A 144179-nucleotide genomic window follows, 5' to 3' on the forward strand; every position below is an offset into this window, starting at 1 on the left:
CAGAACAAATATGCCAGTTCATTACGACATATATAAATTCTATGTAATTCCAGGTAAGTATGAGGGAAAAAGTTTTTGTGTTCGTAACTCCATGATTTGCAAGAATGAAACGAAACAACAGGCAACGCTAACTGAACTACCTTCAGCAGTCTACTTATCGATTTATTTGTGATCGTGTGAATCCAACGGAGGAATTCCGCCTCGGATGAGTATACTGGTACCTCAGCATGTTATTGCAATGGAAGTCATTCACAAATGTCAGGTTATATTGTAAGAAAAGATTTTTACATATGCCAACAAAGAAGGGTTTTACAACTATATAGTGATTGATAAATGTTAAAATGCATGACAATATGCATCTCTAGGAAGGATTCAAATGACAAAGAATACAGACATTATGATTTTTACGATTGGAAAATTTGGACATACTCGATGAGATGACAGTGTCTTCATTTGATCACGTGACCTGAACTACTGACTTTATCTTACACGTTCATTAGCTATAATAAAGTGTGTAACATTTGTATGCCAACATTATTATTTCCTGGCCAAAAACACATGTATAATAGCTATCTGCGCAGTATTCAAATCACGTTTAGAAACTTAAACTGAAACTAATTTATCATTAAAGAACTCGATTGGCAGTTCCATTACATCAAGCTTGTATCTGATGTTTTAAATCATTTAAGATAAGTTTGATCTATGCATATTGAACCACAAAATCAACATACTGAACAGCCATCCTTTAGATACTTTTGGATAAGGAAGAAGTGAGTGTAATATTCTGTATTAGAATGAATACCACACAGATGGCTAATATATTCAATAGTCAGTTTCGCTGCTTTTATATTCATTTTCATTTTCCTGAAATAATGACACTAACGTATGTTAAAATTGCATATCGCCTTTCAGTGTGTAAACTTGTTTTCACTAAGGATGGAATAACTTAGTAACACAATGACGCATCTATAGAGAATGTTACTCAAAATGATGGCAGTTTCCAAAATAAGTATGAAACGATTTTAAGTAACTGCCTTTCCAAATATCATTGCTCTTTAAAAGAACCACCTAGCTTCTTTATAATTTCCTTTTCCTTTTCAATGTTCACTCTTCTTTGACGCCTTGTGATAGGCAATGTGTATTGCGAAACTCATTTCCATTCAAATTCAAATACATTCATACATGTGTTGTACGGACCTTTTGTTGCTATTATTCAATGATGATGTTTGTGTTGTGACGTTGGCGAAAGGTTATCTGGGCAATGTTCTAGCCTACAATGGTCCCACTGGCAAAGCGAAGTATAGATCTTCATAGAAGCCATCTTCACGAGACAAGGGCCAAACTAGACTGGAATTGTGGACTTACATTTTGGCTTAACTGGTGCAGAGTCCAGTCAAAATCCCGTTACGAAATTGACACCCAGTTCACAAACAACACGGCAACTGCAGTGCCGGATTTGGAGAGCATGGGTACCGTTAACTAGGCAGCGACATATATTTTCACGATTTAAATAAGATTGCCACTTGATTTGATGCATAAAACACGTTTTATACAAATAAAGATCTTTATTATCGATGAGAATGTCAATGCAAGAGAATAGCCAGTGTAGATTGAATAGCTCCGATAATTATACAAAGGGACGACTGATAATCAGTCGATGACACCAGGTGTCCACGAGCCGGGTCTGCATGTCCTTTCCTACCGGTAACAGCACCCTGCAATTCACATTCTTTGCATACAAAAGCAAGTATGCATTGCCTGACGCCGCTCAGTAGTACTCCTGTATTCGAACTGTTCATCCTGTCTTGTTATCATACTTCGTTGCGGTACACTGTTTGATAAACATGACACAGCAGTGCAGGGTAGACGAATCTAGTACACTCAACCAAACAGGAAAATGTTTAGCTGTTGAGTCGAAATACTCGATTGACGCTCCTCATCAAGCTCCTCCCTTTTTTGATTGACATTGTCAATCGAGCAACAGCGTCTACCGGTATTTCTACTTCTCAGATTTCATCGGTCAGTTCTCGCGTGTTAGATTACAGGCCCGCGTTTGACGCTGCACTCGAAGCGCTTAGCGGAAGTATTGAAATCAATCGTTCTGCGCATGCGGATTATTCAATGCCTTTTCCAAATTTTCCGTTCTGTGCATGCGTGATTTCGCGTATTGTTTCCGAGATTTCATGTCACCACTATTTGACAATGATTCATAAACACAGACTCGTGAAAGTTCGGAATCGAATAAATCCAAACTGGTGATGCCCATTCAGACTAATGCTTAGTCTCTAAAACTGTATAGTTTTGAAAGAAACAAGTAACTCAATTTAATTTGAAGAGGAGCCCCTGTGATATGGGAGATTCCGAGATGAACCTATTCTATGGCTATCAAGGCTGCCACCCAATTACCATTGAGGTACCATTCTCAGTAAACCACATATTCTCGTATTTTTTAGGGTTAAGATAATAGGCGTTGATGGACAAATTAAAGCCAAAACTTAACTTATGAATGATTGGTAATGGGCAATGGACAATGGGCAAACGGGAGGTGGGGTAATCAGCGCTAATTTGTTGGCTTCCCTTGTTACGTTTCCTTCTTTGCTATCTTTTTACTTTTGTTGTTCTTACAGGTACATATATATGTTCTCTGCCTCATAGCATTTATTCACCCGATGGAGGAGTGAGTATATACACCGAAACATTGTGTTCCTCCTAATAAAGACGTTGACATTCATATTTTGTTCCTTATGTGTATCACTTCTTTATGCCCTTCAAAGACTCAATCTAGCTTTGTTTTTAAATGTGGAGATATTTGCTTAGAATGTAATATGGTCATGCCTATAAACATTTGGGTCTTTGTCTACTTGAGCATTTAGACATAAATTTTATAGCTGATGACATTGCTAAATCTGCAGGAATGCAGTACACGTCATTGCAAGCTGTGATCTTTATTCGCACTTTAGATATTCGAAATGGAGATCTGTAAGTTTATCGTAATCTTCCGCAATTCTCACCTCCTGACCAGTTGAACGTCTTAGTGCATGCTGATGCCATTGGAAAATTCCAGGCAGCCCTTCTTTCTGTGATGTTATGACGAATGAAATCTATTGCGTTGTGATAATCTCTGTTTGCTGATATTTAATATGTACATGTTGTAAAATATTTACGATATTTTAAAGGTGTTATTCGATGGAGGCAATGCAATGTAAACATATGTCAGATACACGAAGGCGGTTATAGTCATAGTTATAGTGCGATAGATATAGGGGAATGGTAGGAGGGTGAATGTATGTAAGCACGAATACCGATACACGTGGGCGGATATAGTTATTGTTTGAAGGATGTTGGGGAATTGTGGGAGGATGGATTATGTATGTAAGCATGGATCCATGATGGCTGACGTAGACATAATGGTGGGGAAATAAGAATGGGATGTGTGTGTGTGTGTGTATGCGTGCGTGCGTGCTTGCGTGCGTGCGTGCGTGTGTGTGTGTTTGCGTGCGTGCGTACATGCGTTGTGATACGAGGGTTGGCGAACATGTTGTGAGATGATTGTGTAAGTAAGTTAAGTGGGTGAGGATGTGGCAGGTATGAGTATTGGTACATGCAGACATGGGGTGCCTGTCCTGATGTCTTTTGTTTCACTCACTTGTAGTGTTTTCTTTTACTCAAAACAATGTGTTACGGATTATAATGACTGAAAATGTAGTGTCTCAAAGGGCATACTGACTGTAAAAATGTAAAATACTGTAAAGTGATCTCTCTTATCTGTCTGTACCATCAACTTAACTGCCCTCACCCCGTGCAGTTTTCCCGTCCCATATTGCCAAGCAGGTCACCCACAAGAAGGAATACGGCCCTCCCTCAGTCCAGTTATACCGTGCCTAGCACAATATGTTGTGGTGCCTTGCTGCGGCCAAACATTTTGTAACAGTTTGGCAAACTTTGATATGTAGCAAATATAATTCAGTTTTATTTCAACAAAAACGGAAAAAAAATCCTACTTATTTTGTGCATACCATAACAAAAAATCAAACCAATAGATCGTTTGAGCTAGCATGAATATCAAAAATAATTAGCAAGTCGATTGTCATAATTCCCACTGCTGGTCCAAAGTGAAATGTTCTTCATGAATACTATAAATCATGAAATTAACGCAATCATAAGTCAGCACATTAATGCGAGTATAGAACCCTGGCTTAAAATGCGTCATGACATTTATGAGAGTAGCCTTGCAAAAATCACCGTAGACTCACAGTTCAATAATTTAGTATTGGCTGATAGACGTACAACCGAATAATATCATTTGCTAACTTCAACTTTTCATCTAATTTCCATTAATGTATGTTACATAGTTAATATGTTCATGGGCTTCGTCACTGAATGTATAGTGTGGAGGACTACTTCAGTTGAGGATAAGTAACATGAATAATGATATTATTATGCTATTATCATTATTATTCCGTCAGATCATTAAAAAAAGTTATTATGTTTTCATATTAAACATAGAGGAAGAGGTATGGAGATTGTGAAAGATATTCTTAGCACAGGAATTGTTAACATAATTCTTAAAGATATTATGTTTTGTTTGTTTGTTGTTTAATGCCACACGCAGCAACATAAGGATATTACAACATATATACATTTAGGTTCAGTTGTATTTTTAAATTTGTATTATTTTGCAAATTTTACAGAGACCTGATAAGTTATATAATAATGTATAGTCGCTATTCTTAAAAGTATGAATATGTTAGATTTATCAACCAGAAATATTTCACACCAAAGGATAATCATATTTCATGACACTATTCTACGTCGAAGTCAACGATATTTGTGTATGTTATTGCTACATGATTGGCTATGACACGGATACGTCATGATAAAGCAATGAGAAATTGATATTTGATGATATAAGATAGCTACGCGATAAATCGCAAAGAACAAAGATTGAAGCGATATTTATTTCACGATAAAACATTGTTCTTTCATGACGTCAGTTATGGAGATTCGAACATGCACTCGCAACTTGAAAACGTCGTAAATTTGACCTTATTTTTTAGAGGTATGTGTCTTGTGTGTTGTTTCCAATAGATGTAGTGACTGAGTGAGTTAATGCTTTACGTCACATCGGCAAAATTTCAGCCATATCGTGACGATCCAATAGATGTAGCTGGGGAAGGTAGATAAAGGCAGTGCCGGAACAATCGCATCCGAAAGTGAGAGCGAAATGACAATCGGTATTGGGAGAAAAGTTACAGATAATCGACGAGAAAATTGTGAGAATATGACCAAAGACCAAAAGAAAGATGAAATTCAAACCCTCCTGTTCATAAAATGGATTTATCTGGCATGGCCGCGGTCGGTTTCTATTCAAGGAGTTATCGTTATTTAAGTACGGGTTAATGTTTTAAAAGGTGTACCTTTTCCTAATTTAACACCCTTAAAAGAGGCTGTAAATAATGTGGATATCTCCTATAGAAATAAACGAGTCGTGGTCGTTGTTTACCGTACAATAAACAACTCCCACTCGTCGTTTGTTTCTTAATTACATGGCCATGTTCATTAACATTATATCTTTTCATGTTTATCAGTCAACAAAAGCGACATAAGCATTACCATTACCATAAGAAACCCTTGCCAAAAGTAGCGACAACTGCACGATTGTGACAACATCAGGAGCTTCATGATTCACCATAAATATGATGACACTGGGTGCTCGCAAAAACGCGAGCTCTTTCCGATCCACTAGTAGCACCTGCAAAGGCAAGCAAATTGTTCACCCGAAATGGCAGAGAATTGCATCAGACATCATTTTGGTCATTGATACGTCAAACCTGGAAATGTCGTCTACACATCCAACACAAAGCTCAAGCAAGGACCCTGATCCTTTAAACCCGCCCACAGTTCTGTTAATTACATAGTTTTTACATTTTCCCCTAACCTTAAGTAATATATACTAGTTCTGAAGTAAATTGTATTTACCCGTATGAATCGTCTTATGTCATTTATTGCCGATAAACAGAATATGCACACTTTCTGAAAGTAATGTGTGATAAGACACGCACCAAACCTATACTCCAAACGCACCAAACGATATACATGCTGCGCTTACTTAAAAATAACTATTGGGTTAACAAGATACGTATATTAAAGTTCCATGCTTTCCTGATGTGTTATCATTCTAATTTGAAATAATGACATAAATAGTTACCACTCATCTTTCAATATTTTTCAAGGTTGGGTTATCACGAACATATTTGAATATATACAACAGCTGTACTTGCTTATCTTTATACTTAAAGGCATTAGGTTTGTCTGTCATACAGACCCCGAAACAAATATGTCCAATACAGCCCAATATTTGGCAAAATGAAGAAGGTCTCTCGGCTCCTTTTTATTATATGTTATAACTATTGTTTAATAACTGGGGTTTTTTCTCTGTCAAATATGTTCCTTTCAGAGACTAGATGTTATTCTAGCATCAGGTCTTGAATTTGGAACTGGCTTTTTGGTGTGATGTAAAACCCCATATTCTGCTGTAGAAAAAAGAGCTCAAAGCACGAATAAAGATCACGAGATGATACTGATGTACATACATCTGGACATATATTTGCGTAGTATTACTACGTTAATTCATCAGTATATATGTATTTTGCGCAAAAGGATATTGTAGGATCGACACTGACTTGCGCATATAACCTATTCACCAGTGCTGTAATATCTAATTCATTTGTATTTTGATACATATCGATAGGAACATGGAGCATCTGTCGGAAGATATATAGACATGCATGGGATCTTTTGGATAGTTGTACCTCACAGCTAGACTAACGCTTAGTCTCTGAAAATATATTATTTTGATTAAAACGAGAAACTATATTTGAATTTAAAAGGAGCCCCAGTGGGATGGAAATTTCAGCCTGAACCTGTTGAACATCGCGGCTTGTTTCATTTGGGGCTTTAGCATTGCAGTGAGGCCTGGGCGGAAGGTAAACATGTGTACACCCACCAGATTCAAGTCACTACTTCTCTCTCCAAACGAAAATATAATACGAAAACTGTCGGAAGTTTTTCTTCTTAATGCTTCTAATTTTCTATTTAGATACATGTTTTAACTTTAAAGTAATTATATGTATCTCATGTTAAAAAATGTATTATTGGCGTCTGTGGTGCTGGTACCGTTTTGTCGCCATTGTGTAGCATTTGTGGGTTCTGTTACAAGTCCATATTTCAAGACATGTATTTGATATTCATAGCAACTCTATGAATATCAAATACATGTCTTGAAATATGGACTTGTAAGTAACAGAACCCATCATTGAACCATTTGCAGTCTAACCCGTCTAACTGCCGGGTATGGACATATTATGCGGCGTTTAACAAGAAACACTCAAACAAACAAAAACTATTATTAAACAATTTACAACAATGAGAAATTAAACTTATATTTTCTGTATGTTCTGTTATATCTATTACATAATTTGATTCATAATTTAATTATTGTGTTGCTTTCTTGTCTGTCATTCAATGTACATGTTCAAACCCCTAAACTTCGAGGGGCGGTCGGGTAGCCTAATGGTTAAAGCGTAGGCTCGTCACGCCGAAGACCCGAGTTCGATTCCCGACATGGGTACAATGTGTGAAGCCAATTTCTCGTGTCCCCCGCCGTGATACTGCTGGGATACTGCTAAAAGCGGCGTAAAACATACTCACTCACTACCTAAACTTCGAATATTTGATTTTGTCACAAATGGTTACGTAATTGAGTTGCCTAGATCTCTCGTTACCTTCTCACACGAACAGATTAAAATAAATTGTTTTTACTATGATATTTCAGTTTATTTAATTCATAATGCGAAATTAATAACTCATTTATCACAGTATAAATCATATTCGTTTATATCACTATCTGATGTTAAGGTTTCATTGCAGAAATTATAATGAATTCAAAATGTAGAAAGATACACAATTTGCCATTATTTGACTTTTAAACTATACAAAGTATAATATAATGATGAGAAGGCCTGTAACGGAAAGTATTTAACTAAGAAATATTAGTCGATTAGTCAGATATGCCCTTCAGTAGTATTAATGTATATCTCCAGAGAGAGGTTTACATTGTAGTTCTCATTATTTGTGGATAATTCAACAAGCAACATAGAAAATATATATTCTACCATGATGAAAGAATACAGAGAATTCAATAACTCGCAATAGTTCAAAAAAGATTTCAAATCACAAGAACATATCTGATATAAACAGAGGTGCTAACGGTTTAATCTCTACATTGTGCCCATGTTCGTGAGCCCTTGTTCTATTCAGCAAACAGCCCAAACCCGAAACTCCACAATATATCCGATTACACTGACACAGTTCTCCAGTTCTCCATGCGATACTGTCGCTCTTGTAGGTCTCCCAGTCCATAGAGAATAAATCTAAAAGGAATCCAACTCAAGTCTAGAACTATTTGTCAAGCCTAATTTGCCTCAATTCTGTCCATGAAAGTAAGCGTTAATAAAAAATATTGTTCTTGGCTGCTTCAGATTATATTTTGAAGATACATATTTTTAACTACGAAAATTGTACTGACACCGGCACTGTCCCTGTTGAAGCTTTTTATAGCTCAAAAATGAATTTCGAATTGTCGTCCATTGTTCGATGTCAATACATCAATGACAACTGAGGATGATATTTACACTATAATACAAATTATAATCAAGTTGACTAGTATGTACATTACTAAAGTGAACATGTGCATGATCATGCCCTTTTAATCAAATGTCGTAATATCAAATACTAATATATTATTATGTGATGAATTTGACTGGATCAGTGGTAACATGTGATATTAATATTCCATCAATTTCTTTCCTGGTTGGTCTACAAAATGAAAATAATACAATTAAAAAGGAGCACAGAACAATTGTTAATTTCAGACTAGAGCTGTGAAAATCTAGACTTTCCCAATCATTATAGACTTGAGTTGGTCTCATTTTGTACATTATTCTCTTGGGTCTACGTCACAGCTCATACCACACAATAACAAGACCAGTTTGCCCCCGCCGGAGTTCCTGGATTTGGGTATCATCTAACATGGCCAACTCTGCTCTTAAGTCAACAAGAACCTAATTAGCGAGTGGTCCTTTATGATCATACTGGGTTTTTGTCCTTTGCTTGAATAATAATGTAACTTAACTTCTTTTATTGAGTCGTTTATTTGTAGATAATTTCGAACACAGATATTTCATCTAACATGGTAATAATAATCATAACTATTTGTCAATAATAATGGGATGCACAGTTCTTTATATTGTTCTGTACACGAATTCCCTAGTGGGTATATTGCATCATATAGAATACTCATGGATGTGTATGTCACTGTACAAAATTAATTATGATCATATTCTTTATTATTATCCCATTCAGACCGACATTTTAACAAGAACACACGTAGATCTAGTTCAGAAGCACTAGACTGAAATTAATCCAATATGATTCCAAAATTATTAGATATATTTATGATTAATTTCATTGTGTAATAAGAAAACAAATATCAAATAAATGGATTTTTATGTGAATAAAATCCAGAGGCCAAATATCGGAACCAATGACAGACCCTATCAGTAAACAGGATTGTTAAGGATACTCGGCGTTCAATAATTCCGCTAAACCACCATTTCACAACCGGAAAATACGGGTCATAATCGGCGATATTTATTTCATCAAATTTGCAAAATGAAGATCGTATTATGTATACGATTTCGTGATAACAGTGAGCTGACACGAAATATTAACGCACATATCACTGTTGAAAATGTGGTGTGTGTCATTGTTTACATTTCACCGATGTGGCGAACACTTTCGAGTCTCGAAACAGCTTAAATAATGTTTTCCTTCACTAAAAGTATTCTCGTGACATATACATTGCAAGAGCATTGATGAAAATGCTAAGAAAAATATTTAACCACCCGTTCTAGCGTTTTTCGCCGTGTTTGTTCGTCTAGTGGAAGCGGCCACTGTGCAGTCATTGCCTGTGTCAGTGTAGTGCCAGCGCAGCATACCCAGGGAACCAGGCTGCTTCAATTATCCGATTGATTTGATTAGAAAATACTTGCTTCAGTGTATTTTATTAACGCCCCAAACCGTAATTTAAACACATATAATAACAGATCTATACACGCATGGTGCCTTCACTTACTACTAGCTTTAATAGGCCATCCCGGAATAAAATAGTTCCCCCAAAAGCGAGGAACATCTGTTTTAGTCCGTTTATAAGAATTGTATTTCAAATTCAATTAAGAAGATATGTCAAAGAATTGCCTCAGTAAGTCAATCACAATGACAGAGCGTCGTAATACATTTACATCAAGTACAATACGTCAAAATGGCCGACACGATAAACGTGACGGGAGATATTTCCGAAGTTGTTAATAAACCTGTGGTTATTATAAGCCTTTGTCATCACTGATCAATTGGCCGTCAACACAGCACGACCATTGGCGCCACCAGCAATGGAGAAGAGTCTTCTTCTCACACGAGAGCCGTTACTGTATGCAACAGCAGATGGCAGAGAGAGAGAGTCTGGCGACGCTGTGGGGGACGTTATTCGGGTGCTTGTGTTGTTGAGAGAGACTCGTGGGGTGGCCCGAGCATCATGGTGTGGGGTGGAATTGGTCTTGCAAAGAGGGTCGGCCCTGTGGTCTTCCAGAACATCGGTCCAGGGAGAGGCAATGGTGTCACAGCAGCTCGGTAATTGATCAAGTCTTGAGACCACACACCATACCTCATTTGGCACATCGCCGCAACCACGAGTTTCAGCATGATAACGCCCGTGCCCACACTGCGAGAGCAACAGGAGACTCCAGCCGAATGGCATCAGAACCGTGCAGCGGCCTGCTCTCAGTCCCGATTTAAATCCCATTGAGCACCTGTGAGACGAGATTCAAAGACGGCTGAATGACGTCCGACCAAGGCCGACAACTGCAGCTAAACTGCGTCAGGCGTTCCTCAGAGTGTGGGCTCAAATGCCTATGGCCTTCGTCAACCGCCTCATCCAGTCATCAAGCACATATCGGACACAGGAGATACTGACTCAGAGACTAGTGTTGTGTTTCACTTTCAGAACACTTTAATTTCAACCTTGATGATCAGTTTTGCCAAGTTTCATCTTTTCATACCAAAACATTTGTCTCACTGACCTTGTTAAAATGGTGACATATTTTCAGGACATGTACGTTTCCTCGAGTAAGCCATATTCTTGGCAGAAAACACATGGTAACACTTGAACTTAATTATAGACACCCTTACAAAGCAATATCCGCAAAATACAACGACGTTTGGGGAATAACAATGTCGTACTGAGCGAGGAAAAGAAGAGATGTCATATACGATGATGAACGGCTGACGTTCTGATTTGAAGCTCGCATAAAATCACCTTTAGTTGACCTTGACATTTGGTTACGCTCTGAAATCCTTCATAGTGCCTTCCTAAACGTCATTTGTAAAAATGACCATGATTGGTTCAACCAGTACATCGTACTCGGTATTTTAGCAAAACACAACCATTCAGGAAACGCGTTACGTTCAGCACATGCAGCCTCGATTTCATTTGCCGGCCATAGTGCAATCTCGACGCGAATGAGTGCTTTCAAGCTTGAGCTACAGCACAACGAAGGTGAGACTTTTCATTCAAAGATGCTTTAAAGGGTAAACATACTGTAAAGTATTAAATGAACATGACAAAGACAACTCATAACCATCATTATGTGTGTATTTTCAACGGGAAAACATCGTAGGCGAATGTCTTGTATTATGGACAGGCCCATTTATTAATAGGGAAAGTGAAGGGCGATTCGGTTAAGGAAGATAACTCTAGTATACTTCTGGTCACTTGCATGTTTGAAACTTCAAGTGATTTCTGTTTTCTGAAAATGCAATCACGACTGAAATGGATGTACCCACCATTCATTTAAATCTCGCCATATTTGATTTCATGTGTGTCAAATTCAACTCCATCAAAAGTTATTCATACTCAGACAGATCTACGACAGTCCTGTTGCAGCAACATTTTCTGACTGAACTGTTCCAGCTCTGCTTACATGGTATGTTATCTGTGCAGTTGGTATGGAATATATAAAAATATGCCAAGCTTAAATAACCACTTTGGAGACATTAATAATGTGATTTTGGAATAATAAAATCAAAAGACATGGTACATATATTTCAGAAGTTTGGGTTCTAAGTATAATTATTTTCACGAATAACGATCAGATTTGTGTCAAATTCAACTCCATCAAAAGTTATACATATTTCAGGCAGATCTACGACAGTCCTGTTGCAGCAACATTTTCTGACTGAACTATTCCAGCTCTGCTTACATGTTATGTTATCTGTGCAGTTGGTATGGAATATATAAAAATATACACAGCATGAATAGTTTGGTTTATAAGTATAATTTATACATGAGAATGAGAAGACCTTGTGTAAATGTCAAACGTTAACGTCAGCGAATGATAAATCTTTTCTAGCCGTCAAAACTGATTCCATTGAGCCAAAACACAAAATAGTAGTGAAAATTGCATCTTGTCTATTGATGTTTTATCGCAAATGCATATATTTGTACCAAGTTGTTATTACCTGAATGGATAGAGGGGAGGCCCTCTTGTCAAAGGTCAATTTTGAGTCATAAAAGCAAAGTTTAGCTAATGCGAACTTGCGTATTTTGGATATATTTCCTGGCATTAATTCCAAGATTTACAGTATATGAATGGTTCGCTAAAATTGACTACTTAGTTGTGACATTGTACAACATTGTTGAGTGTTATTGTTTTGAATTTGACAGGATGCTACCCACACTGAGAAGCAGCAAAAGCCAGGACCCAGACTACAGGCCACAAAGACTCTCTCTGAGAGATCCTCCACAAGACAGATGGAGTGAAACACAAGTGTTTGATGTGGACATAATTGAAACAAAAGTAGAAAAGGGGGTTATTCGCCACAGGGTACACTACATTGGATGGGCCTCCAAATTTGATCAGTGGGTTGACGAACCAAACATAGTTACTCGATCGTCCTTCAGTAGCAACACTCAAAATGAAATGTTTAAGCTTCAGGTCCTCACTTGTATGAGGGATCAGTTAATTTGCTCAAGGGGCATAGATTCGTTGTAGTTGTTAACATCCCCCTTTCATCCCCATCGTTAGGTCAAGAATTTATCAGTCTGGCTAGAAAGGTGAGATCATGGAAGGGCTCAACTCCAGGTGAGGAGTTCAGATTTCTAGATGTACATAGCCCCGACATCCTCTTTGGGGATCACTTGCGGTTCCGCGTTTCTAATCAAGCGGGGGATTTCATTTATATCAATCGCGAAACTGTGAAATTACGTTTATATGAAAGAAAACCAAGAGAGGAATATGACCTGAATAGGAGAAAGAAACTTGTCCACAGGGGATATATGTTCAGACTGAAATACTAATATGGCAAGATTGACAAAATTTGAATTAAGACAGTTTAATGGATTAAAAGGGAGCCGACATAATTGTTTTTATCAAATGTAAAGGGCTTCAAAGTTTCGGGTCAATACCCAAAATGTCAGTCAATACCTGGTGTGACCACCATAAGCATTGATCACTGCCACACATCTCCTGTACACTGAGTTGATCAGACGATTTGTGAAGGCCCTGGGAATCCTCCTGCACACATCCAGAGCAGCTGTTCATCGGCAGTTGTAGGGACTGGGCGCACATTGTGACGACGCCTATGAACCACATCCCACCAGTGTTCGATGGGGTTCAGATCAGGGCTGAGGGCTGGCCACGGTAGAACACGGATGTTGTGTTGTTGCTGAAAGGCCATAGTAGCTATGGCAACATGAGGACGAGCGTTGTCCTGCTGGAAAATGTGTTGTTGATGTTGTGCAAAAAATGGAACAACGTGGGGTCTGATCACTTGGTCGATATACCGCTGAGCAACGACGCCGTGTCCCCGACCCTGACCAACATTCAGAAAGCACATGGGTCCAAGTCTCGCATTAAGTCCACTCCCTGCCCATATAATGACGCTAGGTCCACCCCATAGATCCCTTTCCACAACGTTTCTGTCAGCGAAACGATCACCTCGACGCCGTCAAATTCTGACTCTTCCGTCTGCATGGGAGACACAAAAGCGACTTTCATCAGAGAAGATGACACGCCTCCACTTACGATGACGCCAATTGCGATGACCCTGTGCCCACTGAAGTCGTGCTTGTCGATGCCGTGGGTGGAGAACAGGGCGACGTGCTGGTCGGCGACATCTGAGGTTTTTGGAACGGAGACGTCGGATCACAGTGTCCCGGCTAATGTGTCGATTATGTGTTCCTATGGTCTGTCGAGCACTTTCACTTGCAGTTAGGAATGGATGCCGCTGGTGTTGACGGGTAATCTGCCGATTTTGTCGAGGTGTGTTGACCCTAGGACGACCGCTCCGTGGAAGGTCATCTGTGGTCTGTGTAGCATTGTATCGATGCAGGAGACGGTAAATTGTGGTTATGTTAACGTTGAAATGACGGGCAACATATTGGACAGACTCTCCAGCTTCCAAACGTCCGATAGCCTGGTTTCTCTGAATTTTAGTTAGGCGTGTATTGTTGACCAAGGAGTGGTAGGTCCAAGAATCGGCCACAGTTTTATACCTACTACAGTTCGTGACAGTTCGTGCATTTTCGATTTCGCGAGAAATGGGTGCATGATACCCACATATTCTTTGAAATGATGCGTTTTGGCGATTCGTTTTTTATGTAGCGTTTTAACTCGGGGTTTCCAAAATGCAAAGAATTATATTGATAACACCATCAGGCTTCACTACATGCTAAAACTCGTATCAATTTATGGATGCGTGTTTGTTACTTATTTGCTTACAACCACTTGCGTTCCTTTTGAGTATATGATAGATTCATACAGATTCCCAGTATGAGAGTTTTTGTTCTTGTATCAGTGGTATTTTGTCTTGGTCAAAGAACTAGATTTTTTACAGTTTTTAATGGCTGACAATGATGTGAAAATTGATGTCAAAGTGACAAAAAAAAATTATTGAAAGAATTTTAAAGAATCACTCGACATTTTAATACATTTTAAACTGAAGTGTGAACATTGATTTTGGAGTCAAACTGTGCCAAGCATCCTATTGAATTCCATTTTGTTGTCATTTAGAAGGTGTTACCCACTTATTTCCAATCATGATAAAACTAAAAGAAAGGGAGGTAAACAATATCAACGTCTACTGAAGTTTGGGACAGTAAAAATTATTATGTTAAGATTTTTGTAACTGAAATCTGTCTTCCAAACATGCACACAAAGTTAATAAATGAGAAAAGCAAAAGAAAATATTTTATGTGCAGATATAAATCTGCAATAAAAAAGGCAAACATTTCAAGTAGCTGAAAATGGTTTTGAAGAAAAAGATCAATCAATTGAATGCAATTCTCTTGGAAAGACAAACAAATAAGTCAGTCCGGCCATTTAGAGTGCTGTCCTCAAATGATTGTCTGTCAAGGTCACAGCTGTATAAAAAAAGCAAAATGTTCTTAACTGAGTGTAAACAATCGTTAGAATTCATGGGTAGGTATGAGATGGAGGCATTGTCTTTTCAAGTTAAAAAGTCGGATGGCAGTCAAACGTCTTTGTCTTTAAAAGATAGTACTCCAAAGGAAGATGGTCCCATTGTTGATTTGGATGGGTTAATATTTTTAAAGGATTCTGAGAATGTTTCTAACAAGGCCTATCATGAGTTGTCTATGATTGTACCCACTTTACCAAGATCACACACAGTAACAAAGTGAAGGGTAACTACTTACTTGCAATATTTTCAGCAAATGAAAGTTATGAATATGTACAAAAGGCTCTTGAAGATGTAATCACTGAGTACATTTATGTACAAGATGTTAGGATTCACGTCACATACTACTTGGGTGGAGATCTGAAGTTTTGTAATATCGTCTCTGGTATAGCCTCTTGTGCTTCAACATTCTCCTGTGTTTGCCCTGCTGCAGACAGGTATGATATGAAAAAGAGTTGGTCATTTACGGATGTAAGTCAGGGGGCAAGGACTGTTGAAAAAATTTCAGCTATGGCTAACAGAAAGGGTAAGAGGTACAACTGTGTTAAACCTCCGTTGTTTGAATACATTCCACTTATAAGAATAGTGCCGGATATATTGCACTTGCGTCTGAGGCTGTAGGATCAGCTTGTCAAACATTTGATCTCATACCTCAGAGTTCTTGATAATATTGACAGATGTACAAGCAGGTATGGCAAAGAGAAGTGTAAAAATGTTTTCAAGTTTGAAACATTCGTTCGCAGCTGTGGAATTTACTTCCACTTTCGAAATGACAAGGAGTCTTGTAGATTTCTCTTCAGAGGTTTTACAGGACCTGAACATTAATGAATTAATTAATCTTTCAGAGTTTATTCCTCATCACCCAAAACGTGACAAGATCATTCATCTGTGGGGTGAATTATCCAATATATGCACTGTCCTTGGTTAAGAAAGGTTTGAACCTTCTGAGTACATCACCCTTGACAAAAAATTCAAGGGTTGGGTACAATGTTTTGGACAGGTGTATCAGAGTAGGGACATCACACCTTTTATGCACATTCTGGCTTTTCATGCTACTGAGATGATCAGGCTACATGGTAGTTTATCTAAATTCTCTCAACAAGGCTTTGAAAAATTAAGTGATAATGCAACATCATTACATTTCCGGTCTACGTCGCATAGAGGTCAGGAGACCTTGAGGCAAGTCATGCTAAAGCAGAATAGGCTCGAAACGTTGGAGAATTCTAAAAGAATTCCCAGGGAGAATAGTTGTAGTCTGTGTCATGGACAAGGCCACAACATGAGGTCATGTGAAACGATCAATCCACTCTAGTTGTGATTCAGTATCTTATAATTGTATAATAACGCCATTTAATACAGTTCAAATATGGTAATAGTAAGATGTGACAGACTCAACTCTATCTGACATTTATATGGCAGAAGTGCAGAAATTGATAGGTCAATGTTCAGGGTGTACGACAGCATCATAATGTAAATGTGTTTTTTTGCCCTACCCTCTCAAGTAGCAGGGATATCAGTTTTGTTACATGTCCTTAGAAGGCAATTTAGTTAATTGGATAATAGAATTGGTAATGTTCATAACTGACTCTATATTTATGTTGCCTGTGAAGATAAACGTTTTCCAGACTGCTATTAGACATAAGTACACAGTCTGTTTCAATGGCTCATGTATGTATGATACACAGTGTATCTATGGGATCTGATTATGACATTATTGTTATTAATGTCTTGATTTGTGTCTTTACAGATGTCATTCATGACAGGTATGTACTCAATTATTTGCTCGAGGGTAACAAGGAGGGGGATATGTGATTGTTATCTTTCTGTCGCCAGTGTAATGTTTTAAAACAGTTTTCATCAGTGATGATACACAAATTGATCTTATTGTAACGAAGTATGTCACATAATGACCTGAATGCAGGGAACATGTTTAAACCTGATAACTTTACTTCTTCAGAGCAGGTTAATAATCTGCGTTTAGGTTAAAGGCTGTGAAAGAAGTCTCAAGATGCAGAATAGAGTTTTGTTAGATTTGAGTTTAATGAAACTTTGCATTTATTTAACAGTTTTTGTTTGTGTCAAACGGAGTCATGGCTGCAAGACGTTCCAGTCGTAATGGATACTGAATATTGAACCATGCAACTGATTACACCTTAAATAACGGAGGTCTATATAAATGCAAACAGGTATGGTTATTTTGTTGTGATCCTTTCTGTGAGATGGGCTGAAGCTCTCTGTGTGACTCCAAATACTTATATACCAGTGGTGATTTAAAGACATTGTCAGTGTTTTGGTAACAAGTCCCAGTTTTGTGTTGGTAAAACACTGCTGTATTTGCTGTGTTATTTTCACAATTGAAAAAAATGTGTTTTGAACAGTGTTGTGTTTTTTATCTGGTCACCCTTGTAGTTGATTCCTCAGATAGACATCTCAGTATCCCCAAAGATACCGGCGCTAACACAATGCGTGTATACACAGAAAATGTGCTGGTTTTGATGAAACCAATCACAACACTTGTTTCACTTGTTAACAGTCGTTAGATGTAAGATGGTTACGTTAGTATATCCTCATTACAATGATGTTAACCTCACACCCCCGCCTTATCAAACTAGACTCGTCCAGTATGAAAAGAGACAGATACATGGCTGATGTTTTGGCTTTATGTCTCAAAGTATGTTTACAGTGTTTGGACAAATAATGTTTCTCATATATCTATCCATGGTGACGTTTCTTTTGCGGTTCAGTATACATAGAATAATCGCTCTTGTTCTACACACAAACCACTAAATGCCACTTAATTTATAGAGAGCTGCAGAAATAAACGTAATTCAAAGTGAAGGAAAACATTGTTATAATTCTTCTCATTATATCTGTTAATCAAATCTAGTCTTCTTGAGGGTGAGTAGGCTGCGAGAGCAAGAAAAGGATTAGTCATTCATTACTGAATAGATTTGAGATGCTCTCACAGAAAATGATCTATTTCATGTATGTCTTAAGGAACACAACATGCTTGTCAATGCTTAGCTATAATTTAAATGTTGTTTAAAACTATTAAACATTTAACTATTCTTAACATGCCAGAATATTGCGTATTCATCATGCCTTTCCTGATCAGAAAGGAGTGAGTGAGTGAGTGAGTGAGTGAGTATGGTTTTACGCCGCTTTTAGCAATATTCCAGCAATATTATCACGGAGGTGGAGACCAAAAATGGGCTTCACACATTGTACCCATGCCGAGAATCGAACCCAGGTGTTCGGTATGACGAGCGAACGCTTTAACCACAAGGCTACCAACCGCCCCAATGAGAAGGAGGAAGACGATAGTTCAATATGTTTCTTGTTAAAATATAATTGACCAAGATCAATGACACATGTATAATTTATACTATTGCCACTTTGGCTGGCTTTATGATTGTTTTCTGTTTCCCGAAATAACGACACATTTTTGCCACTTTTGAATACAATTACATTTGATTACACATGAACTATGAAACTTCAGGGTCACAATTTCGTTCTTGTACTTGTTTTGCATTCGCAATTTGAATGTTGACCAGTATAGTTCTATTATAAAATGTATGCATTAGGACCTCAGTTACAAAATATTTTTAAATTGTGGTTTGGTTTCAGTTGAGTCTATGTGTACAGCATCTTACAGCATGTTTGTTGAGGAAGGATACCACTACTGAGCTCCAGAACTACAGTAAAGATAGTCTGTCTTGGTAATGTTCCTCTGAGTTCAAAATGGTTAAATATCAATAGGTCGTTTCTCAGTCTGTTAGCGTGTGAAAGTTGGATGAGCTTAACAGACTAGGCGTGTTTGTTGTTCAACACTAAGTTACAGGATTGCGTGAGAAGATATCTTTAATTATGGGGTATTGATCATGAACAAGAGACATGAACGTATCGACATATTTGTGCTATGGGTCTGTTCACTCTGACGTGTTGCTTGTGTGATGACGGGTGTTACATGTTAAGGAGGGTAGATATTTCCTTTCGAACATATGACCTATTTCATTTAAAAATATAAGAAAAGAACGTGTCACGTGGCTTTGGGTACATGCAGCTATACAAGGTAACGGTGGAACATAAATTCGTAGCACTTCAATCATCTGTTCGAACATTAGTGTATTCTTAGTATTGGGTATGCCATGAGAATATGCAGTGCCCTGTTTCAATGTTGATACTGTAACAAAAATTTTAATATCTGTAGCATCGCCAGTAACTCACTTACAATGGGAAACGTTTACAGTTACATTAACAATTGTATATGTATGTACAATAACGGAAAAAGTAACGGGGCTCCACATCAAGTTAAATAAAAATACATTTCTTCCGAAATTATATAATGCAACTCTCAATCCATATTCATGAACACATTTCCTTTACTTTAAGGTCAAGGGGCGGTCGGGTAGCCTCGTAGTTAAAGAATTCGCTCGTCACGCTGAAGACCCCGGTTCGATTTCAGACATGGGTACAATGTGTGAAGCCCATTTCTGGTGTTCCCCGCCGTGATATTGCTGGAATATTGCTAACAGAGGCGTTAAACCTAACTCACTCACTCATTATTTAACTTTTGTGATTATTGAAATACTTACTTGGAACTATTGTTTCCGCTGGTTGTTGTATGTCTGTCGGTGTAAACATTTTGTCACACGTATGGAAGCTAACTGACTCACTCACTCACTCACTCACTCACTCACTACTTTAAGGTCGTGATGCACAGTTGGGATGTTTGCATGATTTGTCTAATGTGAACAACATACACTGATTGCTGAGGTAGCAAGTGTTCACAAACAACACTTTTGTTTAACCGCCAACAACGCTCATTGGGTATGCTTCACACAAGAAATGGTGCTTCACGAAGTTGCAAGACGCTTTAATGTTCATGGAAACGCAATATCAGACACCATGTACAGCAGATGATTTGCTACGGGTTGGCCGTCTACGGGTGACGTCACGTCAATCATGTAAGCTGGACAACCATATTCGGTTATTGCATCTACAGAATCGATTCCAAACTGCCACATTAACAGCTCGAACAACTCCTAGGTTGAGACCAATTGGTGGCACAACCGCCCCCAACCGGTTCAGGAAGCTCCAACGTCAGGCGAAACCTCCATTTGTTCATACACGTCTCAATCAGGTCAGTATGTGGTAGAAAACATCTGAAGTTCAGAAGACACGACTGTGACAGAGTACTGGTCACAGATGGGTCCAGGTTTCGTCTACACAGTCTTAGCGAATGTTTTAGCAACGTTAGCGTTACTTAACGTCGTCAGTTTAGGGGTAGAAGTGTGATGGTATGGGGGTAGCATCACAACTCAATGGAGAACACAACTCATCATTGTTAATGGCAATTTGAATGACGTACGCTACGTTCATCGTTTGAGATTATGTCCCACCCTTTCTTCAGGGACGTAAGGTCACGTTGCAGCAGCATAATGCCCATCCGCATATTGCACGTGGCTTAAGGCAGCCATGCAGGCTATTTCTCCAGACCTCTTCCCCATAGAGCATGTCTAATGAGACTGAACAACGTCTCCGACAGGAGCAGAACCCGCTAGCCTGGTTTGCCTACTCTTTGGTTGGTATTTTGGAACATTCCGCAATCCCCCCCCCCCCCACCCCCCCCCCAAAAAAAAAAAAATAAATAAAATAAAATAAAATAAAAATAAAAATAAAAAATAAAGCAAAACCTTAAACGATGCACCGCCCCCCTTCCCTCCCCCTTGGAAAGTGATATATCTGCATCGTTTGTATCAATGCGGATGGTAGTTACCCGTCGTAGACATTGTTCATGGAGATGTTACACCACCCCTCTGTTAGCAGGTATATGTTTTGTTAATGAATTTGTTAATAACATTGAACTAACGATTGACCAACTGTTATGTTGGTGTTTTAATAACATTTACATCACTGTTGATGAATCACAGTTATTTTCTTCCGTTAGTATAAATACACATGAACAAGATGGCATGCTGGGGCTGGACACATGTTGTGCATACACTTACTGACAGACACACGAAGACACATGTTGTTCATACACTTACTGACAGACACACGAAGACACATGTTGTGCATACACTTACTGACAGACACACGAAGACACATGTTGTGCATACACTTACTGACAGACACATGGAGACACATGAGCAATACGAACTGCTTTCCTGGACATACATCATGGGCTAGGATAACCACGACATGCTGCGCACTGAGTTACCTGTGGGTGCAGGCGAATAAGGAATAACACACACTGCTCTCTTGCATAGTCCTTTATGGCAGGTTCAAGTCCTTTCAGTGCCTTTCAGCGACAGTTTGTCTGTTCATGTTCAAGAGTGCCACACGTCCTGTATGTTGATCATAATTCACGGTAGTTGTAGGGCTTGTCACGAATCCTTGTAACAATTCAAACCTGAAAGAGGTGAGCAAACTGAATTCAAACTATTGTTGAAGTCGTTTACACAGACCAATTCTTTGACACCATTTGAATGCCGAACAGAACAATGCTGCTATTGCTGAATATGAAGTTGTAAGGCTGCGTTCTATTTGAATAAACGGTATTGAATGTAGGCATTATAATTAGATATATGGGTAATGGTGGGAACCAAGCGAATCTCTGTACTTCTTTACAATATCATGTCTCACAAGAAGGCCATTGAAATACGATTTCAATACGCAGGACACAGAGTTAATATACTACAGTCCTGCTATGCTCACACCCGAAGTCAGGATTATATGACAGGTGTTTTGGAGCAAGTATTTATGTAACTTAAAAAAACAATTTGTAACTGTCAATTAAAGTAAGTTTTTAATTCATTCTCGTTTTCCTGAGACTGCTTGCCAAATAGGCAGACTTATGTCATGCTTAAAAGGCGTGATAACGTCATATAGTTGCATACATATCCTGGCAAACTTTAATTGACATAAACGTTGTGATATATTTAGTGACACTGTGTGCAATTGGTCGCGTAGCAGTGATATACCACTAAAGTAAGACAAGTTTCTATGGATGAACAACTTCTTTATTACATTTAGTGCGACGTTTCGGTGTAGATCCTAACACCTTTATCAAGCAAGCGATTTGTCATGTAGATTCATAGTGCACACTGACAGTTCCCTTATGTGACGAGACCAGTGTATCTCCAAACTGTCCTTTTACAGAACTGAGAGACAGTGAGACATGCCTGATTGATGTGAGAAGGGTTGAGAGTAAAGTTGCATACAGTATATCTCTTTTTTATCAGTTTAGCAAGCCCAGAGTGCAGCACTCTGCTCAATATTTTTCATCATTTTTATCCTACCAATGTAGTTCCAGTGTTTTGTTCAGGTGAGCAAGTCACTTGATTTGTATGTGTTTGTGACAGAAGAAAACGATAGGTGGTCTACGCCCACCTTTTCGCGAACACCTGGTATCTTCGCTATTTGAAAATGATTCATAAGCTTATGATCATGATAGAGTCGGTATTGTACACTCGACCAAGCCTTTTAACAGAAATTTGTTATGAATATTGAAATGTTTTTTCGCTTATATTTACGAATTAGATGTAGAAGGAAGGACATACACCTACTTGAATATTTTCTGACCAGGACCCGATTTCACAAGATTTTATGATGTTTTCGTTTCTTTTTATGTAAGTTTCATATTCATTTTCGCTTTCCTGAAATAACGCATTTTTTTGGCATAAGCCCACCGTCGCCTTTAAAGCGTTAAACGGCAAGTTTGCACTGATATCGACAATACTATCAACATTACCTGAGAAGTTTATGAAAGGGATGGGCGTTTTATATATTTAAAAATCTGCAATGGCACAGATAATCTTCGTTATTTTTTTATATCGCACAACGCTGAACATCTGGGATAGTCCATCTTCCCGAGGCAAGAGCGTTAAAGTCCTGTTTCCACCCTTGCCGTACTCGGCCTGAATTCCTGGGCTCGACCGTAGTGCCACCCGCTATTACGAGTTATGTCCCTTCCAAGCATCTCCTATGGACCAATCAGATTCCAGCTCTCGTATTACTTGCATTTGCTTCAAACAAAATTGCGGCGCCCCGTCAAGACGATAAAATCGATGATCAAAAATCTATATTGTGATAAAATGGATCTTGCATCACGAAGTGCATGAAATCAAGTGAGTACCTTGATTAAAAACATGAAAAGATTTTGAAAATATCTGTTGACAAGGCGTTGGTGGTGTACATCCTTTGCAAATCCTGCAATCGACCAAAATCTGCACGACAGTTTACAAACCGGATTTCAATTTCGTTGCGCGATTTTGATTGGACTATGCAGAGACTCACAAACACCCGACGACCATCGTCTGCAGCGTCATCCCATCTGTGTATACATAGAGTTATGATATTACACTGGTCACACACTGTTATGAATACGGTATACACACTGGACCACCGTGGTCTACAGTGTCATCCCATGTGTGTATATATAGTGTGATGTTATTACACTGGTCACACACTGTCATGTATACGGTATACACACTCGAAAACCGTGGTCTACAGTGTCATCCCATGTGTGTATATATAGTGTGATGTTATTACACTGGGCACACACTGTTATGTATACGGTATACACACTCGAAAACCGTGGTCTACAGTGTCATCCCATGTGTGTATGTATAGTGTGATGATATTACACTAGTCACACACTGTCATGTATACGGTATGGTCTGCAGTGTCATCCCACGTTTGTATATATAGTGTGATGATATTACACTGGTCACACACTGTCATGTATACGGTATACACACTCGACCACCGTGGTCTGCAGTTTCAGGAGAGTTGTTTCCTCACTCCATGTGCCCCGTGCGTTGCATCAATTCGTTCATACACCATACTTTGTGTGGCAGTAGTCGCCGTGAGTACCGTCATACCAACACCGCCACAGGGTATAAACCATTGCTCGCGGTGAACGCAACAAGGGAGACAACGTCAGGCTAAGGTATATTAGACAATCAAACTCCAATACTGTATTGACAAAAGACACGCCGGGTGCGGGATACACCAGTGATCGTTAATCATTACAACACGGTCATAGTTGTATGTGTAAAAGTGCTGAACGCTGCAAGGGAGACTACTCCGTCAGGTCCAGGTGCCCCACGGGCCACACTGTGAGGAAGCAGAGGCTCGCTGTCGGGACAAGAACAGTACAAGGGAGACAACTCCTTCAGTCACACTTCACTGGGCTATACCATCTACAACAGAGAGACAGGGTATTTACCCATTCATAGTTGAGTGAACCGGATGAGAATAAGTGTCTGTAGTGAGGGTTTCGATCATTACCTTTTTTATGGGACCACTCATAATAAAGATATTTTACAATATGTTAACCATTTTCTGTGCTAACCACTATTTCAGATTTTGACATTATAACCCTAACCCTTTTGTGTAAAACATCACTGTGTGGAGCGTGGTTTCTTACTAACACTCTGTACCTTGTTTCACTGTCTACTCTTAACATGTCCTCCTCATGTAAACTTTAAAGTGGCCTCAGCCCACAATTTATTATTATTGACAGCCAACAATATATTCAGATTCTGTTCTCCTGCTCTGTGCTGACTTGAATGTAAAAAAGCCTGGGTCAATCATCTGGATTTCGCAATAACTACTTTGAACAATGGAGTATCGAGCTGAATGGATCTGCCTTTGCATGTGTTTGTGACGCGACGCACCGGTGGTGCAGGATACGGTCACATTTACCTGGTGTCATAGCTCCTGTATTGTCCACCTGCTTATGGCGGAATGGTAAATGGACTCTGGTTTAGTACAGATTATCTAAATGGTTTTGTCGCTTATTTATATATATCTTAATAGCCGGAAGCGATAGATGTCGATTCCTGGCAGGTATATATGACCGAGGACAACATTGTAGATGAACTGGAAAGTCAAAGAGTGACACCTGCGACGCGTTTTCCTTCCAGGAAACAGCGTGAGGTTGTTACAATCATGTTGTCAAGGGTCGGAGTCATGAAGGCTGATGTCGTCGATGTGGTGGCAGTTGTGCCAACAGCTCTGAATGCCCTCATCTGCTCTGGGAAACACTATTCATCTTCTAATGTTTGCCCAACTTGGAAACGTGAAACTAAAGTTGTAAAATTGAAACATGAGCGGAGCATCTCATTTCAAGATGCAAGGAAGCCTGTTCACCCTGAAGAACAATCAACTGCCTCCTCTTACTTTGTTGCTGTTTATCAACGAGTTACTTGACATGTTTTTTTCAGCATTCATTTTTTGTCAATCGGATTACAAAAACAGTATCTCCTCAAAAAAAATTGTGCTAATGTAATAACAATCTCCAAAATACCTTGTTCACTACTGACACAATGCCAGCTGTTCAAAAATCAGATTATCTTAAAAGAAAATATTCGACACTTTGCAAACCTCGGCCTTCTATTTCACATTCAAGAATGTTCCCTTGTTTAGTTTTAGTTTGAATCGCGAACTTTGCCTAAACATTCTTAAAAGCGTAGTTTGGAATGGAAGTCGCTAGTTTGAAACTCGAGAAACGTCGACTACTTGTTTGTCATTTCATTGGTCGGTCAAACTTCGCGATAGGTCGTTCTGACGTGACCTGTAATGGGATATCCTCAGGTATTTGTTTAGCGGTCGTGAGAACTTAGATCTGATTTTAATGATAGTTTCATTCTTGAACACCACGAAAGGACATTTTGCTGTGTGGGGAAACTCGATATTAAGTATTAGCTTGCATGATACTGATGTAACATTTAGAATTGATTCTATATGTTCTTAACCGGAAAACATTTTATTCCCAGAGCTTGTAACCCTGTAATTGCGGGTTGCAAACTCTTACTAGTTCTGAACATTTTGAATACTAATAACTTATCTCCCAATAAGATCGTTAAATGAGAAAGCTGCGCGTTCGGATCCAAATTCAATTCATCGCGGTCACATCTGCATGTTGCCTGGCTGTACATTGAACACACGGTATGTTTTATCTTCTAACTCACTCACCCAGTTTGACGTAGTGTGTAGATGACGAAATGAGCCATGACAAAGATCTGGAGAAATGGCATGGTGACCTGAACATGTAAAACAAATGTTGATCATTGTCCATTGGTGACAAGTAGGCATAATACATAACAAGTTTAAGCGACTACCATATCAATGAATATGTATCATGCTTTCTCTTGAATATTGCAAACAGGTTCTTATACATTAGAATGTATCAATGAACATGTGAGCAGGGGTGATGTGACTATTTACGGTTCCGCAATTCGCCACGCAGAGTCACGTCTTTTAGGTGGGCCAGAAAAATACCATTGTTGATTCGAATCCTAGACCACCTGCAACAACCAACGTCATTTCATACCAACCTACTACATATGACATAGGTGTTGTTATTTTCCGGAAAATGACGGAATCGCTACACAAGGTCAACCTGAACATCACCGCCTGCAACTGGGATTGCTACCAGTCAGCTTACAAAGCCACACAATCTACACAACCTTCACTCGCTACTTCTACCCATCTTTCATCTCATCCATCGTCCTACTTCATCCACTTCGATGTTGCATGAACGACCTCATACCGTAATATTCTTGTTTAATTTGAAGCATGCACGATAAACATACGACCTTTCTATTGGAAGAGAGGCCGAACACATGACCGCGAAACTGACGTTCATAAGCGTATGAACGACACAATTTGACGTTCATACGTTTAAGTGAAAGTCAATTCTTAATTATTCTCAAAACTGAAGCAATGTAACATCATGCCTATAATTCCCAGCAAAGAAGCAATGTGACATCATGCCGTCATGCTGTTATATGCCGTTGTCGCACATTTTACCTACTTTTTTCACAGATTTTAGAGGGGGCCACAATATGACAACGTGACATATTTTGAGTTGTCGCATTGCCGCCCTTTGGTCAAATATATTCCAAGCGCAACAAAGCGACAACGTGACCATGCGACAAATGGCTAAAATGTGTCGCATTGTCGCGCTTTGGTTCATTTTAACACTTTTTGCTTGTTTTTGTTAAGGTGACAACGCGACAATGTCCCTTCCAAGACTCTATTTGTAATCTTTTGATAAAGGATATGTGTCCGTAACTGTAATATACTCCAGTGTGTTGTACAATGGGCCTTAAGTACAATAAAACCGTGATCCTTGATACCTTGTAGCATACATAATGGCACGTGGGCAGGTTACATTGTACCAATAGGTTAACTTCTGCTCTGCACAACACAATATGTCAACACCCGGTCTCTACCCTGTTCCGAGTTGTAGGCCGCAGTGGGGTGGCCTTGTTGTTAAAGCGTTCGTTAGTCAAACCGAAGACCGGGGTCGATTCCTTCACATGGATACAATGTCTGAAGCCCATTTCTGGTGTCCCCCGCCATGACAGAGCTGGAATATTGCTAAAAGCGGCGTCAAACCAGACTCACTCACTCATTACTTACAGTTGTAGGCACAGCATATATTCATGCACGCGGATTCTGAGGGGCGAGCTCAGACCTTTTGTCTGGGAGAATATTTCGCAAAGTATTACCATAGGCTGGAGATGTCCAGTGAACTGTGTGAGTCAAATGTTAATAATAATCTTCAGCAACCCATGCTTGCTGTAAAAGGCGACTATGCTTGTCGTAAGATGCGACTTACGGGATCGGGTGGTCAGGCTCGCTCACTTGGTTGATACATGTCATCGTATCTCAACTGCGTTGATCGATGCTCATGATGTCAATCAATGGATTGTCTGGTCCAGACTCGATTATTTACAGACCGCTGTCATATAGCTGAAATGTTGCTGAGTGCGACGTTAAACGAAAAACAAACAAACAAAATAGTGACACAGGTAAAATGCACGTGTTTTCATTAAACAAAATGTTTCACAAAACCCGAGAAGACGTTTTGAGAGGCCGATAAAAAAAGAAACCACAATGTGTTAGCTGGCTTGTATTGGCAGACACTAGGAGAAACAGATACACATAGGAACACTCAATATCATTGCGTGCAATGTCATTTACTGGTGAAGAAATTGTTTTAGCGTTTTATCAAGAAGCGCAACAAAGATTGCATTTGGCTTGATGAGTATATTATCTTCCTGACATCTTTGGATGGCCTGACTGAAAACCAAGTCGACATTTGTCATGGCCTTGGTGTCGATCGCCCCTCAACAGACATAACTAGACCACTGAAAGCTGAAACTCAACTGGCTTGTTCCCAACAATGATATTGTATTGTGCATACGCAGTCATGATACAGGGTAAAATAGATGTATACTGAACCAAATTAAAAACTTCACAATCCTAAAATTTTAGCATTTTGACCAGTTATCATTGTGGGTCCTTATTGTGTATTTAAACAGTAATGGCCACATATTGTCTTCAGACAACACCCGTTTCTGTGCAGGTGGATCGATCAAAATCATGTGCACAGCACTATAGTGGCAAAAGTGTTTTTTCCCGTGCAACTGGTCACATCGCCATAGTACCGCACGTGTTTTCAGCCATACTTCTTAGCAGTCATTAACAAAAAAAAGTAAAACACAAGAAAACAAAAGTCTTTACGGCCATTTGTCATGCCACGCCTTTCAAATGTGCAACGTGAACGTGCCATCGGCATGTTGCAGACGGGAACGTCCGTAGCTGAAGTCGCAAGGACGACCACGCGTGACGTCACATGCAGAGGATCGTCAGATTGTCTTACGTCACCTCCGTAACCGATTTTTGACGGCTACATCAACCAGCAATGAACTGTTTGAAGGTAGGCTGAGTGCGCAAACTGTTCGAAACCGTCTGAGAACAGCTCACCTAAAAGCACGACGGCCATACTGCGGGCCGATTCTGACTCAATTACACAGACGTCAACGTCAATTGTGGGCAATGTTGTGGAGGCGCCGTCATGAACGTTACGCCCAGTGTTGTGAACAGGAAGTTGACAGATTTCGAGGCGGAAGTGTCATGGTGTGGGGTGCTTTCTGTGGCAATGCACGTTCGAGGCTTCTTGTCATCTGTGGCAACCTCAACACTGCTGCTTACCGCGACCAGGTACAGGCACCAAATCTTCTGCCTTTTATGGCAGCACATGGACCCGGTTTGATCTTCAAACACGACAATGCCAGACCCAACACAGCAATTTTGACAAGGAATTTCCTTCAAACTGCGGGAGTCAACGTCATGGACTGGCCGTCAAGGTCTCCCGACCCCAATCCCATCGAACACGTCTGGGATGTTCTTGGCAGACGTCTGCGCACTCTCCAGAACCATCCACAGAATTTGCAAGATCTTGGCACCATTTTGCAGCAACAATGGCGTCGTCTTCCCAATCATGTGTTCACAAGCATCGCAATGTCCATGCGGAGGCGTTGTGTGGCAGTTGTCAACGCACATGGTGGCCATACATGCTACTGAACTTGTGTGCCATCAGATTCTCGTGCTTGGGACTTATGATTTAAACTGTTGATGTTATTACCGAATACCGTAGGTGCTTGGAACAAATTAGGGTTACCACCCTTAATTAAAATCCTTCTTTGGACATTAATGATTAAAAATGACCTTCTCTGATACATTTGTCCGTTGTATATCATATATGGGATTACTTTTAAAAGTGTGAAGTTTTTAATTTGACTCAGTATATTTTCATTCTAGGGCATTCTTTGTGAAGGAGACATTCAGCAGTTGATGCCCAGATTGCCGCCTGTGCACAGAGTAATAACAAAGATACAGGCCGATAACTAGGGAGCTTCTGCAGCCAGACACTTAGGATGGTATTCCATTTCCTAGTCGCTTGTAATAAGGAGGCGGCCACAACTGATAGTATAACCAGCCATGTTTGCCATTATGCGATAAAAGCTTGATAATAAAGGTATGTGTGATACAATCAAATTCTACACACAATGAACTGGTACATCATTACAAACCAGAAAGTGTAACTAAATATTTCCCCTCAAGATATTTCAGTTGCAGTTAATTTCACTGCAATTTAATACGTAGTACCCAAGAATTTAAGTGATGGGAATATATACTCCATAAAATCAAATCAAAACCTTCGAACCTATATATTTGTTCATACACGTTATCAATCACTGGACATACAGTAGTACTGAGTGAAATCAGACATTGGCCGCATGCTAACCTGAGTAACAATCAGCATTAGTCTATCCCTAACAGGGCCTCAGTCAGTCTGCACTCAATAGCTATTAATTCAAAGACTATAGCTAACTGCCACTTTGTCAGTGACAAGTTTATATCGCAATAAATTCCAAGAAGAGCACTTAACTAATGTTATATTTGGGATAACACTTTCTTAGTAAAGTACAGATTCTAGTACTTTTTGGGGGTTGAGTCCCGTCCGGGATTCGAACCCACACCTGCAAGGGTGAGGCAACTAATCGCCAGCACACAAAGTCAGCGATCTAACCCACTCAGCCACCGAGGCTTCCACAAAATGAAAGTCCGACAACTGGTAGTCTAGATCACGTACTTTGAGTACCCCTCTGACAAATGTAACTTTGCACGGCTCCCATGGCCGAAAGCTTTGAATACACAATGCCATTTAGAGTGGTCAAATGTAACTAATGTTATATTTGGGATAACACTTTCTTAGTAAAGTACAGATTCTAGTACTTTTGGAGGAGTCATTTTGGAGGAGTCTCGCTACCATCTCTCTCATACGGACAGTCGTGTACGCAGCTCGCTGTGTCATTCAGACAAAGTCATGGGGTGGTGGAAGTGGGCTGATTTAGGCAGTTTAGGTACAACCACAGGTCCAAGCTTCTGGTCTTCCGACAACGTGTTTCTGCTGTTGTGAGAAGGGATCAAGTTCTTCGTCTTTACGTTGTTCAAATGTGTGATGCACATGCCCACTGTAGGGTTTGTTTCCAACTGGACAACGTACGTGCCCATGCATGTGCCCACGTTGATGGCTGACGTCCATGGCCATCTTTCATATGTCTCCCATATGTTTCGGACGAAATTGGACGTCAGATTGCAGCTGACAGCCGAACACACTTGTAGAATTGGAACAGAAATTAGAGCTTTGAAAGAAAGCTCTTGTCTAGGGCATCCTTTCCGACCTTCGCCAACTCGATGAGGTGTCGTTGTGCCGCCTGTGAGCTTGCCCAAGACTACAATACTCGCTACTGCAGAGACTTATCTCTGTGTTGCATTGTGAACTTTCGTAATGCCAGTGTTGAACTCTCACCCTCAGCTCACACACTGACTGTACTAAAAGTGTGATTTGACACCATTGCATTGGTCTTTTGTTCCGAACCTTGACACGAATGTCAGACTTGCGTGTCTTTTGCTGTTCAGTACACATCATAGTAGAATACGATCTTATGTACATCTTCTGAACAGTTCAACACAATGTGTCCACCAGCCTCAGAAGAGAAGCATTCGACATCAGTGCAGTTTCAGCTTACTGTTGTGTTGACCATCAGTAAATCTACATCACCAGACAGGAAGCTGCTAGATCCTTTGTTATCTCCTCATGTCCATTAAGTCTGGCAAGTTGATAGGCGTTGTTACTGAACTTATCCTTTAAAGACAAATCAGCTCCGTTACTTTTAAGTAAATCCAGCACAGACTTTCGTCCCTTCTCTGCAGCCATCATCGCGGGCGTCTTCCCCTCATGGCCTCTACTGTCGATGTGGACAATGTTCTGCAACAGGACAGAATCTACTACCTCATTATTCCCTCCACAACATGCCAAGTGAAGGACGGTGTTACCGTCATTGTCCACTTGTGACATATCAGCATGACCAATATCAAGTAAGTAAATGAACAGTTCCTTATGTCCACACGATGCTGCCCACATCAGTGGCGTCTTCCCCTGCTGGTTTCTGCTGTTGATGTCCGCCATGTTCTGTGACAGGACATATTTCACTACTTTCATATCTCCACCATAACAGGCAAGATGAAGGATATTGTTACCATCTTTATCCAACTTTGATACATCAGGTTGTTCACTCATAATAACGTTGAACATGTCACCATGTCCCCAATAAGCTGCTAACATTATAGGTGTCCTTCCATGCATTTCTTTACTCTCGATATCCACGTTGCCTTGAGACAAGATGCGTTTCACCCTTGGCAGATTTCCTCTGTTGCATGCATCATGGATGTCAGTGTCTACATGGAGTTCCCCTCTTTCGGGACTTGGTGCTGCTGAAATAGAAGATTGATTTTTTACACATGCTTGGCAACTGAATCACATTCACATTATCAAAATCATACGTATTTCCGGTATTTCAGAAAGAAGAGGGACGTTTTATTCATGGAAACACCTTACATTTTCGGCCAGCTCTGTCTCCAGCTGATGTGCTTTAAAGTGGAATTTAGTAATATATAAACACAATATATAATGCCTTCTATTCAAGTCCTTCATATCCGCAGAAGGTTTCATCTCTCTGAGCTTTGTGGTTTCAAAGAAGACGGATCTCAAGCATTTCACAATTTGATAGGATTTTAAGTCTTCAAAAGAAATGATTCAGATTCGTATTATAATGCCCTGAATAAAATTGATTGACAACAGGCCATGTCATAATCTCACATAGATCTTCAATCTCCCTGGTGAAGAGATATACCAGGTGGGTAGAAGAGATTATGCATTTCGTTTAAACAGAGTGATGTATTTCTCTACACCAAACTATTTTGACACTGATTAAACATTGACCCGTAGTTTCAGATCTAAGCCACTGTCCACTTCTTCCCCACCTTTATAGTGCTGATCAGGTTCGGGCACAATATACTGGCATCTAATACTTCACTGACAACATACATGCGAGACTACTCCGTTAGGTCAAGTTATCCTCTAACTTCTAATATAAATAATTTAATTTAACATTTGTCAACCTGCGTGGTCAATCCGTGACAGTTCTTAAAATGCCTTTGTATGTGTTCGTGACGGGTCCCAGGGGACAGCGAACACCTGGTATCATCACTATATGATAGTAATTCATAAACACATGCGCATGAGGTAGTCGGAATCATACAGTGTACTCTATTTTTAGAAGAGCTACCCTCCGATTATTGAAATTGTTTTGTCACTTTAATTCACAAGTTGTCAATTCTTTCCTAGAAATAACTAAATTTGTATTTTAATGGCATGAACAAAGCAGATGATGGACAGTCACCTGTCCAGTCTCACATGCATCTTCAGTTCTGGTGATCTAAAAAAATACACCAGGTGGGTAGAAATGAAGGTGTATCTTGTCTAAATGGAGTGATACATTTATCTTTATCGAGCTATTTTCTCACTGATTTAACAATGTTGCAGACATGAGTCTACCTCCTCCCCACCTTCGTAGTGCTGAGCAGGTGCGTCCAGTACTGTGCTGTCATTTGCTCCTTGTTCTCTGTTCTTTAAAGCTGGAGAGAAGAGATTTTCAGAAATTCATGACTCTGAGATTAAACACCTGGAAAAAGTTGTGCGGCTTCTGAAAGACGTTAATCACTGCCGTGTGATCACGAATGTAATTAGTAAATCATTTTGGTAATAGCAAGAACAGTTGAACACCGCAAAGCTGTGAATGTTTCAAAGCGGTGCTGACGCGTGAAGTACGGACTACAGGCCACACGCGTCTTGTTATAAACGCACTATCAATCGAGGCTAAATCCAAACACGATTTGAAAATATTATGAAGTGTAGCCTTAATGTATGGATCGTAGGAGATTATCTGGTGGCGAATAATAGGCATGATTAATGCAGGAATGTTCTAAGAGTCTCTTTGGTGTCAGCTCGGTTGCCACCATTCGGTTACAAGCACATTGGCACAGAACCATCGGCAACGCAATGAGGTATATAACCATAACCGTCCAAAGTCGGGTCGCTGCTTGGCCACGCGAACACCCCTTGCAACTCTTGTATTAGGGCTGGATGCCCCATAGATAACAGTTGTCACGGACAATGAGACATCGATTCAGATCAGCAGGGGGGTGATCAGGCGCACTAGGCTGTTTGGCATGCGGTTAAGCATGACATGGAACATGCGGATATATCCTCATGCAGAACGCCATCTTGACCAAACCTTGGCCCTTCATGAGTACAGATGTATGTATATTCACATCTACATTGACTGTGTTTGTCGTAAGAGGCGACTAACGGCAACGGGTGGTCAGGCTCCCTGACTTGGTTCATTTCGTCGTATCCCAAATGGATGGACCGATGCTCGTGATGTCAATCACTGGATTATCTGGTCCAGATTCAATTATTTACAGACGTCGTCATATAGCTGGAATATTGCTGATTGTGGCGTTAAAAAACAAACAAACAAAACCATTAAATAAATTGTCAGTATGATCCCACATTGTACTGGGATTTACTGTATGAAGTACGTGTGCCTCTACGTGTGGAGACTTTGCTTCACCTCTGTGAAAGTAAACCAGATGCAACAAAGCAATTAATTATCACATATAGCTTTGAAAATAACGTTAAACTATTCTTAATCAAAATATTATAACTTGGTCTAAAACTTACGTATTTGTTCCTGCTGGATCCCATTTGAACGTCTGAAAACCACAAATCACAGCTTATTTTATCAGAGTATGTTTATCAATGTAAAAGTCAAACAATTCATGTCACAGCATTCTACATTCTCAAAATCTAAATAGTAACGTAAATTTTAATGTTTATGAGTGCTTCAGTTTCATTCTTTTAATCACGCGAAATATCACTCATTTATCACCAGATCAAATACTACTGTAGACCATCCCAGCAGGTGACTCGTGAAGATCCGGGGAAGAATAGGTCTTCAGCCAGCCAAGCTTGCCGTATAAGGCAACTATGCTTGTCGAAAGAGGCGACTAACGGGATCGATTATTTACAGACCGCCGTCATATAGCTGGAATATTGGAGTGCGGCAACCAACCAACCTAAATCCTTCCAGCTTGTATCGACATAAATCTACTTTGCTGAGGCTGCCAGTTGGACCAGGCCTAGTGCCCCTTTAACCTATATATGTACCTGCACTTTGACCAAGCTATTACTGCCAGTATGATGATGATGACAAGAGTGATGGCAGCTGCAACTACAATGATATTCGCTGTCGATGATGTTTGCTTTGGGGTCCTCTTCGCCATTCCTCTCCTCACGATTTCTGTGTAAGGTCAAATTACCGTCACATTAACTGTTCATGCATATCACGGTCACATTAGCTGTTCATGCATATTACTGTCACATTAACTGTTCATACTTATTACTGTCACATTAACTGTTCATACTTATTACTGTCACATTAACTGTTCATACTTATTACTGTCACATTAACTCTTCATACTTATTACTGTCACATTAACTGTTCATGCATATCACGGTCACATTAACTGTTCATACTTATTACTGTCACATTAACTGTTCATACTTATTACTGTCACATTAACTGTTCATGCATATCACGGTCACATTAACTGTTCATGCATATCACGGTCACATTAACTGTTCATACATATTACTGTCACATTAACTGTTCATACTTATTACTGTCACATTAACTGTTCATACTTATTACTGTCACATTAACTGTTCATGCATATCACGGTCACATTAACTGTTCATACTTATTACTGTCACATTAACTGTTCATACATATCACGGTCACATTAACTGTTCATACATATCACGATCACATTAACTGTTCATACTTATTACTGTCACATTAACTGTTCATGCATATAAAGGTCACATTAACTGTTCATACATATTACTGTCACATTAACTGTTCTTACATATTACTGTCACATTAACTGTTCATACTTATTACTGTCACATTAACTGTTCATACTTATTACTGTCACATTAACTGTTCATACTTATTACTGTCACATTAACTGTTCATACTTATTACTGTCACATTAACTGTTCATGCATATCACGGTCACATTAACTGTTCATACATATTACTGTCACATTAACTGTTCATACATATTACTGTCACATTAACTGTTCATACTTATTACTGTCTCATTAACTGTTCATACTTATTACTGTCACATTAACTGTTCATACTTATTACTGTCTCATTTATTGTCACATTAACTGTTCATACATATCACTGTCACATTAACTGTTCATACTTATTACTGTCACATTAACTGTTCATACTTATTACTGTCACATTAACTGTTCATACTTATTACTGTCACATTAACTGTTCATACTTATTACTGTCACATTAACTGTTCATACTTATTACTGTCACATTAACTGTTCATACTTATTACTGTCACATTAACTGTTCATGCATATCACGGTCACATTAACTGTTCATACATATTACTGTCACATTAACTGTTCATACATATTACTGTCACATTAACTGTTCATACTTATTATTGTCAAATTAACTGTTCATACTTATTACTGTCTCATTTATTGTCACATTAACTGTTCATACATATCACTGTCACATTAACTGTTCATACATATTACTGTCACATTAACGGGTCATACATATTACTGTCACATTAACTGTTCATACATATCACTGTCACATTAACAGTTCATACATATTACTGTCACATTAACGGGTCATACATATTACTGTCACATTAACAGTTCATACATATTACTGTCACATTAACGGGTCATACATATTACTGTCACATTAACAGTTAATACTTATTATTGTCACATTAACTGTTTATACTTATTACGGTCACATTAACTGTTCATACATATTACTGTCACATTAACTGTTCATACATATTACTGTCACATTAACTGTTCATACATATTACTGTCACATTAACAGTTCATACATATTACTGTCACATTAACTGTTCATACTTATTACTGTCACATTAACTGTTCATACTTATAACGGTCACATTAACTGTTCATACTTATTATTGTCACATTAACTGTTCATACTTATTACTGTCACATTAACTGTTCATACATATTACTGTCACATTAACTGTTAATACTTATTATTGTCACATTAACTGTTCATACATATTACTGTCACATTAACAGTTCATACATATTACTGTCACATTAACTGTTCATACATATTACTGTCACATTAACTGTTAATACTTATAACGGTCACATTAACTGTTCATACTTATTATTGTCATATTAACTGTTCATACTTATTACTGTCACATTAACTGTTCATACATATTACTGTCACATTAACTGTTAATACTTATTATTGTCACATTAACTGTTCATACATATTACTGTCACATTAACTGTTCATACATATTACTGTCACATTAACTGTTCATACATATTACTGTCACATTAACTGTTCATACTTATTACTGTCACATTAACTGTTCATACATATCACGGTCACATTAACGGGTCATACATATTACTATCACATTAACTGTTCATACATATTACTGTCACATTAACTGTTAATACTTATTATTGTCACATTAACTGTTCATACATATTACTGTCACATTAACTGTTCATACTTATTACTGTCACATTAAGTGTTCATACATATTACTGTCACATTAACTGTTCATACTTATTACTGTCACATTAACTGTTCATACTTATTACGGTCACATTAACTGTTCATACTTATTACGGTCACATTAACTGTTCATACATATTACTGTCACATTAACTGTTTATGCATATCACGGTCACATTAACAGTTCATACATATTACTGTCACATTAACTGTTCATACATATTACTGTCACATTAACTGTTCATACTTATTATTGTCACATTAACTGTTCATGCATATCACGGTCACATTAACAGTTCATACATATTACTGTCACATTAACTGTTCATACATATTACTGTCACATTAACAGTTCATACATATTACTGTCACATTAACAGTTCATACATATTACTGTCACATTAACTGTTCATACATATTACTGTCACATTAACTGTTCATACTTATTACTGTCACATTAACTGTTCATACATATTACTGTCACATAAACTGTTCATATATATTACTGTCACATTAACTGTTAATACTTATTATTGTCACATTAACTGTTCATGCATATCACGGTCACATTAACTGTTCATACATATTACTGTCACATTAACTGTTCATACATATTACTGTCACATTAACAGTTCATACATATTACTGTCACATTAACAGTTCATACATATTACTGTCACATTAACTGTTCATACATATTACTGTCACATTAACAGTTCATACATATAACTGTCACATTAACTGTTCATACTTATTACTGTCACATTAACTGTACATACATATTACTGTCACATTAACTGTTCATACATATTACTGTCACATTAACAGTTCATACATATCACGGTCACATTAACTGTTCATACTTATTACTGTCACATTAACTGTTCATACTTATTACTGTCACATTAACTGTTCATACTTATTACTGTCACATTAACTGTTCATACATATTACTGTCACATTAACTGTTCATACATATTACTGTCACATTAACAGTTCATGCATATTACTGTCACATTAACTGTTCATACATATTACTGTCACATTAACTATTCATACATATTACTGTCACATTAACTGTTCATACTTATTACTGTCACATTAACTGTTCATACTTATTACTGTCACATTAACTGTTCATACTTATTACTGTCACATTAACTGTTTATGCATATCACGGTCACATTAACAGTTCATACATATTACTGTCACATTAACTGTTCATACATATTACTGTCACATTAACTGTTCATACTTATTACTGTCACATTAACTGTTCATACTTATTACGGTCACATTAACTGTTCATACTTATTACTGTCACATTAACTCTTTATGCATATCACGGTCACATTAACAGTTCATACATATTACTGTCACATTAACTGTTCATACATATTACTGTCACATTAACTGTTAATACTTATTATTGTCACATTAACTGTTCATGCATATCACGGTCACATTAACTGTTCATACATATTACTGTCACATTAACTGTTCATACATATTACTGTCACATTAACTGTTCATACATATTACTGTCACATTAACAGTTCATACATATTACTGTCACATTAACAGTTCATACTTATTACTGTCACATTAACTGTTCATACATATTACTGTCACATTAACTGTTAATACTTATTATTGTCACATTAACTGTTCATGCATATCACGGTCACATTAACTGTTCATACATATCACGGTCACATTAACTGTTCATACATATTACTGTCACATTAACTGTTCATACATATTACTGTCACATTAACGTGTCATACATATCACGGTCACATTAACTGTTCATACATATTACTGTCACATTAACGAGTCATACATATTACTGTCACATTAACTGTTCATACATATTACTGTCACATTAACGAGTCATACATATTACTGTCACATTAACGAGTCATACATATTACTGTCACATTAACTGGTCATACATATTACTGTCACATTAACTGTTCATACATATTACTGTCACATTAACTGTTCATACATATTACTGTCACATTAACTGTTCATACATATTACTGTCACATTAACGGGTCATACATATTACTGTCACAATAACGAGTCATACATCTTACTGGCACAATAACGAGTCATACATCTTACTGTCACATTAACTGGTCATACATATTACTGGCACATTAACGAGTCATACATATTACTGGCACATTAACTGTTCAAACATATGACGGACACGTTGCCTAGTCAAAAATATACACATTATCTTGAATCTGCATGACTTGAAATCTGTACACATTTCTGATATGTACTGTTCATGTACAAATTACAAATCTTTGCTTTTGTCATTTCACCTCTTTGATATGATGCAAATGGTGATGTTCCCTTTGACACTGAACAATCTATCTGATTTGAGAGATAATTGTTGCAAACAGGTGGGGGAACTCCACCGTTACATCTTCAAACTGGAAAGTACAGACAGAAACAGAAGAATACCATTTACTGTCATTTCCTTTAGCCGAAACCGTTCAGACTAATAAATGTATGCATGGATTTAACAGTTGTAAGTATCTGACATTCTCAAGAAGTAAGGTTTGTTTAACAATCATACATTGATAAGTCACCCAAATGATCCGTGAAGATCCGGGGCAGTATCGGTTTTTAGAAACCCATGCTTGCCATAAAATGTGACTATGCTTTTGCTAAGAATCGACTAACGGGATCGGGTGGTCAGGCTCGCTGACTTATAGATATCATCGTATCCCAATTGCGTAGATCGACGCTCATTATGTCGATCACTGGGTTGTATGGTCCAGACTCGAGTATCGACAGACCGCCGTCATATAGCTGGAATATTGCTGACAACAACAAACAAATAAAAGTCACCAAAAAATATGATTCCTGGTTCAACTCATCCATAATCGGGACAGGTAGGTCGTTTCGTTACGTTTTTGTCACTTTTTTTAGAACAGTTAAGTTGCAGTAGGTCAGGAAAGAACACATCTCGTGGCAACATACAAAAATAAAGGGACAACGATAAAAGCTATGGGTCAACTCTAAAAAGAACAAGAAAATGTCGGGTGCTGCAGATTAGGGTTAATACATGGAATTGTTTGGATTGATGATTCACATCATAACATACGGATAATCAAATAAACCTAACATGCACACACGTAATATGTTACATCTCTAAATGGCATTTCAGACGTTGTATCAATGAGCTGAGGTGAGCTGAAATGGGGTTGAACGTCGCGTCCGAAATGTGTGTGTGTGTGTGTGTTTGTGTGCGTGCGTGCGTGCGTGCGTGCGTGCTCTTGTTCTAGCCCGGACTGATGCCGACTGTATAGAACATTCTGGAGGCCTGATAAAAAAAAGCTGCAGGTTTATCATCTCTCGTGAGAATTTAAATCTTGGTCAAACAGACTGATTTGATTTTGTTGAGCGCATTGTAATCCTGGATAGCTCTTGGGTTCACCACCACCATCCAGACAAAACAACAGTCAAAGCAATGGACACATCGAATGTCCCCACCTCCGAACAAATGTGTGAAGCCCATTTCTTGTGTTCCCCGCCGTGATATTGCTGGAATGTTGCAGAAAGCGTCCGGCAAGGTTTTGTGAGATTCCAAAGGATTGCCTCCTAAAGGCTTATATCATTTATGACACATATTATGCTAATCTGCTTCGGCGACAGCCTGATATGATCAAGGCTAAACGTCGAAACTCCTTAAAGGAGTGTTGCTCCACTAGGGGCGAGGGAGTATGTTTTTACGCCGCTTTTAGCCATTTTCCAGCAATATCACACCAGAAATGGGTTTCACACACTGTACTCATAGGGGGAATCAAACCCGGGTGTTCGGTGTGACGGGCGAACGCTTTAACCACTAAGCTACCCGACCGCCCATGTTCCACCACGACAATGCACCCGTGCACAAGTATGCAATGCATGACCGTCCATTGAACTCTCTCCATATTCATCAGGTTTTATTTTAAATTATTGGTATTGTCACTATGGGTGGTAAGGTTACAAATTGATTTTGTATTCAATTCGTCCATGTAGGATAAGACACGGCCTATGTGAGATTACCTCATCCTAGTCAGCCGATCCCTTATTCCACGAGGATCAAGTAATCCCTCTTCGCCAATACCTTATCCCAAGATGATGAAGTTATCCATCTTAGCCAATCCCTTATCCCAAGATGATGAAATAATCTCTCTTAGCTTATCCCCTTTCCAACGATGATGAAGTAATCCCTCTTCCCTGAGCACATCAGTGGATGTTGATACAGTGCAATATACATTATGATATTTTTTATATAATTCAAATATGTAATCAAAGCTGAACATGCCTTTCTCACAGTCATCCCCTGTGTGGTTCTCTTCGCACCCAAGGGTGCAGTGTCCAGTTTGCTTGTTGCAGGTCCTGTTGTTGCAGTGGCTGCTGCAAGGAAGGATACACGTGCCACCATACCAGCCAGGAACACACCCTTCAGAGCAATGGCCAGTCAACTGATCACAGTGTACATACTCGTCTATGTCCGAGGCACAGTACTGACTGCAGTTCTTCTCGCAGTTCCGACCATATGTCCCCAAGTCACAGCTCCCCGATACACCGAACACCACTGCAGGGGGAGAAACAGACATTCCAGTAAAATGGTCAAAACAATACAATAACTTGTTCGATTCATCAACACGATGCATGGATATATAAGGCTGCTCTAAATGGTAAGAACTTAAAAAGTAAAGAGGTCTTCTGGTCTCAAGTCGCCTTTTGATTAATAGACTCGAATCTATGAAACATGCTTTAGTCTACTTTCACTTCCCTTGAAAGTGGGAACGTTTTTTTATCATGCCATGTGTATGGTTTCATGTATTGTATCGTGGATTGTATCGTGCATTGTATCACACATTGTATCGTGTAATGTATCCTGTATTGTATAGTGTATTGTATCATGTATTGTATCGTACATGTCTTATGTGATGTAGTGTATCGTGCCTTGTACCACGTCGTCATCGTATCATGTATTGTATGGCGGCCTAATACCACGTGTTGAAGCGTGTTGTCGCCCTGCCAATACAACCATGGAGATACACGTCTAGAACACCCACAAACCCGCAGCTATAGGAGATGCCGTGCTTACCGACACAAACACATTGGTGAAATTCCCCCAGTTTAGTAACGCAAGCACAATTACCAGACTACCAGTTACTTTCTCATTCCTTTTGATAACTTCCCTGTCCTGTGCCCAGTCTCATGGCGTGCCCCGTGCGTCGGGGGAAAGTGCTGAACTAACAAGCATGGACACTAAGTGTTACCGACCTAGACAAGCAAAAAGAATGTTACAACTCACCAAATGTCCGGCACAGATTGAGGATTATCAGCAGTTCTGAATTCATCGCTCCTGAAACGACATTAAGCCATGCCGTTCTATTTGTTTATGCTATTGATAGGGAATCGTTCAGAATTATCACAATTTGTATTTCCACATCAAAAGCTTTCATGAGTGGAGTAATTGTATCAGCTGACCTTGACGCAGACTGACAGATGCCAAATGTTTGAATTTATCCAAATCCGGAACGATGTCAATAAAGATAAGCAGCTTTATCTTGTTCATGATTGCGACATCTTTCTAATATAGAACGTCAACGTCAGAGAATAACCCGTCTCGATAACTGCCACTGGAGAATATTACATAATATACAGAGGCGGATACAGCTTTTTTTAAAAGGGAGGGGGGGGTGCACAAATAAGATCTATTTATTGTCTTTGGTGGTAATTTATACAGAAATAAAGGGTTTTTTCAAAATAAAAAGGGGGGATTGAACATTTCTCACATTTAGATTTTAATGTTTTAAGTATTTATAAGGTTGTTAGAGAAGAATTAGTTAACAGACAGATGTGTATGAATCATTACATCTTATTAACAAAATCTGTAAAATATATTCTCTTTTCAGTTGGCTCTCTCAACAAAACAGAAGAGAGGGGTAGAAACACTGAGGTGTCAGATTGCAAGTTCATAACTCATCGCATGACTTGATATTGATAAATATATCATAGTTTCAGTCGTGAAACTTGCAAACGTTGTTAGATCACTCAATGAGGTAAACGTGACATATAGATTAGTCAAATACCCGGCATATCTCACCTCGTCTCCACCGGTATTCCTATGCTGTGACGCGGGATCGGTTACATGCCCTAGGTCAGATACTACTTGTCAGATCGCCTCGCCAGCTGGTAACACGCGCAGGAGAAGAAACCCCAATGATCTGTATCTATAAATAACCAAACGGGGTTTTCCGTGCTTAAAATAGAACCACGGATGTTAAGTTTGGAAATATGGATGTTATCACGCGAGCCTGACATGAAACTATCGTCGCCATCCGCATACATACCCGCTAGTCTTGAGTGTGAATACGACTTTGAATCACAACACAATAGAAACACTGACGCAGAATCCGTGCCTGGACTCACGCAACAAATCTATATTTAGCGCTGCCTCAGGGATTGTTGTCTTCGTCACCGAGTTCGCAGTCTGATCCTTGCCAGGTTGCAGTTGAGGTGGTAGCGAGTTGATTCACACAGCAGACATCCCCTTTTTACACATTGTACTAGTTGGATGGGGTCAGGCTAAACTGCAACTGTGTCAAGACGACGCCAGAGTTCTTTTCGCGGAAACGGCATCAATAAAATATTACTGTTTGTTTGGTTGTTGTTTGCTGTTAAACGCCGCACTCAGCAAAATTACAGCTATATGACGGCGATCTGTAAATTGAGACTTGACCAGAAAAACCAGTGTTTGTCATTATGAGCATCGATCCACGCTAATATTGAGACTCGATGATATGCATCAACCCAGCAACCGAGCCTGACCACCCGATCCCGCTAGTCGCCTCTTACGACAAGCAATGGGTTGCGGAATTTAAGACTAATTCTAACCCGGAGTTTCACGGGTCTGAATACATTAATATATATGTTTATCAGGGTGAGGAAAAAGAACCATTTACCATTTGATATATATCAGATACCTTTGTCTCCGATCATTAATAATACGCAAATTATGTTTTGCCATGTGACAGTAAACTTTCAGTCCCAACGAGAATAAGTGCTGTGTTTTATATAATGACGACGTCATATGAACATTCAAATTAAATAACTTGATTATAGATCCATGGTATTTCTTTGGCTAACAAAGCAATATATAAGTTCGTAATGGATCCAAGAACCTAAAGCATTAAGCCCACACCCACTAGAGGACTACTGTTTCAGGATTGACTGATAATATAAACGACGGAGCATGTGCTGCGTTAACGAACGTTATGATGTATTGGTATAAAAATACTTCGCAGATTAACAGCGTCCAAACCGGCTTTTTTACCCTTATCTATAAAACATATGGAATCAGTTTTATAAAAAATGAAAATTTTCGTTGTTTAACAGACCAAATCGATTTTGAAATTCAAATTTGAAATTCGGTTGCATGAATATACTTCAGCCTGAATAAGGGCATGGCTGACATGTCTTGCATAAATATTAAAGTGGGGTTTTTTTGTACGTGAATAATGACAGTATCACGGATTAACATGTGTATTGCTTCAACTAATAGTTATTCTGACACAACGCTGTTCATGTGCAGTACAACCCACAAAACACGTACTCCCTGAACAGCGCCGCACCTTGAGAAGGAGCCGGAGTGATCCCGGGGCGGACGTCACAGGGAACCCAGGCTTATTGCACGAGGCGACTACATAGATCGGGTGGTCTTGTTTTTTTATATATAGTATGTCAGTGACGTCTTCACACAAAGGGCAGCACAGCGATATTAAGAACATATGCTCGTTAATAATAACAGGGTGTCAGCGTTTAAAACCATTCTGATTGGCTGGCGAGGAAATAAAATTGAGTGCTGTCACAACAAAAGTGAGTGAGTGAGTATGTTTTTTAGCAATATTCCAGCAATATCAGCGAGGGGGACACCAGAAATGAGCCCATGTCGGGAATCGAACCCGGGTCTTCGGCGTGACGAGCGAACGATTTAACCACGAGGCTACCCGACCGCCCCTCACTACAGAAAGGACGCGCGATCCCGTGACATTGGGTCAGTGCAACACATTTGTAACAAAGTCTCAAAACAGTATCAGAACTCCGACGAATCGGATAGGACTGCCATAAAACGAATGAAGGACCCTGTTCATGAATCAATAACGTACGCCATGTAGAGATAGGAGACTGAGTATTTGCACTTCCAGCGAGGAAGATTGTATTGGTTGTTCAAGATATGACATGACCAGTCAAACACAAGTACCGGAGAGGTTTAGACAACCATCCTTTGTGTGAGATGAAACCAACTCCTACTCACACCTGAGCCGGTATCTACCCCATGCCTGCACAGCTCCTTGAGGGTCGGTGTCGCTGTACCCTGTCGACAGATATTGTGCAAATCTTTTCGTGTTTTTAATCAAGATGCTCAAGTGATTAAGATCAACCTCGCGAGGCAAGACCCGTTTTTTTACAATATAGATCTTGATAATCGATCTGATCGTTTTGACAGGGCACCGCCATTTTGTTTAAAAGTAAAGGCCAGTGATATAAGAAGTGGAATCTGATTGGTCAGTAGAAGGGACATAGAAGGGGCATAACTCGTAATAGCCACTGGTGGCACAAGGATCGAGCCTGGAAATTCTAGCATTGTTCGTCAAAGATGGAAACTGGACTTTGATAGTCAGTTAACTCCCTCGCCCCAGAAAGAATGTATTTCCAGTTGTGTAGAAACGAGTGTAGTTTTACTTTGGGGAGCAACCATCGTCCTTATACAACAAGTAGTCAGCGTAGAATTGACCTGACCATGTTAAGGGCACAATGTATGTATGCTGCTGCTGGTTAAACAAGGTCATTCACCTCTTACTGCCCAGTGTCCAGGTGTCGGGGACGGACTGTGACTTGTAACGTTAATGTCTCTAGCTGTGCACCTCATAACGCCGGACTACACGTGAACTTGATCTGGTACAATGATATTCTGTTACACCATCGGCGGTAGAATGCGCTCATGTGGGCAAAGCAGATACGCAAACAATGTCAAGATCCATTCGTTGGGGAACGAGTCAACATGTTTAATTGCTGATATCATTTTTAATTATTACAAAACAATTTGGAAGCATTGGAGTCTGATGCGGTTCCCACAGTGGCGTGTTCCAGTATTTGTTTGGATGAACACTTCACTTGCCTTTACATGTGTTTGTGACGGGTGTCTCTATGTGGCAGGGCATGCTCACCTTTCCGAGAACACCTGGTATCATCACTTGATAGTGATTCATAATCATGTGCTTATACTATTGCCGGAATTCGGCTTTAGTATATAATTATTGTGCTAGATAGATAGACTGACAGCCATCTGCATTTATTCTTGAAAGGTTGAATGTCTGTTGGAGTGACATGGAGTTTGGATCCAGGAAATCTGGAAAAAGATGGATAATTCTAGTAGGTTGTTCAGATTCCCAACAGATTCGGCCAAACTGCAACGTGACTAACGCCATGGACACCGGTAACGTTGGGGCAGCACGTGCATTGACAGCTTTGTTCTTCATTGTTGTGTCCGTCTTAGCTTGAGTTACATAGGGTCAGGTTTAGGGTTACAATATAATCTGTTGTATTGACAGCTTTCTTCTCTTTTGTTATGTCCGTCTTAGCTTGAGTTTACATACGATAAGGGTCAGGGTTACAATATAATCTGTTGTATTGACAGCTTTGTTCTTCATCGTTGTGTCCGTCTTAGCTTGATCTACACAGGGTTAGGGTTAGGGTAAGGGTCAGGGTTAGGGTTAGGGTTAGGGTTAGGGTTAGGGTTAGGGTTAGGGTTAGGTTAGGGTTAGGGTAAGGGTTAGGGTCAGGGTCAGGGTTAGGGTTAGGGTTAGGGTTAGGTTAGGGTTAGGGTTAGGGTTAGGGTCAGGGTCAGGGTTAGGGTTAGGGTTAGGGTCAGGGTCAGGGTTAGGGTTAGGGTTAGGGTCAGGGTCAGGGTTAGGGTTAGGGTCAGGGTTAGGGTTACAATATAACCTGTTGTATTGACAGCTTTGTTCTCCTTTGTTATGTCCGTCTTAGCTCGAGTTACACAGGCTGGCGCCATCAATAACATCGTTTTCAACCATCTTGTCGGAGACTCAATGCAGTTGAAATACACCATTGTCACGTGAATGTGTATGTTGTGAATTACATGTGTAATGTCCTCAGAGATGAAAGTGATGTCATATTCAACTGTCCATTATATATTAATATTCGTCTGACGTTTACAAAGCAGAATAGTTCCTGTCCAGTATGTCTCAGTGAAGCAAGATCTAATTTTAGATATTGTCATTGGACACGACTGAAAACAGTTTTATCTTCCCACATGTATGAATGGATTATGCAATATGTTACCACTCACAGATACAGTGAAGGGGTATTGTTCTCTGCTGCTCTAGGAACATTTCAGCAACATGATGGTGGCAGCACAGGACACGGGCCTCACACAATGTGGAGATAAAACCCGGGCCTTCTGCGTGACGAGAGAACGCCTTAATAACAAGGCTACCCCACCACCAGAATACAGACAAATACTATTGTGTAGTTAGTGCACTGCTATTTATTATTTACAGGAAAGACATGATGTATCAGTAGATGTCGCGGAGCTTCGATCCAGGGATCAGGGGCGTCATAACACATGAGTAAAGTAACAATGAAAACGTGGAAATAACTTCACAGGTTTATTATTAACAATTTATTTTACCAATAGACGACAATAAAAGGATCAAATAAGCCAAAGTTGCGCCAACAAAGATCAATGATTAATTATACCACAACAAATACAAAAGCGGCTTAACTGTATTAGAGTAATAAAATGAGAGTAGATAAAACCACACTATGACAGCACATTAAGTCGGCTGCAACCAACTAACACCCAAGGTAATTAACTCAACACTCTGAGGAGTGAATGATCTCGTGGAAGTAAAATTACGAGAATAAACACAGAGGGCCTATCCTTAAAATAATTCACTTGGACAATAAAATAGTCGAGACATGTTCATATCAAACAAGTTTGATTGACTAATGATTCACTCACTGTGACTTAGCAAGGACATTGGAAAAGTCCCCAAAAGCTAGAGAATCACAGGAAGGCTGGTTATCCACGGATTACTTGACAAACTTAGTATTGGAAACCCTAGTTACTGAGTTTACCTCAATACAGGCAGTCAGTAGTAGATCAAAGGTGCACTGTAATCTCTTACTTACGAAATCAGAGTTTTGAGCGACCACTCATTAGCACACCAACCCCTAAAACGGCATAACAAACCGTAGGGGAAACGACACAAGATCCTGACAAGGTGTAAATATATATTGCCCGCGGGACTCGGAGGAGTCAGCCTCTTCTGGACAATCGGGGAATACAAAAAGTCTGAGGCACTAGCCACTCTGTGTTTCTGAACACAGGGAAAACACCAATAGCAGACTCACTACAATATCCATACAGAAGGTATAAGAATCAAAACAAAGTGATGATCAAGTTATGAAACAGATTCATTAAAGATGTACAACAAGCTATGTACATTAATTGAGGAGGGGGGGACCAATGACCACAAATACATGAGAATATCTGAGTGTACGTATAGATTACCCTTATGTTTGAAAATCATAGTCACAAAAACATTTTCAACACATAAATAAGGTAGCGAACTTATAAGAGATAACAAACTTCAAATCAATACATGGTTTGAGTGTGTCATTTTACCACAAGAGAACAAAATATAAGGGTAACTAATTCTCTGACTAAGAAAGCAATGACACTTTACAACGGCGACCGCCGGCTTTACCGAAAGGTATCGGAAACTGGACAAAGAGGCGAGGGTAGCGACTCGGTCACTAGACCGTGACACAAGCAGTATAACGACTCGGTGACAGCAGAGTACACCCTTGTACATTTTATAACAGAGAGCAACATTACCCCTACCTCAGGGCTACACAACAGAATAGACACAATTGTTATTGTGGATGGCTGGACAAGAATCTGTACAAGTGTTGACTGTAGTTACAAATTGCTCCTCAGCAAGTATAAAACTACTTCCCTTGTAATGGCAAAGTGCAGATTGAAATCAAGGGAATAATGTACAAATTTACATCCTTGTTTGAAACGCAACAATACAAGATTTGCATAGAACATGAATTACAACGTATAATACTGGACTGCTAGTTTGAAGCTACATGGCAGATACAAGTAGACTTGTTATTTAATTCTTTGTATAAATACCATTCGCCGTTACATTGAACAGGCTGCCCAATCAGTAACTTTGTTCATTTCAACGTCTGTAGGGTAATGTGCAGTACTGCAAACTGAACTACAAGGAGGATCTTTTGTACTGAGGATGGTCAAGAGGTATTTCCAAATAACGGTAGATCTAGGATCTTAAATCAAAGGTTTTATAAAACACAATATAGTTTCATTTTGACCCCATCAATTTTTATTTAACCTCAGTTAGTTGTAGAGATTGTGTGGTTAATGTATGGCATAGAAGACAAGTTAATCGTCCACTGGAGATATATAGCTGACAACAATCTTCGGATTAACATGAACACCCCTCTCCAAGTGAGCGTAATCCGTGGACGTTCTGGTAGATGTGCCTGCTGCGTCATCGCCAGCTTCATCAACGGCTTCACCTCCTGGATAGCAATCAGCTAAAACAGGCAAATCAGTGCCACCATCTTCTACGGTGGTTTCTTCCCCTGGATAGCAATCAGCTAAAACAGGCAAATCGGTGTCACCATTTTCACCGGCAGTTTCTTCCCCTGGATAGCAATCAGCTAAAACAGGCAAATCAGTGTCACCATCTTCACCGGCAGTTTCTTCCCCTGGATAGCAATCAGCTAAAACAGGCAAATCGGTGTCACCATCTTCTACGGCGGTTTCTTTGTTCTGGGAGGGAATGTGGATGTCTACATCCTCGTCTTTGATCTCCCAGTACAGCTCTATCGTCTGGTACACCGCTGAAGAGGTGTCCCCCCGTCTGGGAATATCATCAGATGGCCCTTCGCTCTCGTGCTTTCTGTTGTAACAAAGATGTCAAGAGATTCAGTCTTTACTGTTGGTTATCAACATCAATCATAGGTGGTGGCAGAAAGGTGCATCAGGCAATGCTGATATCATCTCTCGTTACATGCGATAACATCCAGGCGTGAATGCATTGTATGTGAGTGATCGCCCGAGTTGTCTTTAACGCCGCTTTTAACAGTATTCCAGTTATATCACGGCGTGTCAGCTTGGTATGGTGCTGACAAACCTAGAAACTTAATCAAGCAAACCGGAATTCGAACCGATAATCATAGGTTTATACGGCTGGGCCACCGTGCCCCCTAATGCTTCGTAAACGACGTCAACTCTGATTGAGTGAACATCGCCCTTTTCAATATCAAACCAAATGTATAACTCGACAGGCTATGTAGCGAATGTGTAATTGTTTATATCGTACCTTGCCTACATGAACTACGATATGTAAAAAACGTTGTAAGAGACTTAACAGGATGCCAGCTGCCATGACTATACTGACCTTCTTTTATATCTGTGTCTCCAGTACCAGGTACAGCATGCCACCAGGATGATGGGGACAAACAACACAATCACTGTCACAGTTACTGTGAGGGTTTCACCAGTCCTTGCAGCGCCTGACAAATAAATTGAAGCAACACATGATACTTCATGCATGTATCAGTATGCTATCTCAGCAAATATTAGCTTGATTTCTTGGCATTAGCAATCCAGGATTCCAACGGCACTGATTAACGCAAAGCAGTTCAAGGCGTTAGAACATGTCTACACACATATATCCAATCGCAAACTATATAACCCTAGATTTCACAATGGTCAATTTATGTCAGGCAAATACCCTATTCCCCAAGCCAACAATGGGTGGTTTCGTCTCACACAAATAATATTGGGCCTGAGCAAGCTACTGGCCTTGGGTGTTATGGTAATGAAACTGGTATTAAACTGATTGTTGTGTATAAATCCATTATACGTTCAGCTGGGAGAAGACAGCCTTGATTGTTCTCTGGCGTTTCTGTTTCCGTCTTTCTCCCCTTTGAACGTTTCCCGTTTCTAACGCTTTCGAAGAAACTGTCAGCCATGCTGTGAGCCTATCAATATGGTTCTGTTATGTGTGTTTTTTTATATTTTTAGTTAATATATATTTCGATTTTTCCTGGTTAACCATGCGAGTATGAACACAAAATACAAACAACCTGTAAATCATAAACAGCAATGTTGTAACAAATGTCAATGTTGTAAAAGGGAAAATTCCTGTTGAAGTGTGTGTCACAGCTAGCTGCATTAACATCCGGAAAATGTGTGTTTTGCTCTAATCATAGCACATATCTAGTAAGTTAGTCACAAGTTGCAACATTTCTTATTTCTTTTTGTTATAACTTGTACCCACCTGTCTGCAATAGGCCTGCATGAAAATGGACAGTAAGAAAATAGAAAACTGTCAGTCAATCTCTTTTTTATCAAGTTTGAATCTACGAATGGCAATCTACCCAAATTTAAGTGTAGAATAAACATAATTCAATACATGAGTTAATGGATGTTTTAATGCCATAAGCGTATCATCTACAGAAAACATTTTGATGATGAAACTGAAACGTTGCATGGATGAGGTCGACATTGCTATGTGGTATTGGTGTTACAGTTTGCCTAACTATCGATGCATTGCAAGTATCCATTGCCCGCTGCCAATATTTCGATGCAAATGTTGTGGATCACGTAAAATATCTATCGATAAAATCATTGAGGCACTGTACTATAAATAATAGAATCCATGGACATAATATCAATTACATTATATTTACTGTGCCATCGTATTGATTCAAAATACACGTAAATATGTTTCCTACTAACATTATCTCCAGATTTACGTTTATTGCTTTCATGAAGACTGTTCATATCCAAAACATTAAGTTCCACATATCATTCAGTCATTGTTAGGGTCGAGGCATTTGATATCCAAACGCCCATATCATTGACAATCAATTAATCTAATTTATGCTGGTGGAGACAAAGCATTTTTAAAGAGGTATATAAACCATTAACCGTTTACACAATGATTTTATTCCAGCATATTGTGGATGTTTCGTAAGTGTCGTGGAATAGTGTTCAGCCTGCCATCAAGACCATCTACAGATTAGGTAAAACCTGTAGAAAACAATCTACAGATTAGGTAAAACCTGTAGAAAACAATCTACAGATTAGGTAAAACCTGTAGAAAACCATCTACAGATTAGGTAAAACCTGTAGAAAACAATCTACAGATTAGGTAAAACCTGTAGAAAACAATCTACAAATTAGGTAAAACCTGTAGAAAACAATCTACAAATTAGGTAAAACCTGTAGAAAACAATCTACAGATTAGGTAAAACCTGTAGAAAACCATCTACAGATTAGGTAAAACCTGTAGAAAACCATCTACAGATTAGGTAAAACCTGTAGAAAACCATCTGCAGATTAGGTAAAACCTGTAGAAAACCATCTGCAGATTAGGTAAAACCTGTAGAAAACCATCTGCAGATTAGGTAAAACCTGTAGAAAACCATCTGCAGATTAGGTAAAACCTGTAGAAAACCATCTACAAATTAGGTAGAACCTGCAGAAAACACTCTACAAATTAGGTAAAACCTGTAGAAAACAATCTACAGATTAGGTAAAACCTGTAGAAAACCATCTGCAGATTAGGTAAAACCTGTAGAAAACCATCTGCAGATTAGGTAAAACCTGTAGAAAACCATCTGCAGATTAGGTAAAACCTGTAGAAAACCATCTGCAGATTAGGTAAAACCTGTAGAAAACCATCTACAAATTAGGTAGAACCTGCAGAAAACACTCTACAAATTAGGTAAAACCTGTAGAAAACAATCTACAAATTAGGTAAAACCTGTAGAAAACCATCTGCAGATTAGGTAAAACCTGTAGAAAACCATCTGCAGATTAGGTAAAACCTGTAGAAAACCATCTGCAGATTAGGTAAAACCTGTAGAAAACCATCTGCAGATTAGGTAAAACCTGTAGAAAACCATCTGCAGATTACGTAAAACCTGTAGAAAACCATCTACAAATTAGGTAGAACCTGCAGAAAACACTCTACAAATTAGGTAAAACCTGTAGAAAACCATCTACAAATTAGGTAAAACCTGTAGAAAACCATCTGCAGATTAGGTAAAACCTGTAGAAAACCATCTGCAGATTAGGTAAAACCTGTAGAAAACCATCTGCAGATTAGGTCAAACCTGTAGAAAACCATCTGCAGATTAGGTAAAACCTGTAGAAAACCATCTGCAGATTAGGTAAAACCTGTAGAAAACCATCTACAGATTAGGTAAAACCTGTAGAAAACCATCTACAGATTAGGTAAAACCTGTAGAAAACCATCTGCAGATTAGGTAAAACCTGTAGAAAACCATCTACAAATTAGGTAAAACCTGTAGAAAACCATCTGCAGATTAGGTAAAACCTGTAGAAAATCATCTGCAGATTAGGTAAAACCTGTAGAAAACCATCTGCAGATTAGGTAAAACCTGTAGAAAACCATCTGCAGATTAGGTAAAACCTGTAGAAAACCATCTGCAGATTAGGTAAAACCTGTAGAAAACCATCTACAAATTAGGTAGAACCTGCAGAAAACACTCTACAAATTAGGTAAAACCTGTAGAAAACAATCTACAAATTAGGTAAAACCTGTAGAAAACCATCTACAGATTAGGTAAAACCTGTAGAAAACCATCCATCAATTTCCAAACTATCTGGTTTGCTTCCTGGTTGCAATGGGAGAAACATGTGTATGCAATCTCCCTCCTTCACACTTACTTGTGTTGAAAGATTCTGCAAGGTCCTCTGGTAGTGTATAGTTGCTCGTACAGTTGGCAGTTTGCTGACATCCATCAGTTGAACATGTTGTACAAGTCAGGTTACAGTATTCCCCATGGTGGCCGCTGTTGCAGCCATGCAAGCACAGACCGCTGTTGGTGTGACACGCTTGATGGAGACAATTCTCAGAACATGACTCACAGCTGGAACCCCACCGACCATCAACACAGCCTTCCACACAGTCTCCAACACCATCACAACGTTGATGTGCACAGCGAGGGCTACACTGGGAGGAGCACTGTGGACCATACCAACCATCTAAACAACCATGCACACATTCACCACTCTGGTTGTGACACCCAGGTCTACAGTCGGCCGACAGATTGACATCATCCGCCTTACACTCGTCAACTGTCTGGATGGAGTAAGGAGGTCGACAACCTTCGCTGCAAATCTCGGTACAGAAAGTCCCAAAGAACCCAGGAACACAGCCAATGGTACACCCATCTTCGCATGAACCTAAACAGTTAACGCACGAGTGTTCACAGTTAGGACCAAAATGTGGTGGACGACATTCCTCACATATTCCTGTCTTTCTGTTACAAACTTTGCATTCTTCAGAACAGGTCTTACACTCTAACCCGTAGAAAGACTCTTTACATCCTTCATAACAGGTTCTGCCAAGGTGGCAGTAGTTCCCGTCACACCCACTTGGACATCGTGTACAGGTGACAATGTGGCGGCCACACGGTCGGATGCAGTTAGAGCCCTGGTATCCGGGCTCGCAGCCTTCAGTGCACCTACCAATACCTCTGCTCGCAATAAGCTGACAGGTGTTATTCCTACAGTTACTGCTGCACACGGATCTGCATTGCTGGCCGAAGTATCCCTTGTGGCACTGTGTGAGGCAGTTGGCGGTGTTGTCATCACAGTCAGAACACTGCTGGTTGTCCCTACATCGAGCACCTGTCAAAACAATTGAAACAGTTTGCCATAAATACTTCCACCAAAGTCTTTATTGCTTCCGTTAAATATGTCTGTCACAAAAAACAAATCACCTTAAGTCAGGTAACTCATTTCACTGGTTCTTACTGGTGCCAAGGTCCCCTCGTTATCAAAACAAAGACTGGCATGTCTGCCTGGCAGCACGACCACCATCTGTTCTTATAGGTGTCGGCCTCGCCGACGCTCCCATGTATCACGTATTATCATTATTATTATTTACAGATAAAAGTAAAACATGCAGCAAAGAGAGTTTGAGTGACCTTGGCACAGTCAGGCTGGTTAGTCTCCTCATCAGCTCAGGGCCCTTGGCCCCTCTACACGCAGCCCAGTCAGTGAATGGAACTTCTCCCAGGAAGCGTCGACTTGTCAAATCCACCGAATGTACGCTGCAGTCTTCTGCATTACCCAGATTATCATGAGGGCTGTATTCCTGGTAGAAAACACGGGTACTCTCCCAATGGCAATCACCAGATTGGGAGGTACCAAACCTAAGGCACCAAGAACCATGGGGAGTCGGACAACTTGGTACTTGGGATGCACGCGTGACCTTTCGAACGCGAGGTCCGCATATTTGCCATTATATATGACAAATCTAATTGTCTGGTCATTATAAGCTTTATGATCCGTGACTCTACTTCTCTGAACCAACTGAATAGATTAACTTATATTGTAGAAGAATTCTTGAAAAGTCTTCCAAGAAATAGACAACACTCCAGGAAACAGAAAGTTTGGCATGGGATTTTGCTCAGACTAGTACATACTGTAATATCTTTTACGAAAAACATTTTAGATTTTCATTTTTTTCAATCGTTCCGGCCTCCGAGATCTAGTGGATGTAACATCTGCCCATTCAGAGGAATGTCGGTGGCCGCGACATTCAAAAATGATCTTAAAAAATAATATTTGTTCTTACCCTGCCTGACCCGTGAAGATTCCGGGGTAGAATAGGTCTTCAGCAACCCATGCTTGCCGTAAAAGGCGACTAACGGGATCGGGTGGTCAGGCTCGCTGACTTGGTTGATACATGTCATCGATCCCAATTGTGTGGATCGACAAACACAACAAACACTTAGTTTTATGTAGATTATGTGAGTGGCGGGTGCTATCAGTCATGTTTACCCTTTTCGCGATTACCTGGTGTCATCACTGATTTTAAGTGATCCTTTCCTACCCTGTTCGCCGCAATGTTGCCTTACGCGCCAGATGGAACCTGTCGGAGAATAATCGAGGCTGGATAAGAACTGCCGTTTTACAAACAGAGAATCTCAACCGAGTGTCTTTTGATATCAAATATATCAACACGAGTTGATAAAAGTGGACAAATTCCGAGGCTTGCCGATCGCTTGATCTAATCCAAGCGATATCACCTGTGGAAGCCAGGATGATAAGCATACTTATACAAAAACAATGGGGTCGACCTAGTATACCTTTTGCCGACATTTTTGTAGCACATAATGGAGATCATTTCGTATTCAATATTACTTAAACAGTTTGATCCAGAACAGTTCTCTTGAGTGTCTGTCAAACTGTCAACTGTCAAACATAAAGGTTGCCTCAACATTCCTGCGAATTTCGCAAAAACATATACTTTTGTCAACAGCACAAATCTCTTCAGTTTTGTAAAAGGTGGTGTCTTACCCGATGAGTGTGTAGCTTGACTAAGCAGCAGTAGGATCTTCACAAACTTCATAGTTGGTCTGGAAAGGAATAAGACGGATTGGTAAATAACAATGAATGTGGGAACCGTCCACGTGACGTTATGCATGCCACGTCTGAGAATTCCCTGCATGAACGATACACAGGTGCAGTTGAATTCAAAATCGACCAGCGTGATTTAAGAACATGATCATTTTTTGGTACAATCTAATTTCTTGTAACAACTCAAGTGGGGCGTTACAGCACCCCAACGACTGAAACCAAAGTCGGCCCAAATGCATTCCATAAAGTTTCAATAATGATACAAAGTATACTCGTATTGCATAAAATAATAATTATTGAAACTAAACCAAAATAAAAAGGAATCATGTTCAAATATGCTGCATGATGATAACTAGAACATGTGGTAATCGTTCGTCCATCCGAAGTGTTGTCATGCTTGCTTGTTTGTTTTTTGTTGTTTAACACAGCACTCAGCAATATTCCAGCTGTGTGACGGCTCTCTGTAAATAATGGAGTCTGGATCATACAACCAGTGATCGACATCATGAACATCGATCTACAAAACCTTCACGTGGATGAACTATTCTGTGAGTTAGTGAGTTAGTGAGTATGATTTTACGCCGCTTTTAGCAATATTCCAGCAATATCTCGGCGGGGGACACCAGAAATGGGCTTCACACATTGTACCCATGTCGGGAATCGAATCCGGGTCTTCGGCGTGACGAGCGAACGCTTTAACCACTAGGCTACCCGACCGCCCCCGAACTAGTCTCTGACAATTAGCTGATTGTTCACATGGAAAAAAAAAATTAATGAAATGTTCTTTACAGACTGATGGTAATGTAATCACTGGTCCAGCAATGGCTGTTGTCGGTCCCAGAGTTATATGTCCGTCATTGTGGTGAGGACAGACAAGTATTCTATCCATAGTTGAATAGCGAGTGCATGTAGCAATGTTGATTTGAAAGCAAAACTTAAAGATATTATATATGTTTTATTGTAGGTGCACTGTGTGTTACACGATGTTACTGTTCGAGCAATTGTTTAAAGAATTAGAACACCCGTGAAAGGAAGTCATACAATTTGTCAACACAATAAAATGATCGAGGGCTTCTGTAACTGCGACGAGGTTTTGAAACAGTTAAACGGAGATTCGGAGTGATCGAAGCAACGAGCCCCGCATATAAAACAGTTGCCCGCATTAAAATAGTTTCATCATAGTCCTGGGGGAGACGATATTGTCTAACAAACTCGTTCATTGTTTGTGTAAGTACCCGCGAGTGTTTCTCTCTGCTTGATATAGATGTTGTCAAGTCAGAAAGGCAACAATGTCACTCTTTGTGTTTAATGTTTTCACTATTATCCGACAACGCAGATTCCATTGGCCGAAAATGGCAAGATAGTGTTGCAAAAATACTATGAATGGATCACTGTAAATCAGTGATGATACCAGGTGTTCGCGAAGAGGGAAAACATATGCTGCCGGTAGCCGCACCACTCACTAGTATCTGGTGAATCTACTTCATGTGCTTGCTGCTCTTTACATACATAATACTTATATTGGAGATCGTCCTCACTCTGAAAATCACGTACATGGCGCGAATCAGATTACTGGTTTCATTATATGCACACGTCTTCAACAATCGCTTTCTGTTTCCTGCACAATGCCAAGAATGACAAAAAATGAATATGAGGTTCAAGGCGTCTAAGTAGAGTAGTTAATGGTGTCGGAAAATGTAAATATTCTTCAAAACAGAAGACCATTAATCCCCAGTATCCAGACACCAAAGTTGTCTATGACTGCCGACCTGGGCGACAGAGGACGACAAACACGTCATGACCAACTCTCTTGGCTCACATCCAATATCACTGTTGATCTCTCAAGGAGTGAGTGAGTGAGTGAGTTTGATTTTACGCCGCTTTTAGCAATATTCCAGCAATATCACGGCGGGGGACACCAGAAATGGGCTTCACGCATTGTACCCATGTCGGGAATGGAACCCGGGTCTTCGGCGTGATCTGTCAAGGACCCGTGTTATGCCATGTTACATGTGGATTCCCAAGAGTTTTGCAAATTTATAGGAACAGACGTTAGTGTTTGTGAGGTTGGACAATATCATATTGAGTAAAACACACCCACGTACCTGTGAATGGAATGTCAGCGAAGAAAGAGAAGTCCACAAATATTCATATTCAGTGGGATGCTGTAAATATACGCCTCTTATCATTTCTTTCCATAAATATCGGGATACGGGAAATATTTGTCATCCGGCCAATCTTGTTTCTATTTCTATTTCCATACCAAACTAATAAAGATCACGGAAGGTGGCAGAAACACCAACCTTATTGTCAACCTTAGGGCACAGAGCACGAGGGGAGACAACTCTATAAGTAGGATTTGACCGATCCTTTCCCTCAACATGTCAGCAGTGTTCTCATTGTATAATATCGTTCAATTTAGTTCCGTTTTTGACGCCCGATATTTTGACATGTTTCAAGAGGCGCCTATGAGAACTGTTGTCATTTACTGATAATACATATCAACAAACATTGTCTGAAGTTTCAGTTGATCTTTTCATGAACATTTTTCTCGGGTGTTTTTATCCCGAAAAACTCATGAAACTATTGTGCACATATGGATAAGGCATGATGGGTGTCAATCAGAATGTCCGTATAGCTACGTATACAAACAGATAAGTATAACTGATATTAAGATTGAACTGAAACATCAAGGGGTACAATAATTGGACAAGACGATTTCAGACGCAATATTCTAGTTACATAAAGGCTCATAGCTTACTCTGTGTTTAATCATGTGTATATGAAAGCTTCTTTCTATTTTGCTTCCCTTGTTTGTTTGACTTTCTTTTGGCGCAAAGGCAACATTTCACCTGTATGACGTCCGCCTGTAATTAATCGAGTCTGGACCAGACAAACCAGTGATTGATATTATGAACAACGATCCACATGTCGGGGTACGATGGCACCCAAAAGAACCCCTCACCGAGTTTTGCATCAGATAATAAATGTCACACAAACGAGAAAACGCCAAGTTTTTTATTCTTTATTTGTCATGTACTCAGCCACAAACAAGCCTCCCTCACAAAGTCACACTATGACTGAAATGTACCGACTTAAATCTTAATTATTGATTCCCTGAATTGAGAAATATTAAATGGAATTTAGGAAGTTTTGCAGACATTAGCAGATATAATACCGTCTTCTGAGACACAACCGCATTCAAATTTAAAATAAAACTTGATCCCGATTTATTAAGCAAAACACATGTCTGGGAAACATCAATAAATACAATTGTTATGGGCGACTTGCGATAAAGATGAAAAGAAATATAAAAAAATCGATTTATTCGTTGTTATTATTAGATAGGGTGTCTAAACATTTCTTCAACATTGTATTTCCCGATTTTATAAATCCCCCAAATGTTCAATATTTGTAATTTGGGGTAATGAGTATTCGTAGAATAAAGTGAACCACAATTGGTTCTGGAAGAGAATCATTCAAATCGGCAGAAATCAGCTGTCCTTTTTCCCTGTGTCATGTGAGACCTGTCTGTGTTCTACTCAGATGCACACATGTATAACAATGACGTGTATGTTGTTGTACATCGTTGTATTGCACTGTTGTATTGCACTGTTGTATACACCATGTCCAGAATGTCCGATACAGCATCATACTCAAGTCGCCCACGTGACCGGCTCAGAAGACTGCACAGTGAATTATGGCCATGGTGTTTCGCTATCATGGCTGCTGTTTGCCCAGCATTGTTCTTTGTGCTGATGTTCACCTTGCCCTGCGAGAGGACATTCTTCACTATCTGTATATCCCCGCCCTTACAAGCATGGTGAAGGATGTTATTGCCGTCATTGTCCACGAGTGATACATCAGCTCCTTTTGCAACAAGTAAGTCAAACATTTCTTTATACCCGATGTAGGCTGCCGTCATGACGGGAGTCTTTCCCTTCTGGCCTCTGCTGTTGATGTCCGGAACGTCCTGTGACAGGAGATACCTCACCGTGCTCTCATGGCCTCCACCACACGCCAAGTGAAGGATGTTGTCGCCATTATCATCAACGAGGGACAGGTCGCCTCCACTACTCACAAGTAACTTCACTATGTGTTTATGTCCTCGGTACACTGCCGCCATCACGGAAGTCCTCCCGCACTGGCCGCGCTTGTTGATGTCCTCGGGGCTCTCAGCTAAAATCTGTTTAACCAGACTTAGATCTCCCTTATGACAAGCATTACTCAGCCTGGTGTCAATACTGCATTGTTCTCCTGGTGACGAAACATGGTTATTTTAATTGAATTTTTAATATGAAATAATATTTCGATCGTATGACGAGTACCTGAACTCTCCCACAGTTTACAAGTCTTTGCATTATTGTACAAGATAACACACAGACATAGCTTAAGTTCAGCAGAAGATACCTGAATGTCAACTTATTTTAACTTATTTCAAACTTCAATCACAATAATAACTGGTGCATTTGTGATAAAAATCATTTCCGATACAAATCCCTCTTTTGACGTGTACAATATTTTCCCGTGTTTTTTTCAGGTGAACAATTAACTTGGTGATGCATGTGTTTGTGACGGGCACCGCGGTGGGGCAGGATGAGCGCACCTGTTCGCGGACACCAGGTCCTGGTATCATCACAATTTGATAGTGATTCATACAATATAACCGACAATGTCCTTTCCATTATCATAAGAGATCTCTGCTGTAAGCAGAGTCGATTGTACACTTCCGTACATCATGAGCGAGAATGTATTAATCTCCATCAAATAGTGATGACACCAGGTGTTCACGAAAAGGTGAGCATGATCGTGTCATTTGTCGTTTTATTTGTCAACAAAGACATTTACTGTCAGTATTCAAATATTATTTTAGTACTGGACTACGTTGAAAAATTTATCTTAATCTGATACAATGACTGTCATATTTGATAAAACATAATATAGTTGTAATACATTTAACTCTGAACCATATACCTTCTTATGGGGTTTATTTGTTTTTAAGTTCGCAATTTGATGAAACACTTTTAATGGTGTTAAAGAATAGTATTGCACCTATCAATTTACACCTCTCTCCTTTTAATGACCAGAGGAGATCCTTTATATCAGAATGACAATGACAGCGAGTTAGTCATTTAATCCCATGTAGGAGTTCATTATAGAAAGTGCTTACTTCAGCAAAACGGTCTGGTTTATGTAGATGTTTCTGAACGTACCTGGAAGTAAAGTCTCTCCGTCAGGGACGGGTCCATCTGCGAATGAGACGTTATGGGTATCTGCATGAATTTACATCATATATAAATTATTTTGTCTACAGTACTAAACTCTGATGACCTAAATACTGGCCAATTTGGCTAACAATAAAGGTGAGTCTTTGTCACAAGTGGGAGGGAAGCCTGATGTGATGCAGGCTGAGACGTTTCCCCACGAAACCCGCCAATTATGTCACGTCTCAGACATGCAACTAGATATATGATGGAGTCCATGCTGCAAAGCTATTTCTAAATATCACCCATACAATACTGTGGTTGTCGCCATGCTTCCCTGACATGGTCAATAATTGTAAGCCCTGATACATTTGATTGATACGATTGATAGTTATTAACATATTTTGGATGATAGCCATAATAAGGTGATTTCCGCGACATTGCTGATGCAGTTAAATTCACTGTAGGTCGACACAGCTGAGCTTACCTTCTTTCTAATGTGACAAATGTCCTCGCATTGTAATGCTGTGTGCATACCACTGTAATTTCTTACCCGGTCACCAGTTGCTGAGGACCAATACCTACTGCTATAACTTTTCAATACGACGGCTGTAAATTTTCAAAGTGACGTTTGAGCACTCACCAGGCGAACTGCAAAATGACAGAAAACACACATAAGTAGTTGATGGCATTTAAACAAACAATCAAAAGATAATTGATCCTTTTCAAGCATAGTAAATGTACATATATTAATTAATTGCATTTGCAATAGTTAACCATGATAAGAATAATAAAGAAGTTGTTATCAACATTAAATCTCCATGTGATGTTTACATACAACTTCTGAATGCCTATAAAGACTCTGAGCTCGATGACTGCTTCCTGATGCGTAATGCCATTCACTCAACCCTCTGTATGTATTTACCACTGAACACATCATTCATGTGCATGTACGTGTTGATGGTGATGAAACGTTCACCGTGTTCCGGTTTTACCTTGTTTGTCCTCTTCTTGCTTTTCTGTGTCTGTAAGAAGAAAGAAAATAATCTTTGGAAGTCCATTTACTTCAAAAGATCTAGCTACATTTTGACATACATGAAGGACATATCCATGAAAGGAATGGTATTTGGAGCATAATTGATTTAAATCGACCTTAATGTTTTCTTGATTATCCATCGAAACAGATTCCATTGGGAACAAACGGCAAACTAGCGGTAGCACGTACATTGTGTATGAATGGGGCACTAACAATCAGTGATGACACCCGGTGCCCACGACAAGGTTCCTGCCCTGCCGGTAGCATGCGCCACTCACACATTTTGTATAAAAATGTAAGAGTTTGTGTGTTGCCTGACGCCGCCCCCAAACAAACCAGACAACCACGTGATGGACCAGAAAATCCAGTATTCGCCTTTCATATTCGTTGACAAGCAAAGTCGGTAGATAAGGGAATTAAGCTGCTTGATATACGTATGTCCCGCAACTTTCCGTGTCTCATCAAGTGTAGCATCAACGATACGCGGAAGTGTGTTATACCTCGCTTCCGGTCCCGTTGTCTTGCTTTCTGCTGTTGTTATCATAGGTGTGTTGGCTGATATGTCACCTCTCTGCACTTGCACTATACCTACACTGTCCTGATGGTGTGTTGGCTGATATGTCACCTCTCTGCACTTGCACTATACCTACACTGTCCTGATGGTGTGTTGGCTGATATGTCACCTCTCTGCACTTGCACTATACCTACACTGTCCTGATGGTGTGTTGGCTGATATGTCACCTCTCTGCACTTGCACTATACCTACACTGTCCTGATGGTGTGTTGGCTGATATGTCACCTCTCTGCACTTGCACTATACCTACACTGTCCTGATGGTGTGTTGGCTGATATGTCACCTCTCTGCACTTGCACTATACCTACACTGTCCTGATGGTGTGTTGGCTGATATGACACCTCTCTGCAGTTGCACTATACCTACACTGTCCTGATGGTGTGTTGGCTGATATGTCACCTCTCTGCACTTGCACTATACCTACACTGTCCTGATGGTGTGTTGGCTGATATGACACCTCTCTGCACTTGCACTATACCTACACTGTCCTGATGGTGTGTTGGCTGATATGACACCTCTCTGCACTTGCACTATACCTACACTGTCCTGATGGTGCGTTGGCTGATATGACACCTCTCTGCACTTGCACTATACCTACACTGTCCTGATGGTGTGTTGGCTATGTCACCTCTCTGCACTTGCACTATACCTACACTGTCCTGATGGTGTGTTGGCTGATATGACACCTCTCTGCACTTGCACTATACCTACACTGTCCTGATGGTGTGTTGGCTGATATGACACCTCTCTGCACTTGCACTATACCTACACTGTCCTGATGGTGCGTTGGCTGATATGACGCCTCTCTGCAGTTGCACTATACCTACACTGTCCTGATGGTGTGTTGGCTATGTCACCTCTCTGCACTTGCACTATACCTACACTGTCCTGATGGTGTGTTGGCTGATATGTCACCTCTCTGCACTTGCACTATACCTACACTGTCCTGATGGTGTGTTGGCTGATATGACACCTCTCTGCACTTGCACTATACCTACACTGTCCTGATGATGTGTTGGCTGATATGTCACCTCTCTGCACTTGCACTATACCTACACTGTCCTGATGGTGTGTTGGCTATGTCACCTCTCTGCACTTGCACTATACCTACACTGTCCTGATGGTGTGTTGGCTGATATGTCACCTCTCTGCACTTGCACTATACCTACACTGTCCTGATGGTGTGTTGGCTGATATGACACCTCTCTGCACTTGCACTATACCTACACTGTCCTGATGATGTGTTGGCTGATATGTCACCTCTCTGCACTTGCACTATACCTACACTGTCCTGATGGTGTGTTGGCTATGTCACCTCTCTGTACTTGCACTATACCTACACTGTCCTGATGGTGTGTTGGCTGATATGTCACCTCTCTGCACTTGCACTATACCTACACTGTCCTGATGGTGTGTTGGCAGATATGTCACCTCTCTGCACTTGCACTATACCTACACTGTCCTGATGGTGTGTTGGCTGATATGTCACCTCTCTGCACTTGCACTATACCTACACTGTCCTTGTGGTGTGTTGGCTGATATGACACCTCTCTGCACTTGCACTATACCTACACTGTCCTGATGGTGTGTTGGCTGATATGACACCTCTCTGCACTTGCACTATACCTACACTGTCCTGATGGTGTGTTGGCTGATATGTCACCTCTCTGCACTTGTACTATACCTACACTGTCCTTGTGGTGTGTTGGCTGATATGTCACCTCTCTGTACTTGCACTATACCTACACTGTCCTTGTGGTGTGTTGGCTGATATGTCACCTCTCTGCACTTGCACTATACCTACACTGTCCTGACGGTGTGTTGGCAGATATGTCACCTCTCTGCACTTGCACTATACCTACACTGTCCTGATGGTGCGTTGGCTGATATGTCACCTCTATGCACTTGCACTATACCTACACTGTCCTGATGGTGTGTTGGCTGATATGTCACCTCTCTGCACTTGCACTATACCTACACTGTCCTGATGGTGTGTTGGCTGATATGACACCTCTCTGCACTTGCACTATACCTACACTGTCCTTGTGGTGTGTTGGCTGATATGTCACCTCTCTGCACTTGCACTATACCTACACTGTCCTGATGGTGTGTTGGCTGATATGTCACCTCTCTGCACTTGTACTATACCTACACTGTCCTTGTGGTGTGTTGGCTATGTCACCTCTCTGCACTTGCACTATACCTACACTGTCCTGATGGTGTGTTGGCAGATATGTCACCTCTCTGCACTTGCACTATACCTACACTGTCCTGATGGTGTGTTGGCTGATATGACACCTCTCTGCACTTGCACTATACCTACACTGTCCTGATGGTGTGTTGGCTGATATGACACCTCTCTGCACTTGCACTATACCTACACTGTCCTGATGGTGTGTTGGCTGATATGACACCTCTCTGCACTTGCACTATACCTACACTGTCCTGATGGTGTGTTGGCTGATATGACACCTCTCTGCACTTGCACTATACCTACACTGTCCTGATGATGTGTTGGCTGATATGTCACCTCTCTGCACTTGCACTATACCTACACTGTCCTGATGGTGTGTTGGCTATGTCACCTCTCTGCACTTGCACTATACCTACACTGTCCTGATGGTGTGTTGGCTGATATGTCACCTCTCTGCACTTGCACTATACCTACACTGTCCTGATGGTGTGTTGGCTGATATGACACCTCTCTGCACTTGCACTATACCGACACTGTCCTGATGATGTGTTGGCTGATATGTCACCTCTCTGCACTTGCACTATACCTACACTGTCCTGATGGTGTGTTGGCTATGTCACCTCTCTGCACTTGCACTATACCTACACTGTCCTGATGGTGTGTTGGCTGATATGTCACCTCTCTGCACTTGCACTATACCTACACTGTCCTGATGGTGTGTTGGCTGATATGACACCTCTCTGCACTTGCACTATACCTACACTGTCCTTGTGGTGTGTTGGCTGATATGTCACCTCTCTGCACTTGCACTATACCTACACTGTCCTGATGGTGTGTTGGCTGATATGACACCTCACTGCACTTGCACTATACCTACACTGTCCTTGTGGTGCCATGTCCAAATATTTTAGAAAAATGTTCTTGCAAATGTTGATGTGAATTAAAATCAAATATATATGATGTTTAAACTTCACAACCATAAACACGTTTCTGAATGACACGACTCCAACAAAATCACGAATTAGTAACATCGATTTGGAAACTGTTTTTGTTTTAATATTTTAGTAAATATGCCTCTTCCCGTTACTTTTCCATTAATGGAAATATAAACACACATTCTCCTGCCTGGCACGGGGTACAAGTTAAAGACATACATCCCTTGGTGTATCGCCAGTTTTGTAGTGAAACTGTGGGTGTATTGCTTGATAATCTCGATATGTTTGTAGTTTAAGTGTGTGTATTATTGCCCCAAAACATTCATATTTGGATAGTTGAGCCGAAATCGTACCTTCTGTAGACAATCACTGCGACGATGACGCCGATGATAAGAAAGATTGTGACGAACACAGGGACAAGTATCGCAACCATTGGTGTTGGTGCAGTCTGTTCTGATCTTCTCCCCTCAGCCGCCTTATTTACAGACCTCCCGTTGTCCTTATCTTTCTGATCATTTTCTGTAATAAAAGACTCTCTTATGTCCAGGCACCAAACACAACTACATACACATCCTAATGTTTGTCCGACTACTGCTCTGGGAATTTCGATTGAAGGACGGACATAATTTTAATGCAGTCGGTAACATTCCAACCATTTCGTAGTCGACAATGGACCAACCAGTGATTGAAAGTATGATGAAATATGATCCACACTATCGGGGCAATGGCAAACAATCAGTCAAGTAACCACGCCAGACAACCCACTGTATATATTCCACCTTGAGCAATGTACGGCATATTACTTTGTTGGATAGTGACCACTGGTCTTGGAAAACATCAGTGCAAGCGGCAATTATACAGTGGCATACGACCAGTGTGGCCCTTGAACAGAGGTCAGGACATGTTCTCTCACGATGGCGCATGGAGAGGGAACGTTTTGATCGACACTGAAGGTAATGGCTGGCTCTTTCTCTCTGTGCACTGATTCAATCCTGTGTTGTATCAAGTGTTTTTGACTGACGGTCAATCTTATTAAATCTAAAGTGCACATATGTTCTTATTAAAGTAGCTAGACAAATACGACTTTAAACGTCAAGAGACATCCACCCCAACCCACACCCCCCCCCCCCCCCCCCACCCCACACCCCACACACCCAAACGCCGCCTTACCCTAGCCCACGTCCCCCACAACCTCACCCCACCGACCCCACACACCCACACACCCACCCTACACAGCCTGAACCCAACACACCCAAACCCAAACAAACCCACCCCACCCAGACCCTTCCACACACCAGTACAACCCCACCCCACACAACCCCCAGACACCATCACAGACACCCAGCACTCCACACACCACACCCCTAGCACTCCACACACCACACCCCAGCACTCCACACAACTCACCCCTAGCACTCCACACACCACACCCCCAGCACTCCACACACCCCACCCCTAGCACTCCACACACCCCACCCCAGAACTCCACACACCCCACCCCTAGCACTCCACACACCCCACCCCTAGCACTCCACACACCCCACCCCTAGCACTCCACACACCCCACCCCTAGCACTCCACACACCCCACCCCTAGCACTCCACACACCCCACCCCTAGCACTCCACACACCCCACCCCTAGCACTCCACACACCCCACCCCTAGCACTCCACACTCCCCACCCCTAGCACTCCACACACCCCACCCCAGAACTCCACACACCACACCCCAGCACTCCACACAACTCACCCCTAGCACTCCACACACCCTACCCCAGTACTCCACACATCCCACACCCCACACACCCCACACCCCACACCCCACACCCAGCACTCCACACACCCAAACACCGCCTTACCCTAGCCCACGTCCCCAACTTCCCCACCCCACCGACCCCACACACCCACCCTACACAGCCTGAACCCAACACACCCAAATCCAACCAAACCCACCCCACCCAGACCCTTCCACACACCAGTACAACTCCACCCGACACAACCCCCAGACAACCACACAGACACCCAGCACTCCACACACCCCACACCCAGCACTCCACACCCCCCACCCCAGCACTCCACACAACTCACCCCTAGCACTCCACACACCCCACCCCCAGCACTCCACACACCCCACCCTTAGCACTCCACACACCCCACCCCCAGCACTCCACACACCCCACCCCCAGCACTCCACACCACCTCCTCCGAATCCTTTAGACGTATGTATTACATAATACATACCTTGGTGTATTTCACAGAAATCCCCGGTATTGTGTCCTGTACAGCCCTGGGTGCACTGGCCGGTCTGGTGATTGCAGATGTGTTCCCGGCAGTTGCTGCTGCAGGGGAGTTGGCACTGAGCACCAAACCTTCCAGCCACGCACCCCTCAGAGCATCTACCACTGTGTCTGTCACAGTGCACATCCTGGTCGGAATGGGGGAAACAGGAACGGCTGCAGTTCAGTTGACAGTGTTCTCCATATTTGCCCACGGGACACTCCTGGCCCAATACGCCCAATACGCCCACTCCTGAAAAAGGAGCAAGAAGTTAATTTCCCCACAATACTTGGCGGCCTACTTGTAAAAACATACCTTGTTATATCCTCTTATAGGCGCTATTTCTAGATCCAGAAACCTTACGTCGAAAGTTAAACGCTTATAAAACCTAAAATGTTTTAAGAAAGCACGATGCGTGTGCATTGTTGTGGCGGATTAATGCTAAGTGACTTTTGGGACACTCCACAAACATCCCAACAACAATTATTTTACCAGCACAGCAGAGTAATCATTTCATGTTGGTCAATGAAGCTTAAACAGATCAGCACTCACCAAATAAAGAGGTCAGCAGACCGTGTCCCAACATGTCTTGTTCTGTGCTTTGCCCCTGGGAGAGAAAGAAGAAACACAAGGAATATTTCACGTGTTGACTAATTAATAAGTTTTCATAAAGGGAAATTATTGTCTTAACATGTGACCTCTATGTGAATTAAGGACACGTGTTTACTATTTTCATTCATTGTGTGTTGTACATGTACACGTGGCGGTCACAGCAACCAGCGGCCTGGGGGTCGGGACTTGACTTGACCGGGGGATGACTTTGGCGGGTGGAGTGGGGTGTCGGGAAGAGATGTGTTCATCTACAAATCAACATTGCGAGTGTTTAATTGATTACATTGGGTTAACAGTCTTTGGGCAAGGCGTCTGCGATATCTAAAGGATGGGCAGTGAAGAAGCCTCGTAGTTCATTTGAAGGCCCAGGTTCGATTGGTACAACTTGTGAAGCCGTTTTGCGCTGTACTCCCGCCGTGATATCGCTAAAAGCAGTGTTAAACCACACTCACTCATTCTTACGTAGATGCAATACATGTTTAATACATTAACTTGAGTGCTCTCATTCATTGTAGCTTCCACGTTAACTACATGTATACTTGACTTGAGTCATCTCAATCATTGTAGCTTCCACGTTAACTATACTTGACTTGAGCGAGTAAAAAGCACATAGGACATGACTAGGCAATACATGTTCTTGTACTTATCTGCAATAACATGATGTGACACATTGAGTACAGAAAGCTGATTGGAAATGATGAAACTGACCTTTTTCAAACGATTCAGTGTTAAATCTTACTCTCAAGCACGCGCACAAAAAATCTCTTGTTGTTTTACTGCGTTTTTTTAAAGAAACTTGATACGCATCAGCCTGAAATAGATATTGTTTTAAAAAAAGCGCAATTTATGTGAGGGCGCACACTATTTATCATAAGAAACATCGATCACATACAGCTGTGATAGGAGTAAGGCTAGGTAACTTGGAATTGGTCGGTCAGTGTAATACTACAGGACTGGTTCCCATCTCTCTGCAGAATATATTGTCATGGAATTACTTAGTATGTCTATGTTCTGTACATGTTTTCAGTAAGTAAAGTTCTACGGTCACACATGTTGCGTTAAGGTTCCACGTGTTCTACCAACCCTCACATATGTATCCTTTGTCGTAACGTTACTAAAACAAAGACACTGGGATTGTGTGGATGGCATGCAAAATTACAACAATTGCCCTGATATTGTGTGGAGGATGACATGATTCCCATGTTAGGTCTACGGCAATTGGTGGTCCAGAATGGTCAGTTATACAACTACTGCAGCAATCCTAGCACACACGTCCCTTGGATACGACCAGAACGGACAGTTGCCAGATGGTCCACGTCAAGCAACAACGGAGGGTCGATGTAACTGTTCCGATATCCCGGTTGATGAACATCTTTTTTATTATCGCTGTGCCCCTCGAACATTACATTTTTCTAATCCTGTTATTGTCATTTCAAAGGGGGAACCTGCCCAGTATGAATACTCCCTGCGTACAGTTCGGGACATCACTTCGGGCGTTCCTCACACATCCAGCTGACAGGAGTGATACAACGTAACTGAAAGACTGTCAAAGTCTGTAAAACACAGTGACTCACCCACTCACTCAAATGTTGAGTGACGTGCGATCCGAACTGAAACCGACTGTTGCGCAACGTAACAAACGATATCTCAAATCCACCGACACTACGGCCAAATGACCTACATAAAGGATTGTCAACAAATACACTGTCTGTTCGCAATCCGACGTTCATTTCCTCATGCCTTGTCACATGCCTACATTCAGAGACAGCGAGTTTCATGACGACTATTCCGTTGTTCGGCCCCAGCACGTAACATGTACATCATGTAACGGGTATCGCTATCTGCTGATCATATCAACACACACACACGCCCTAATTCTATTCAGTGATCCTAGAAATAGACCTGACATTAGCTTCAAGCTGATGTTTAATGACCTGAACGATGACACTATCAGTATGTAGAATGTGAAAGATCGAACTGCATGTTAGAACCTACCAATGAGCTTGTTGTCTTTGCCCGCGAATGTCTCGGCAATGTTGATGGTAAATACACATCACATCCCACTTTCGTTATCGTGACACAAGGGAGACAACTTAGATGTGTCTGTCGTCCTGGGAGGTGCAATACAGGAATACTTGAAGCGTGAGTTCAGGTGGAGCGTGCGTTTGTTTATTCACCATATGCCTTGTGTTTACACATCAATGAATATCATGCACAGTATTGACGGATGGTTATTCTCAAACATTTCAAAAGGAAACATGTGTTATCTGTAAGGACAGAAGACACTTCTCCCGAAGCACCTGTTAACAACTGAAAATGTAATGATTGATTCATTAAGCACGCCAGATGAGTAACAAGCAGTAATTAATATCGCTGCAGAAGTATTGTGACAACGTGATTTTACATGACAGCACCACCCGATTTACAAAGATGACTTCAAGATGTGACCCTGCAGACTTGTCTCTAAGAGTTCCCTGTTACGTATAATTATATACATGTGCTCTGATTTACGTGTGCTTACCTTCCTGGGTATTCCGTGTCAGATATTCCAAGTAACCTCTGCTTGTTATAAAGGCGACTGAGGAGATTGGGGTGTCAGTCTCAGTGACCTGGCTGATCGTGTGTCATCGCCCCCTGACGACGTCTATAGCTACTCATTATATAACATTGGTTTTGAAGGTCTGGACGTGATCATTTACAGGCGGCTTTCAGATATACACTATTAATCTGACATGTTTAACCTAATGATAAGTGTGAGTGCAGTAGGTGTCATCTTGATTTGGTTAAAATCCGTCTCTAATCATTTCCTCACTTTCTATAATTCGGAACGTACATGCTGTTCATTGCATCATTCAATCTCATATCTGGTAATGAGTGCAGCTTACAATGAAGCTATCATTTGCAATACAAAGACAATGGTTAATATTTCTGACTAACACGGGAGAAATGACACAATCATGAACACATGCTCATAATGTAGTCGGAACCGTACAATGGACGCAGCTGTTAGAAGAGAATTCTTATCATTGTGGACATATGTTCTTCTTCCATTTTTATGACACGTGACACAACTACACGACACAACTACACGACACAACTACACGACACAGCTACACGACACAACTACACGACACAGCTACACGACACAACTACACGACACAGCTACACGACACAACTACACGACAGAGCTACACGACACAACTACACGACACAACTACACGACACAACTACACGACACAACTGCACGACACAACTACACGACACAGCTACACGACACAGCTACACGACACAGCTACACGACACAGCTACACGACACAGCTACACGACACAGCTACACGACACAACTGCACGACACAACTGCACGACACAACCACACGACACAACCACACGACACAACCACACGACACAACCACACGACACAACCACACGACACAGCTACACGACACAACTGCACGACACAACTACACGACACAGCTACACGACACAGCTACACGACACAGCTACACGACACAGCTACACGACACAACTACACGACACAACTACACGACACAGCTACACGACACAGCTACACGACACAGCTACACGACACAACTACACGGCACAGCTACACGACACAACTACACGACACAGCTACACGACACAGCTACACGACACAGCTACACGACACAGCTACACGACACAACTACACGACACAACTACACGATACAGCTACACGACACAACTACACGACACAGCTACACGACACAGCTACACGACACAGCTACACGACACAGCTACACGACACAACTACATGACACAACTACACGACACAGCTACACGACACAGCTACACGACACAACTACACGACACAACTACACGACACAGCTACACGACACAACTACATGACACAACTACACGACACAGCTACACGACACAACTACACGACACAACTACACGACACAGCTACACGACACAACTACATGACACAACTACACGACACAGCTACACGACACAGCTACATGACACAACAACACAACTAGTGTATGGTTGCTATAATAGTTGTATTGGCCACTTTTCAACAGGAAATGTAAACCATATTAGATAGATAATCTAATTTTGATAGCTTTACTATAACTGTCAGGCCAAGTTCGAATTTACTTTCCTCATGGTACAAAGAAGTCATTTCTCCCATGAAAATATCAAGGCCAGAATCACATGATAAAATCGGACTATTTCACCGGGTTCACCAGGTACAGTTTCAAACTGTTGTATTATCTGTAAGTTTAAGTGTTGTGTGGCGTTGGGGTAGCCTAGTGATTTAAACCGTCCTCTCATCACACAAAAGGACGGTGTGAAAGGCCAAACATGCCCCTGGCGAGGTCTTCCCCGAGGGAGTAATAGCCTTGGCCAGTTTTCCCTACCCCTGGCCAGACTTTCATCCCTCGAATTGAGTGTAGAGATCTGGCCAAGAATATTCCTTCGCCAGGGAAGTTTTAGTCCAGGCAATGTCGTCCCCGGAGGAGAACTCTTCTAGGAGAAGAGCTGGCCTGGGAAGGTTAAGCCTGGGACACCGGTTTCGAGTCCTCAAATGGGTTTAATATGTGAAGCCTAACTGGTGTCACTGGCCTTGATATTGATGAAGCATGTCACTTCATGATACCAAATCAGTTTTTTCCACAAAATGAAACAAGCCATTCTAATAAATGCTACTCGTGATCATTTTGTGTCGACACAAAATGAAGAATATTTTTATTGTTTTCTGAATAGTCTCACATGCTGAATTAAAGATATACAATGACTGGTCCCGTGTCGTCTTCATCGGTGTCATCATAAATGTGTTCGGACTGGTCACCCTGTATGTCCCGTTGACTGTGGTGGCAGGTGCGTGATTCAGGTTGTTCTGTCCCGGTCTGTGAACCCGTATCCTCTCTAAAATTGGATGAACAACAAGTTATAGTTTCCTGAATTAATTTCATCGCTTAAAAGTGGTTTACTTAATGGAGGTGATTGCGACCGATCTTTTCTAAAACCATAATAAGATACGACGAGTGTCTGATTCAATTTGATCAATTTGTTTAATGGTGGTTTAATTAGTCGTGATGATCGCGATATAACGTGCATTTTGGCTGAGAGACCTCAGGGTAGCAGCAGTAGCCGACTGTACTTGCTGCCAGGATACAGATGACAAACACCACCAGGTACTTCACAGTCTCTGTGTCGATTGGTGAAGAGTCTGAGAGTAATAAACAGCTAACGTCGGTACAATACTATTTCTGAAAATGTCAATTCTTTACATTTTTTAAATATTGATCAGATATGTTCAGGGCCTTTTTCAGTTTTTTCTTCCTACAATGGGCATGCTGACGGGAAAAGGTAACTGTGCTTCATGAAAAGTAGTGTAAATGTTCTTATTTAAAATAACAGCATAATATTTGGTCGTTCGTCTGAATCATAACACTTTCATTGACAAAATCCATACCAAAGAGAGGCACGTCCGAAAAGAAAACAGCTCACTTAATAATGTCAAAATCGTGCAACACCACCGTGTGCGTTGATACATGCGAGGCAGCGGGGGCGAACTGAAGACACCACATGATTGAAAACATGATTGGGGATGTTGTTCCACATGTAAATCAAATACTGGTTTTACTGAGCTAGCATTACAGGCTCGTTCTTGTCCTGTCGTAGGCGTCCCCTATCTCATCCCAGGCCTGTGTTACAATGTTATGCTGCCTCAAAAATCCTGTGCAACGTGTGGGCGAGCATTTTCCTTTTGCAACGTGACGTCACGTCACTGTGTTTGGACAAAGGGTGATGCATGACCTTGAACGATGTTTTTCCGGCAGCGTACCCCATTCAAGTTGCCATTAACAATGATGAGATACGTTCTCCTATGAGTTGTGATGCCACCCCACACCCTTACACCTCCACCCCCAAACTGACGACGTTGCATAACATAAACGTCGCTACGACGTCCTCCTGGACGCCTAGCAGACCCTTGCACGACCGCCAGAGCTGTCGAGATGACACCTGGACTCATCTGCGAACAGTATACTGCCCCTGTTTTGTCTTCTGAACCTCAGATACTGGCTACACCGAGCTCGGTAGCACAATTGTGTGTATTGACGGTTCCATAGGGCTCAGACATTAATTTGTGTCCACCTAGGAATTGTCCGTGCTGCTAATGTGGCAGGTTGGTATCGATTCCGTGAATGCATCAAACACATATAGCTGTCTTGTTGACATGGCGTCACTTGTTGGCGACTAATACGTGAGTAATAAGCGTTGCCCTGCTGTAGATAACGTCTGATATTGTGTTATTGTGTAATTCCTTTTGTGCCATTCCTGTTTGCAGCATCTCGACGGTGCGACTATTTTCAAGTGGCAATGCGTATAAGCACCTGACAGCTGAATGATCATTATGCGCTGTTCACATTCAAAGACCGCATGAGTGACTATTATGCTCCCTACAACCAGGCAAACATCTAAATTTTGTGCCGTGCATGAAATTGATGTGAAGTCTTTATGAATGTTTTAGGGTCCATTATCTATTTTCAGAAAAGATAAATTACTTAACTTTATTTCAAACATGGTTACTCTTTTCCGATAACATATGTGGCTCATGAATAAAGTGAACGGGTTTTTTTCAAAGTACACAGTACACATTACCAAGGCAACACAATCACTGCTTTCATGTTTCACAATACCCCATAGACAGTTTCCAATATGACATTTCACGATACCTTTATACTGACTTAGAATTTTATGATAATATTTCTCAACCTTTCATTTCAGAAACAACTACTGCTGTTATGATAAACCCAAAAGAAGAACCCAAAAATCCAGATCAGTATTAAAAAGCGATATGTCAGACCAATCAGCATGTCTTACCTGTAACACAAGATCCGGCAGAACAACTAGGCGATGAGCCGTTGTTTGTACAGTTGTACCCACGCATGTATTGAGTGATATTCTTCACATGTATACACACACTTGTGTTCATACCAACAATACCATCCAGACATACGTTGCATGATAGGTTGCAGCTTTCTACTAATAAACCACTGCTGCAACCACTGCAACAAGATCCCTTGTTTAAGGCACAGGTGAGGTTGAGGCATTGCTGTAGGCACAGTTCACAATCAGACCTGACATGTCCAGGTGCACATCCTTCAATACACGCACCTGCGCGGTTACACCTTTGATGTTTGCAGTTAGAGATACATCTCCTTGAACACTTCGGGCCGTACCAGCCATCTACACAACCGTGAACACACTCGCCAGTCTGGCTGTGGCACTCAGGGGTACATGAGTCTCCCTCAGGACATTGTTCATCAGTAGACAGGGAGGGATCAGCTCGGCAGGTGTCACTGCATGCTTCAGTACAGTTGTCTCCATAGAATCCTTGTCTGCATCCCTGTTGGCAGCCACTCTCACATCCACCGACACAGTGCTCACACGAGGATCTACAGTCCAGTCCAGAATATGGAGGCTGACACTCCTCACATGTTCCTGTGATCCTGTTGCAGGACTTGCATCTGCTGGAACACGTCCTACATCCTGCTCCGTAGTATGAGTCGCTGCACCCAGAGAAACAAGCTCCACCCATCTGGCAATACTCCCCATCACATCCACCTTGGCATCTGGTACAGTTGCCATGGTTAATGTAACATGGCCTCTGGCAGTTTGGGCCTTGAAATCCTGTTACGCAGCCATCAGTACATCTCCCAATCCCCCTGTCGAGGTGCAGCTCACATGTGCGGTTCCTGCACCTTCTGCTGCACACATCCAAGCATTTCGGGCCGAAATATCCTCTATAGCAGTGTGTGCTACATCGACCTCTCTGCTCCTCACACTCGGTGCATTGCTGGTTATCGGAACATTTACCACCTGAGAATGAATAAAAAGCTACCAAAACCATTTCCTTAATCATAAAGTATCTCTTCTATTAAAAGTCAGAGTCCATTGTACGACTCAGACCATATCATCATACTTTAACATAGACTTATGGCTGTCGTTGCGCTTTGGTCGCTTAGTGGAACGTGGCCTTGCACCACAAAGTTGACTTATACGTCAAAATATCCTTTGACGTAATCTGTGCAATTTTTTAGCAACAGCCACCGCAAAACAATGCCATGTGATGCCAGCCCAAGGAGAGGTTGTGCATAAGTCCCTCTCAGCGATCTATTATATCTCCACACAATCTCATTGAATAAGCCCATCGATGTTGGGAGATTTCAGTATTTGTCATTGAAACTTGTCCCTGCACTACAGACGCTCGCGCCTTGCTATTTAGTAATACCAATTATTGATATCAAACATTTGTATCTTAAACGGGTCAATTATATATACACTAGACATCAAAGGCATCAAATGCATTGTCTATTCTGGCTGGAGTGACACCGTCAGAGAACATAGTTTTTTATCAACTAAGTTAATAATAATGTCAACATTCTGGAAGCGCTGCCAACAAGCGACCCCATTTACGATGCCCTACCTCATGTAGCACAATGTATATAGATAACTAATCTGCTTACCTTGTGTGGGGATAAGCATCCATGCAATCACTGTAATCCCAAAAGGCCACATTGTCTCCCTGAGCATGAAATGAAGCACATTAAAACAGCTGATTAATGTCCGATTAGAGGATACAATCTCACCAATCCAGGACGTTTACACTCCTTAAGTCATACATAGGAGGTGATAATTACCAGATGAATATAAACGTGGTTCATCACTGTTTCATCCTAGGTCTGTACTACAAACACGAGGAGCATGCGTGTACATGTTCCTCAGGTAACACAATGTGCCTACACAAGACACTGACATGCGTTAACCTGCTGCGACCCTGAAATGCACCGGTCATATCACAGGTTTTGCTTTCTTGTTCCTTTGTGAAAATAGTACGATGAGTAAATGTAATTATTAGATTCTACATTGAATTGATGGTAAAATAGAATATGGAATATTTCATCAGGTTACTTTGGTTTGTCTTTAGATGGCGAGTGTCAGAACTCCATCATATCTACTTTATCAAAAACATATGTTGCTAACCCATCTTCAACACAGAGCACCGCAGCCTTGGCGGGCTGATTGTGATAACCTCCCCTTGATCGCATGTCCGGAGAGGGATCTGTGTGCTGGACATTGCAGCAATGATGAAGTGTACAGGTTCTGGGACCATAAATATCCCCGGGGCGGATAGGGTGATGGGAGGGGGGGTCATTGTGAGGAGAATCAGAAGCCGAACCCCACACCAACAAGTAAAAGTAACACTGGTATTTAGCACACGTTCCTTGTAACTGTCCTCCAGGTTGGGTACGCCACACAAGGGACATAACTCGTGTCAGATTGTCCCAATGTTACATACCCACACCAGGTTTCAATACTTGGGCTAGGGCTGCAGTAAAGTTTCAAAACTGTTCGTACTCTCACATGATCTGACTGTTCCATGTTGGCTGGTATTGTTTCTACTGTGTTATTGTTTACAGTATAGGACATCCGTGTCAAGAGATGTCATATAATAACATTTAGCTTTGTACTTTGAAAACGTGGTAAGCATGGTGCAATGTATTTGAACGCGGCTTGAAACTTTCCATATATTCTTGTGTGTTGATGACTTCTAATTTGCCTGTTCCGTGTAATGTACGATTGTTGCATGGGGTAGGGCATCCCGACGACATCCATGAACTGCATAAATCTACCACACACATGAATTCAAATGTTGTATATGAACTATCAATCTCGGGACAGAGGGACACGTTTCTCTCAGGTTTGACGAAATGACCGCGCTGTCAGACTTGAATGATTTCAATTGAAACGCAGAGCAACAAAGTACAGTGACAGTATACTTGAAATGTCCTTTACTTTAGCAAACCGTTTCTTTTGCTATATTATAGGATTCTAAGCTGCTCTAAATTTGCATTTTTGCTTTTACACTATAAAGGTAGGCCTACTCGCATTCATTTCATTAGGCTATGGGGTCGACACTCGCTTTCATTTGGTAACGCATTAATTTGATGAATTACAGTACAACTGTGACCGGAATGGGCTCAACACTGTCAGTCATACTGTCAGTCATACACCGCACGACATTCTCTACCCAACAACAATCCCTGCCTACTCAGCATACAGAAGTATTACACTGGATACCCTGTAATAGTTGTCTAACAGCTGGCTGTACCCCATACATGTATCTAGGAGTTTGTAACAATATCCTTGGTATGCTCAACAAACACAATGAGAACCTTTACTTTCAGGTCTTCCATGCTGAGACATGCAGTAGACGCTCTTCTCACACAAGGGGCAGCCTGTCAATGCTGTCCTGTGTGGCTTTATGGTTAGTCCGTCCACGTCTGAGGACTTTGTGTCAGGATTGTGTTGGGCGTGTTACAGGTATGTGTTCATGTGGTATACCTTCCATAATTATACCCGTAGTGCCACGTGTTGTAGTGATAAAGTCAACAGTCAATGTTCCATGTCCTGCAGTTCTTTGTCTTAAACATGGCAAGAAGAAACTTATCAACATTAACAAATCCAATAGCTGAATGTTTATTTAGTGAAAAACAGGCTGGGTAAATATATTCATGTCTCAGGGTGGAAACTCATTCAGCAGGTGCCCTGTGTGGTTTCATGGTCAGAATGTGTTCCTGTAGCTATGCGTGGTGTGGCAACTGACGTCACTGTATGGCCTGCTTCATTGTGTTTGTGTATGCCAATAGCATGGACTGTCACTTTACTGCACATTTAGTGAGTATATGCTGCTTAGATCCGGTGGTCAAACTTGGTTGACAGCGGTCAGTGTATCCCGATGACGTGGATCATTATTCATGATATTGTCACTGGATTGTCTGGTCCACACCCGATTGTTTACAGGCATGCTTCGTATGGCAGAAGTATTGCTGGCTGTCGTGTTACGCAACAGAAAAACAAACACTTACTTTTTTTCAAATTGTGTAGAGCACGACATGTATACCTATTTCGTGAACACCTGGTGGCATCACTGATCTTCAGTGATCCAACACGTGCACACCTTCACCACTAACACACCTCCAACACTTACACACCTCAACCACTTACAAACATCCAACACTTACGCCCCTCAAACACTTACACACCTCAAACACTTACACCCCTCCTACACTTACACCCCTCCTACACTTACACCCCTCAAACACTTACACACATCCAACACTCACACACCTCAAACACTTACACACATCAAACACTTACGCCCCTCAAACACTTACACTCCTCCAACACTTACGCCCCTCCTACACTTACACCCCCCAAACACTTACACACATCCAACACTCACACACCTCAAACACTTACACACATCAAACACTTACGCCCCTCAAACACTTACACTCCTCCAACACTTACGCCCCTCAAACACTTACACACATCCAACACTTACACACATCCAACACTTACGCACCTACACCACTTACACACCTCCAACACTTACACACATCCACCACTTAGACACATCCAACACTTACACACATCCACCACTTAGACACATCCAACACTTACACACATCCACCACTTAGACACATCCAACACTTACGCACCTCCACCACTTAGACACATCCAACACTTACACACATCCACCACTTAGACACATCCAACACTTACGCACCTCCACCACTTAGACACATCCAACACTTACACACATCCACCACTTAGACACATCCAACACTTACGCACCTCGGCCACTTACACACCTCCACCACTTGCACACATCCAAAACTTACACACCTGCAACACTTACACATCTCCACCACTTACACACCTCCAACATTTACGCACTTCCATCACTTACGCACCTCCAAATACAACTATATTCCCAGTGAAACGCTACTGACATAGATTATCTATTCTGTTGATGTATTATGTTGTTGTTTTATTCGGTGTTATATGCATAACTAGGTAAGAGCTTTCGTCTGGCTGGTAGCAGACATCACGCAAGGGCTCATGTGATGCAGATGCGGCCTCGTGATGGATCACCCCGACAGATTTGAAGGTATGGCTATTACCTATCTCCAGGTTTGTTTCTTAAGATAGAAGTCAGCTTCCATGACAACTGTCTTTTTCTTAAAGAGCATGGTGGTATTTGTATTGAGATAACCAGGGGGGGGGGGGGGGGGGGGGGGGGGGGGGGGGGGGGTGGAATGTGTACGTTTGATGCGTTAGATGAGTTGAAGAGTGTGTCTCTTGTCCATTTACATCATCCTGTATCAGTGCTGAGGCTATTCCACCATCCCTCGGCTGTGTGTGATTTTAAAATGCATTGTTTATGTAATTGTTTGTTGTTTAACGCCGCACTCAACCATATTCCAGCTATATGGCGACGGTCCGTAAATAATCGAGTCTAAACCAGACGGTCCTGTGATTGACATCATGAGCATCGACTCGGACACGATGACATGCATCAATCAAGTCAGCGAGTCTGTCCACCCGATCCCGTTAGTCGGCTCTTAGGACAAGCATGTGTTGCTGAAGACCTGTTCTAACCCGGGTCTTCACGGGTTGTTTGTGTACTTGAATGAACAATATATTAATGATTTGGAAAGGTTATAATGCCACTTTATCCCAAATATTAACATAACTATATCAAAACGAAACTTGGAAGTGGTTGTATTGAACAATCTGGTGAACAACAGTGTTGATTTAAAGCCAAACAATACGGCTTCTTTAGCTGTATTTATTGTTCCAGAAACAAAGGACAGCGTCCCCTCTCCTACCCCATACTCGGAAGGTTCTGACAGTGACCTCCACGGCGCCTGTGTCCCTCTAGGTCCTCCTCAACGTACATCCAGATCTGACAGTGACCTCCACGGCGCCTGTGTACCCCCAGTTCCTCCTCAACGTACATCCAGATCTGACAGTGACCTCCACGGCGCCTGTGTACCCCCAGTTCCTCCTCAACGTACATCCAGTTCTGACAGTGACCTCCACGGCGCCTGTGACCTTCCAGTTCCTCCTCAACGTGCATCCAGTTCTGACAGTGACCTCCACGGCGCCTGTGACCTTCCAGTTCCTCCTCAACGTGCATCCAGTTCTGACAGTGACCTCCACGGCGCCTGTGACCTTCCAGTTCCTCCTCAACGTGCATCCAGTTCTGACAGTGACCTCCACGGCGCCTGTGTCCCCCCAGTTCCTCCTCAACGTACATCCAGTTCTGACAGTGACCACCACGGCGCATTTGTCCCACAAGTTTCTCCTCAACGTACAGCCATTTCTGACAGTGACCACCACGTCGCCTGTGTTCCACCAGTTCATCCTCAACGTACATCCAGTTCTGACAGTGACCTACACATCGCATGTGTCCCCCCAGTTCCTCCACAACGCACAGCCAGTTCTGACAGTGTTCTCCACGTCGCCTGTAGAACGGGCAAGTTGCAACAAGTGCAGCACTTGCTGTCTGGTGGCCAAGCGGATGTCAACGCTGAAGGCAAGGACGGCAGGACGCCGGTGATGCTAGCAGCATGGTATGGCCACAAGAAGGTGTTTGACTTCCTTGTTAGTAACGGCAGCGATGTAACTCAAGTGAGCGATGATGATGACAACATTCTGCATTTTGCATGTTTGGGAGGTAATATAGAGATAGTGAAATATATCCTGGAACAAAATTTTATTGACATAAACAGTCGAGGAAAGTTCGGGAGAACCCCAGTTATGAAAGCAGCATGGGGAGGTCATGTGACCGTGTTTGACCTTCTGGAAAGGATAGGAGCTGACCTGTCCCTAGTGAGCGAGCACGGAGACACCATTTTACACTTAGCATGTAACAGAGATAATGTGGCTATGGTGAAGCACATCCTGTCCAAGCACATCGTCGGCGTTAACTGCCGGGGTAAGAACGGGAGGACACCTGTGATGATTGCAGCGATGTTTGGACACAGGGGCGTGTTAAATGTACTTGTTGATAATGGTGGTGATGTGTCACTCGTGGATTCTAATGGTGAAAACTTGCTCCATGTGGCGTGTCGGGGAGGAAGTAGCAGCATGGTGCTGCATTGTCTCTCTAAACGTGTCGCTCGCATCAACAGTAAGACAAGACACGGACAGACGCCAGTGATGTTAGCAGCCGAGGGGGGACATGGAGGAGTGTTTGATTTGCTTGTCGGTAAAGGAGCTGACCTGGCACTAAAGGATGGTCACAACAACAACATACTACACCTGGCATGTAGTGGGGGTAGTGTGAAGATTGTACAGCGTGTCATGTCAGAAAACATTGCTGGAGTCACAAGTATAGGAAGCAATGATCGAACTCCTCTGATGTTTGCAGCAGAAAGGGGTCATACAAAAGTAATTGATCTACTTAGGGCGCAGGGATGTGATTTATCCGTAACGGATGTGGACAATAACAACCTCCTCCATATAGCCTGTCTTGGTGGACAAATAGAGATGGTTCTATATGTCCTAAGATTGGACCTGTTTGACATTAACAGTAGAGGGAAGACTAGACAGACGCCACTGATGTTTGCAGCTTTAAGGGGAAATAGAAACGTGTTTGATGTCCTCGTAAGTAAAGGCGGTGACCCATCCCTGGTGGATGATGACGGTAACAACATTCTCCACGTCGCCTCCTTAGGGGAAGATGTAGAGATGGTGAAGTATGTCCTCTCGCTAAACATCGTTGACATCAACAGTCGAGGGAAGTACGGGAGGACGGCGGTGATGCTTGCAGCGGAGTCTGGACATCGGGATGTGTTTTACTTCCTTGTGTGTAAAGGCAGTGACGTGTTGTGTGTTGATGACAATGGTGACAGCATCCTCCACGTGGCCTGTATTGGAGGACATGTGCAGATGGTGGAATGTATCGTCTCACTGAACATTGTGGACATCAACAGCGGGGGGCAGTACGGAGGAACGCCGGTCATGTCAGCAGCTGAGGGGGGACACCGAGACGTGATGGACTTGCTCATCAGTAGAGGTGGAGACGTGTCTCTGGTGGATGACTACAACAACAACATCCTCCACGTTGTCTGTATTGGGGGCAACTCAGACATAGTCAAGTATGTCCTCTCAAAGCATGTTGTGGACATTAACAGCAGAGGCGAGTACGGGAGAACACCTGTCATGATCGCAGCACGCTGGGGACATAAAGGCGTGTTTGATCTCCTGGTCAGCAGAGGTGCAGATGTGTCACTTGTAAATAACCACGGGGACAACATCCTCCACGTGGCTTGCTATGGGGGTCACTTGGACATGGTGAAGCACATTCTTTATAAATATCATGTAAATCTCAACATCACAAATCAGTACGGAAGGACAGCAGTGATGATTGCATCACGAATGGGCTATGTAGGTGTGGTAGACCTGCTTGTAAGAAGAGGAGCAGATGTGTCTCTGGTGAATCACAATGGTGATAACCTGTTACACGTTGCCTGCAGCGGGGGGCACCTGGAGATGGTGGAGTATGTGGTTCTGCGCGACATGGTCGACATAAACGGCGTGGAACATGTTGGGATGACACCGCTGATGTTAGCAGCAAAGAGTGGACACATTCAGGTGTTTGACTTCCTTGTGAGCGAAGAATGTGACGTGTCTGTTTTGAATGTGAATGGGGACAACATCCTCCACGTGGCGTGCAGTGGGGGAGATGAGAACATGGTGAAACACATACTCCAGCTGGGCCTTGTGGACGTGACTGCCAGGAACCATTTCGGGTCAACAGCAGCAATGGTAGCCAGGGAACAGGGCCACCAGGGGCTCTCGGACAACATGCCAAGTTGATGATGGCCAGTACTGCTGACCACTTTGTCAGGATTGTGGTCAAACATCCAACTGAATGGAGAAACTAGTAGGGTCCTTTGACGAGAAAAACAACATATTTTGTGTCCATATATTTATGATATTATTTACAATTTTCATCCTTTTTTTGTCTGATTCTATGCTTGTACGCTTGTATTGTAAACACTTTCATGTAATCAGTAAACCATAGCCACATAATCACATCGGTGTGTTTGTGTGAATCGCCCACCTTGCTGAAGGTATTAAAGAAAGTAACAATAAAGCTGTTGTTGAGAGTGTGAGTATAACACATGTATTTGTATCATAGGCATAGACAGACCAAGAGTCATAAACGGGGGATCATCTGTTATGTAAATACAAAAGCAGAGAGTCAGAGGTCAAGCGATTTTATTCTGTACAGTGCATTGCCGCGCCATAGACTGCATGCATGCCTTGAGATGCCAAGACGTGCATGTGCATGTATGTTAACTGTCGGGTTTGCAAGCTTGGATGGCGATGTGCCATCAAATGTGAAATGAAAAGAAGTGGATGCATTCACCAGCTCTCATGTACATGTCCACGGTTTGCTACCACGGACAAATCATTTAACACATTTTTCAAACAGTCCAATGTGCGTGATAGGGACTTGGAGGTACTACATAAACGAAATGATCAATGCCATAACCAACAGTATCATCGAGTGAATTCTGTCAGATAATGGATCCATTCATAAATACGCTCACAGCTGTGAATCGCCCACGCATATCTTCACGCGGGCACAATATCACCATATTTCTCCTTTGCATAACACCTTCAGCGGGCGAGCCAACCATTAATGGTTATTTAATACATTCCGATTTAATCATAGACCCTAACGTCAGACAAGACCTAACGTCAGACAAGGCGTAACGTCTGACAAGGCATTACGTCAGACAAGACATAACGTCAGACAAGGTGTAACGTCAGACAAGACATAACGTCAGACAAGGCATAATGTCAGACAAGGCGTAACTTCAGACAAGACGTAAGGTCAGTCAAGGCGTAACGTCAGACAAGACGTAATTTCAGACAAGGCGTAACGTCAGACAAGACATAACGTCAGACAAGGCATAATGTCAGACAAGAAGTAACGTCAGACAAGGCATAATGTCAGACAAGAAGTAACATCAGACAAGGCGTAACGTCAGACAAGACGTAACGTCAGACAAGGCATAACGTAAGACAAGACCTAACGTCAGACAAGACGTAAGGTCAGTCAAGGCGTAACGTCAGACAAGACTAATTTCAGACAAGGCGTAACGTCAGACAAGACAAGACGTAACGTCAGACAAGGCATAACGTCAGACAAGACCTAACGTCAGACAAGGCATAACGTCAGACAAGAACCTAACGTCAGACAAGGCGTAACGTCAGACAAGACAAGACGTAACGTCAGACAAGTCGTGAATTGGACAGAACACACTTGCTGTATGGCCATGCTACGTGACAGGTTTCACGCGAGACGGACCGATTGTAACATTGTGTGTGCATTTGTAAGAGATTTGTTATCTGTAATATTTATATTTGCTTTGGCACCCTTGCGCTCAATGACGCACATACCTGGAGCCGACCAACATTCTGTTCTTATGAGAACCGTCGTGACATCTATGCAACTATTTTTCCGTTACAGTTGGGCAATCCTTGCAATATTTAATACACCTATACATAAACTACCTATGATATAATCACGTGGTAAACACATGATCTTGTTCGACACTTGTATGTAAACTAGTATACTTCCCTATAAAATGTCACCAATGTCTTTAATAAAACAGAAATGTAAAGTGCGATGGTTATCTCACGTATCACGACGTGAAAGAGAGCAGTACAGCTCTCAGATCTCAAGTTCTTGAACAAAGCACGCATGCCTCCAAGAAGGTGAACATACCGCACATAGCACCAATGCTTCTATCATTCCATTCAGTATAATTTTCATGTAGGAAATAACATACCTGAATTCATAAACTTCGAGAAACGTGATGAGATAATATGTAAATATACCATTAGCAGCATATGTATACTAATTTGGCCATGGCTAAAAAACGCGAGACACATGATTTGGTGACGATGTCACTTTGATTTATTTGTGATTTTATTCTACATTTAATTTTTTGTGACGGAATTAATTCATCCAGAACTGGCTCCTACGAGAGATATCCTTGGGTGAGATTCTACATTGTAGATATCGCTGCAATGAAATTGCATCACAATGTTTTGCAGACATTGTGACGTCATTGTTACGTGACGTCATAATCAAATGACATCACTAATGTCTCCGCTACTGAAGCTGTTATCAGTACTTTTTTACACTTAAGACACTGCTTATTACTGTCTACAAACTGAACAAGTTGGAAGAATGATGTTGGATGATGAATAAAATCTCACTCTCGTGTCTTTCGACATAAAAAATATCAACACTCATTGATATATTTGATATCAATAGACACTCGGGTGAGATTCTCTATATGCTACATGTGTCAGTCATAGGAATGAGTAATTAAGAGTCAGGCCACTGGTGGACAATCATTGACCAGGTACAAAATGCCCAGGTTGAGTTGACCCGCCATACATCATACTTTCAGTCACTCCACTAATGCATCACATTCAAGTCGTGCATTCTATTGAATGTATTTGAGTGTTTGGCATCAGATCTACAACAATTGCAACTTTTCTTGACAAAACCTGAAGGATCAGTACATGCACGTTAATTAATGCGTATCAACATCGTGGATCCACGCACATACCGGTACGACTGTATATGATTGCACACTACAACACAATACAGGCACTTAAAGAATGTAGGACTGTCTGCAATAATACGGCACAGTGTATAGCGACTTGCTGACGGCACAAAACGATTCATTGCCGGTCGACCACGTGCATTTATGGCCGGCCTAACAATCGCAAGTTATAAGTATAAGTATATTACAAACATATTCTCTGTGTTTGTACGATCACACGCTCCGCGGTCGCTACTGAACATGCCGTCAACGCTGCCTGATTATGAATAGCAGGTGAAACAGACAGGTAAGTATTCTCTGTGATTAATTAAGGTAAATGTCTTCATAGAGAGTGAGTATGATTGAGTATTGTTTTACCCAGCTTTTAACAATATTCCGGCAATATCACTGCGGGGGACACCAGAAATGAGCTTCACACATTGTACACATGTGAGAAATCGAACCCGGGTTTTCGGCGTGACGAGCGAACGCTCTAACCACTAGACTACCCCACTTTATAGAGAAAGACAGATACTTATACAAGACAATGCACGATAATAAGTGCAGGATCTTTGGGGGTCATCATGACACATCATCATGGTTGTTCCCCAACAAAATAATGTATACATACATAACAATTGTGACATAACAATTACATAACTAAATGTACAACTATTTTGATTTTGAGGGCGTTTTTCTGCTGCTAATGTTAGCAATATTTCATCTATACCAAAGCATGGAAACCAATTCAAGGATTTCAAATGTACAGGAATGGAACCTGTCTTTAATCACTTAGCTATGCCCCAGAGTGTTATACTGTATTGAATGTGTGGTGTTGTAGACTAATCACTAACTATGTATCTGGCAGGATGTCGTCCACCAACATCAACACGGATCTATACCATGCCTGCTGCTCGGGGAGGTTGGATGCAGTTATTCGCATCCTACAGGAAGATCGAGTGGACATCAACACCAGGGGGGCACACGGCTGGACACCGGTGATGGCAGCTGCACATGGGGAGCATGTTAGGGTGTTTAAACTACTCCACATGAAGCAAGCTGACATGTCACTCTTGGATGAAGATGGTGACACCATTCTGCATGTTGCCTGCTCCGGAAATAGTCTGAAAATAGTGAAGTTGATTCTCTCAGATGGAAAGATTGACATCAACATGAGAGGCAAACACGGATGGACGCCGGTGATGGTGGCCGCTCGACATGGGTGTCGACATGTGTATCTTGAACTTATAAACAACATCAACTGCGATGTGAGGCATGTTGGGGATGATGGTGATAACCTTCTACACTTGGCTTGTCTTAAAGGCCATTTGTTCATTGTTGAAGATCTGCTTTCACGTAAAATATTTAACATCAACTGTAGAGGGAAGTTAGGCAGAACCCCAATAATGAAGGCCGCATGGGCTGGTTCTCGACGAATTTTCGATTTGATCATAGAGAAAGGAGGCAACACGTCGCTGTTAGATGACAAAGGATTGAACATCCTTCACGTGGCTTGTGCTGGAGGGAAGGTGCACATTGTGAAGTACATCCTCTCAAAGCGCCTGGTGGGAATCAACAGTAGGAGGCAAGATGGGAGAACACCATTGATGGTAGCAGCGGAGTGTGGACACAAAGACGTGTACAACCTACTCTTAAAAGAAGGAGGAGACAGGTCGATGAGAGACACCGAGGGCAACAACATCCTCCATGTGGCGTGCAGGGGAGGCTACAGGAGCATGGTGCAGCACATCTGTGACAGGAACTTACCAGGGCGACAGCAGCAACAGATCCACGCCACAGACACAAAGGGGAGGACACCCCTGATGGCGGCAGCAGAAACAGGGCACAAGGAAGCCTTTGAGATAGTGAGGCGTAAAGGAGGCGACATCACCATCAGAGACAGCTTAGGGAACAAGCTCATTTATGTTGCTTGTCTTGGAGGGGATTTACCAATGATAATGCATATCGCCTCACTGGATTTCACGGATGGCCTGAATGATGGCAGGATGTTGATCCTTGCGGCAGAGAGTGGCTGTAAGGATGTTTTCGATTTTCTTTTGGGTGAAGGATGTGATTTGTCACTGGATAATAAGGAAGAAGATACGGTGTTCCATGCTGCCTGTCGTGGAGGTCATGTGGATATGGTAGAATATGTTCTCTCCCGGTTCACCTTTGACATCAACAAAAGGGGAAAATACAGAGGGCGAACTGCATTGATGATGGCAGTAGAGAAAGGCAATATGAAAGTGTTTGATCTCCTTTTGACAAAACAATGTGATGTGTTTGTCGTGGATGAGGATAATGATAATATCCTCCACGTGGCATGCATGGGAGGACACGCAGAGATGGTGAAATATATTGTCTCTAAAGGGTATTTTGATATCAACTGTAAGGGTAAACATGGACGGACGCCCATGATGTTTGCAGCAGAGTTTGGCAACATTGATGTCTTCTACTTCACAGTTTGCAAAGGGGGTGATGTTTCAGAAGTAGACGCTGATGGAATGAACATCCTTCACTTGGCCTGCTTAGGAAACAATGTGAACATGGTGAATGAACTCCTGACACTAGAACTTGTTGACATTGACACGAAAGACTGCCGGGGGCAGACGCCAGCGATGTTGGCGGCACGTCAGGGCAACAGAAACGTTCTGGAACTTCTCATTAGGGAACATGCAAATCTCCTACAAGTAGACAACCATGGTGACAATATGCTCCAACTGGCCTGCATTCGAGATAATATGAGCATTGTAAACTATCTACTCTTAAAACACTTTTTCGACATCAACAGTGCCGGGCGAGACGGAAGGACGCCGGTGATGGTGGCAGCAAACCGGGGATGTAAACCTTTATTTGACTTACTTGTGAAAGAAGGGGCCATTTTGACACTTGTGGATGCTTACAATAACAACATCCTGCATCTGGCATCTAGTGGAGGAAATGAGGATATTGTGGAGAGGGTCCTGATGGATACACTTATTGACATCAACAGCAGAGGCAGGTACGGGAAGACCGCGGCGATGATAGCATCAGAGGGTGGACATATAGACGTATTAGATTTCCTTCTACAAAAGGGTTGTGATTCGTCTGTGGTTGATGATGACAACAACAACATCCTTCACGTCGCCTGTGCTGGAGGAGATGAAGAATGCAATGTGCAGATGGTGCAGTACATCCTCCCACTGCCAGGAGTAGACATCAAGGATGTCAACAAGAGTGGTGCTACAGCAGCAGACATCGCACAAACAAAGAAACATGAACATATACTGTCGTTGTTTTAAGGGACGGACACGCTGTGCTTGCACAATTATTCCACCTGCTTAACAGTTAATATGGCAGTGGTCGCACAGTCGCATGAGGTGCTGCTATTTCCCTGTGCCGCGTGGTGTCCCTCAGACTTGTCAGGTTTCGGATTTCAGATTTGCCCTTGGTTTTATAGCAACCTCACCCTGTCGTTTCATCGAGGTGGTCAATGTCTCTCGTGTGTTATTTCGGCTTCCACTTACACTGACGCACGCTGATATGACAGAAACTCTGTTCAAAGCGACACTCACTCACTCACTCACTTTGGTACATGTATCAGCACTAAGGTGTCCTGTAACACAGATGTAACACAGAAATACTTATAACTAAACTCAACAACTCTCATTTAATTAAAACTAGATGTAAAGATGTATCTGTGTTGCTTACATATTCCTTCATGGGGGGGGGGGGGGGGGGGGGGAGAGGGGGAGGCATTATGCTACCTTATGATACACACCACACCTTAATATGTCTAAATGTCAATTATATCATATGTCTAAATGTGCTAATTGTAATTTAGTTTATAAATGTGTTTTGTGAAACATGTTAGGTTTATGTTTGTAGCAATGCCTGATCCGAGAGGTATTGGACATGTGTGACAACGACATCACATCAGCTGGTTATCTCCTGCAAGAAGTGTGCGTTCTGTTCTCTTTAAGTAAGGCCTATCATCCCCTGTTGATGATGTATTGTCCCGTATAGTGATGATAGTTGATATGTGTGTTACAGTTTGGATCTAAGGTGTCTATACCAAACCGCGAACCTTCTCGTTGTCGTTTGTCAAATGCACGTATTACTGTTTAGTTGAAATACTGCAATGTCACATTAACGTTGTAAATCACTTGTAAATTCACTTTCCTGCTTATAAAACTGATATATTTTACTTAGACTTCCTGACATTTGCTGTCTTGTAAATAGTATATATTTCTGGTAAAGCACCTGGTATCATCACTATTTGATTTTGATTCATACACACGTACAAACAACTGAGCTTGTAGCAGATATGTCTCATGAATATGGACATGAGTTTGTGGCTTTTATTTATTTGTATTGCTACTGCATGTAAAGTGAACAATAAATAGGCAAGTACCCAGCCACTCACCAGCATGTTCACTCGTCATTTATCTGTAGCCAACTATACAATCTTACTGCTGACTATTGAACATGCAATCTTCAATACAAGGTATTGCCTTTGGCTTGCATGACAAATTACATGTAAAGCGAACAATAACCAGGTATGTACCCGGCCACTCGCCAACATGTCCATTCAAAGTGTTGTCGTGTGGAACTGATAAGCATTCATTCCACACAGCAAACACATGCTGCAAAGACGAATGCACACACTACTGATTATCCTGACATAGTGATTCATATTCAATATTTGATATGTACACAGACTGTTACAAAGGCCCACGTGCAATTCAGGATATTATGACCTAAGCCTTAGCAGACACAATAAACCGGGCTCTCTTGTTTCTTTTCATAACAAAGTACAATTCCTGCCCAATCAACAACTACCTATTCACGGATGGGGCATGCAACGGAAAATATAACTCATCTGTAAAATCAGTTCCCTCAAAAAAAAAATATGTCAATGAAATTGCTGACTGTGACTCACTGCCTGATTCACTCACTAAGTGTTACTCAAGCATTTCCGTTTGTAATTTGTATGGTGACTATTCAGCCAGTGCTCGATTAAATTATTCGGTGCGTATTTGAATACTCTTTCAAAATATGAAAGGATACCGTCTGCCTAGTCCTGACAGAGTTCTAGTCCCTTTGAGTCTCGCTGTTCTGCAAATATGTCACCGTGGAGCCTCGCAGTTGTATATATATGTCACTATACAAATATTTCTTTCTACTATATTTTGGAAAATATTTTGTATAATTTTAAATAACCGTTTACGGCGGTATACTTTGAGAAGATCCGAGAAGCACAGGCGGGATTCCGTAAAGAAAGCTGTACGTCTGATGACATATTTACTTTACAATGTCTGGTGCAGAAATATAAGAGATTTTATTGTTAATTTGTATATTTAAAAAAACAACTTTCGATTCTATTAATTGAAGTATAATTTGGCATTCAATATTGAAGAATGGAATAAATGGAGACTTATTCATAATATTAAGGAATATGTATTCAAATATAAAAGCTGCAGTGTGAATTTGTAACACATCAATTGGGGAATATTTTGAATCAATATAGTGGTGTCAGACAGGGCCGTGTCTTCATTCTTTTTCTCTTTGCTATACACATTACGAAATTTCCTACATTAGTTGTGTATATCTTGGCGTTTATAAGTAAATATGGATCAAACGAAGGCATCTCGCTCGTGGACAAATATATCACAGTTGAGTCTTGCTGTAATTAATAAATATATCGCTGTGACACTTCGATGTCATTCACATGTTCGTAATGTGTTGATTTATCGTGGGGCGGTAGCACTGTATCGTCTCGCGGTTATAAGCGACTTCTACAATGACATGTTCTATACGTTGCATTATAACCTTGTGTTCAAGGGCTGAAAGGCGTTAACTGCATTTCCGTTATGTGAGATGTTTGCCCTCGAAGATCACAAACGTATCACTCGGGTGTACAAAAGGCTGTGTAGATTTAAGCACTGAGGAAACATATCTGTGTAGCTGACGGGCATATGAACATGTCCATTACACTCTCGTGTTAACACGTTAGGACAAAAAGGCTTCTCACAGAGCATTCCGAATAACATTGCTTTAAAACATCTTTCGTAACAGGATAACGTCTAATTCTTAAAACGAACATTTCGAACATGTTAGACAAGTTGTGGGTGTCCTCGTAGGTGGAAACTGTGCCCTTCTCTCTGGTTTGTTTTGCCTACTTCCGTGAAATCAAAGAAAGGAAACGTAAATATCAACTCAGCTCTGATGAGTCCATTTCGTTCAACACTACTATCGTAAACGAGTATAGTTCACAAAGCATTTGGTTGAACCGACTGTTGACTTTATATGAAATGCCCAAATCTATGTTGTTAATATGTGTAACATATGTATTACCAGGTGATTTCAAAACTGAAACGCAGAGACTAGCCTGTAAATCTGTTTGCGCATAACCATAGTGTGGAAATGCCAGTAGTTAGGTGTTACCACATTGGTAACAATGTCTTACTTGGCAAGTACAAGTTGATATTGTTCTATTCTATGATAGTATATTACCACCTTATATTCAATCATAGTATGGAGAATTTTGATTAAAAGAACCAGAATGTTGAGCTTAATTAAAACAACAGCTCCACGACCCGTCACCCAACTCCAAACCCAACCACCAACGCACACCCCAACAGACCAATACACGTCCAACCCCTGAGTCTCCAATGGTCGCCGCCTATTTTTTAGAGCGCACCTGTTGCAATCTTTAGATATCAATGTCCACACTTGTGTATACATCAGTAAAAATAAAATGTGACCAATTTCTTTTAGGTATACATTTCCTTACATTTTAAGGAATGAAATGGCTATTTAATTAACCTTTTTATAATCGATTGCCATAATTAATATTTCTCGATTCTCCAAAGGAAATATGTATATGCTGTAGTATGTCACATCCATAAAGCATCTTATAGGGCGAATAAGACCATAATTGTCAATTACTATGTTCAAACAAATAGCTGATTATTAAGAGTTTCATAAATTCTATGCCATTTTAGATGATATTAGTAACAGTACTACATACCTGTACCCATTTTGCAGAAGTGCATTATTTTACTGGGTGAAACGATATTGAAGAGATACGCAAATTATAAGTCAAGATTGAAACAGTAAACTACTGTATGAACTGAATGCGTTGTGTTCCAATTCACCCGCACCTCAAAGGAAATAACAAATATGTACAACGATGTTGATGTTGACATAACTAATATGACATCACTACCGGTAATCTCCCGTCATAACGTAGCGAGTTCACTGATAGCAGTACGCGCAATGTTTGGAGTAGGTTTTACCGTGATGCTGGGATCTATACATAAATGAGTCATGTAAGTTAAGTAATCAGAATTCAGCTGAAATCAACAAGTTCTGTTTGTTTTTACGTGGAAGGGCAGACCAACGCCTTCGCAAGTGTGCGTCAATCATGGCGTCACGTTGAACGATTTCTGTTGACTTTTCCAAATAAGTATCTAATTATTAATTCGCCAATTCTTGCAACGATTATCGGCCTATGTATATTCGCAATAATATTAGCTAATGGATCCAACAAATTGACGACTGACTGAATCTCTCGGAATAGTAGATTTTGCTCTGTTTACATTTTCAAACAAGACGGCACACTGGTAGGTTTCAGAGCACAGGGTTTGGTTTCACACTTAAAAATGTCGTTGATTTCAATAGGACCGTTTGTATAAGTGGTTTAGACAATTATCAGTTGATTGTTTATGATATGATGAATTCAGGGATGTGTTGTTGAAATATACCTGATGTGGCAGGCATCTCGACTTATCCGACACAAATCGTGATTTTGCAAAACTATCATAGTTATTACGTCTCGAAAACGAATATAGGTTACTGGGGTCTTTTCGGAATTAGCATTGCCGTTTGAACAAAGAGCTGACACCCGATAGTTGTGTAATTGACCTTTTCATGTTATACGTTATTTGAATAAAATGCAAAATGGCAATATTTTCGTTGTACACTATCTCCCGATGTCTTTTTTGTACAATATGCTTTGCCTAAAATAGTTGTGAATGACATCACATAAAAGATACTTTCGCAATATCCAAACATGTGACGTGTATTTGTGTGTATGATGAATTTTAAGTTTTAGAAACGTATTATGGACTTAATATCATATTGGTCTGCACCACAGTGTACAGTCACATGAACGGTCGTTTAAAAACACTATGAACAGTTTAACCTTGAGATTTACACAGATGCAAATGTCAAAATATATAATTCGATACAGGGTTATTTTACATACCTACTTTTCATAGATCCTTTATTGAGTGGTGACAGTTGGGATATCAAAAAACAGAAGTTAGGGACGTGAATCGGAATCGCCATATTTACAACTTGTCACATGACAATAGAGCTTTTCGTACAACGGTGCACAGTCAAATGTTGGACCGACTTGCCTGTCAACACGATGCAATCTGTTGCATGTAACACATTGTATACAACTGGCTATAGCGTGTGAATGTCCCTCAGTGTGGGGACGGTGTTTCACGGCAGTTGGCAGACTCCAGGACAGGCTTGGGGGACAACAGAAATGTTGTAACAATATGGATATTCAGACCCAACCTTCATCCCTACAAGTACATGACGCAGAAGCATACACACCATACGGACATTACACAATGTTTCCAAAGAATCTCGTCAGAATGATGACATTGAATATTGCTGAAAGAAAATGGATTATTTGTTCTTTTAAAAATGTAAATCCTTATATAGTACAGAACTAAGTGCGAGAGTTCTGCTGTATAACAGCATAATGTATTGTTAAACAATGTTTTAATTGTATTACGGTGTTACTGTTAAGGTTCAGTAGAAGTTCAGAACATTGTGTTTTAACAATAATTAATGGTCAGGAATGTAGTATTATCTAATGTAAGCGCTGGTGTCGAGATTACTATATGTTGATTCTTTTGGAGTCAAGTGTAATCTGGAATATTCTACATCAGCTAGAGATTATTCCAGCAAGGCGTGGACGATATCTAGGCGACATCAGTGGGCAAACAGACACGCATCTCATCTCGGAGTACGTCAAGAGCAGCACTTGTTTGAAGATCTTTTTGTCACCTTGGATATCCAGCTTACGCCTTTTTTGGAAGCTTGACAACTTTTGCTGCTAGGTGGAAATGTGTTATCACTGACTTGCTATTACCACTGCATTATTATTATACTCTCTTCTGTGGTTTCGATTTCCTATTGAAAAGTCAACAAGACAACCTATCGAGGTGCAGTGTGTCACCAACAAGGAAGCAGGGATTAGTTTCAGTTAACGCGTCCATTTGGGAAAACAGCAGAGGAGAGGTGTGGCGCAAATGAGCACGGTGAGACCCAGGCAAAATGATTATTACAAACTTGACACATGTTTCTTGTTAAACACCAAACGAATTTCAGCTCTTTCAATAATCAAGTCTTGTCCAAACAATTAAGTACTTTACAGCATGAACATGTGCTGAGTTTCCTGGACCTTTATGTGATTTATGTGTAATGACATATTATCATATAATTTAGATTCTGCCTGCCTTTACGTGAACCACAAGTTAGGATGGCATCTAATGGTAGCTTATGCATCAATGTTTTGGAAGCTTTACTACGGCCTTGAATGATTAAATCCTGATGAAACAACTTTTGAGTAAGCGTCGAATGATACTGTAGGAATATTGCTTTGGATAGAAGTAAAGCTGACAGTCCAGGTGGTTCCGGAACACCAAATGTATGCTGTAGACAGTAACATTATCTGTGAGAAGATACTGGTACCCTAGACCCCTCCCTTTTAAAATTGCTGGGCCCGCCCTTGATAAGATTGGGGGTTGGGGAGGTGGAATCGGGTTCAACTGAGATACCATAACTCAGCGTAACATGAATACTCCGCTCAAACATGGTACAGTGACTCTGAGCCGACCAGTTCGTGTATTGTCCCCTCAATGCCGAGTGCCAGGCAAGGAAACAACACGTACCATCCATTAACGTCATCCATTAACGAAATCATGCGACCAGGGGTCAAACCACCGACGGTCGGCTCTCCGGGCACACGCTCTATCAATGCAGACCAAGTGGATGTGCGAATAAGATGAAGAACACTACATGAATATATGTATATCTGTCATCAGATGAGAGATGGGTCTTTTCTCATCAATATTCTACATGACAATTAAATGGGTGTTGCCAAGCAATAGGTCTTAAATTATTTATTGTTTCAAACTGTGATCAGGGACATAATCATTTCTTTTCCTTACTTAGTGCTCCAACTTCTATCAAAGAAGACATAATCATAGTAAACTTAATTATCAGCATTTACAGTGTCCACTTGAGTAAAACACTATTGCCTACTTCTCTCAACAACTTTACATCATGGTTTCTTGATAGATGGGAGTTTATGAAAAAGACATGGCTGTCAATAGGTTCACATAATGCAATTGATTTTCCTAATCTGTGATATTAATGATAATGAAACATACTTGTCTGTTAACCTCTAGCTCGGTTATCCTGTGAAGAACATGTCAATTTATGAGACAACAGTGTGTGTTTTACTCTGACCTCATTATATAAACGAAGAATTGGACAAAACATCATGACATACAACTACTCTAATATGTTTGACATATTTTGCAGGAAATATTCATATTATAAATTGCTTTTTGAAAACAAAGTAGAAAGGATGGTGACCTGACACTTGACAGGGAAACTGAAATTATCTGATAAACTATTCCATGTTCTATTTTTACCATCAATTCAATGTAATGTCTAATTACATGATTTTGAGAGCACGACCATTCAGTTTCACTCGTCATATTTTCACAATGGGAACACGAAAGTACAACCTTTGATGTGACAAACCTACCCATTGTATGTGAAGTAATAATTTTACAAGCACGATCATATTTGCATATTTGAGGTGACCTGTGATTCCCAGTGCAGCCGATTGTTGATGCCTGTCAGTAGCTGTGCTAGAATGAGTGAGTGAATATGGTTTAACGCTGCTTTTAGCAATATTCCAGCAATATCACGGCAGGGGACACCAGAAAGGGGCTTCACACATTGTACCCATGTCGGGAATCGAACCCGGGAACCACAAGGCTACCCGGCCGCCCGTAGCTGTGCTAGAGCACTATAATGGTTTAATTGGATAACGTTTAGACATATGTGACTTTTATTTGTATTAAAAACCTAAGATGAAATACATGAACAGTCAGCTAGTAATTATCACATCATATGTATGACTTAAGGAGCGTAAACCTGAAGGTTTGTCGAGATTGTATCCACAACACTTGACATTCATAAGCTGTTTTAATTTGATTCATTTCAGTTTCAGGAATACAATGTGGCATCTTGGGATGATCGTGACAGCGTGTATGCTAGTCACCACACAAGGTAAACAGATGAGTTGTCTATATACATTGTGCTGGATAAGGTAGGGCATCCTCTTTGGGGGTTGTGGGGGTTGGTGTGTGTGTGTGTGCGTGCGTGCGTGCGTGCGTGCGTGCGTGCGTGCGTGCGTGCGTGCTTGCGTGCGTGCGTGCGTGCGTGCGTGCGTGCGTGTGCGTGTGTGTGTGTGCAAGCATGTTGACTTAAATTTGTTGTTAAATAACGATGCCATCTGACATTGCACAGGTAATGAATGCACCTTTGTTGTATGTGGGAATCATATTCATGCTTTTGGTTATAATGTTCTTCGTTATTATAGATATTTGATGGTACAAAATGTCACTCATGAGCTGTCCTCACACTGCTTGGTAGATTTTCTACACCTCCCCCGCAAGATTGTAGACTTTTCTGAAACCCAACCAAGTACACGTGAATGTTGCTGAGACATATCTGACCGCAATAAGAAGATAAACTGCTTCCACTGCACTGGGACTATCAGCATCACTAATTTCTAATGTACAGCAGCTCAATGTGTGGTTTTGCTGTAACTGTAGGAAAACTATATATATTCATAAAAGGTATATTCTTTTCTAGGTGCTAGTTGTACGGGTAATCAGCAATGTTCCGACTGTGATGCGCAGACACAAGGATGCCTCACAGACTGCCATAGAGGATATTTCGGCGCCACATGCATGGATGTTTGCAGCACAAGGTGCAGGAACAACACATGTCACCTGCTTCCCGACAGGGGGATTGCGAGATGTACTGATGGCTGCATCCCGGGATTCCAAGGCCCAAACTGCCAGAGGCCATGTTACACTCACCAGGAAGACTGTACCAGATGCCCAGGTGGATGTGATGGGGAGTTTTGCCAGATGGGTGGAACTTGTTTCTCTGGTTGCAGCGACTCATACTACGGAGCAAGATGTAGGACGTGTTCCAGCAGATGTAAGTCCTGCAACAGGATCACAGGAACATGTGAGGAGTGTCAGCCTCCATATTCTGGACTGGCCTGTAGATCCTCGTGTGAGCACTGTGTCGGTGGATGTGAGAGTGGCTGCCAACAGGGATGCAGACAAGGATTCTATGGAGACAACTGTACTGAAGCATGCAGTGACACCTGCCGAGCTGATCCCTCCCTGTCTACTGATGAACAATGTCCTGAGGGAGACTCATGTACCCCTGAGTGCCACAGCCAGACTGGCGAGTGTGTTCACGGTTGTGTAGATGGCTGGTACGGCCCGAAGTGTTCAAGGCGATGCAACTCTAACTGCAAACATCAAAGGTGTAACCGCGCAGGTGCGTGTATTGAAGGATGTGCACAGGGATATATTAAGTATGGATGTGAACGATGCCTGGAGAAGTGCCTTACCTGTGCCTTAAACAACGGACCTTGTTGCAATGGTTGCAACAGTGGTTTAGCTGGGGATGGTTGCAACCTATCATGCAATTTATGTCAGGATGATATTACTGACACGAGGAGTACAGGAGTACAGGAGTATAGTTTGTTTGTTTGTTTGTTTGCTGGATGTATACAGGAATGTGGTATCACTAGCAATCTCCTTCTGGATCCTTTAAAACGGGTTAACCTGGAACTTGTAAAAGTTTTTAAATCGTAGAACGCAAATATGGGAAACCAGGTCACGCTTTGATACATGACCGATTAATATTGTATCTCACTTCCTTCGATCGATGCAGTTTGGACACTTTGTGATTTACAATCCTGAGCATGTTAAAATACATACACCCACTCACTTCTTGACAGACACTATGTTCTATAATTGTGATTTGTTACCTATTTCAGATGTGCAGAACCCAGGGGCCTCCAACACTGTGACCTTGACACTAGTTGTGTTGAATATTATTATCATCCTGGTGGCTAGTGTCACATGTTACCTCTGCTACCGTAAAGGATTGAGTACGAAAAGGTTTGTTCTTGTCGAGGAAGCTCCAGTCAATGGTGTCCGCATTTCACTTGTGAGCTACAACCGAGCACGCTCTTTCTTACACACCTGTGGATGAGAAACCCATTTGAGATAACTGGTATCAAACATATGTGTGAGATCAAATTCCAGGCCCGTGATTGGCTACTCCATGGTGATGACCTGGAGTCAGATGATGACGGACTACTTTCCTGAGTGTAAGTCATTCATAAGTAGCTCGTGCTTCAGTCGAATGTTCACCTACGTCTGTATTGAACAGCAAGACCGTGTAATTAATAATAAAAATAAACAAACTCGTCTTCGTTTGCGAGTTTGTTTGTTATTATTATCAGTTACATTATCTGTTGTTATGGCAACGTTTTTCAGAGTGTAAACCCCCTGGATGCCACAGCGACACATATGTCCCTTCTCTTCAACCCTCACTTCGAAATCGAATAAAATTCAAAATACATCACGCAGAATCTTCACAGTTTTGAATTCCCCCTTCTGTTTATCATTTACTGTCATTTTAGGCAATTCAAAATTACTGAAAGTGACTGAAAGTTAGGTACATTGTAAATCTCGCCAAATCACAATTCACGGCGTTTTATACATATTTACTGTGTGTTTAGAATCTAAATATCGGATATTTACTCGAATAATTAAAGTAGAAAAATAGCATATTAGTGATCACGGGTATCACATCACCAATGATAATTCTAAAACGTCGCTGATAAGCCTAGAATCGTTTAGAATGTTTTGGAAAATACGCATACACGAACGCCGAAGTGTACGATCAGTCATATTGGATTGTGTTTACAAAATGCCGGTCATGAGACGCCTATTCGATCAGGTATATTTCAAACTCAGCTGCTATACATGCATCCCTTAATTCCTCATAAATTTTCGAAACAATGGATAAATGGTCTTTGTCACCAATGCAAATTATCTAGATGAAATCATGCGAAATAAATTAGGTATGGAAACGAAAACTGTGCTCGGAAAACTGTACTTGCTGAAATGTAAACAAAGCAAAATTCAGATTTTACACTGTGTAGCATTTTTAGAGATACTTTAAACCAATTGTTGCATACGCTGGCTCCATCACGCGTTTGAGAATATTCATGGGAAGAGTATCGTTGCACTAATTATGGATTTACACATATATACATTACAATGATGTGGTAAATTCAACAGAAGCCGTAAAAGTTTCCGTCCTGTGTGACGCCATGACTGACGCCAAATCACGCACAACGATGACGGTAGTTGTCTGCATTTCTGACTAATTCTCTTTGTTACAATGGAAAACATGGTAAACAAATAACATTAAGCAGATTGTCAGAATGTTTCTGATTACTTACGTGAAACATTTATGTGTATACGATCCCTCAATCAACGAAAATCCTCCTCTGGAAATCCCGCGTACTGTTGTCAGTGAACACGCCATTTTGTAAAAGTCGGTCACCGGTAGTGATGTCATACGGAAGTAAACATTGTTGTACATATTTGGTAATTTCTTTGAGGTGTAAACTTTCAACTTGGCACATAGTGTGTTCTTGGTTTTTGTCTAGTTTGCATTTTCATCATCGCCTTGATAATCCACATATATGACGGAAACATTTTTGTGTAGGGTCACATTATTTATGAGTAGCAAGCAGCACATAGGATGACGTCACTTATGACAGAGGTGTGATGTATTAATGCGCTACTGCAATCATGAGAATAGACAAAATTCATCGGTTCGATGCTAAAAAGGTGCGATTTTAGGGTGTGTAAGAAACAGATTACTGTACTCGTGCCTGTCAGATACCATTGATCTTACAACTCGTTGTTACAAAGCGTATCTTACTCGCTTTCGCTCGTTAGATACGTTTTGAAACAACTCGTTGTAAGATCAATGGTATCTGATAGACACTTGTGTAGTAATCTCTATTTCTACGAGCGTATACATTCTTGTTCAAAAGTTGTTAGATCAAACTGACAACATTCAATGCCTTTGTAAAGCGTAGTTGGAAGCGTACAACAGACTTTGCTTTTAGCGGATATTTCTAATGATTACGAACAAAACATTTTTGTTGGTATTGACTATATATAGTGTCAAATGGCATGTTTTTCTCATCGAGTAAGCGGACAACGTTGTGATGTAAACGATTGGTAGATGAATAGACGTAAAGTAAAATATCAAATCTATTTTCTTTTCTAATACAACACATGACCGCTAAATACACAATTGATAATTTAAAACATCAGTGCATAATTGTGCGTGTGCATTAATAAATATGTTGTTCTTGTGTTTGACAAAGTGAAACATTCTGTTTACAGGAAACACGGTACTAATGATGAGGCCGTGAACGCGGCTAGGACAGATGCCCCCAGCAGGGAATACATGTTGCTACATCACTATGAGGATATAACTGAGGGAGAAAGAGTTGGTCAGCTACCAGACCAGAACCCAGAAGGCGCCAGTACAGAGCAGTGTCGACTTGTTCCTGTCACCGAATTTTCCCTTGATTGATATCATAGATGACGTCAGTCCAGATAGCTCTGCCAGGAGCTCACTGTCATAAAGACAGCTGATCTGTGAGCACTATGTTTGGTCTTTGCATGAATAAAAAATACTATTCTGAACATGCTATGAAAATGTGCTTCGCACCTAGGAACCTGCAGACGAAAGCTCTAACTTCTTTAACGTAAAACAGATCACACGAAACTATACGTTTGTTTAACTTTCATAAAGCCAAATGTTATTTAAACAAATAACCTCCAAAAATGGCGTTGAATGTACGTACGATACTTTACAGTGGCTGCTGCATCAGGCTTATACGGCGGGCGTTTTCAATGTCATAATTTACACAATAGAATACATTGCTTGACGTCATGTCAGTCAATGCTCAAGTGTCAAAACAACGATGTCGTAAAATGTTGTAAAAGAGATGCACTGTGAGCGTTAAAGACTATTTATAGTGGAATTATGAATCAGTGTTAAGTCATCTTAGTGATATGCTTTCTTCGAACATGTAAAATACTGTACATATATTTCACATGGTCTTCTTTGTTTCCGCATTTCAATACGTTTGTATTTTGCCTTATCTCTACATTACGTTTTTGTCATGTAAATTTAATTACTCAATATCATTTGCTTTTTGTTTATTGTTTCACACCGCACTCTAACTGTGCGACAGCCAGAAACTCCAGTGATTGACATCATCAGCTTCGATCCAAGCAATTGGCATACGAGGTCACCGAGCCTGATCACCCGATCCATGTATTCACCTCTTACACGTACAAGTATTGAGGGGGCACGGGTAGCCGGTCGTCTAAGGCGCCGCGACTCGCTGTGCATAGTTGCTGCGTCCCTTGGGCACGCCAGAAATCTATGATTGTGGGTTAGAATCACGGTTCGCCCCAATTATGTTTTTACGTTTGTCAGCACCATACCTGTGCTCGTGGATTTCACCGAAGTGGTAAACATCTGAGACCTGCATCACGTCGGGCTTTCCTCCCACATTAAGCTGACACACCGCGATATTACTGGAATAGTGTTAAAGGCGGCGTTAAACCCAACTCAATTACTTACAAGTATTGGTTTTGAACGATGTACTATGACACGCGAGCCACACGATAAAACTCATCACAAGCATAGCTTAGTGGATATGTCGTTAGGTACACCCCACGACAAGCATAGCTTAGTGGATATATCGTTAGGTACACCCCACGACAAGCATAGCTTAGTGGATATTTCGTTTGGTACACCCCACGACAAGCATAGCTTAGTGGATATATCGTTACGTACACCCCACGACAAGCATAGCTTAGTGGATATATCGTTACGTACACCCCACGACAAGCATAGCTTAGTGGATATATCGTTATGTAAAGCGCACGACAATCATATCTTAGTGGATATATCGTTATGTAAAGCGCACTCTGTGACAATCATAGCTTAGTGGATATATCGTTATGTAAAGCGCACGACAATCATATCTTAGTGGATATATCGTTATGTAAAGCGCACTCTGTGACAATCATAGCTTAGTGGATATATCGTTATGTAAAGCGCAGGACAATCATAGCTTAGTGGATATATCATTATGTAAAGCGCACTCTGTGACAATTATAGCTTAGTGGATATATCGTTATGTAAAGCGTACAACAATCATAGCTTAGTGGATATATCGTTATGCACAACCCACGACAATCATAGCTTAGTGGATATATCGTTATGTAAAGCGCACGACAAGCATATCTTAGTGGATATATCGTTAGGTATACCCCTTGACAACAATATCTTAGTGGATATATCGTTACGTAAACCGCACGACAAGAAAAGGTTTCTGGACAAGGGCATACACATATGTAAATATTTTGGAGTAGCATATGCCTTTAAGTAACAAAAACATCACCCGATATGTTTGACGCTGTCATTGTACACTCACACTATAACATAGGGTCACAGCGACATCGTAATGACTGCTTCTTTAACTTTCTTCTCTGCTATATGTTAGAAACCTAACCTTCTGACGAAATCATATTTCAGTTCTTTAGAGCGGTAAGTTCAAGATAAAAAATACCAAGAGTAAAGAATAAACAAATGAAACTTCTTCAAATTGCCTTTAACTTGTATCCGACTGCACCACACAGTACACGACAGATAAGTATGAGTTGTCTCCCCTGTTTGCCAATAACGAAAGTAAGAACTTATGTATATTGATCGTCGACGTTGCCGACACGAACAGAGAAAACAAACATATACAAACGGAAAAAAGTAACATGTCAAGTTCAATAACAATATTGTTTTCGGCAATTATTTTATGTATCTTTCAACACATGTTCATGAAGACACCACCTCGCACAATTTCGATGTTTGCATGTTTAACGCCGCACTCAGCAATATTCCAGCTATATGACGGCGGTCTGTAAATAATCGAGTCTGGACCGGATAATCCTGTGATTGACATCGTGAGGATCGATCCACTCAATTTCGATGGTTGACATGCATCGCGATCCCGTTAGTCGCCTCTTACGACAAGTAAAGGGAGGAAGAATAATGGTATGGAGTGGCATCACGCCTTATTGGAGAACTTAACATATCATTGTTGATGACAATGTGAATGGCGTACGCTAACGGGACGACATTGGTCGAGATCATGTTCTACCCTTTATGCACATACAGGTGCGGAACGTCACCTTGCAGCTGGCTAATGCCCGCCCACGTGCTGCACGTGTTGTAACAGACGTCTCGAGGCAGCGTAACGTAGCTGTACTGCCGTGGCCGGCTGTTACTCCACACCACTCACCCAAAGAACATGTCTGGGATGAGATCTAGCGATGCCAACGACAGGACCAGAACCAGCCGGTTACGCAAGCCCATTTGATTCAAATTTTTTGTCATTTGCAACAAGATCCTCCAGGCTGTTTTCAATCATCTTCTTGTTACCTTTTTCCAGGGTGTTGTCTATGACAAAACAGTGACCAGACGAATGACCATTTAATGAAGATATTGTAAATAACATCACACTTAGAAAACTATATATCAAGCACCCTTACAGTTTTCCGTTAGTATATATTAAAGTACCTTCCGATGAATAATTTGCTCACTGACATATTACATCCCCGTACTGCTGTGTTTAGGTCATCTGGCATGAATGTGACTGAACAAACTCAGACGTATACCGTGTGTACTTGATATTCCGATTAAATTATGTACATGGTACTAGACATGAACAATGACATAGTCTTTACGATATTTACTGTCCCTGGAGGACAAAGCATGAGGAAGTTAAAGTCGAATTGCAGGAAAACACTTGTCGACAATCAATTGGGTTGGTAAGTTGCTGTATTGTCTGTGGAGTTGAAATAGATTCGGTTTCAGTTCGGGTCGTACTTCACTCTGGGTTGGGTGAGTGGGTGAGTCAGGTTCGTTTACCGTCGATTTGAACAGTACTTCAGTTATATCACATGGAGGAAACCTGAAGTGTTGTATGGATTTGAACCGCGAGTGATACATCGAGGGGAATCAGTAGATAGAGGAGTAATTACCCGAAGTGAGATCACATTACACACACACACACACACACACATGCACACACGTAGACACTCACACATAGACACACACAGACACACACACATAGACTCACACTCACACATAGACACACACAGATACAGACACACACACATTGACACACACAGACACACACACATAGACACACACACACCGTATTCGTCTACTAAATACGAAGTAAAGTGTTGGTATCACTGCTCCATAAAGTCTTCCGTTTGAGTTGTGGATGTAAGAAATGTCCCAACAAATTTGATCTCAGCAATCTCTCCTATTAATACAGCCCCACTTTAACAGTTCCTTTCTCCCGAATTTCATACTTCAAGTGGTTAATACTATCGTCTCGTATATTAAAGAGGTAAATAGTGATTACTACTCGAATATCAGTCAGATACCATTTATCTTACAACGAGTTATTTCATTAATACGCTTTGAAAGTTGTAATATAACTAGTACCTGACAGGCACGAGAGCAGTAATCTGTTTCTTACACACCCTAAAATCGCACCTTTTTAGCATAATACAACGGTCAAAAGTGACGTCATCCGATGTGCTTACTACTCATAAACAATGTGACCCAACCCAAAATGGTTTCATCCATATCTGTAGATTATCAAGGCGATGACGATAATGCAAACTAGTGAATACTTTTCCTTCAAAGAAATTACCAAATATGTACAATAACGTTGACTTAAGTATGACATCATTACCGGTGACCGACGTTTATGTGGCGCGTTCACTGACATGGTGCGGGAGGATTTCCGTTGACTGAGGGATCGTACGTAAGTGTGTCGTGTTAGTAATCAGAAACAATACGACAATCTTGTACTGTTATTTGTGATTTGTTATATGCAACCAAGAGAATTTGTCAGAAGTGCAGATAACTGGGCCTACCGTCGTCGTTGTGCGTGATTTTGCGTCAGCTATGGCGTCACACAGGACGGAAACTTTTACGATTTCTGTTGAATTTACCTGATCACTGTAATGTATCTATTTGTAATTCCATAATTAGTGTCACGATACTCTTCCCATGAATATCTTTAAACGCGTGAGACAATGTATGCAACAATTAGACGAATGGATAGCTCTAACAGGAGAAAATGCTACACAGTGTAAAATCTGAATTACGACATATCTAATTTTCAGAGGTCACGTCAAGTAACAACAAACTGGGGCCCTCGCTACTAGTTGATAAGACCCCTGTGACCTCTACCCCTCATCCTCACCCCATATAACCTCTCCGGGCAGTGACTTCGTCTTCCCCTGTGACCTCTTCCCCTCATCCCCACCCCGTCTCACCTCTCCGGGCAGTGACTTTGCCTTCCCCCGTGACCTCTACCCCTCATCCTCACTTCATTTCACCTCTCCGGGCAGTGACTCCGTCTTCCACTGTGAACTCTACCCCTCAACCTATCAGTTATCTCAAACGGGTTTCTCACCCACAGGTTTATAAGAACAAAACATATCATCTCCCTCTGGATGATAAGGAAAACAATCACGACATTTGCCATTAAAAACCTGACGTGAACAACCAACTGGGGCTCTCTCTGCTGGTTGATCTTCCCCTGTGACCTCTACCCATCACCCTCAGTCCGTCTCGCGTCTCCTGGCAGTGATTTCGTCTTCCCCTGTGACCTCTACCCCTCACCCTCAGCACGTCTCACCCATCCGGGCAGTGACTTCGTCTTCCCCTGTGACCTCTACCCCTCATCCTCACTCCGTCTCACCTCTCCGGGCTATGACTTCGTCTTCCCTTGTGACCTCTACCCCTCATCCTCACTCCATCTAACCTCTCCGGACAGTGACTTCGTCTTCCCCTGTGACCTCTAGCCCTAAACTTCACACCGTTTCACCTCTCCGGGCAGTGACTCCGTCTTCCCCTGTGACCTCTACCCCTCACCCTCACCCTCACCCCGTATCGCTTCTCCAGGCAATGATTTCGTCTCTCTGCGTTTACTTGCATTTGAAGAAGGTTGAGCACACAGTGTAAAGTTACCTGAATTAGCGTGTCGACATTTGATATGCCAACGGATATGATATTCCAATGTAAACTGTGAGGGGCCCATAGTTTCCAGTTAGGAAGCTGCCTCATGCCTAGCTTACATTTTAGATTATATCTGTGAAACCGAGAGATATATGTTGCCGTAAATTATCTTTCCTTCAAAAGACTTTACATGTTCAGGAAGTAAAACACACTCTTTTAATTTATGACGAAATAATACTCTTATTGTCGTTTCTTAAACACAGGCGTAAACCGGACAGGTAGTTTGATTGGACAAGACTTCATGATTGGTCTGTTTAATCCACGAACACTTTCAGGCTTGACATTCACACCCACCACCAGGCGTGGAAAGCATATGTAGCTGGTATGCGCACTTTCTGTACAATCATGTTTCACATTTCATTACAGTGTTTATATCCACAGGAACGTATGGAACGTATGCCTTAAAATGCAATATATGAATGAGATGCAACATATGAATGTGTTCAAACCACATCATCGTAAAATACAGCTTTCGCACCAATCTTTTTTCCTCGTAAATCATTTAGAGATATCAATTGCAAATGCCTCGAAATCGTTCGCAAAGGTTTCCCAACGCTGACGAAGTATGTTATTAATTTCATTTTTTTTAAATCGGACAGGCATGTCATGATATAGTCAAATGCCATTTGACCACCGTTTCAAATAAAAATCTTGAAGTGTTAAGTTTAACGTCATTTGAACTGGGTGATGTCAGATTTTACTCATCATTTAAGACTGATCTCACTTTACTTTTACCTTAACATTTGGGTCTACCTTACAAGATGGACTTGCCAATGAAGAAAACATATCTATATCAGTTTAGCTCGTATTTTGTTAACTATACAAAAAACAAATATGGAACAGAAAACACAAGTTTAGAACAACAATAAGTTTATTACAAACTGAAAGACATGCATACAAAAGGTACAATAACAAGATTAAGCAACTCTTTAAAGCAAATAAGGCGCCTTATTCGACTTTGGTATTTTTATGAAGCCTTTTCCTAGTACATGAGCATGACCACGTCTTAGATGCTCACTTGAAGTTAAAACAATCTGCCTTTTTCTCACATTGAAGCCATATCGATATATGTATCCACGTCAGAATTATCAAATTCTCACGTGTCAGAAACAGAAAGGCTAATTGCCAGTTTGAACATGCCTGATAGTTTTCCGCACCTTTATAATTTGACATATAAAAGAGTACAGTGCTCCAGTAACTTTAACAAACTGCTGTTAGTTACTTGTGAGCAGCTTTCTTACACTAATTAAGGTCTCGCTGTCTTTGTTCATCACTAAGACGACTTGAGTTTGACATCCCTAAACATCATATTAAAAAAAACATTTCGTGGTGTTTCCCGTCTTGATAAAACTGGAATACTGCAAAAAGCAGCATAAATTTCACCCAAACAAATAGGTAACTTATCAGTGTCTCCTTTTGACAGCGGCATCAGTGGCTGATCTTATTTTGACCTCACTTGTCAAACCTTTGCTACAAATATATCAATTTGTTGAACATCCAACAACATGTCTAAGGTGTTAATGACAGACAGTGTACCATCTTTTGGTATGACACAGCAAGGGGGTAGAACGATCGATGTTCCGTTCTCCTGGCAGAGGCTGTCAACCAGAACATGGAAGTGTCCTACACTGATTTATGTATACATAGAAGAATACGCATGAATAACAGGGAGTGTAAGTCATCCTTTTTCAAAGATTTGCAAACCACTTTATCTCTGCTTTATCCGACCTTTGACCGTGATTTATCACACCTTTCAGGGTCCATTCAGTGCTAACAACATACCCTTTGGTAGATATTAGTTTGAAATACCAACATGGATTATCATCAAGTCGGAAGTTCTCATTCCCTACTTCGTATTCTTTCAGAGCACGTACAACCTGTGCTGTAACGTGATGCTCGGGTCCAAGGTGAATGTTGTGTGCTTTATAGATGCGAAATCCGGAGTCGTTAGAAAATCGGAAAGCTATTCTGATTTCTGCACCATGAGCTATGGCATATCTCACTGCCAGGATGGAACCGCTCACAACTGAAGTATTCCTTAGAGTGTGCAACACAAGGTCCCACTTCTTTGTATCCACAAACCAGGTTACTGGCTTCCTCTCTATTGTAGCTCTCTTATGAGTGACGTTCGATGCCCCCACAAAAGGACGATATGTCCTCATAGTTCCTGTAGTACTCACGACCCTGAACTCCCAGTTTAGATCCTCTCTAAAGTACTCTGCATTTCTTTTGGACAAGGATGATACCAAAAACACTGACAGGTGATCACCTGAGATTCGGATACCTTCTGCCTCCATTATTGTGTTATCAAATTTAACTTTGACGGAATGTCCACAGTCAGCAAAAAATGTTAAATGCATTAATGTGTTACTAAGAGATCCATTTCTCTCAGAGACATGCAGCGTGGTCCAACAGTCATCAACAAACCATTTCATTTTATAATGGCTACGGTTGTGGGACATCAACTTGTTATTCCCAATATACCATCTACTTTGGTAAAATGAATCTGAAGACGTTAGAATTAGAAAATACCAGTATGCATTGTTCTTAAATATGTAATGATTTCTGTATTGATGGTCACTAACGACCCAAATAGCCTCGCAACTGATTTCTCTTGGTTTAGGATGTTTTCTCGGTAGCACCTCGCAGTTGGCAGTATAAAATATGTTACTAATGCAGGAAATAGCAACAGAAGACCCTTGAAGAATATTTGTAGCAAGAGCGTCTATGTTCTTGACAGAAACATTTCCTTTGTACCCACTTGCATAAACTGGTGATGGATAGCGTATTTTATCCTTTTGCAATGCAAACCACATTATTGCGGTTTTTATGGTTTTATCAGATTTAGCCTTGCCACCAACGAAATATGTTTTCATCTGTATATGCCCTGTGGAACACACCATTATGAACGACCAGGACCCGGATGGATCGAAGTCATCTTCGTTATGGACAGAGACATGTGGCATAGACTGGCAGCAAGCATCTGCATCAACCTTTCTGCACATATCGAACTCAGCTGTGTTGTGGTAAGTATTATTCAAAACAAATCTGATTCTTCGCCCATGGAGAACGCTCTGTTGTAGGTCTCTTTTCTTTCCTGAAATCACACCACCGTTTTGGTCAGTGTGTAATACTTGCACCCATTTCAGTTTACACGGATCTGTCAAATTAAAACAAGAACATGAATATATACAGTTTCATCCTTACAAATACACCAAAGTGCTATAGAAGTACAAATTTCTAATTTAACTTTCTTTGGTGTCCAATCAGACAGTGGACAATACGACATCACAACTGGTGTCAACATCAGTCGATGACGATTATTGGAAATGACAGAATATGCTGACGAGATATACCAATGGGGTGGTCCAAGCATCAGGATATCAAAATGCATCAAAATGATATGCGGGGCGGTGCTCTTCAGTAAAGATACGCCTTTCAGCAAGATAGCACCCATTCCCTGTACAGCTACATTCATGCAGAGCATCCATAGGCGTCGTAATATAGAGAATGATATATGTTTGGCATTTGAGTCAGACTGAACACGTATGGGGTGAGCCCCAAAGATGCCTAACAAACAACGTCCTGTAATGATAAGTAACCAGAACAATTGCCGATAGTTTGCCGTCATTCTACAGATCTTGCATCTCCAGAACATACACGTCACAGCACAAGACTCCAGTTGTGAGTGGTTACCAATAGTTTGTAGGCAGGCTACTTGATTGTTACCGAAAACGTACTTGTATATGCCTCACCGAATCTGTTCTCACTGAATATAAGATAAAAACAATAAATTTTTGTCTATTCTCCAAAATGAAACCATCGGTATTCATGTAACACAACTGATAAACTATTGTAAATAGCGTTAAAACTCGACTCACCTAAACATGGTTGATGCAGTGCAGAGTTGCCTCACTTTGACGTGGCCTCAGGTTCTAATTCCTCATTATTAACCTTACATTTATTTTTCATAATCTACTGGCTTTCATGGTGACCACTCTGACATATATCAGAGCAACGTCAGTTTGGACTGTCATCTCACATTAATCTGATACTAAAAATCTGCTGAAAGCTGTGTTAACGCAACTCACGAACTCACCATCGATGTTATTCAGACACTCAAGTCCTAACATGGTACGCGTTATGCAGATGCTAAAGTACTAACAAGGTACGCTCTTACCCCGATTTATCTTCTTCAAATATGGTGTATGCATGTTGAAATGAGAAATTCCGTATTTAATCCTGACATGTCCGCAGCCCGTCGGTTCCAATTCTTTAAGCATACAGCTTTGACTCAGATGAGTGGAGAGTAATATGAAAGTATGCAGGTCCATCCTTGCTGTGCCACATGAACGTGTTCATATATGTCCGACGTGGAAATGATGCCTCTGATAACGATGATTCAGAAAGAATACCACCTCAACCAGTTACAGGTGTACACGTATAAGCATAACTGAATATCCAATCACATAGAGAACGTGATACATTCAAACTGACGTGAAGGTGTAGCTCTCAGCATCAGATTTCCGACGGCGGCACATGACTTGACAGCAGAAGAAAACAATCAATCAGCCTCAAGCAGATGGAGTTGGCGTATAAACAGGGAGAGTAGTCTAGGGCCAGTCTAGTCTGGCATTCCAAACAATTGCATTCGAATCCTACAAACCCTTTGTCTGTCAACTCACATTTTTAGGTATACTAATCTAGCAATTCGAGACAATTTTAATTACACAAACACCCAAACGCTTACACAAACACATAAAAGCATACACACACTAGAGAAATAGTACCACATGGCGGAGCTCCCATGTCAGATACGACGAAACTGTATAGTTGTTTTACACTGAGTAAAATGCTAAAATTCTTTGGAATAGATCCGTATACAGCCTTTATGGACAACTATCAAATATGATTAAATTATGAATCACACTCAATCATATGTAACATTCTCTTTTCATGTTATTCGGTCTTACCAAGAGGGGCAGTAGGGTAACCTAGAAGTTAAAGTTTTTGCTTGTCACGCCGAAGACCCAGGTTCGATTTCCAACATGGGTACAATGTGTAAACCGCATTTCTGGTGTACCCCCGCCGTACATATTGCTAGAATAATAATAAAAGCGGTATTAAACCGTACTCACTCATTCACTCACTCTTACCAAAAGGATTTTGTGATTTAGCGATTCACGTTTAGTAATTTCATGTGATTGTGTTGAAAACATATCACAAAATGTAATGAGAACCACAAAGTATCACAAGGCACATATGGCATCTGCGCCATACAGAGGAGACAGTGCCGTAACCAGTGCCATGTGTAAAATTAAGACACTATTGAGTGCAATTAGGAAAACATAATACCTAAGTGTTGGATTGTTCTGAACGAAAATAGACAGAGGACACATACAGAGGACTACCCAAGCCAAATCTCCCAGTACAGCAAACGACGGTAATAACTAACTCAAAAGGACCACTCATTTTAGTTCCTTATAACCGTAGTTCGTTAAAAGCATTAAAATCTCTCATACAGCAAATGTTCGGGACAACAAAGATAAATTTGGTATATCGGTCAGTTCGTTATAAGCGTGTTCTTTCTTAACGTTGTTAATCGTAATTGTTTCTCCTGAAATAGAGCTATAAACAATAAAGAAGTAGTCGATAAAAAGTTGACATTCTGAAGGCTATTCCTAGAATTTCATCAATTGCCCTTTATCTTTATGTGAGACGGAATGCCATCTCCAGCAAGTGCATCCAGTCGCCTGGCGACTTTTGGCATCTTTTCAATTATTTACATCCAAGTTGAAAACAATCCTCATCCTTAATTGTCTGGTTTCTTAACAGGTTATCGTTGCATGGCAGTACAATATATACATGAATAAGATTTAATGCAAAGTTATGTTTTTTACCAAATCTGAAACAATTTTGGTTTGCAACAGATAAAAGACTCCTGTAAGTGTTAAAATTGTTTAATTTGCCATACTGACTTTCGAAAATGCGTGATTTTTGCGTACGGTTTGTGAAGATATTCGTCGAAAGCCAGGGACGCTACTTGCAGTCACTGTTGCTGGCTGGAATCGATTTCGTAGGTGTGTTGTTCGAATCCAGTTGTCTTGTCAATTATTGGTTACGCGTGGCCTGCCACTCCGAGGATGGTCTCTGACTGCATTCGTCTGTTGCCAACGTTGCCAACGTTGCCATAAACACCAGATGGTGTTTCTGTGTCTTGCAACATCACGTTGACTGATCCTGCTTCAAGCATACCAAAGGCTCGCAGACGCTCATTTTCTAACGAGCGTGGCATTTCGTAATGTTAAATAATTGCGTAATTTTGTTGTTTTTCTGAGTGGTTGTTGTCAGCACGATGCTAAACAATCCATATGGAATCCTGTTAACACACATGTTTTTATACCCATTCTTGGGTAGTGAAATGCATGGGGCTTGCATAAAAGTCAACTTTTGCATGGAATGCATGCTTTTCTGTAGCAGTTGCGTTTATGTGACTTGATTCCATACATGTACTACAATATTGAAACCCAAACTTTACTTGTTTGAAAAATACACTAAAATATTGGTGTCACAGGAATTTTTGTTGTTGTGTATATTACAAAGTCATATTCTCACAAATCCAACCCTGCAAGTTGTGTGTTTCATCCTTTTTAACGAGTTCGCACCTAATATTGAACTTTATGGTGTCTTTAGTTGCCCTATACGGTGACATTATAAGGTTAGGAGAAAAATCTTGCCTTGCCGAATATTTTTCTAGAATTAGTCATTGTATAGATTTTTTATAACAGCTGCTATGAAATCTCTAAAGTGTGTCAAAGCATTAGAGTTGAAGGTTTTCAGGAAGCGTTTGTTTTATAGGTTTTAATAGAAATATGTTTTTACTTAAGCTGTTTTTGCTGCTTCTTGTCTGAAAACAGCACACAATAAGAGCACATGCTGAAAGTCTTGAACTTTCTGATATTGGAATTTCCACCGTTCATGATTGCTCCAGCTGGATGCATCTGTACATGGTCATATGTCACCCTCAATTTGGTTATTCAATCATCTTCAGAACACTAATAAATGGAAATAGAGCAAGTAGAAACAAAGCAAATGGATACAATACTTTTACATCTTCCATAGAATAGTAATTCCTGCAAATGAAACATTTTGACAGAATATTTTGTAAATGTTACTAAATCGTTTTGAATATTGGCAGGCGCACCTTCTGAAAAATCATGTCTTATAGATCATTCTGTTTTTTATGTTCCAGGGAATGCATGCTTCAATAGCGCAACATATGATCGAGATGCTAGAATTTGTTATATGCAAATATTTATTTCACCATAAAGTGGGCAATCATGCAGACTAACATTCCAAAATATACCACCACATTATCGTAAGGAATACAGCTTTTGTGCCGAATGTTTCTGCTCATAAATCAATGAGTGATTTCAAATGTCTCGACAATGTTCACAGAGAATGAACACAAAAGAAAACCAGTGTCTTGAATTTATATCTCGAAATATCAAAGTTCATGTTTTTTCCATGTTGGCACTTTACACGCTTCAAACCATCCTGTCTTTAATTTATTTATATCAGACTACTCCGATCATCGCTATAAGGTAATTTGCGAAGCCATGTTATAGCTCACCTAACAGATAGTCAAGTGAGCTTCTGCCATGACCTGCTTGCCCGGCACTCGTCGTCAACGCTGAACTGAGGGAGCGAGAAATTGCCAGGAATGTTCCCCAAACGGTCGCACCTAGATTCAAGAGGCTCTGATCCCAGTCTAACGAAGAGGACATTGCATTTGTGGCTCGCCAGAGAATGTCGACTGAAGTTGCCTGTACTTTGATGGCATACCAGAAAGTTTGCCTCCTGGTAACATTATCAGGAACCTGAAGGCATCACTTCCAGCCTAATTACTGGTATACGTTTTTCTAATTAATGAAGCACATGCCAAAGGCAGTACAGCTCTAAGAGAGAGAGAGAGTTCAATGCGTCTGAGTACATTATTGAGGAATTGCTATTGTTTGTTGTTAAAAGCCGCACTCAGCAATATTCCAGTTATATGGCGGCGGTCTGTTAATAATTGGGTCTGTACGAGATAATCGAGTGATTTACATCATGAACATCGATCAACGCAATTGGGATACGATGACATATACCAACCAAGTCAGCGAGCCTGACCACAGGATCTCGTTAGTTGCCTCTTACGACAAGCACAGTCGTCAGCATGGGTTGCTGAAGATCTATTATTGAGGAAGATATTTGCACTTCCGGTTCAATGACATTGACGTTCAGCCAATTTCAAGCTTGGGTATTTGTACGTCTACCATGACATTGAAAAATGCTTGATTCTGATTGGTTAAAAAGAGGTCTCCGTTTTGCAACAGAAACCTCTTTCAAACATATTAAGCCTTTTTTATACAAAAAAAACGTGCATATGAATACCTCGACACCCTACATATAGACCCATAAACAAAGGCTGTCGATCAACAATAAGAATTGTATATCCTATCAATATATTATACGATGGGTCTCAAATGCAAGAAAGGTTTGTAATACAAGCTGGATCAACAGCTTTCGTGAAATTAATAGACAACCACGTGTATGAATAGAGAAAATACGGTACGTTTGATGTTGGTTTTTTGGCTACGACTTTAAATAAAAACCGATTTCTATTTGTTTGATCACTTTACTTGAGAGAATCAGCGTGAAATAACAATAACTAATTAAGTATTGAACAGGTTGAAACACTGGCGTGTTTATAATTATATCCGGTTCCGGTTCCGGTTCCGGTTCCGATTGCTCATGTGCACTGGTACAAGGGACTATCTATTTTACAAGAGCGCCGTAGAGTACAATGTTCCCTTACTCAACCACCACCTGCACGATTTGTCAAGAGAGGATCTGAAAGGCCATCGGTAGACACTCCCCCCTTTGAAAGGCCACTCACAAATGCAGTTACTTCGACTTCCCCTGTGACCTCTACCCCTCAACCTTACCCTGTCTTACCCCAAATCAGTGACTTTGACTTCCCCTGTGACCTCTACCCCTCATCCTCACTCCGTCTCACCTCTCCGGGCAGTGACTTCGTCTTCCCCTGTCACCTCTACCCCTCACCCTCACCCTCACCCTCACTCCGTCTCTCCTCTCCGGGCAGTGACTTCGTCTCTCTGCGTTTACTTGCATTTGAAGAAGGTTGAGCACACAGTGTAAAGTTACCTGAATCAGCGGGTCGACATTTGATATGCCAACGTACATGATATTCCAATGTAAACTGTGAGGGGCCCATAGTTTGCACTAAGGAAGCTGCCTCATGCATGGCTTACATTTTATATTATCTCTGTGAAACAGAGAAATATATGTTGCCTTAAATTATCTTTCCAACAAAAGATTTTACATGTTGAGGAATTTCAAAACACACTCTTTTGTGAGCGAAATAATAATCTTATTGTCGTTTCTTAAACACAGGCGTAAACTGGACAGGTAGTTTGATTGGACATGACTTCATGATTGGTCTGTTTAATCCACGAACGCTAACAGGCTTGACATGCATATCCACCACCAGGCATGGAAAGCATACGTAGCTGGTATGCGCACTTTCTGTACAATCATGTTTCACATTTCATTACAGTGTTTATATCCACAGGAACGTATGGAACGTATGCCTTAAAATGCAATATATGAATGAGATGCAACATATGAATGTGTTCAAACCACATCATCGTAAAATACAGCTTTCGCACCAATCTTTATTCCTCGTAAATCATTTAGAGATATCAGTTGCAAATGCCTCGAAATCGTCCGCAAAGGTTTCCCAACGCTGATGAAGTATGTTATTAATTTCATTTTTAAAAATGGGACAGGCATGTCATGATATAGTCAAATGACATTTGACCACCGTTTCAAATAAAAATCTTGAAGTGTTAAGTTTAACGTCATTTGAACTGGGTGATGTCAGATTTTACTCGTCATTTAAGACTGATCTCACTTTACTTTTACCTTTACATTTGGGTGTTCCTTACAAGATGGACTTGCCAATGAAGAAAACATTTCTATATCAGTTTAGCTCGTATTCTGTTAACTATACAAAAAACAAATATGGAACAGCAAACAAATGTTTAGAACAACAATAAGTTTATTACAAACTGAAAGACATGCATACAAACGGTACAATAACAAGATTAAGCAACTCTTTAAAGCAAATAAGGCGCCTTATTCGACTTTGGTTTTTTTATGAAGCCTTTTCTCTAGTATATGACCATGACCACGTCTAGATGCTCACCTGAAGTTAAAACAATCTGCCATTTTCTCACATTGAAGCCATATCGATATATTTATCCACGTCAGAATTATCAAATTCTCACGTGTCAGAAACAGAAAGGCTAATTGCCAGTCATTTGCCTGATAGTTTTCTGCACCTTTATAATTTGACATATAAAAGAGTACAGCGTTCCAGTATCGTTAACAAACTGCTGTTTTAGTTACTTGTGAGCAATTTTCTTACACTAATTAAGGTCTCGCTGTCTTTGTTCATCACACAGGCGACTTGAGTTTGACATCCCTAAACATCATATTATAAAGAACCCTTTCGTGCTGTTTCCCGTCTTGATAATACTGGAATACTGCAAAAAGCAGCATTAATCTCACCCAAACAAATAGGTAACTTATCAGTGTCTCCTTTTGACGGTGGCATCAGTGGCTGATCTTATTTTGACCGCACTTGTCAAACCTTTGCTACAAATATATCAATTTGTTGATACATCCATAACATGTCTAAGGTGTTAATGACAGATAGTGTACCATCTTTTGGTATGACACAGCAAGGGGATAGAACGATCGATGTTCCGTTCTCCTGGCAGAGGCTGTCAACCAGAACATGGAAGTGTCCTACACTGATTTATGTATACATAGAAGAATACGCATGAATAACAGGGAGTGTAAGTCATCCTTTTTTAAAGGTTTGCAAACCACTTTATCTCTGCTTTATCCGACCTTTGACCGTGATTTATCACACCTTTCAGGGTCCATTCAGTGCTAACAACATACCCTTTGGTAGATATTAGTTTGAAGTACCAACATGGATTATCATCAAGTCGGAAGTTCTCATTCCCTACTTCGTATTCTTTCAGAGCACGTACAACCTGTGCTGTAACGTGATGCTCGGGTCCAAGGTGAATGTTGTGTGCTTTATAGATGCGAAATCCGGAGTCGTTAGAAAATCGGAAAGCTATTCTGATTTCTGCACCATGAGCTATGGCATATCTCACTGCCAGGATGGAACCGCTCACAACTGAAGTATTCCTTAGAGTGTGCAACACAAGGTCCCACTTCTTTGTATCCACAAACCAGGTTACTGGCTTCCTCTCTATTGTAGCTCTCTTATGAGTGACGTTCGATGCCCCCACAAAAGGACGATATGTCCTCATAGTGCCTGTAGTACTCACGACCCTGAACTCCCAGTTTAGATCCTCTCTAAAGTACTCTGCATTTCTTTTGGACAAGGATGATATCAAAAACACTGACAGGTGATCACCTGAGATTCGGATACCTTCTGCCTCCATTATTGTGTTTTCAAATTTAACTTTGACGGAATGTCCACAGTCAGCAAAAAAATTTAAATGCATTAATGTGTTACTAAGAGATCCATTTCTCTCGGAAACATGCAGCCTGGTCCAACAGTCATCAACAAACCATTTCATTTTATAATGGCTACGGTTGTGGGACATCAACTTGTTATTCCCAATATACCATCTACTTTGGTAAAATGAATCTAAAGACGTTAGAATTAGAAAATACCAGTATGCATTGTTCATAAATATGTAATGATTACCGTATAGATGTTGACCAACGACCCAAATAGCCTCACAACTGATTTCTCTTGGTTTAGGATGTTTTCTCGGTAGCACCTCGCAGTTGGCAGTATAAAATATGTTACTAATGCAGGAAATAGCAACAGAAGACCCTTGAAGAATATTTGTAGCAAGCGCCTCTGTACCTCTGTACCTCTGTCCTCTGTACCCACTTGCATAAACTGGTGATGGATATTGTATTTTATCTTTTTGCAATGCAAACCACATTATTGCGGTTTTTATGGTTTTATCAGATTTAGCCTTGCCACCAACGAAATAGGTTTTCATCTGTATATGCCCTGTGGAACACACCATTATGAACGACCAGGACCCGGATGGATCGAAGTCATCTTCGTTATGGACAGAGACATGTGGCATAGACTGACAGCAAGCATCTGCATCGACCTTTCTGCACGTATCGAACTCAGCTGTATTGTGGTAAGTATTATTCAAAACAAATCTAATTCTTCGCCCATGGAGAACGCTCTGTTGTAGGTCTCTTTTCCTTCCTGAAATCACACCACCGTTTTGGTCAGTGTGTAATACTTGCACCCATTTCAGTTTACACGAATCTGTCAAATTAAACAATAACATGAATATATACAGTTTCATCAAATAAAACCTTATAAATACATCAAAGTGCTATAGAAGTACAAATTTCTAATTTAACTTTCTGTGGTGTCCAATCAGACAGTGGACAATGCGACATCACAACTGGTGTCAACATCAGTCGATGACGATTATTGGAAATGACAGAATAAGCTGACGAGATATACCAATGGGGTGGTCCAAGCATCAGGATATCAAAATGCATCAAAATGATATGGGGGGTGGTGCTTTTCACTAACGATACGCCTTTCAGCAAGATTGCACCCATTCTCTGCACAGCTACATTCATGCAGAGCATCCATAGGCGTCATAATATAGAGAATGATCTATGCTCGGCATTTGAGCCAGACTGAACACGTATGGGATGAGCCCCAAAGATGCCTAACAAACAACGTCCTGTAATAAGTATCCAGAACAATTCCCGATAGTTTGCCGTCATTCTACAGATCTTGCATCTCCAGGACATACACGTCACAGCACAAGACTCCAGTTGTGAGTGGTTACCAATAGTTTGTAGGCAGGCTACTTGATTGTTACCGAAAACGTACTTGTATATGCCTCACCGAATCTGTTCTCACTGAACATAAGATAAAAACAATATAATTTTGTCTATTCTCCCACATGAAACCATCGGTATTCATGTAACACAACTGATAAACTAGTGTATATAGCGTTAAAAATCGACTCACTTAAACATGGTTGATGCAGTGCAGAGTTGCCTCACTTTGACGTGTCCGCAGGTTCTAATTCCTCATTATTAACCTTGGAAATATTATTCATATTCTACTGGCTTTCATGGCGACTACTCTGACATATATCAGAGCAACGTCAGTTTGGACTTTAATCACATTAATCTGATACTAAAAATCTGCTGAAAACTGTGTTAACGCAACTCACGAACTCACCATCAATGTTATTCAGACACTCAAGTACAAGCATGGTACGTGTTATGCAGATGCTAAAGTACTAACAAGGTACGCTCTTACCCCGATTTATCTTCTTCAAATATGGTGTATGCATGTTGAAATGAGAAATTCCGTATTTAATCCTGACATGTCCGCAGCCCGTCGGTTCCAATTCTTTAAGCATACAGCTTTGACTCAGATGAGTGGAGAGTAATATGAAAGTATGCAGGTCCATCCTTGCTGTGCCACATAAACGTGTTCATATATGTCCGACAGGGAAATGATGCCTCTGATAACGATGATTCAGAATGAATAACACCTCAACCAGTTAGAGGTGTACACGTAAAAGCATAACTGAATGTCCAATCACATCGAGAACATGATACATTCAAATTATCAGATTTCCGACGGCGGCACATGACTTGACAGCAGAAGAAAACAAATCAATCAGCCTCAAGCAGATGCAATCGAGTTGGCGTACAAACAGGGAGAGTAGTCTATGGCCAATCTAGTCTGGCATTCCAAACAATTCCATTCGAATCCTACAAACCCTTTGTCTGTCAACTCACATTTTTAGGTATACTAATCTAGCAATTCGAGACAATTTTAATTACACAAACACCAAAACGCTTACACAAACACATAAAAGCATACACACACTAGAGAAATAGTACCACATGGCGAAGCTCCCATGTCAGATACGACAAAAATGTATAGTTGTTTTACACTGTATAAAATGCTTAAATAGATCTTACCAAGAGGGGCAGTAGGGTAGCCTAGAAGTTAAAGTGTTGGCTCATTGCGCCGAAGACCCGGCGTCGATTCCCGACGTGGGTACAATGTGTAAACAGCATTTCTGGTGTCCCCCCGCCGTTATATTGCTAGAATATTAATAAAAATGTCATAAACCATACTCAGTCATTCAGTGGACATTCACTCACTCTAACCAGGTGGAGTTTGTGATTTAGCGATTCACATTTAGTAATTTCATGTGATTGTGTTGAAAACATATCACAAAATGTAATTAGAACCACAAAGTATCACAAGGCACATATGACATCTCTAGGGCTAAACTGAACGCCTGCGCCAAAAAGAGGAAACAGTGCCGTGACCAGTGAAATTAAGACATTATTATTGAGTGCAATTAGGAAAACATAATCCCTAAGTGTTGGATTGGTCTGAAAGAAAATAGACAGTGGACACACACAGATGACCACCCAAGCCAAATATCCTAGTACAGTAAACGACAGTTATAACGAACTCAAGTTATAAGCATATACACAACTCGTACAACAACAAAATAGTTATATCCGTCAGTTCGTTATAACCGTGTTTGATCTAATCGTGGATAACTGTAATTGGTTCTCCTGAAATAGCGCTATAAACAATAAAGAAGTAGTCGATAAAAAGTTGACATTCTGAAGGCTATTCCTAGCATTTCTTCAATTGTCCTTTAGCTTGAAATGAAACGGAATGCAATCTCCAGCAACTGCATCCACTTGCCTGGCGCCTTTTGCATCTTTTCAATTATCTACATCCAAGCTGAAAACAATCCTCATCCTTGATTGTCTGGTTTCTTTACAGATCATCGTCGCATAGCAGTACAATATATACTGAACAACAAAGGTTCCTGTGACATTGAATATAAGATTTTATGTTATGTTGTTATGTCAGGATCGTCAAATTGTGCGACAGCATCTTCAAGATCGCTTTGTTACTGCTGCGGAAACTGCTCGACAGACCATGAGGACACATCAGTGACACGTTTGTGCGGACATCGTGAGTCAACGATTGACGAGCAGACACCACCACTGTCACAGGCCGCATCGAGGACCAATTCTGACACCACATCATCGCCGGGACCGTCTTAAGTGGGCAACACAGCACCGACATTGGCGTCACCAGCAGTGGAGAAGAGTCCTCTTCTCAGATGAGAGCCATTACTGTATCTCAACAGCAGCTGGCAGAGAAAGAATCTGGCGAAGCGGTGGGTCACGTTATTCGGATGCTTGTGTTGTTGAGAGGGACTCGTGGGGTGGTCCGAGCATCATTGTGTGGGGTGGAATTGGTCTTGTAAAGAGGGTCTGCCCTGTGGTCTTCCAGAACCTCGGTCCAGGGAGAGGCAAAGGTGTCACAGCAGCTCGGGTCATTGATCAAGTCTCGAGACCACACGCACGCCATACCTCATTTGGCACGTCGCCGTAACCACGAGTTTCAGCATAACGCCCATGCCCACACTGGGAGCGCAACAAGAAACATCCCCCATCAGCATGGCATCATAACCATGCCGTGGCCTGCCCTCTGTCCCGATGTAAATCCCATTGAGCACCTGAGGGACACACGAGATACTTGTGATGCCATTTTCTTAGAGATTAGTGTTGTGTTTCACTTTAAGTACATTTGACACTTTAATTTCAACCCTGATGCTCAGTCTTGCCATGCTTCATCTTTTTAATATGTCTCAAAGTATGTTTACATGTTTATGTTTCTCATATGTCTATCCATGGTGACGTTCAGTTTATATCACAACTGATACTCTATTCGAAATAGCATAAGAACCCGTCTCACTGAAGTGCAGCTTATCCAGGTTCTAATTCCTCATTATTAGCCTTGGTGTTATCATTCATATGCTACCGACTTCATATGTTACTGGTTACTATCCTGGCAAATGTTTAACATCACTATCAGTTTGGGTTTTCATCCCGCATGAATCGGACACTAAGCTGTTGCTAAAAGCGTTGGTAGGTCAAACTCACCCACTCACAATCGGCGTTATACAGATACTCAAGTATTAACATGTATGTGCCTATTAAACACGAAACGTTTTTACCTTAATTCTAAATATGCTATGTTGAGGGTGAAATAGGAAATTCCGTCGTGGAAGTGATATTTCTGATGAACACCACCTCAACCAGTCACACGTGCAGCCATATGAGCGTCCGTGTTGACTGTTTTCATGGCAACGTTTAAAAAGGTTTGACAAAAAAACGTGAAACATGAATGTCAAATTCATTCATCAATAAATCAAAAACTTTAAAACAGAGTGGCTGACAATAAAATAAAACCCGAATTCAGTTCTGGTAAGCGAGTATTGTGTTCTGCTACGTTGCCTTAGAAAAAACTTTGGGTGAGAAAAGGAATTATTATTAAATATTAAGATAAATAATAATATTATTACTTTAAACCTTTAGTCATATTTTGACTATTTTGTCTTATACCAGACGTTCTCGTGTTAGTACATCTGAACATTTGACTTGCCTTCGCATGTGTTTGTGACGGGTGTCACCAGGGGCCAGAATACCCTCACCTTTTCGCGAAGACATGCTGGTGATAAAGTCAGATTCGTATAATGAACGTGTGATTGGCTTCTTTAGTCACTTGTATTTACATCAACACAGTTTAACATTTGTCGCTACTCTGTCGTCATGACACTGCATCAATTATGTGAAGTAACATATGCAGGACAAACAATAATAAATCACCACTGATCCCTGAATTCGACCATTCAACCTATTCAAACTATTTAACTTATCACTTTCACCAAGAAGCAGAATGAAGCTACACCTACGGCATTTTCAATTCAAAGGTTTCAAACACATACTCACAGGCAAAAGTTATTGTGACATTCAAACATAAAAGAGAAACGCTCACAATAATATTAGCGTGGATGGAACATACATGTATATCACATGTAGGGAACAATATCTGAAGGAACGAGCAGTGGTCCATATGAAGAGAGCTCGTGCCATATGCAAATATGTCATGTACCACGTGATAGGGTTCTGCGGCACGTTCACACAGTCACTGGCGAGTGTGTCCACCATGTGCATTGATGCAGGCCCGACACTTCCGCCTCATTGACGCCGCGAAACGCTGAGAACGTCATGTGGAGTGCACTCCGTATCTGAAGAACGAAACGTCGACATTGATGTTTTGCTGCCAGGGTTGTCCGAATTTCTGGGTGCCTTGTTCGATTGCAACAGATGCGTAAACGTCGCCAGACTACCCACTCATATGCGTACCTATCTTCGCCATCTATCCTTGTCACTTCGACATTACTCGGGGAAGTATCATCAACGCAATAGAAACTGGTGTTTATCTGAATGCTGCACTTCAGACGGTTTCTTCGAGTGGCAGTTTACTCCCTTGCCTCGGGAAGATGGTCAGCTACATACTCTGTGGTGAATATAGAAATAGTTTAATGACAGATAGTTATTGAACCATAATGGACATGCTATTTCACGTCCTTTATAACCTAACTCAGAACATTGTGCAGACAACACCTTGTATATAAGTTTTACTTTAACAATGAACAGTATGTTTTTTTAGGATGGTAAAAGCTGAAACTTGCTATAGCCCCTCGAGAAATGTTCTTTTCTTTTTATAGTATTTGAAATATCTAATGCCAAGAAAAACATTTTAATATTTGCTACTAGAAGCGCTGGAAAAGTAACTAGCTACAGATATATAAATGGCTATGTATATAACTACAGTAGTTTGTATGGTTATTTAATAGTCCGCTGTCAAGGATCCCCCAATTGGTCAACTATATTCAATGTACGGAGACGTAGCTGTGGTCATCCAACCACGCAACGCAGCAGCACTAATAATACTGACGTGTTCATTCAGCAAGCTGACAGATGTAAATTTATTTTTTTAGTTATATAGCACCTGTCACTAAAAATCCGTAGTTCTACCATGATATTTTAGAATCCGGCATAGACGATGATGCTCCTGTGGTACGGAATCTGACGTGAATGTGTCCCGTTCTATATGAATAAATTGGTAATCAGCAACTTAGCTTTATGTATACATCTGAAGCTGCCTTATAACGTACGTTGATAGTAATTGTGGTGTCGTCATTTCCTCCAGGAGAAACACACAGCACATACTTACGCCGTCTTGACTTCACGTCATTCAGGAGCGTGTTACTAGGGTTTCAGAAGACATCCACACATCGCCATGCTTTGTGTTCACGCTCCTCACCCCGAGTTCCAGGATGAGGGACAGTACTCACCCCCAGTTCCAGGATGAGGGACAGTATTCACCCCGAGTTCCAGGATGAGAGACAGTACTCACCCCGAGTTCCAGGATGAGGGACAGTACTCACCCCGAGTTCCAGGATGAGGGACAGTACTCATCCCCAGTTCCAGGATGAGGGACAGTACTCACCCCCAGTTCCAGGATGAGGGACAGTATTCACCCCGAGTTCCAGGATGAGGGACAGTACTCACCCCGAGTTCCAGGATCAGGGACAGTACTCACCCCGAGTTCCAGGATGAGGGACAGTACTCACCCCGAGCTCCAGGATGAGGGACAGTACTCACCCCGAGTTCCAGGATGAGGGACAGTACTCACTCCGAGTTCCAGGATGAGGGACAGTACTCACCCCGAGTTCCAGGATGAGGGACAGTACTCACCCCGAGTTCCAGGATGAGGGACAGTACTCACCCCGAGTTCCAGGATGAGGGACAGTTCTCACCCCCAGTTCCAGGATGAGGGACAGTTCTCACCCCCAGTTCAAGGATGAGGGACAGTACTCACCCCGAGTTCCAGGATGAGGGACAGTACTCACTCCCAGTTCCAGGATGAGGGACAGTACTCACCCCGAGTTCAAGGATGAGGGACAGTACTCACTCCGAGTTCCAGGATGAGGGACAGTACTCACCCCGAGTTCCAGGATGAGGGACAGTACTCACCCCGAGTTCCAGGATGAGGGACAGTACTCACCCCGAGTTCCAGGATGAGGGACAGTATTCACCCCCAGTTCCAGGATGAGGGACAGTACTCCCGTCCAGACCCGGAGCCCATGGTTGAATGAAACATCAGTATATGTTGGTCTGTCCAGTCTCTGAAGCTCCCGGAAATCAGAGCAGTAGATGATCAGATACAGATGACAATTGAATCGTATCTGATGCTAAGAAGGTTAGTGAGTGAATAAATAAGGGTTCACGCTGATTTTAAGTCACTGGACAGTTACTGTCAGAGGAAAGCCTAAAATGCCCCAGGTCATGGAATCTGACTATTGGGATGAAACCAGTGAACTCTTTTTTGTTGTCAGCATCATTAACTAAATATTTCCTCAGCAATTACTGGGCTCTAGTTGTTAACACTTTATTCTAAAGATTTGACCAAAAAATCAAAGGCCAAATTCTCAATATATAAGGTAATCGGGGAAAGTTGCATGCATGCAATATCTCAGACTCAGAGAATCCCATTTAAGGGTATTCACGAACGTGGTAAAAGGGTAAAGTCAATGTCATAATTTATACTATGTCAAATAGCGGAATGTTTGGTTTGGGGGCAGCACACACGCCAAACATCATTTGATTTTTGAGCCACAAAACCCTTACCATATCCAATAGAAATCTCTGCATAAAGCAGAGTCGATTTACGATTCCGAATATATCCTGAGCATGTGTTTAGGAATCACTATCAAATAGTAATGATACCAGGCCTTCGTGAAAGGCAAGGCTATAGCCATTAATGGGTATTTCAATACGGCTGCCCATCAGATTGGAACATCTTGGGCGAATTGAGACTTCATCACGGGTTGGAAGGAGTATGCAAAGTTAGGCGTCACTGGTCCAGTGGGCTCTGAGGAGAAGACATGCAGACCAAGGCGGGCATCAAGCCATGTAATGACCTCAGTTCGGCGTCACTGGTCCAGTGGTCTCTGAGGAGAAGACATGCAGACCAAGGCGGGCATCAAGCCATGTAATGACCTCACTTGACCTCCACTGAGGTGAGCTCATGTTTTGTTTGTTGTTTGTTATTGACACCATGAGCATCGATTAATGCAAATAATAAATACAAGTTATTGAAACAGTCCTCGGCTATTTATTATATCTACAGTAGGAAAAGCATATATCCATCCTTAGGTATTTAATCTGAGATCAACATTAATTGGTAGGCATAATAATTATAATGTGCATTACTTATATTTACAAAGAAGAACAAACACTTATGCGTAGTTACATGTATTTTATCTGAGCCCGACAATAATATATTTAATTAATAGGTTTTAGGCAAAAGACACACAATTTCTAAATAGGCATAGCATGAGATTTAAGTATATAATACACAAATGTAACATAGTTTGTGCGATCATGAAGTACTTTCGTCTCAAACTACATGTAATATGTGGGGTTTATTGACGTCAGGATAACAAGGTTAACTGCAGGACAATAGCGTATAAAGAAGAACAGTGCTACAATAACTCGAATGAATGTATTTACCAAGAGGCTCTTCATCGTTTGTTCTCATCTTCAGTTTCTGATTCGGTGCTTGTGCTAAAATATGTATCGTGTTAATGTGGTCGTATTCCCTCGATATTGTACTTTTAATAAAGTGACACTAAATGAGCTGACTAAATTAATACGAAGCGCTTCCCAGCTTTCACCTTTCACAGGTACAGGTGTTGCCTAGTGGCCAATCGTTCCCTCGTCACGACAAAGCCGCGGGTTATGGTTGCAATGTGGGAAGCCCATTTCTGATTTCCCTGCCATGAGCTTCGATAACATCCAAGTCAGCGAGCCTGACCAGCCGATCACATTAGTCGCCTCACGATATATTGTCTCCTTCTACGGCAAGCATGGGGTGCTGTAAGACCTGTTCTACCCCGGATGTTCATGGGTTTGGTTCAGTGACGAGAAAGGACGAGGTAGGCTATTTGGACTAACATGGTAGACTAGGAACTGCTACCTGCAAGGATTAGCTTCACCATTGCGATGAGGATTAAATATATATATATAGACCCATGGACGTATTTCTAAACAGCTAATTCGGATTATCTATATGCACAGCTGTTTAAATCCAAGTGTTCACACAAACTTAGCTTTACAAACGTTGTAGCTAGGTCTCTGTCCTCATGTATTAACCACAAATATAACAACAACGCCAGGGGGATGCTAAGAGTGATGTACTTCTGCTGCGTATGTATCTTTACCCAACGTAATTAACTGAGCACTTGCTTTCAGTTTCAGTTTAATCACAACATATAGAAATATGCCCCCCCCCCCCCCCCCCACTCATTTATTTTTAACATTATCATTACATAATTGTGCAGATGTTCAATATGTACTCAACAGCAAAAATTCAGGTAAAGTTTGGTTTTCAATATTGAAGTACATGTATGGAATCAAGTCACAAAAAACGCAACTGCTACAGAAAAGCATGCATTCCATGCAAAAGTTGACTTTTATGCAAGCCCCATGCATTTCACTAACCAAGACTGGGTATAAAAAAGCATGTGTCTTAACGGGGTTCCATATGCATTGTTTAGCATCGTGCTGACAACAACCACTCAGACAAAACAACACAACTACGCAATTATTCAACATCACGAAAAGCCACACCTGTCCGAAAATGGAATGCTTAAAGCAGGATCAACGTGATGTTGCAAGACAATTACACGTCCACAGTAACACCATTTGGTGTTTATGGCAACGTTGGCAACAGACGAATGCAGTCAGAGACCATCCTCGGTGTGGCAGGCCACGTGTAACCAATAATCGACAAGACAACTGGATTCGAACAACACACCTACGAAATCGATTCCAGCCAGCAACAGTGACTGCAAGAAGCATCCCTGGCCTTCGACGAATATCTTCACAAACCGTACGTCGCCGCCTCAGATGTGCAGGGATTGTCGCCAGGAGACCCGCCAGACGTCCGACTACAGTGGTGCAGACAACGTCTACGCTGGACGGCCATGCTGTGGGGACAAGTCCACGGCGTTGACGGATTCGAGTGTACCGACATCAAGGTGAACGTTAAATCAATGATTGTGTCATGGAAGAAGATCGGTTCAGGGGCGGCAGCGTTATGGTATGGGGTGGGGTTACACAAGACAGAGGACCCGTTTGATAGTGGTAGAGGGAAATCTCAATAGTCAGCGCTACCGCGACGAGATCATCGGCCCTGTTGTTCTACCGTTTGTGCGTCGTCATCACCCAGGCATTACCTTTCAACATGACAAAGCACGGCTTCATATTGCTCGACTTGTTCAGGATTATCTTCAATAAACCAACGTGAATGTCCCCTGACCGGCTCGCTCCCCTGATCTCTCACCAATCGAGCACATGTGGGATGACATGGATCGGCGCCTCCGACGTCAACCACGTGTTCCACAGACACTCCAGGAACTTCGAAACATGCTCCAGCAGATATGGACAGATATCCCGCAGGACTTTGTGCGACGCCTGGTCCATTCCATGAGACGAAGATGTATTGCTTGCATCGCGACCAGAGGTGGACACACACGCTATTACCGACGTCGAGGTGAATGTTACGTCAATGATTGTGTCATGGAAGAAGATCGGTTCGTGGCCGGCAGTGTTATGGTATGGGGTGGGGTTACAGCAAGACAGAGGACCCGTTTGATAGTGGTAGAGGGAAATCTCAATGGTCAGCGCTACCGCGACGAGATCATCGGCCCTGTTGTTCTACCGTGTTTGCGTCGTCATGGCCCAGGCATTACCTTTCAACATGACAAAGCCCTATTGCTCGACTTGTTCAGGATTCTCTTCAACAAAACAACGTGAATGTCCCCTGGCCGGCTCGCTCCCCTGATCTCTAACATTTCGAGCACATGTCGGATGAGATGGATCGGCGACTCCGACGTCAACTACGTGTTCCACAGACACTCCTGGAACTTCGGAACATGCTCCAGCAGGTATGGACAGATATCCCACAGGACTTTGTGCGACGCCTGGTCCATTCCATGAGACGAAGATGCGTTGCTTGCATCGCAACCAGAGGTGGACACACACGCTATTGATTTGTTAATTGACATGTTGGCATGTTCATGTTTTTTCATGAAATCACGCATTTTCTGAAGTCAGTAAGGCAACTTAAACCATCTGAACACTTACAGGAGTCTTTTATCTGTTGCAAACCGAAATTGTTTTAGATTTGGTTAAAAACATAACTTTGCATTAAATCTTATTCAATGTCACAGGAACTTCTGTTGTTGAGTATATATTTATTTATTCTTTTACAGCAGTATTGTCGTTGGTACGATTCTCCCCCGTAATCTTGCTGGAATATTACTACAGGCGGCGTAATATCACATTCACTCGTTGTATAGCAGTAGTTTCAACGTGTTATCTATGTTTTCTCTTTTCCGTATATAAATGTCTTCTACCTACAAGAGTTTTCCGTATAACATAACCTAACTCTCCTTTTCTCATTAAGATAATAAAAAATCTCAGAGATTCTCTCTGCGTGTTATATGCGAAAAGTTCATATCCAACGTCAGAATATAAAGGACATTAGAATAGAAATTGTTTTTCGTCTTCAACGATGTGAACACTATAAATATTGCAACTATCTTGACATATCCGTTTTTGTGTTAGCATAATGGCACGCTCCCGCACGAATGTTCATTAACAATGCATAAGTGTATGTCCGTGGGTCGAACGTTGTTGATGTGGGGGTCCGTTGTCATGTCTGGAGGTCCAAGGCCAGCGCTTTATGATTCTAAACAACTACAAAGACATCATACCATAGAATTCCTTCACCCACCATGGTGCAGTAGACAGAGGGTGTGGCCGGAGAGCTGAGGTCGATGGTTCGATCAGATTCTCCTGGTTGTGTCTTAACAAATATAGCACCCTGCCTAGCGCTCGGTATTAAGGTGATAAAACTAGGACTGGTCGGTATACTGTGTGACACGTGAAGTTCCGGGGTAGAATTGGTTTTCAGCAACCCATGCTTGCCGTCAATGGCAACTATGCTTTCGTAAGGGGCGACTAACAGGATCGGGTGGTCAGGTTTCGCTGACTTAGTTGATGCATGTCATCGTATCCCAATTGCGTGGATCGATGTTCATGATGTCAATCACTGGATTGTCTGGTTCAGACTCGATTATTTACAGACAACTGTCATATAGCTGGAATATTGCTGATTGCGGCGTTAAACAACAGACACACAGTATACTGTTCTGGGCGGAGTATCCTGCGACCCGGCGTATCAGTGGGCTCACACAATAAAACCAGTATAAATATATAAACCCAAAGTCGGAAACTCAAAATACAAAACACGTGGGCTCATGGGCAGGCACAATTTCCCTTTGCTCCAAATTGATACTTTTTCACGTCAAGAGCACAAATATTATATATGATGACACATAATTCAACTGATTTTTAACATAATTTAATCACGTTTTAGTGTTGTTAACACTTTTAAATCATAGGTGATTTTCCTACCTCAGTATGAACCCATGAAAACATGTGGACGTGTGCAAATACCTTTGACCTCGCTTCGGTAACCGTATCTCTGTGATGTTCGCTGTAAAACGATTTGGAGATTGACTTGTTACTACATAGAGCTACAGACTGTCCCACTGTGTTTTCCCCACACATTCCCGATCTACATCTTCATCTACATCTACATCTACATCTTCATCGCATACCTCAACAGGATGGTTACGGGTGACGTCACGATACATGCAACACGATACACTTCCTACACTTTATCATATAATGGGTAGGTTTCTCGGCAGGATAAAGCCAACGGATAAAAACGATAACCGCTGGGGTCATATGGGGTGGGATGCAAATTTCAAAGGTCAAGTTGGGACTACTTTCACTGTTTATAAACAAACATGGCGTCGCCCTCGTCATTCGGCGATCGAGTCAGAATTAACCATCGGGAATCTGGATAAACTACAGGGATAGATCTAATTGCTATCATTATTACTGTCTAATATACTGAAAATCAGTGTCTAGCTGTGACGTAGCTAAGGCATTGGCAACTTTGGAGATATAAATCGCGAAACAATTTTGCGAGGGCACGAGGCTTAGCCAAGCGGGATCAGTGGCCTCATCTGTGCTTGTAGAACTCTGCGGCTTGAAACCTTCTCTACTAATTAAAATAGTTGGATTTGGCCCGAAATATGTTTGAATTGTTACCTTGTTCCGTTTTGTCGCTGTGTGTACATCTGACTACACTCCTTAACGTTATGACAGGACAGACCGACTGTCAACAACGTCTGACCGTGGCCGTGACGTCTCATAGACTAGGGTTAGAGTAGCTTCCCTTTGACAAAGGGCAGTTACTCTAGCGGACAGACCGATGGATTTCCGCGAAAGGCAATTAAAAACAATTGTTGTTTTGCGCATATGTTGCTTCACCACATGAAACAGCCCGTAGCTCTGTGCAGCCACAAATCCAAATTGTTTATGACAAATGAGAAGGATCCCATTTCGTATGTCTTAGTATCGTTTATGTATTATTTGTTTTCAAACACACACAGACGCACATCACAGATACGTGATTGCTATGATGATATATTGTTTTCAAGGTGAGAGGAGAGGAAGGTCCCCAGCACCGAGAAATAATAAGATAAGTTACAGGTTACAGGCGTATTGAGGTATACATAGGGCCGACATGAAGATTACAGTGTGGTGGTAGAGTCGGGAGTATACATGGTCAATAAACGTGAGGGTCAGAAGAAATATGTTCGGCACTTTGTCTCAGGAAATGGGATGAGACAACAGGAAGTAAGCCTTATCTCAACGAACAACGTGATGTCAGTTATCACCCCGCCATTATTATATACTTATGGATGTACACTAAGCTTTGTTTGTTTTGTTTGTTTGTTTATTGTCTAACGCCGCACTCAGCAATATCCCAGCTATATGGCGTCGGGCTGTAAATAATCGAGTCTGGACAAGACAATCCAGTAATTGATATCATGAGCATCGCTCCACGCAATTGGAATCAATGATATGTATCAACCAAGCCAGCGAGTCTGACGGCCCGATCCCGTTAATCGCCTCTTCCGGCAAGCATAGTCGCCTTTTACAGCAAAGTATAGGTTGCTGACGACACCTATTCTACCCCGGATCTACAGGGGTTTTCATTAAGCATTACATTTCCGTGAAAGCAATAGACAACAGTCAGACTTGGACATCTTCTTGGCAAATAATGAAAGTTACATGCTATCTTTCCTCACTTGAAACGAACTCTACAGTCACCGAAATTGTTGTCATGAAAAGGCAAATAATAGGCAACTACGATAACGAAAAACGGACATCAATTCAACACCTGCATTACATGTACCACACAAGGATGCAAGAAATATTTAAGGGTTATGGAATTTGCATCGGAAACTAACCCTACTCCACTTGACGGCGGTTAACAAACAAAAGATGGCTTCAGGAAGTATAACAACTGGAAAACGAAACTGAAATTCTATGCCATGTTCATCACAAATACAAACACAAGTCTTGTGTCAAGCCGATGTAGCTGTGACTGGTGAGTAGTGTTTGTAGCATCTGCTCACAACTGTCCGCCATCTTATATACTTGCCACAATATTATTTCACTTTGTCGAATATCTGGATATTATGGTTATTTAAATTTTCCTAAAAGAGAAATCATCATGTTGAAACAAGAAAGAAACGTTATAGTCGCCTACTTTGTCGAACAGCAAACACAACACTCTATTGTGTCACATCACACATCAAATCTGTCACCCGTGAAGATCCGGGGTAGAATAGGTCGTCAGCAACCCATGCTTGCCGTAAAAGGCGACTATACTTGTCGTAAAAGGCGACTATCGGGATCGGGTGGTCAGGCTCGCTGACTTGGTTGATGTAGGTCATCGATCCCAATTGCGTGGATCGATGCTCATGATATCCATCACTGGATTGTTTGGTCCAGACTTGATTATTTACAGACCGCCGTCATATAGCTGGAATATTGCTGTGTACGGCGTAAAACAAACAAACCAACCAACCAACATCAAATGTGTAATACAGATGTATGCTTATAAAGCATTCTATTGTCAAAGGTTAATACAAATAATGCCACAAATGTGACTGGAATTAAGACTTATGATCTACAAACATTACATATGCAGTTTACAAGTTATGTGTGTTTACATGATTTCTTAATGACCCATTTAGACGTTGACCTTGAACGCCCGTGTGATGGGTCATACAGACAATGAATTCCAGCTATATGACGGCGGTCTGCAAATAATCGAGGAGCATCGATGACATGCATCAACCAAGTCAGCGAGCCTGACCACCCGATCCCGTTAGTCGCCTCTTACGCCATGTGTGATGTATCAGACGTGGTCCACGAACGCCATTTGTGATGTGTCAGACAAGGGCCATGAACTCCATGTGTGATGTGTCTGACGTGGACCATGAACGACATGTGTGATGTGTCAGACAAGGGCCATGAACGCCATGTGTGATGTGTCAGACGTGGACCATGAACGCCATGTGTGATGTGTCAGACGTGGACCACGAACGCCATGTGTGATGTGTCAGACGTGGACCACGAACGCCATGTGTGATGTGTCAGAAAAAGGCCACGAACGCCATGTGTGATGTGTCAGACGTGGACCATGAACGCCATGTGTGATGTGTCAGAAAAAGGCCACGAACGCCATGTGTGATGTGTCAGACGTGGACCATGAACGCCATGTGTGATGTGTCAGACAAGGGCCACGAACGCCATGTGTGATGTGTCAGACGTGGACCACGAACGCCATGTGTGATGTGTCAGACGTGGACCACGAACGCCATGTGTGATTTGTCAGAAAAAGGCCACGAACGCCATGTGTGATGTGTCAGACGTGGACCATGAACGCCATGTGTGATGTATCAGACAAGGGCCATGAACGTCATGCCTGATATGTCAGACGTGGTCCACGAACGCCATGTGTGATGTGTCAGACGTGGTTCATGAACGCCATGTGTGATGTGTCAGACATGGAACATGAATGCCATGTGTGATGTGTCAGACAAGGGCCATGAACGCCATGTTTGATGTGTCAGAAAAAGACCATGAACGCCATGTTTGATGTGTCAGAAAAAGGCCATGAACGCCATATGTGATGTGTCAGACGTGGACCATGAACACCCTCTTTGATGTGTCAGACTCGGACCATGAACTCCATGTGTGATGTGTCAGACTTGGACCATGAACGTCCTGTTAGAGGTGTCACACGTGTACCATGAACGCCATGTGTGATGTGTCAGACGTGGACCATGAACGCCATGTGTGATGTGTCAGACGTGGACCATGAACGCCATGTGTGATGTGTCAGACAAGGGCCATGAACGCCATGTGTGATGTGTCAGACGTGGACTATGAACGCCATGTGTGATGTGTCAGAAAAAGGCCACGAACGCCATGTGTGATGTGTCAGACGTGGACCGTGAACGCCATGTTTGATGTGTCAGAAAAACGCCACGAACGCCATGTGTGATGTGTCAGACGTGGACCATGAACGCCATGTGTGATGTGTCAGACAAGGGCCATGAACGCCATGTGTGATGTGTCAGACGTGGACCATGAACGCCATGTGTGATGGGTACGACAAGGGCCACGAACGCCATGTGTGATGTGTCAGACGTGGACCACGAACGCCATGTGTGATGTGTCAGAAAAAGGCCACGAACGCCATGTGTGATGTGTCAGACGTGGACCACGAACGCCATGTTTGATGTGTCAGAAAAACGCCACGAACGCCATGTGTGATGTGTCAGACGTGGACCATGAACGCCATGTGTGATGTATCAAACAAGGGCCATGAACGTCATGCCTGATATGTCAGACGTGGTCCACGAACGCCATGTGTGATGTGTCAGACGTGGTCCATGAACGCCATGTGTGATGTGTCAGACATGGAACATGAATGCCATGTGTGATGTGTCAGACAAGGGCCATGAACGCCATGTTTGATGTGTCAGAAAAAGACCATGAACGCCATGTTTGATGTGTCAGAAAAAGGGCATGAACGCCATATGTGATGTGTCAGACGTGGACCATGAACACCCTCTTTCATGTGTCAGACTCGGACCATGAACTCCATGTGTGATGTGTCAGACGTGGACCATGAACACCATGTGTGATGTGTCAGACGTGGACCATGAACGCCATGTGTGATGTGTCAGACGTGGACCATGAACGCCATGTGTGATGAGTCAGACGTGGACCATGAACGCCATGTGTGATGTATCAGACAAGGGCCATGAACGTCATGCCTGATATGTCAGACGTGGTCCACGAACGCCATGTGTGATGTGTCAGACGTGGTCCATGAACGCCATGTGTGATGTGTCAGACATGGAACATGAACGCCATGTGTGATGTGTCAGACAAGGGCCATGAACGCCATGTTTGATGTGTCAGAAAAAGACCATGAACGCCATGTTTGATGTGTCAGACGTGGACCACGAACACCATGTGTGATGTGTCAGACGTGGACCACGAACGCCATGTGTGATGTGTCAGACGTGGACCATGAACGCCATGTGTGATGTGTCAGACGTGGACCACGAACGCCATGTTTTATGTGTCAGACGTGGACTATGAACGCCATGTGTGATGTGTCAGAAAAAGGCCACGAACGCCATGTGTGATGTGTCAGACGTGGACCGTGAACGCCATGTTTGATGTGTCAGAAAAAGGCCACGAACGCCATGTGTGATGTGTCAGACGTGGACCATGAACGCCATGTGTGATGTGTCAGACGTGGTCCATGAACGCCATGTGTGATGTGTCAGACATGGAACATGAATGCCATGTGTGATGTGTCAGACAAGGGCCATGAACGCCATGTTTGATGTGTCAGAAAAAGACCATGAACGCCATGTTTGATGTGTCAGAAAAAGGCCATGAACGCCATATGTGATGTGTCAGACGTGGACCATGAACACCCTCTTTGGTGTGTCAGACTCGGACCATGAACTCCATGTGTGATGTGTCAGACGTGGACCATGTGCGCCCTGTGTGATGTGTCAGACGTTGACCATGAACGCCATGTGTGATGTGTCAGACGTGGACCATGAACGCCATGTGTGATGAGTCAGACGTGGACCATGAACGCCATGTGTGATGTGTCAGACGTTGTCCATGAACGCTATGGGTGATGTGTCAGACGTGGACCATGAACGCCCTGTGTGATGTGTCAGACGTGGACCAAGAGCGACATGTGTGATGTGTCAGACAAGGGCAATGAACGCCATGTGTGATATGTCAGACGTGGACCATGAACGCCATGTGTGATGTGTCAGACAAGGGCCATGAATGCCATGTGTGATGTGTCAGACAAGGGCCATGAATGCCATGTGTGATGTGTCAGACAAGGGCCATGAACGCCATGTGTGATGTGTAAGACGTGGTCCATGAACGCCATGTGTGATGTGTCAGACGTGGTCCATGAACGCCATGTGTGATGTGTCAGACGTGGTCCATGAACACCATGTGTGATGTGTCAGACAAGGCCAATGAACGCCATGTTTGATGTGTCAGACGTGGACCATGAACGTCCTGTGTGATATGTCTGACGTGGACCATGAACGCCATATTTGATGTGTCAGACAAAGGCCATGAACGCCATGTGTGATGTGTCAGACGTGGACCACGAACCCTGTGTGATGTGTCAGACGTGGACCATGAACTATGTGTGATGTGTCAGACGTGGACCATGAACTATGTGTGATGTGTCAGACGTGGACCATGAACTATGTTTGATGTGTCAGAAAAAGGCCATGAACGTCCTGCCTTATATGTCAGACGTGGACCATGAACCCTGTGTGATGTGTCAGTAACAACTAATGTCCACAGTGATGATCGTCACTGCATTTTCATTTCGTCCAAGAGCACCAGTTGGTGTTCTCGGTTGGTATGTCATTCGGGCGGTGGACGACAAAACTCTGACATGCGGTTCAAGACAGCAGCTGTAATGTGTATTGTTGTCGGGCGAACAGTGGTCGGATAGGCATATCATGATCAGTTGAGGGCTTACTATTTCATGTTTTCACGATGACAAAGTTTTAATAGAAATGAGACGCGATACAAAACCAATGGCAAAAGAAACAAACTAAGCATGCCAAAGGCACAAGTGCATGAGTCTTTACAATGCTTCTGGGTTAGACTAAGAACTGGCAGGAGATTTCCCTCACACCACAAACTACTCCTCCCCTCTGCCTCCATTCCTTTAGTATGCCACACTAGTATCTTGCTGATGAGGGTTGGAATTCATGGACATCTTCTGTGGTAAGAAGAGAATGAAGATGTTCACAATGCTATCTTTCTTATCATTATCTTCTCATTATCGTTCTTACTTAGTGTCCGTCTTACATGACCTCATGACAATAAAACACAGCCAGACAAAACATGTTTTATGGAATGCAACTTATTGCTTGTCTTTGTCACGAGGTTTCAGAGCTACAGGCGAATGTTAGATAAGGCCATAGAGTTATTACAGATATCGTGATTGCCTGATTGCCTGAGTACCTGAGTGCCTGATTGCCTGATTGCCTGAGTGCCTGAGTGCCTGAGTGCCTGATTGCCTGATTGGCTGATTGGCTGATTGGCTGAGTGCCTGAGTGCCTGAGTGCCTGATTGCCTGAGTGCCTGATTGGCTGAGTGCCTGAGTGCCTGATTGCCTGAGTGCCTGAGTGCCTGAGTGCCTGATTGCCTGAGTGCCTGAGTGCCTGATTGCCTGAGTGCCTGAGTGCCTGAGTGCCTGAGTGCCTGAGTGCCTGTGTCACAACAGCCAGTACCTTGTCATCACTACATCTCCAGTGTACACCTCCATGGAATCCTGTCATGTTAATCCCATTAGCTTTGTCATTATATTGTTTTCTGTGTACATTTATCCCATCTTGTGATGTGTGAACATATCATGATCTATATAAATATACTTACACTTACTCGGCACTTACCTGATGAAGGAGCAATAAGTATTCTGAAACGTGACAAAGAATAAAACAAGTTGTTATCCATAATGTCACGTACTCATGTTCTTCCAAGTTCTATATACCTACCAAAGACTTGCGACAAAACAATATTACAAACAACTACCCTTGAATCTTTGCAAATAACAGAGGCAAATAACAATTTCCAACACATAGTGTTTCTACTTGCCTTTCACGGCAACGCCGGCACCCTATAGGTTCGCCAGCTGGAGTAACTGCCCTTTACCAATTTGTGCTAGTATATGTATATAAGAAGTCGCATTTCCCGGCCTGGCCTGTTATGACGTTACGAAGTGCAGAGTCAGGTGTACACAATGCGACAAATTAAACCAAAGTAACGACTCGGACATATTTCGGCCACGGGTTATAAACTTGGAAAGGTCGCAAGCTGCAGAGGTCTTCAAGCACAGATATGGAAACTGAACTTGCAAGGCTTGTGTCCTCGCTAAATTGTTTCGCAATTGATAGCTCTAAATTTAGATACCGATTTTCAGTATCTTAGACTATTTTATCATAATGATAATTTTTATTCCAGTAGTTTGTCCAGAACCCCGATGGATAAATCTGACTCCATCACAGATTGACCAGGTCTGCGCCCATTTGTTTGTAAACACTGAATGTAGTGCCCACCTGACTTTCCATATTTCCGTCTATGATGCATGCGTTTGTATCTGTTGGCTTTATCCTGCCGAGAAACCTACACATTATATGATTAAATAACGATCATGTTTGCACATTTGAGGTGTCCGGTGATTCTCAGTGCAGCCGAATGTTGATGCATGTCAGTAGCTGTGATAGAGCACTATAATGGTTTAATTTGATAACGTTTAGACGTATGTTTGTATGTTTTATTTGTTTTAAAAACCTAAGATGAAATACATGAACAGTCAGCTAGTAATTATCACATCATATGTATGACTTAAGGAGCGTAGACCTGAAGGTTTGTGGAGATTGTATCCACAACACTTGATATTCATAAACTGATTTAATTTGTTTCATTTCAGTTTCAGGAATACAATGTGGCCTCTTGGTATGATCGTGACAGCGTGTATGCTAGTCACCACACAAGGTAAACAGATGAGTTATCTATATACATTGTGCTGGATAAGGTAGGACATCCTCATGGGGTCCCTAACACTTGTTGGCAGCGCTTTCAAAGGTTTTGACCTTATTATTATCAAATCACTTGTTAAATGACGACGCCATTTGATATTGCATATATACACCTGAACATTAATTAGGCATCACCCATATTTTCATTAATGAGTACGTTTACTTGCGGCACAGTACAAAATGCGTTCGGGATACTAGAATCGAATGATGTTTAACTGACAACCAGAGTCATCATTCATGTACCAGATACATCAGGGTTTGAATTGAATTAATGAAAATTACTTTGAATTGTTGGCATTTTTAAGAAAGACGCTATATTCACGAAAAAGGTTCACGTAAATTCTGGACAGATCAGTCTCTTTGTCAAACTTGACGCCTTAAATGTCCCACAGATGTTCTATTGGATTAAGATCTTGACTTCTTGCTGACTTTCTCCAACTTTCATCATAAACATGGACTCTCCACCACGATGCAATGTTCCAGTTTAGATGTTGATTAGGCAATACAAGAGATGTCTGATGGTTCTGGTTGATATTACTCTGCCTGGTGGCCACTGTGCGTTTTAAATGGAAGTCGTCTAATGCTGCACCTTCTCTCTTGGATGTCTTCCGAGGCTGATCTGGCCGTGGCCAGTCCTTAACTATATATGTTGTTCGGTATTTCTGCACTAACCTTGCACTAACAGAATGGTCACGTCTTAGCTGACGTCCAATGTCCCTACAAG

At 41.4% G+C, this 144179-nt stretch overlaps 10 protein-coding genes and 1 long non-coding RNA gene across 11 annotated transcripts; 4 read left to right on the forward strand and 7 right to left on the reverse strand.

The window, feature by feature from the left end:
* Positions 1-32014: 32014 nt before the first annotated feature.
* LOC139447907 (fibronectin type 3 and ankyrin repeat domains protein 1-like) lies at positions 32015-35649 on the reverse strand. Its single transcript, XM_071229387.1, has 4 exons — positions 35534-35649; positions 35048-35079; positions 33871-33939; positions 32015-32736 (listed from the first exon to the last, which is right to left on the reverse strand). Exons 1-4 carry the CDS (start codon positions 35647-35649, stop codon positions 32015-32017), a joined length of 939 nt encoding a protein of 312 aa, XP_071085488.1.
* Positions 35650-42339: 6690 nt separating this feature from the next.
* Positions 42340-44201, reverse strand: LOC139447055 (uncharacterized). Its single transcript, XR_011652004.1, has 3 exons — positions 44131-44201; positions 43336-43386; positions 42340-42606 (listed from the first exon to the last, which is right to left on the reverse strand). It is a non-coding gene; the product is annotated as an uncharacterized lncRNA (long non-coding RNA).
* Positions 44202-54427: 10226 nt separating this feature from the next.
* LOC139447908 (scavenger receptor class F member 2-like) lies at positions 54428-57554 on the reverse strand. Its single transcript, XM_071229388.1, has 3 exons — positions 57499-57554; positions 54856-55821; positions 54428-54438 (listed from the first exon to the last, which is right to left on the reverse strand). Exons 1-3 carry the CDS (start codon positions 57548-57550, stop codon positions 54428-54430), a joined length of 1029 nt encoding a protein of 342 aa, XP_071085489.1. The 5' UTR covers positions 57551-57554.
* Positions 57555-60703: 3149 nt separating this feature from the next.
* Positions 60704-72458, reverse strand: LOC139447945 (putative ankyrin repeat protein RF_0381). Its single transcript, XM_071229448.1, has 8 exons — positions 72385-72458; positions 70330-70384; positions 69742-70029; positions 67855-68020; positions 63758-63787; positions 63406-63413; positions 62772-62807; positions 60704-61815 (listed from the first exon to the last, which is right to left on the reverse strand). The coding sequence occupies exons 2-8, from the start codon at positions 70361-70363 to the stop codon at positions 61097-61099; spliced, it is 1281 nt and encodes a 426-aa protein (XP_071085549.1). The 5' UTR covers positions 70364-70384; positions 72385-72458; the 3' UTR covers positions 60704-61096.
* LOC139447915 (integumentary mucin C.1-like) lies at positions 72371-74274 on the forward strand. The gene is made up of 2 exons (XM_071229402.1): positions 72371-72431; positions 73526-74274. The coding sequence occupies exons 1-2, from the start codon at positions 72371-72373 to the stop codon at positions 74272-74274; spliced, it is 810 nt and encodes a 269-aa protein (XP_071085503.1).
* An 875-nt stretch (positions 74275-75149) lies between these two features.
* On the reverse strand, positions 75150-78972 carry LOC139447917 (scavenger receptor class F member 1-like). The gene is made up of 4 exons (XM_071229403.1): positions 78906-78972; positions 77260-78258; positions 75484-75601; positions 75150-75297 (listed from the first exon to the last, which is right to left on the reverse strand). The coding sequence occupies exons 1-4, from the start codon at positions 78970-78972 to the stop codon at positions 75150-75152; spliced, it is 1332 nt and encodes a 443-aa protein (XP_071085504.1).
* Positions 78973-80677: 1705 nt separating this feature from the next.
* On the forward strand, positions 80678-86309 carry LOC139448312 (serine/threonine-protein phosphatase 6 regulatory ankyrin repeat subunit A-like). The gene is made up of 3 exons (XM_071229860.1): positions 80678-80763; positions 82303-82396; positions 83090-86309. The coding sequence occupies exons 2-3, from the start codon at positions 82372-82374 to the stop codon at positions 86113-86115; spliced, it is 3051 nt and encodes a 1016-aa protein (XP_071085961.1). The 5' UTR covers positions 80678-80763; positions 82303-82371; the 3' UTR covers positions 86116-86309.
* Positions 86310-89043: 2734 nt separating this feature from the next.
* On the forward strand, positions 89044-92562 carry LOC139448313 (serine/threonine-protein phosphatase 6 regulatory ankyrin repeat subunit B-like). Its single transcript, XM_071229861.1, has 2 exons — positions 89044-89178; positions 89740-92562. Exon 2 carries the CDS (start codon positions 89741-89743, stop codon positions 92150-92152), a length of 2412 nt encoding a protein of 803 aa, XP_071085962.1. The 5' UTR covers positions 89044-89178; position 89740; the 3' UTR covers positions 92153-92562.
* A 7630-nt stretch (positions 92563-100192) lies between these two features.
* On the forward strand, positions 100193-104672 carry LOC139448328 (scavenger receptor class F member 1-like). The gene is made up of 4 exons (XM_071229875.1): positions 100193-100241; positions 100830-101789; positions 102001-102163; positions 104480-104672. Exons 1-4 carry the CDS (start codon positions 100205-100207, stop codon positions 104670-104672), a joined length of 1353 nt encoding a protein of 450 aa, XP_071085976.1. The 5' UTR covers positions 100193-100204.
* A 7274-nt stretch (positions 104673-111946) lies between these two features.
* Positions 111947-113263, reverse strand: LOC139448321 (uncharacterized). Its single transcript, XM_071229873.1, has one exon. The coding sequence runs from the start codon at positions 113261-113263 to the stop codon at positions 111947-111949; it is 1317 nt and encodes a 438-aa protein (XP_071085974.1).
* Positions 113264-121201: 7938 nt separating this feature from the next.
* On the reverse strand, positions 121202-125505 carry LOC139447918 (uncharacterized). The gene is made up of 2 exons (XM_071229404.1): positions 125331-125505; positions 121202-122607 (listed from the first exon to the last, which is right to left on the reverse strand). Exons 1-2 carry the CDS (start codon positions 125503-125505, stop codon positions 121202-121204), a joined length of 1581 nt encoding a protein of 526 aa, XP_071085505.1.
* Positions 125506-144179: the final 18674 nt, after the last annotated feature.

Source organism: Haliotis cracherodii, unplaced genomic scaffold, assembly GCF_022045235.1.
Source record: "Haliotis cracherodii isolate W230 unplaced genomic scaffold, xgHalCrac1.p SCAF_7, whole genome shotgun sequence".
NCBI classification, from domain to species: Eukaryota; Metazoa; Mollusca; class Gastropoda; order Lepetellida; family Haliotidae; genus Haliotis; species Haliotis cracherodii.

What these genes read in the sequence shown, in the direction of transcription:
- LOC139447907 (XM_071229387.1), bottom strand. Translation starts at nt 35,649, where the DNA reads ATGGCGAAGAGGACCCCAAAGCAAACATCATCGACAGCGAATATCATT. An exon ending in ATAGCTTGGTCAAAGTGCAG is followed by an intron (nt 35,080 to 35,533) that starts GTACATATATAG and finishes TGTGGTTTTCAG; the next exon opens with ACGTTCAAATGGGATCCAGC. An exon ending in ACCTGCTCAGCACTACGAAG is followed by an intron (nt 32,737 to 33,870) that starts GTGGGGAGGAGG and finishes CTTCTATTTCAG; the next exon opens with CAGCACCAAGTCCCGAAAGA.
- LOC139447908 (XM_071229388.1), bottom strand. Translation starts at nt 57,550, where the DNA reads ATGAAGTTTGTGAAGATCCTACTGCTGCTTAGTCAAGCTACACACTCA. An exon ending in TCAAGCTACACACTCATCGG is followed by an intron (nt 55,822 to 57,498) that starts GTAAGACACCAC and finishes TTGTTTTGACAG; the next exon opens with GTGCTCGATGTAGGGACAAC.
- LOC139447945 (XM_071229448.1), bottom strand. Translation starts at nt 70,363, where the DNA reads ATGTTGGGACACGGTCTGCTGACCTCTTTATTTG. An exon ending in GCAGTGATTGTCTACAGAAG is followed by an intron (nt 63,788 to 67,854) that starts GTACGATTTCGG and finishes TTCTTCTTACAG; the next exon opens with ACACAGAAAAGCAAGAAGAG. An exon ending in CGGAGAGACTTTACTTCCAG is followed by an intron (nt 61,816 to 62,771) that starts GTACGTTCAGAA and finishes TTTCGTCACCAG; the next exon opens with GAGAACAATGCAGTATTGAC.
- LOC139447915 (XM_071229402.1), top strand. Translation starts at nt 72,371, where the DNA reads ATGTTAGAACCTACCAATGAGCTTGTTGTCTTTGCCCGCGAATGTCTC. An exon ending in ATGTCTCGGCAATGTTGATG is followed by an intron (nt 72,432 to 73,525) that starts GTAAATACACAT and finishes TACACGACACAG; the next exon opens with CTACACGACACAACTACACG.
- LOC139447917 (XM_071229403.1), bottom strand. Translation starts at nt 78,972, where the DNA reads ATGCTCAGGGAGACAATGTGGCCTTTTGGGATTACAGTGATTGCATGG. An exon ending in GATGCTTATCCCCACACAAG is followed by an intron (nt 78,259 to 78,905) that starts GTAAGCAGATTA and finishes ATTCATTCTCAG; the next exon opens with GTGGTAAATGTTCCGATAAC. An exon ending in TGCCGGATCTTGTGTTACAG is followed by an intron (nt 75,602 to 77,259) that starts GTAAGACATGCT and finishes TATTACTCTCAG; the next exon opens with ACTCTTCACCAATCGACACA.
- LOC139448312 (XM_071229860.1), top strand. Translation starts at nt 82,372, where the DNA reads ATGGATCACCCCGACAGATTTGAAG. An exon ending in TCACCCCGACAGATTTGAAG is followed by an intron (nt 82,397 to 83,089) that starts GTATGGCTATTA and finishes TTATTGTTCCAG; the next exon opens with AAACAAAGGACAGCGTCCCC.
- LOC139448313 (XM_071229861.1), top strand. Translation starts at nt 89,741, where the DNA reads ATGTCGTCCACCAACATCAACACGGATCTATACCATGCCTGCTGCTCG.
- LOC139448328 (XM_071229875.1), top strand. Translation starts at nt 100,205, where the DNA reads ATGATCGTGACAGCGTGTATGCTAGTCACCACACAAG. An exon ending in TATGCTAGTCACCACACAAG is followed by an intron (nt 100,242 to 100,829) that starts GTAAACAGATGA and finishes ATTCTTTTCTAG; the next exon opens with GTGCTAGTTGTACGGGTAAT. An exon ending in ACAGGAATGTGGTATCACTA is followed by an intron (nt 101,790 to 102,000) that starts GCAATCTCCTTC and finishes ACTTCTTGACAG; the next exon opens with ACACTATGTTCTATAATTGT.
- LOC139448321 (XM_071229873.1), bottom strand. Translation starts at nt 113,263, where the DNA reads ATGTGCAGAAAGGTTGATGCAGATGCTTGCTGCCAGTCTATGCCACAT.
- LOC139447918 (XM_071229404.1), bottom strand. Translation starts at nt 125,505, where the DNA reads ATGTCGGTGCTGTGTTGCCCACTTAAGACGGTCCCGGCGATGATGTGG. An exon ending in GTCGAGCAGTTTCCGCAGCA is followed by an intron (nt 122,608 to 125,330) that starts GTAACAAAGCGA and finishes GTGTGATTTCAG; the next exon opens with GAAGGAAAAGAGACCTACAA.